At 44.6% G+C, this 144,179-nt stretch overlaps 2 protein-coding genes across 3 annotated transcripts in view; both read right to left on the reverse strand.

Moving 5' to 3' along the window:
- The window catches only part of LOC121535311 (insulin-like growth factor-binding protein 1), a 5,050-nt gene extending 3,799 nt beyond the window's left edge, over window positions 1–1,251 (reverse strand). For both annotated transcript variants that reach the window (XM_041842255.2, XM_041842256.2), the window contains exons 1-2: window positions 712–1,251; window positions 380–519 (exon numbers count right to left, since the gene is read on the reverse strand). In XM_041842255.2, coding sequence (XP_041698189.1) covers window positions 380–519; window positions 712–1,060 — 489 coding nt within the window. In that variant the 5' untranslated portion in view covers window positions 1,061–1,251. The remainder of the gene's footprint in view (window positions 1–379; window positions 520–711) is intronic.
- Window positions 1,252–12,032: 10,781 nt separating this feature from the next.
- LOC121535312 (adenylate cyclase type 1-like) lies at window positions 12,033–98,435 on the reverse strand. The gene is made up of 19 exons (XM_041842257.2): window positions 97,187–98,435; window positions 92,552–92,701; window positions 92,006–92,124; window positions 70,242–70,353; window positions 37,660–37,787; window positions 36,026–36,184; window positions 35,692–35,833; window positions 29,919–30,074; window positions 25,631–25,825; window positions 22,717–22,814; window positions 19,982–20,066; window positions 19,356–19,445; window positions 18,886–19,157; window positions 16,258–16,387; window positions 15,361–15,477; window positions 15,065–15,211; window positions 14,867–14,965; window positions 14,490–14,729; window positions 12,033–14,328 (listed from the first exon to the last, which is right to left on the reverse strand). The coding sequence occupies exons 1-19, from the start codon at window positions 97,793–97,795 to the stop codon at window positions 13,891–13,893; spliced, it is 3,486 nt and encodes a 1,161-aa protein (XP_041698191.2). The 5' UTR covers window positions 97,796–98,435; the 3' UTR covers window positions 12,033–13,890.
- Between the last annotated feature and the right edge of the window lie 45,744 nt (window positions 98,436–144,179).

The following is a 144,179-nucleotide window of genomic DNA, read 5'->3' on the forward strand; positions in this document are numbered from 1 at the left end:
GGGAAGGGAATTGTGTTGGGAGAGAGTTGAGTTACTGGTTACTGGGGGCGTGCAGGCGGCTTTGGCTGGCTGGTCGGTCTGGCTGAAATTTGATATAGAGGATGTCTTAATAAAGACAATCAAAAGTAGTCTAGTCTTATTAATCACTTAAACATATTTCATAATGATCTCTTACCTAGCTTGATGAATGTGGGCATGTTTGCTTATTTTTTGTTCTGAATAGAGATGGCATATTGAATTGTGTAAAAATGCAGGAAATGAGCTTTAGATACCCCCCAAAAAATATAGGGGAGGACCCCCAGACCCCCCACCAGGTTATGTCACCCCCCACTTCTTAACCAAAGTGGCTCCCCTGCTTCAGATTGAATACTGTGTATACCTGTTCTACCAGTTTCTTGCGGATGGCATTGACCTTGGCCTTGATGCTCTCCTGAGCCCCATCATCGCTGGTGTCAAAGGGGGTGTTGAGTCCCAGGAGGTAGGGCAGGGAGCTGAGGTCTGGCACCCTCTCTACTTCCTCTGTGGATTAGAGAGAGAATTTAGTGGGTAAGTATACCATGTTTTGCATAAGTTTACATTCTATCTTTTTGATTATGTTGTCAAAAAAGGTTTAATTTGTAGATTGTCCAACATCTTTATAAGTAAGTAATAACTGAATGAAGGAATCAATGAATGAAAAACAAAAACGTAAGGACAGAAAGCTGAGTCTACCTTGACCCTGGTCCTCAGTGCAGATGGCCTGTCCTCTGGTGAGGGAGTGGAGGGGTCTGGGATCCCCAGGTCTAGGGCTGCATTTTAACCCCTCAGCACAGTGGGCTGTGTATACCCCACAGGAGGCCCCCTTCTCCAGGGCACATGCCAAGCAGCAGCCGCAGCCCGGCTCCCTTAGAACCTGCTTACAGTCTGGGGAGATGGCCGGGCATTCATCCAGCTTCTCCTGGGTACAGGGGGCACAGCGGATAGGCTCCGGGCCCACCACAGGGGAAGACAGGGCCAGAGAGGTCAGGAGGGACAACGACACCGCTGCCAGCAGGTTCAACTTGTCATATAATCCAAGCATCTTGAATCTTCAGGTGTAGAAAGAAACTAAAATCTACAGTCAGGTGTAGATATGAATCTTATTCAAGTGTAGTCTTGAATCTTCTTCAAGTGTAGTCTTGAATCTTCAAGTGTAGTCTTTGCTTAGTTCTCAAGTACTTATGACAAGCACGATATACATCTGTAGGTTTCCTTCTGAACTGAATTCTCAGAACAAAGGAGCTGCAGTATTTATACAGAGCTCTGACCCTCAGGGAGGTTAATGTTTGAACCAGTGACTCCAGACATTAAACATTTTGGCTGGACAGCGCAGGAGCAGCTTCAGCTGTATTGGGTGGGTTGACCTCTGGTAGAGTGTGTAGATCTGAACTGGGGTTCACTGAAGCTGCCTGCCTGCCCTGTCGTCAATATTTACTCTGGGACAAGGAGTGATTGTACAAGGTGATGTTGGAAAACATTGCAAAATCAATGAGTTGTTTTTTCGGTTTTGACCCCTCGATCATACATAGTGTATGATGTGGGGGACAAACTAATGATGGATTGATGTTAAGTTGTGCATTGAGATTCATCCTTCGGTACATGACTTACCTAAGGGTCAGAAGTTATATGACTTGATTCTACTACTTTCAAAAATCATATTTGTTATTCAGCCCATGTGGTGGACTTAGGGGTCATCTGCAGGTCACATAAACATGATCATCCCCTCAGTTACATAACCATGCAACCATAACATGTTTGTCTGGAGAAGGCCTTTTTTAATTGGTAATTTCCTGGTGTAGTATTAGTTAATCACACTTGATCTACAATAAACACTGAACACCTCTACACCCCTCCCCCATACACACACTCTCTCTGTGCCTCTATGAGATACCCCATGCTTTTCATCGCATGATTAAGCATGGTGACTTTGTGTAGTGACTGGACTATTAGTCAGTGTCTCGAGACACCAACTGAAACTACAATGTCATATGTTGACAGTGAAAGGTTGTAGGGTCATTCCACGAAATGAGTTCCTTTTGCATCCCTTTGATATTTTATGTAGAAACTGTGCACCCGTATTGCATTTTAAAAGCCTGTTATATTAAATGAAGTGCCCTTTAATATAGAACACATGTTAAATGGTCCTCTGTAGCTCAGCTGGTAGAGCACGGCGCTTGTAACGCCAAGGTAGTGGGTTCGATCCACGGGACCACCAATACACAAAAAAATGTATGCACGCATGACTGTAAGTCGCTTTGGATAAAAGCGTCTGCTAAATGGCATATTATTATTATTATTATTATTATTAAATTAAATACATCTGACTTGCTTAAGTGTCAAAATTCAGCATGTCCCTCTGTGACGTCTAACACGTCAACCCTGTTACCCATAGATGAATCTAACGTAGCAGCCGTAAAAGAAAAACGCCTGAGCGTTTAGACAGGCTAGAAAAGTTTTAACAATAAATCATTTTTTTGAAGCTTGCATTCAATTGCCGCTCCCTGTTGCACACAACAAGCTTCCATTCCTCCTTAAGGGAATTTATGGCTGATTTAACATGAAATCATCAACCCTGTTACATTATTTGGCACTTAATAGGCTCTTACTATCATAATGGGAAAACTTGTTTTTTATTAAGTTATGACGGGAATGTAAAAATTATGTGAAATAAAATGTTATCTTTTTTCACCGAGTTACACTACCCAAAAGGGACTCATTTCATGAAACGACCCTGTTATTTTCCCAGTCTGATGAAATGCTGGCCTTGGTGAACACAATTGATACATTGGAGGTGTACCCTCGATAATGTCCAGATAACCTTTATTCATGTTCATGAATCAGACACTTGTATTTCTCTTGCATTGTAATGCTTTAGTGACACACAGTCTTGCAATGATTTATTGGATGCCCTTTAGTCATGTTGCAAGGCTACTCAACAACCAGCTCATGTGTTGTAGCCTCCTCAATGTTGTGCATCAAATTCACCAGCCATTGTGGGAAAGGATCATTCTATGGGATATACAGCGGTGAAGAGAGTATCATGGACAAATGATCAACATTTGTGTTTGATTACTATAATTGAATGTACATGTATTTTGTTTGTCCAGACCATCATGACTACAGGCTTATTATTGATACTCACTGCAGTTGGCACCTTTCTCCGTCTTCTAGCACCTATTTTCTTCTGCCCGTCCTCCCCTCTCTTCTTCTGTGGTCCTTGTGGTGTTGGTAGCTCTTCATCTGACGATGACCAGGAGAGTCTCCTCCTTGTGCGAGATGTTTGTTTCCCTCTCCTGTTGATGGTTAGCTGGGGCTGAAATGTCAATACTTGCATAAAACATCAACAAAAATATAAAGTGAGAAGGAGTGGAGAGAGCTGGCTACTTCCCAGTGGGCACACACTGGTTAAATCAACATTGTTTCCACGTCATTTCAATGAAATGACGTTGAACCAACATAGAATAGGCGTTGAATTGACGTCTGTGCCCAGTGGGTTACCTCTACTTCCAGATGAGTGCCATCCTCTTCCCCATCAGCCTCTGCTCTATGTTTCCCAGGGAGGGTGAACCCTGGTGTAGTAATCTCATCCCCAAGGTTGCTTGTGGTCTGGGTGGTAGTTGGATATGGTACAGAGAGACTGTAGATCTCCACCTGTGCAGCACTACTCTGGTCCAGAGAACGGGACTGCCGGCTTTGCCTCCACACCTTTAGTGGAGACTCTTCCTCTTCTTTCTCCTCCTTGTCCTTTCCCTTGTCATCCACCACCACCTCCTCCTCTTCATCCTCCTCTTCCTCTTCCTGGATAGGTTCTAACGGCTGTATCATTAGTTGATTAGTTTTAGTATATAGATCATGTGAATCTGATCAACTTTACAGGGCTAGATAGAATACATAGAATTCTTGTATTATTTGTGAAGACTGAAGCTAGCAAAATCTCAGATAATTTCAACAGCAGCGCCAACCGTTTTAATTTGCATACTTTCTATTCAAAGTCTAGTTTTTCTAAAGACAATTTTGGTTAGAGACAAACATATACACATTTAAACTTACATATTGCTGTCGATTCTCCATAACATCAATTAGCCGAGGAATGGAGTAATGATTGTTTGTTTCCCTGAGGGTTTACTTTACTTTATTTGAAGTGAATATCAAGAACTGTTTATATGCAGTCTGGTTACACACCAGTTCACAATTGTCTTGATTATTCTATAATTGAAGCCAGGGTGGTCAATTGACACATTATGCAAATGTGTCAACCTACCTAGCTGACCCAGTGCCCTACGATCAGAAATCAAGTTATGATGACAACCTCTACCAAGAGTTACTCTCATCTGAAATGTTGTATTTGTATATTAAAGACTCAGTTGTTCCAATGTTGACCTCTGTAGTATTGACGATGTTGTAGAGAGGACTGATTGTGCAGTTTAACACTCTATATGGTTAACCTTACATCCTCTTTATTGATTAATCGTAACCTTAGAGACATTGATTGATGGGACACACTACAAGGCCATCATAACACCATCAGCTGGTCAGTTTGATTTGCTATTTTTTGTGTCACACTGTGGGTTCATTTGAGTGCAGTGGTGGTACTCTTTTAGCCTGATCCACCATCCTGATCTCGCGAGCTCACATTCTGTTTCGCTAGACGTATTAAGTAGTATAGTGACTTATCACGTGACAAGTGAAGCGAAACAAAAATGAGAGGGCAGCGGTCAGTCAGTTTGACCAGGCAAGTCCTTGGCCTAAACTACAGGAAACTGTGCCAGACAGGTTATGGCAGTACAAACAGTGACACCAATCCTGGTTTGGCAGGGATAGCATTTGCCCAAATCAAAGACAGATGAGATAACAAAAACATTCTCATTCATAAAATGTGACTCATTTCAGGAAACTATCTCGCTGGTTTCTCCATGCATCGTCTAAACTGGACGGCAGCCTTGGGTAAGGCGAAGGGGGAGGGGTGTGTCTCTTTGTTAACAGCTAGTGCGTGATCTTTAATGTTAAGGAATTATTGAGTTTTTGCCTGCCTGAGTTAGAATACCTCATGATAAGCTGCAGACCATACTATTTACCAAGAGAGTGTTCATCTATATTTTCGTAGCTGTCTATTTACCACCACAAACCGATGCTGGCATTAAGACTGCACTCAACGAGCTGTATAGGGCCATAAGCAAACACAAAAATGTACATCCGGAGGCGGCACTTCTCGTGGCAGGTGATTTTAATGCAGGGAAACTGAAATTACCAGCATGTCACCTGTGCAACTAGAGGCAACAAAACTCTTTATCACCTTTACTCTACACACAGAAACACATACATGGCTCTCTCTCTCTCAATACAGAAGTGATCCGATGAAGCGGATGCTAAACTACAGAACTGTTTCGCTAGCACTGACTGGAATATGTTCCGGGATTCAGGTCCCTGTGACTGAACACCTCCCTCTGCAACTGGATCCTGGACTTCCTGACGGGGCGCCCCCAGGTGGTGAGGGTAGGCAACAACACATCTGCCACACTGACCCTTAACATGGAGGCCCCTTATGGGTGCGTGCTCAGTCCCCTCCTGTACTCCCTGTTCACTCACTACTGCGAGAACGTGCATGACTCCAACGCCACAACACGAAGGTGGTAGGTCTGATCACCGACGACTATGAGACAGCCTATAGGGAGGAGGTCAGTGACCTGGTAGTTTGGTGCCAGGACAACAAGATCTCCCTCAATGTCAACAAGGCAAAGGAGCTGATCGTGAACTACAGGACACGGAGGGCCGAGCACGCCCCCATCCACATTGACGGGGCTGTAGTGGAGCAGGTCGTGAGCTTCAAGTTCCTCGGTGTCTACGGAATTAACATGGTCAATACACGTCAACACAGTCGTGAAGAAGGCACGACAATGCCTCTTCCCCCTCATTTGGCATGGGCCCTCAGATTCTCATAAAGTTCTACAGCTGCACCATTGAGAGCATCTTGACTGGCTGCATCACCGCTTGGTATGGCAACTGCTTGGCATCTGACCGCAAGACGCTACAGAGGATAGTGCGTAAGGCCCTGTGCATCACTGGGGCCAAGATCCCTGCCATCCAGGACCTCTATACCAGGCGGTATCAGAGGAAAGCCCTAAAAATTGTCAAAGACTCCAGCCACCCAAGTCATAGACTGTTCTGGAACCATCATGATTCTGGAACCATCAGGATCCTGAACAGCTTCTACCCCCAAGCCAACAGACTGCTAAATAGTTAAATAGTTAACCAAATAGCTACCCTGCCTTGTTGGGAAGGGCCCGTAAGTAAGCATTTCACTGTTAAATCAAATCAAATCAAATTGTATTGGTCACATGCGCCGAATACAACAGGTGCAGACATTACAGTGAAATGCTTACTTACAGCCCTTAACCAACAGTGCATTTATTTTTAACAAAAAAAGTAAAAAATAAAACAACAACAAAAAAAGTGTTGAGAAAAAAAGAGCAGAAGTAAAATAAAATAACAGTAGGGAGGCTATATATACAGGGGGTACGTGCAGAGTCAATGTGCGGGGGCACCGGCTAGTTGAGATAGTTGAAGTAATATGTACATGTGGGTAGAGTTAAAGTGACTATGCATAAATAATTAACAGAGTAGCAGCAGCGTAAAAAGGATGGGGTGGGGGGGCAGTGCAAATAGTCTGGGTAGCCATGATTAGCTGTTCAGGAGTCTTATGGCTTGGGGGTAGAAGCTGTTGAGAAGTCTTTTGGACCTAGACTTGGCACTCCGGTACCGCTTGCCGTGCGGTAGCAGGGAGAACAGTCTATGACTAGGGTGGCTGGAGTCTTTGACAATTTTGAGGGCCTTCCTCTGACACCGCCTGGTATAGAGGTCCTGGATGGCAGGAAGCTTGGCCTGCTTAAAAGTCTTACTCACATCGGCTACGGAGAGCGTGATCACATAGTCATCCGGAACAGCTGGTGCTCTCATGCATGCTTCAGTGTTGCTTGCCTCGAAGCGAGCATAGAAGTGGTTTAGCTCGTCTGGTAGGCTTGTGTCACTGGGCAGCTCGCGGCTGTGCTTCCCTTTGTAGTCTGTAATAGTTTTCAAGCCCTGCCACATCCGACGAGCGTCAGAGCCAGTGTAGTACGATTCAATCTTAGCCCTGTATTGACTCTTTGCCTGTTTGATGGTTCGTTGGAGGGCATAGCGGGATTTCTTATAAGCGTCCGGGTTAGAGTCCCGTTCCTTGAAAGCGGCAGCTCTACCCTTTAGCTCAGTGCGGATGTTTCCTGTAATCCATGGCTTCTGGTTGGGGGTATGTACGTACGGTCACTGTGGGGACGACATCATCGATGCACTTATTGATGAAGCCAGTGACTGATGTGGTGTACTCCTCAATGCTGTCTGAAGAATCCCGGAACATGTTCCAGTCTGTGCTAGCAAAACAGTCCTGTAGCTTAGCATCTGCGTCATCTGACCACTTTTTTATTAACCGAGTCACTGGTGCTTCCTGCTTTAGTTTTTGCTTATAAGCAGGAATAAGGAGGATAGAGTTATGGTCAGATTTGCCAACTGGAGGGCGAGGGAGAGCTTTGTATGCGTCTCTGTGTGTGGAGTAAAGGTGGTCTAGAGTTTTTTTTCCTCTGGTTGCACATTTAACATGCTGGTAGAAATTAGGTAGAACGGATTTAAGTTTCCCTGCATTAAAGTCCCCGGCCACTAGGAGCGCTGCATCTGGATGAGCGTTTACCTGTTGATTTATGGCCTTGTACAACTCATTCAGTGCAATCTTAATGCCAGCATTGGTTTGTGGTGGTAAATAGACAGCTATGAAAAATATAGATGAAAACTCTCTTGGTAAATAGTGTGGTCTACAGCTTATCATAATATACTCTACCTCAGGCGAGCAAAACCTCGAGACTTCCTTAGTATTTGATTTTGTGCACCAGCTGTTGTTTACAAATATACACAGACCGCCACCCCTTGTCTTACGGAGTCAGCCGTTCTATCCTGCCGATGTAGCGTATAGCCCGCTAGCTGTATGTTATCATTGTCGCTGTTCAGCCACGACTCGGGTGAAACATAGGATATTACAGTTTTTAATGTCCCGTTGGTAGGATAACCGTAATCTTAGGTCATCCAATTTGTTATCCAATGATTGAAGATTGGCTAATAGGATTGATGGAAGAGGCAGTTTACTCGCTCGCCGTCGGATCCTTACAAGGCACCCCGATCTACGTCCACGATATATCCGTCTCTTCCTCACGCGAATGACGGGGATTTGGGCCTTGTCGGGTGTCTGTATGATATCCTTCGCGGCCGCCTCGTTGAAGAAAAAATCTTCGTCCAATACGAGGTGAGTAATCGCTGTCCTGATATCCAGAAGCTCTTTTTGGTTATAAGAGACGATGGCAGAAACATTATGTACAAAATAAATTACAAATAACGCGGAAAAACACACATAATAGTACAAATGCTACGGCGCTGTGAGGGGAACGGCACCTCCGTACCTTCAGGCTCTGATCAGTCCCTACACCCAAACGAGGGCACTGCGTTCATCCACCTCTGGCCTGCTGGCTCCCCTACCTCTGCGGAAGCATAGTTCCCGCTCAGCCCAGTCAAAACTGTTCGCTGCTCTGGCACCCCAATGGTGGAACAAGCTCCCTCACGACGCCAGGACAGCGGAGTCACTCACCACCTTCCGGAGACATTTGAAACCCCACCTCTTTAAGGAATACCTGGGATAGGATAAAGTAATCCTTCTACCCCCCCCTTTACTCCAACCCACCCCCACAAAAAAAAAAAAAAAAAATCATTGTAAAGTGGTTATCCCACTGGCTATAAGGTGAATGCACCTATTTGTAAGTCGCTCTGGATAAGAGCGTCTGCTAAATGACGTAAATGTAAATGTAAATGTAAATGGTTAGAGGGCTGTAAAACGGCAGCCATCTTCTCCGGCGCTGTCTACAAGACAAGATACCCTCCAATATAACAGGCTATTGTGCAATAAACAAGGAGAGGACATCACATTTCAAGCTTTTTATGATTTAGATTAGTTGTTTTGATATGATTAGCAATACAATTTAAATGCTCCTGACCACAATACTGTATTGTGTTTTTCTAAATTGTAGCTTAGCTCATAAAGGGAATTGCGTTGACTGTTTCCTTGGCTCCTTACTAGAACACCACAACAGACTGGGTGAACCAGGAGTGTTGAGCAAGCCAGGCCAGCTCTGTATTGACTTATCAGTTACACTGAGCGAGCCCCTGGAAAACCACACATCAACACTGGGAAAACATTTGAAAACATTGGCCCACACGCAACATTTGGGATAAAGTGACATTCTTAGGTTTATCTGTGGAAAGTAATGCAGACAGACTCAGTAAACTTGCCGTTGTCAGTGACTTTGAGCAGCCGGAGCATAGCAGGCGAGTTGTTATTGTAAGAACCGTGTTGGTTCAAAGGTTAAGGAATGGAGCTGGAAAAACACATTGAACATATATGCTTTGAGTCAATCACATACACTGACAAGACATGGGGCCATGAGCTATGGACCAGTTATATAGTGAGGGCAATTTTGTAGTTAGTTCGTTTTTTCTCTTAGTAGCTGATTCATAGACAGAACATACACTACATGACCAAAAGTATGTGGACACCTGCTCATCGAACATCTCATTCCAAAATCATCGGCATTAATATGGAGTTGGTCCCCCCTTTGCTGCTATAACAGTCTCTACTCTTCTGGGAAGGCTTTCCACTAGATGTTGGAAATTTGCTGCGGGGACTTGCTTCCATTCAGCCACAAGAGCATTAGTGAGGTCGGGCACTGATGTTGGGAGATTAGGCCTGGCTCACAGTCGTCGTTCCAATTCATCTCAAAGGTGTTCGATGGGGTTGAGGTCAGGGCTCTGTGCAGGCCAACCAAGTTCTTCGACACCGATTTCGACAAACCACGTTTCCACTTCACAATAACAGCACTTACAGTTGACTGGGGCCGCTCTAGCAAGGCAGAAATTTGACGAACTGACTTGTTGGAAAGATGGCATCCTATGACGGTGCCACGTTGAAAGTCACTGAGCTCTTTAACAATGCCATTCTATTGCCAATATTTGTCTATGGAGATTGCATGGCTGTGTGCTCGATTTTATACACCTGTCAGCAACGGGTGTGGCTGAAATAGCCGAATCCACTAATTTGAGTCCACATAATTTTGTATACAGTTGAAGTTGGAAGTTTACATACACTTAGGTTGGAGTGATTAAAACTTGTTTTTCAACCACTCCACAAATTTCTTGTTAACAAACTATAGTTTTGGCAAGTCGGTTAGGATATCTACTTTGTGCATGACACAAGTAATTTTTCCCACAATTGTTTACAGACAGATTATTTCACTTATAATTCACTGTATCACAATTCCAGTGGGTCAGAAGTTTACATACACTAAGTTGACTGTGCCTTTAAACAGCTTGGAAAATTCCAGAAAATGATGTCATGGCTTTAGAAGCTTCTGATAGGCTAATTGAGTCAATTGGAGGTGTACCTGTGGATGTTTTTCAAGGCCTACCTTCAAACTCAGTGCCTCTTTGCTTGACATCATGGGAAAATCAAAAGAAATCAGCCAAGACCTCAGTTTTTTTTTATAGACCTCCACAAGCTGGTTCATCCTTGAGAGCAATTTCCAAACGCCTGAAGGTACCGCGTTCATCTGTACAAACAATAGTATGCAAGTATAAACACCATGGGACCACGCAGCCGTCATACCGCTCAGGAAGGAGACGCGTTCTGTCTCCTAGAGATGAATGTACTTTGGTGCAAATCAATCCCAGAACAACAGCAAAGGGCCTTGTGAAGATGCTGGAGGAAACAGGTACAAAATATCTATATCCACAGTAAAACAAGTCCTATATCGACATAACCTGAAAGGCCACTCAGCAAGGAAGAAGCCACTGCTCCAAAACCGCCATAAAAAAGCCAGACTACGGTTTGCAACTGTACATGGGGACAAAGATCATACTTTTTGGAGAAATGTCCTCTGTTTTGATAAAACAAAAATATAACTGTTTGGCCATAATGACTATCGTTATGTTTGGAGGAAAAAGGGGGCTGCTTGCAAGCCGAAGAACACCATCCCAACAGTGAAGCACGGGGGTGGCAGCATCATGCTGTGGGGGTGCTTTGCTGCAGGAGGGACTGGTGCACTTCACAAAATAGATGGCATCATGAGGAAGGAAAATTATGTGGATATATTGAAGCAACATCTCAAGACATCAGTCAGGAAGTTAAAGCTTGGTCGCAAATGGGTCTTCCAAATGGACAATGACCCCAAGCATACTTCCAAAGTTGTGGCAAAATGGCTTAAGGACAACATAGTCAAGGTATTGGAGTGGCCATCACAAAGCCCTGACCTCAATCCTATAGAAAATGATTGGGCAGAACTGAAAAAGCGTGTGCGAGCAAGGAGGCCTACAAACCTGACTCAGTTACAACAGCTCTGTCAGGAGAAATGGGCCAAAATTCACCCAACTTATTGTGGGAAGCTTGTGGAAGGCTACCCGAAACGTTTGACCCATGTTAAACAATTTAAAAGCAACGCTACCAAATACTAATAGAGTGTATGTAAACTTCTGACCCACTGGGAATGTGATGAAAGAAATAAAAGCTGACATAAATCATTCTCTCTACTATTATTCTGACATTTCACATTCTTAAAATAAAGAGGTGATCCTAACTGACCTAAGACAGGGAATTTTTACTAGGATTAAATGTCAGGAATTGTGAAAAACTGAGTGTATTTGGCTAAGGTGTATGTAAACTTCTGACTTCAACTGTATATCGTGTAACCTACATCCACTTGGACCATGGTGGTCCTGATTTGAAAGGTGACTTGAGGATTTCGTTGAGCGACAAACGACATGCTTATCAAGGACATGACGTGGCATCCCGGAATGCCAGCATTCCAGAATCTTGGCCTAATTCCTACATCACACACGCGCGCACGCACATCAACAAAGTTAATGTATTTTGTACATCAATAATGTTTGTTTATTACAAAATCTGAAATAACCCAACTTTACACTGTACAAGATACAACGTTGTTTACAGCTGTAGTAGTCATTTATTTACAAAAGTCTGCGTATCAAAGTGATGTGCTAAAAAGGCATTTTTCAATCACTGTAAGCTTTTATAGAAGTAAGGCAAAATACTTGAATCTTGATGTATTTACATTTTTGCAGATCAAGTGAAATTCGTCATCTCTCTATCTAATGGTCAGGTTTAAAGTCTACAGCATAGGAGGTGGAAACACTGTGATTCTACAGCTGCCACAGAGGTTGCTAAGTCTGTACGTATTTGCAGAATACTGTTTTGTGTGTGTGTGTGTGTTTGTGTGTCTGTGATTCATGCAGGGGTGCATGTCTGTGTGTGTGTGTGTGTGTAGGTGCGAGCATGCATACGTAAGTGTTGGTGGTTGTGTGTAAGACATACAGAATGTATATATTACTACCGTTAATACTACAGTGACTGCTCCAGGTTTGGCATTAACTAAAGTTCTATAGCGCACATCAGGGACTCAGGGATGAGGGCATCGCTCTGTGGGTCAAAGCCAACGTACCTTACCCAATGCCTCTTTTACCGACCTCACTGTCACTTCAAAGCCTTGGCCACAGCCTGCTGCGTGTATAGCCGACACAGTACACACACTCCCACACATAATCCCTATCAGAGCAGAGCAATGGACGAATAACAAGCCTTGATCAATACACTAGCTCAACAAGGTCATGGATGCAAACAAAGCTACGTCTGACTGTGTGTGTTGCACCTGGTTCCCTACATTAGAAATAACACTAAGTGAATTACCCTTATCTAAAACCAGACAATTCTGGTTCTAAACAGTCTTACTAAACAGCCATGTTTATTTGTTTGGATCCATGAGACTTAAAATATGTAATATGAAGTAAACCATATATCTTGCCTATTGAGTGTTTAACCTCCCTGACCATGACTTGCTTTAGAAAGCCAGACACCTAGACGCCAGTAGTGCGCCTGTTGTGAAGGATGAAGTACTAAACCACAGGATCTTGCTTTGGTTTACACTCGAGGGGGAACCAGACCAGCACTAACAGGTCATGCACTACTAAAGACGTTGTGTCAAAAGCCTTTTGAGATGTTGAGAACTCTTTGAATGTATAAAAATTGTATTTGTGCTATTTCGTTTAAGATTTAAGGTCGAACACCCACATGCATACACACATATAAATACTTGTGTATGAATACACATTTGCATGCATAGCGTACGTACAGTAAACAGAATAAAAGTAGCCTACATAGAAATGTTATTACACCTTGAAGGATGGAATGTATCCTTGGCATAATTAGAGAAGAAGACATAAAAAAGTTCAGTCTTCTTATGTGGATAATACTGGCCTGTACTTTGTGCATGTCCCCCTGTTGGGAGTGTACACACACAGACGGACAACACACTATCACCTGGCTGCCACACTCACTCATACTCCTGGTAATGTCACGAAGAGCCTGATGTTCCAATGCTGGAAGCCTGAATTCTTCAGTTGATTGTGTTTGGTTGCAAACAGTGGCAAGTCACTATTTATGTAACAACAAACTCAATCAAGTCTGCAGGTTGATTGCAATCGTGATTTTATTGTGCAGCCATCCTTGGTGTGATTGTCCAGTTGTCCAGTCTGACCATCCTCAGAGCCAGGTAACTCCTGGAGGAGCATCCCTCCATTGTGCAGTGGGCTGTCCCAGTATCCCAGTGTCCCATTTACCCACAGGAGACCCTGGTACAGTCTATAGTGGGACCCCCAATGACTCCTGACGGATGTGATAGCCCAGGACCGGGAGGTCCGGAACTCGTTTACAACAGTGCAGCACTTCTCTCCACCTCCCTACACCGCCACTTCTTTCACCCGTTCCACCACCACTCCTCCCACATCGACATCTGTCTCCTCTTCTTCATCCTCCTCTCCCAGAGTGGGCACGCAGGGTGAGGGCAAGCATGGCATGGGGTGGATGCTGACACTTACACTGGGGCTAGAGCTGCTGTTACCCATGCCACCGAGGCTAACCATGCTGGCGCGAACTGTGAAGCTGGCGACAGAGTTGACACTGCCCAGTTTGGTGGGAACGCTGGCCTTGCCGCAGGAGTGGGCGCGGCGGTTCAGGCTGGCAGAGCGCACCACGGAGGAGGTGGTGGCGCAGCCCGCACTGTGGACCTTGCCCTCCAGGAAGTAGGTGAGCATCTCACCCTTACCCTTCACGCTGACCTTCCCCCGGCACACCAGGTCATAGTTATCCCCCAGGATACGGTACACATCCTCTGTTACCTGGGGGAGGAAGGGAGGGAGTGCGAGAGAGAGAGAGAGAGAGAGAGAGAGAGAGAAAGAGAGGTTAAACCACTGTCATACAATGAGATTTACTCACCAACACCAATCTACTCAGGGCCAATCCTCAAGACTCAAACATAACTCATAATTGAATACGGTACCTGTATCTTGCCAGGGACTCCGGTGCTGTCCATGCGGCTGGCCACGTTCACTGTGTTACCCCAGATATCATACTGAGGCCTCCTAGCCCCGATCACCCCTGCCACCACCGGACCCACGTTGATACCCACTCTCAAGACAAAGTCGTTGTATGACTGGTAGTTGATTTCATCCAGCACATCAAACATCTCAATAGCATAGTCTGCCACTGTGCTCAGGTGATCATAGACAGATCTTTTGTCCTGTAGAAAGGAGAAAGGAAGTAAAACATATATTATATGTCATAATCACATTCATTCATTGTCCTTGTTATTTTCATCTTTTTTTTATTTAACAAACACACACACACACACACACACACACACACACACACACACACCTTTGTTCCGATGGTCGGGACTAGACCCACTGCTGCCATATACGTGCTGCCAATGGTTTTGATTTTCTCAATGTCCTTATAGCAATCTTTATCCATGAGCTGTGGAAAAAGAAACAAGATTCACACCTATACACAGAAGAATAGAACACATTCTAATGTTAATCCCCCAGTTAACTGTAGCAGCCGAAAGGGCGTCACCTCGTCAAAATCAGCAATGATTTCATTGAGTAGTCTCAGACACTCTACTCCCATGTTGTTCCCATCCAGCTCAATGTAGAAGTCATTGAAGTTGGGGATGGAAGCAAACAGCACTCCGACTTGGGCATAGGACTGGTAATACAGATCCTATAGAAGAACAGATAGTCATCCTTAAACTATACATATGACAAGGTATCGTTAATCCTATTAGACTTTGAGGGGTTATATCCTTTATGAAACATCAATGCCATCTATCCGTCTATCCGCCCGTCCGTCCGTCCATCCATAGGACTCACCATGTTTCTGGGGTTGGACAGGAGGAAGTGTTGTGCCACGTGAGCAGGAAGCAGGTTGAAAAGAATCCGCCTGTTGTCCAGCTTGACCTTCTCCATGCCGTCCCTCTCCTCCTCTGCCTGACAACACATACACACACACGCACCCACAAATACCATACACCAATTTGAATAAAACTGGAACATTATATTCACCCCACAGTACAACTCAAGCCTGCAGTTCAATGCTCTTCCCACAAGGTGTCAGTAAAAGCTCTAAATGTACACCAGGACTGAGGCGCTGTGTTAGCCTGACGTTGTGGATAAGGAGCACTAGGTAGAATCAATAGCTATCAATAGCTAAAGGTCCAAACCATATAATTAAGAATTAGAATACTATATAGTAATGTAATAGGATCTCTATGGTCCAAATCTAAAGCCAAACCCTACTAGAGGCTATAACTGTCCTACCAGCTGAGTGGCTCTCTCCTGACCAACCATACCAATATTAGCGTTGTTCTATCGTAACCAACAATACCAATATCAGCTTTGTCCTATCCTAACCAACCATACCAATATTAGCGTTGTCCTATCATAACCAACAATACCAATATCAGCCTTGTCCTATCCTAACCAACCATGCCAATATTAGTATTGTCCCATTGTAACCAACCATGCCAATATCAGCCTTGTCTTATTGTAACCAACCATGCCAATAGCCTGGCACATGGCAGCCAAAAGCATCCAAATATGCCAATTTCCTTAAAACCCAATAGTTGACTTGGCATGGTATGGTCACAACAGAAGGCTGGATGATAGAGTAAACTTAGCATGGTTTCATAAGCTAGCTAGATCTATGCATAGGACAAGAGAGATGCACAAGGCCCTGAAACACACAGAGACACACACACACAAACACACCTGTGTGGCCCAAAGGAAGTCCAGTCGTAGTTTGAGGTCCAGTTGTCTGGAGTGGAGGGCCAGGGCACTGATGAACAGTAGCAGGGACAGGATGGGCTCATAGCCCCGGATCTGGAGATTAGACCCTCCACTGTGGGACAAACCAATAGAGACATCAGCAACATATACAAAAGGACTGTACCACATCATTAATTAAAAGGGGAGTTGAAGTATATGGAGAGACCCCCCTCCATCCCCACAGAGATATAACACTATGGATCCCCCACTGTGGGAGAAACCAACAGAGAAGTCAGCAATATAAGTAGGTACACAGTAGGACTGTACCACATCATAAATTAATAGGGGAAGTAGGGAGATGTAGAGAGACCCACCCACTGTGGGAACAGACCAACAGAGACGTCAGCAACATAATACAGTAGGACGGTACCACATCATTAATAAAAGGAGGAGTGGGTGACCAGATAAATACAGTGGGGAGTACAACTTCACAGGCGTGATGTGGAGAGACCCCCCACTTTTTGAGAACCAACTTTGATGGTGATATCAGCAACAACCCCAGGAAAACACGGACAGGGGGACTTAAACCAGTAGTGAGTTAACAGCATTCATTCAGCACGGATATAGTATTTAGGGAAAATAATGCCCCTCTAGAGAACAATGAGTCGTTTTCTATCTCAATGATATCAAAGTATTCCAGCGTTATACAGTAAGCCATCTGTTTGTTGCTATACAGTGGGTCTGTGCTCTGAGCTGCACTAGGGCCTAGGTTCTGAGCAGGAGTACCTAACATGCTTGCCTGAATCAAGCACAAGCACTTATCTATTTTTACTTATCTATTTCTTTACTTAACACTTATTTTTCTTAAAACTGCATTGTTGGTTAACGGCTTGTAAGTAAGCATTTCACTGTAAGGTCTACACCTGTTGTATTCAGCACATGTGGCAAATACAATTTGATTTGATTTGAAGCACACATTGTTGGCTCAGCCTTTTGATTTAGAGTTCATGAGCATGTACTGTGTGTGTCCTCATCAAAGAGCTCCAATGAGAGTGTGTAGGCCGAGGATAAGAAAAGACTCCTCTTCTCCACACGTCCCCACAAAATGTAAATGTCCCTGTGACTGTTGTTTGTTTGTTCCCACTCCAGATCGAACCAAGAGGAAACTGTGGCTGACACTACTGCCATGTATAATCTGAAGGCTGTATCTTTAGGCCTGACAGTGGGAGGAAGATGGGTGTGTTTGTTAATTTTTTCGATTTCATCCTGCTTACTGTGTACTTGTTTCTATACATATGGTGTGTGTCGGTCCTCTCTCTCGCCCGGCAGTGTATGTGCGCCAGTGTGTGTATTGGTTAGGGATGTCACGATTCACCAATACGCATTGCTCCACAGTTCAAATGTTTAAGATACGACTGCTTCTGCGCTGCAACCTGGTCTCAGAGCATTTCGTATTATTCTGTAGGTAAATCCGAGACACTCCATTTAGTATGATATGACACACAGAAGGGTATAGACACATGCATGCGCACACATTGTGATATTGTTGTATGGTGGTATTAAACATTTCGTATTGTAGATAGGTAGTGGTGTAATAATGTCATATGATGTACTGTTTTATATTTTGTTTTATATGTAATGTAAGTGCTTTAATATGTTTGGACCCCAGGAAGAGTAGCTGCTGCCTTGGCAGCAGCTAATGGGGATCCCTAATAAATACAAATACAAATGTTATGTTTTGTATGGACCCCAAACCGATCCAAATGTGGTATGCATCGGTCAGAAAATGTATTCAAACGTTATGAATCATCGATTATTATTTTTTTGTGGCTCATATTAGTTTCTTTCGACCTTCCGAAAAAAGCTCATATTTTGTGACAACTGATGCGTCCTTTCCTTCAGTGTCGAACTGCATGTAACTATGTTGACAGTCATTGATCTACATGTCATTTTGAATGCCGAGAACAACCCCAGGGAATATCAGTAGCCTAGTCAAACTGTGCACTGTGCCAGCTTCGTACGCTGACCAAGCGAGGAGGTAGGCGGCCTGTTCCTGATCTTGCAAATCTGCGCGACACCTTCAGCATTCAAATGCTAAAATGGCTTGCATGATATTAGGATTTATTAGTTAAGTGACAACCTATGTAATTTGATAGGTTATTGTTATCTATGCGCTGTTAAAATTTTTGTTTTATTGTGTTTTTTTAAAAAGTAAGCTAATGGAGACACAACTCACATCTGTCTATATCCTACCTGCTGAACGGGGCTTACAATCAATTTTATTTTGATGGTTCAGGTTCACCATCAGCAATCGTTTTGGTAGTTTTGCTTTAAACAATCAGTATATATGATAATTTTTATAGGTAGAATGGAGAATGAATGTGTTTATGCAACAAATGTTAGTGCATCGAATCGTATTGCATCGAACCGAATCGCATCGAATCGTTCTCTAATCAAACCGAATCGCACTGAATCATTTCAAACTAAAACGTATCGTTCCTGTATCGTATTGGAGCCCATGTATCTAGATACGTATCGAATCGTCTTGAAAGGGAAAGATACACATCCCTAGTACGTGTGTGTGTCCTCTCTCACCAACAGTATGTGTGTCTGATTAGTCTTCTCTCTTACCTTGCGGTGCGTCTAAATCCGCTGAGCTCCAGCACAGTGACATACAGCACCCCCAGGAGGAGCAACAGCGCCATCTTTGGCATCCAGGAGACGCGCAGGAACAGTGCCAGTGTCAGCGTGCCCACAACGCACGACAGGAAGGCGTAGCGGGCACCGTCGCACGGCAGCTCCATCATGGTATGGTTGAAACTGCGTAGCGGGCCTGCGTCGATGTTGATGATTGAGCTGTTGGAGTGGTGGTCACTGCCCCACAGCCACGGCATGCAGCCCACCTGGGAGAAAAAGATAGGAGAGGAGATGAAAGGAGAGGAGAGGAGTGAGTATGGCAAATGCTAATGCCTCTCAAGCAGTAATTCAAAGGTTGGGTCCTTGCATATTTGATTGACATGACATTTACATTAATGAGTTCAAGTGTATTGCAATGAATATGAGTGTTGGTGGTTTCGTGCCATGATGTTAACCCTACTTACCACACAGGCCTGGGCTACAGCATAGATTAAGAGCACTATGAGAACACACAGAACAGTACGGATCTGAATGGTGAGGCACCCTGGAAAACACTGAGAGAGAGAGAGAGAGAGAGAGAGAGAGAGAGAGAGAGAGAGAGAGAGAAAGAGATTAAGGAGGAAAGGGGAGGGAGAGTTGTAAGAATTTGAATTTGAAAAGACACTTAATTTATATAATATTACCTGAGGGGTTTGGGGAAGTTGGAAAAAGTCAAACTGTCAACCTCAACAAAAGCTGAAATTAATAGACTTAGCATTGAGTTTGAAGGCAAACAGTGTGATTTACAAAATGTTCTGAAGGCCATTGACATCAACTTACATACAGCAGATTCCCATCATAGACTACTTATGAAAATATAATAGAATATTTGCTGATGTCAGACATTTTTTTTTATATTTGCTCAATTAAACTTACCAGTGCTAACTTATCACAAATTACTTATAGCTTGGGCCAAGAGTTTCTCGTGACCACTTGACCTACCCAAGGAAAACTACTTACAGCTAATGAGCCAGTCAGAAAAGTGAGTGAGTGAAGAAGTAAAATAACATGTTAAATCAGATGGTGACCAAGGCATCAAGCAGACATTTACCTGTAATTTAGTGACATGCAGGTACATGATACAAACTATTAGGAAACAGATGCAGAAGACCAATAGGACCAGAACCACTGTTCCCCTGGTGACAGCAGCAGGAGAGAGGAGGAAGAAAGTGGAAGAAAGAGGGGAGAGAGAGAGGAGACAAATAAGAGGGAGAGTTAGTGGTCCTCTGTAGCTCAATTGGTAGAACATGGCGCTTGTAACGCCAGGGTAGTGGGTTCGATCCCTGGGACCACCCATACGTAAAAATGTATGCACACATGACTGTAAGTCGCTTTGGATAAAAGCGTCTGCTAAATGGCATATTACAGTGGGGAAAAAAAGTATTTAATCAGCCACCAATTGTGCAAGTTCTCCCACTTAAAAATATGAGAGAGGCCTGTAATTTTCATCATAGGTACACGTCAACTATGACAGACAAATTGAGGAAAAAAAATCCAGAAAATCACATTGTAGGATTTTTAATGAATTTATTTGCAAATTATGGTGGAAAATAAGTATTTGGTCACCTACAAACAAGCAAGATGTCTGGCTCTCACAGACCTGTAACTTCTTCTTTAAGAGGCTCCTCTGTCCTCCACTCGTTACCTGTATTAATGGCACCTGTTTGAACTTGTTATCAGTATAAAAGACACCTGTCCACAACCTCAAACACAAACACTCCAAACTCCACTATGGCCAAGACCAAAGAGCTGTCAAAGGACACCAGAAACAAAATTGTAGACCTGCACCAGGCTGGGAAGACTGAATCTGCAATAGGTAAGCAGCTTGGTTTGAAGAAATCAACTGTGGGAGCAATTATTAGGAAATGGAAGACATACAAGACCACTGATAATCTCCCTCGATCTGGGGCTCCACGCAAGATCTCACCCCGTGGGGTCAAAATGATCACAAGAACAGTGAGCAAAAATCCCAGAACCACACGGGGGGACCTAGTGAATGACCTGCAGAGAGCTGGGACCAAAGTAACAAAGCCTACCATCAGTAACACACTATGCCGCCAGGGACTCAAATCCTGCAGTGCAAGACGTGTCCCCCTGCTTAAGCCAGTACATGTCCAGGCCCGTCTGAAGTTTGCTAGAGTGCATTTGGATGATCCAGAAGAGGATTGGGAGAATGTCATATGGTCAGATGAAACCAAATTATAACCTTTTGGTAAAAACTCAACTCGTCGTGTTTGGAGGACAAAGAATGCTGAGTTGCATCCAAAGAACACCATACCTACTGTGAAGCATGGGGGTGGAAACATCATGCTTTGGGGCTGTTTTTCTGCAAAGGGACCAGGACGACTGATCCGTGTAAAGGAAAGAATGAATGGGGCCATGTATCGTGAGATTTTGAGTGAAAACCTCCTTCCATCAGCAAGGGCATTGAAGATGAAACGTGGCTGGGTCTTTCAGCATGACAATGATCCCAAACACACCGCCCGGCAACGAAGGAGTGGCTTCGTAAGAAGCATTTCAAGGTCCTGGAGTGGCCTAGCCAGTCTCCAGATCTCAACCCCATAGAAAATCTTTGGAGGGAGTTGAAAGTCCGTGTCGCCCAGCGACAGCCCCAAAACATCACTGCTCTAGAGGAGATCTGCATGGAGGAATGGGCCAAAATACCAGCAACAGTGTGTGAAAACCTTGTGAAGACTTACAGAAAACGTTTGACCTGTGTCATTGCCAACAAAGGGTATATAACAAAGTATTGAGAAACTTTTGTTATTGACAAATACTTATTTTCCACCATAATTAGCAAATAAATTCATTAAAAATCCTACAATGTGATTTTCTGGAATTTTGTTTCTCATTTTGTCTGTCATAGTTGACATGTACCTATGATGAAAATTGCAGGCCTCTCATCTTTTTAAGTGGGAGAACTTGCACAATTGGTGGCTGACTAAATACTTTTTTCCCCCACTGTATATATTATTATTATTAGTGGACAGAGCCTGTTGTAAGTCAACTCAAAAGGCAGCAGATCAAAAGAGAAGAGTGAGATGGGGGTGGAGGCTCACTTATTTTTGTTTATTTTCCTATTTGTTAACTCTGTAATATGATCATAATGATCAATAATTTGTATTTATGTACCTTTTTAAAAACGTTTTTTATTTTTGAGTGGCAGCCCAGAGGTGAATACGAGTTATATTAATTTGTATATTGTACCTGTAACCCCCCCACCCCCCCCGCACATAAAAAAAAGGACAAAATAAATAAACATTTGGTAACAAAAATAAATAAATCATACAGTAAAATGAAAGAGAGAAAGAGGGAACGAGAGCTACAGAGAGAGAGTGTTGCTGTCAGACATCATATAGTAAAATGAAAGAGAGAGATAGAGGGAGAGAGAGCGAGCTACAGAATGTGTTGCTGTCAGATATCCTCTAATAATCTAATACATAATGTGGTAGGATGATATCCTCTAATAATCTAATACATACTGTGTTAGGATGATATCCTGTAATAATCTAATACATACTGTGGTAGGATGATGTCCTCTAATAATCTAATACATACTGTGGTAGAATGATATCCTCTAATCATCTAATACATACTGTGGTAGGTTGATATCCACTAATCATCTAATACATACTGTGGTAGGATGATATCCACTAATCATCTAATACATACTGTGGTAGGATGATATCCACTAATAATCTAATACATACTGTGGTAGGATGATATCCACTAATCATCTAATACATACTGTGGTAGGATGATATCCACTAATAATCTAATACATACTGTGGGATGATGAGAAAGTAGACAAGGCCGAACAAGGCAGCTAGGATTAGAGAGAGGACTACAGCACTGGTGAAGTACTCATCATGGAGCTGGTGGTACTGTCAGAGAAACCAGAGAGATGGATTTTTCAGATATATGCAAAACAATTAATAAAGCAGACAAGGATGCAATGTCTATGAAAGAGTCTGATTCAAAAGTAATTGTGCATGTGTGTGTGTGTGTGTGTGTGTGTGTGTGTGTGTGTGTGTGTGTGTGTGTGTGTGTGTGTGTGTGTGTGTGTGTGTGTGTATACATATATACACTACCAGTCAAAAGTTTGGGCACACCTACTCATTCAAGGGTTTTTCTTTATTTTTACTATTTTCTACATTGTAGAATAATAGTGAAGACATTAAAACTATGAAATAACACATATGGAATCATGTAGTAACCAAAAGAGTGTTAAATAAATCAATATATTTTATATTTGAGATTCTTCAAAGTAGCCACCCTTTGCCTTGATGACAGCTTTGCACACTCTTGGCATTCTCTCAACCAGCTTCATGAGGAATGCTTTTCCAACAGTCTTGAAGGAGTTCCCACATATGCTGAGCACTTGTTGGCTGCTTTTCCGTCACTCTGCAGTCCAACTCATCCCAAACAATCTCAATTGGGTTGAAGTCGGGTGATTGTGGAGACCAGGTCATCTGATGCAGCACTCAATCACTCTCCTTCTTGGTCAAATAGCCCTTACACAGCCTGAAGGTGTGTTGGGTCACTGTCCTGTTGAAAAACATATGATAGTCCCACAAACCAGATGGGATGGCATGTCGCTGCAGAATGCTGTGGTAGCCATGCTGGTTAAGTGTGCCTTGAATTCTAAATAAATCACTGACAGTGCCACCAGCAAAGCACGCCCACACCATCACACCTCCTCCTCCATGCTTCACAGTGGGAAACACACATGCGGAGATCATCCGTTCACCTACTCCGCGTCTCACAAAGACACGGCCATTGGAATCAACAATCTCAAATTTGGACTCATCAGACCAAAGGACAGATTTCCACCGGTCTAATGTCGTGTTTCTTGGCCCAAGCAAGTCTCTTCATTTTATTGGTGTCCTTTAGTAGTGGTTTCTTTGCAGCAATTCGACCATGAAAGCCTGAATCACGCAGTCTCCTCTGAACAGTTGATGTTGAGATGTGTCTGTTACTTGAACTCTGTGAAGCATTTATTTGTGCTGCAATTTCTGATTGGCTAAAACGCATCAACCTTTAACAAGGCACACCTGTTAATTGAAATGCATTCCAGGTGACTACGTCATGAAGCTGGTTGAGAGAATGCCAAGAGTGTGCAAAGCCGTCATCAAGGGAAAAAAGTATTTGATCCCCTGCTGATTTTGTACGTTTGCCCACTGACAAAGACATGATCAGTCTATAATTGTAATGGTAGGTTTATTTCAACAGTGAGAGACAGAATAACAACAAAAAACCTCCCCTCTGCAAAACATGACTTAGTACTTGGTGGCAAAACCCTTGTTGGCAATCACAGAGGTCAGACGTTTCTTGTAGTTGGCCACCAGGTTTACACACATCTCAGGAGGGATTTTGTCCCACTCCTCTTTGCAGATCTTCTCCAAGTCATTAAGGTTTCGAGGCTAATGTTTGGCAACTCGAACCTTCAGCTCCCTCCACAGATTTTCTATGGGATTAAGGTCTGGAGACTGGCTAGGCCACTCCAGGACCTTAATGTGCTTCTTCTTGAGCCACTCCTTTGTTGCCTTGGCCGTGTGTTTTGGGTCATTGTCATTCTGGAATACCCACCCACTACCCATTTTCAATGCCCTGGCTCAGGGAAGGAGGTTCTCACCCAAGATTTGACGGTACATGGCCCCGTCCATCGTCCCTTTGATGCGGTGAAGTTGTCCTGTCCCCTTAGCAGAAAACACCCCCAAAGCATAATGTTTTCACCTCCATGTTTGACGGTGGGGATGGTGTTCTTGGGGTCATAGGCAGCATTCCTCCTCCTCCAAACACGGCGAGTTGAGTTGACGCCAAAGAGCTGGATTTTGGTCTCATCTGACCACAACACTTTCACCCAGTTCTCCTCTGAATCATTCAGATGTTCATTGGCAAACTTCAGACGGGCATGTATATGTGCTTTCTTGAGCAGGGGGACCTTGTGGGCGCTGCAGGATTTCAGTCCTTCACGGTGTAGTGTGTTACCAATTGTTTTCTTGGTGACTATGGTCCCAGCTGCCTTGAGATCATTGACAAGATCCTCCCGTGTAGTTCTGGGCTGATTCCTCACCGTTCTCATGATCATTGCAACTCCACGAGGTGAGATCTTGCATGGAGCCCCAGGCCGAGGGAGATTGACAGTTATTTTGTGTTTCTTCCATTTGCGAATAATCGCACCAACTGTTGTCACCTTCTCACCAAGCTGCTTGCCGATGGTCTTGTAGCCCATTCCAGCCTTGTGTAGGTCTACAATCTTGTCCCTGACATCCTTGGAGAGCTCTTTGTTCTTGGCCATGGTGGAGAGTTTGGAATCTGATTGATTGATTGCTTCTGTGGACAGGTGTCTTTTATGCAGGTAACAAACTGAGATTAGGAGCACTCCCTTTAAGAGTGTGCTCCTAATCTCAGCTCGTTACCTGTATAAAAAGACACCTGGGAGCCAGAAATATTTCTGATTGAGAGGGGGTAAAATACTTATTTCCCTCATTAAAATGCAAATCAATTTCTAACATTTTTGACATGCGTTTTTCTGGATTTTGTTGTTGTTATTCTGTCTCTTACTGTTCAAATAAACCTACCATTAAAATTATAGACTGATCATGTCTTTGTCAGTGGGCAAACGTACAAAATCAGCAGGGGATCAAATACTTTTTTCCCTCACTGTATATGTTGTAAGTGTAGTACAGTCACTCACCCTCTGCTCGCGCTCAGAGCACTTGTACATCAGTGTAAGGAAGTTGAGGTCAGCTGTGTCCGACTCTGTCTGCCTCGCCTCGATCAGACGACCAATGTAGCGGTTGACCCGCGTGCCCGGGCTGGCCTGGGTCACGTTAGCTGACACCGATGTCCGGTTCCGCAGCTTATCTGGAGCCGTCCGCAGGGCCCTCCGCTGTGGCACAGCATTGTGGGAAACGGAGTCCTGACTTAACTACGTTCAGAGGGTTTGATACCAGCTGTTCAAAACAATGGGGCATGGAGGAAAAATACTACTGGGCTTTTACTGTCTATTGTTGAGGATCACTGTGGGGTAGAGACAGTTTATACTTAACTGCATTTAGGTATGTTTGTGACGATACCAGTATTGCAATATCGCAATATCGCAATATTCGATTTTCCATGCCAAAAAAGAAAACACAAAGCAGGAGAAAGTCTTTGGTCCTTTGAAAACCTACTTTATGTAAAATCATGTGTGCAATAGCTTGGAAAATAAACAAATGTGACTCTGGATGACAACATAATAATGTTTGTTTCAAACATTAGGGCTTTTTTCCTCAATAAATTAAATCTACCTCATGTTTTGTTTCCTTGCCATGATACTTCTGAGCATCACGATACTGGTATTGTGACAACCCTATTTAGCACGTACAGTTGAAGTCGGAAGTTTACATACACTTAGGTTGGAGTCATTAAAACTTGTTTTTCAACCACTCCACAAATTTCTTGTTAACAAACTATAGTTTTGGCAAGTCGGTTAGGACATCTACTTTGTGCATGACACAAGTCATTTTACCAACAATTGTTTACAGACAGATTATTTCACTTATAATTCACTGTATCACAATTCCAGTTGGTCAGAAGTTTACATACACTAAGTTGACTGTGCCTTTAAACAGCTTTGTAAAATTCCAGAAAATTATGTTATGGCTTTAGAAGCTTCTGATAGGCTAATTGACATCATTTGAGTATGAAAATGTATGCACTCACTAACTGTAAGTCGCTCTGGATAAGAGCGTCTGCTAAAATGTAAAAGAAAATTGGAGGTGTACCTGTGGATGTATTTCAAGGCCTACCTTCAAACACAGTGCCGCTTTTCTTGACATCATGGGAAAATCAAAAGAAATCAGCCAAGACCTTAGAAAAAAAATCGTAGAGCTCCACAAGTCTGGTTCATCCTTGGGAGCCATTTCCAAACCTCTGAAGGTACAACGTTCATCTGTACAAACAATAGTATGCAAGTATAAACACCATGGGACCACGCAGCCGTCATACCGCTCAAGAAGGAGACGCGTTCTGTCTCCTAGAGATGAACGTACTTTGGTGCGAAAAGTGCAAATCAATCCCAGAACAACAGCAAAGGACCTTGTGAAGATGCTGGAGGAAACAGGTACAAAATTATCTATATCCACAGTAAAACAAGTCCTATATCGACATAACCTGAAAGACCACTCAGCAAGGAAGAAGCCACTGCTCCAAAACCACCATAAAAAAGCCAGACTACAGTTTGCAACTGCACATTGGGACAAAGATTGTACTTTTTGGAGAAATGTCCTCTGGTCTGATGAAACAAGAACTGTTTGGCCATAATGACCATTGTTATGTTTGGAGGAAAAAGGGGGAGCTTGCAAGCCAAAGAACACCATCCCAACCGTGAATCACGGGGGTGGCAGCATCATGCTGTGGGGGTGCTTTGCTGCAGGAGGGACTGGTGCACTTCACAAAATAGATGGCATCATGAGGAAGGAAAATTATGTGGATATATTGAAGCAACATCTCAAGACATCAGTCACGAAGTTAAAGCTTGGTCGCAAATGGGTCTTCCAAATGGACAATGACCCCAAGCATACTTCCAAAGTTGTGGCAAAATGGCTTAAGGACAACAAAGTCAAGGTATTGGAGTGGCCATCACAAAGCCCTGTCCTCAATCCTATAGAAAATGTGTGGGCAGAGCTGAAAAAGCGTGTGGGAGCAAGGAGGTCTACCAACCTGACTTAGTTACACCAGCTCTGTCAGGAGGAATGGGCCAAAATTCACCCAATTTATTGTGGGAAGCTTGTGGAAGGCTACCCGAAACGTTTGACCCAAGTTAAACAATTTAAAGGCAATGCTACCAAATACGAATTGAGTGTATGTAAACTTCTGACCTACTGGGAATGTGATTAAATAAATAAAAGCTGAAATAAATCATTCTCGCTACTATTATTCTGATATTTCACATTCTTAAAATAAAGTGGTGATCCTAACTGACCTAAGACAGGGAATTTTTACTAGGATTAAATGTCAGGAATTGTGAAAAACTGAGTTTAAATGTATTTGGCTAAGGTGTATGTAAACTTCCGACTTCAACTGTATATCACAAACCATTCAACAACAATATTGACCATGGAGTAAGAAGAGGTTTGTTCTAGTAGTACTCAAAACTAAAACGTGAATAAGGGCAATGAAACAAAGTCAATCATTGTGGTTGACTTGACTTCACATTAGTCAATAAGTGACATCAACATAATAAATGCTTAACTTCACACAACAAACAAAAAATCCATTATTCCATCTACAGTTAACATTCATTATTCACTCTACAGGTAACATTCAGTATTCACTCTACAGGTAACATTCAGTATTCACTCTACAGGTAACATTCAGTATTCACTCTACAGGTAACATTAATTCTCTGACCCAACTAAACACCCTTTCCTTAAGTGTCCATCGGAAGTGAGCATCATTATTGTACACTACGCTATGTGGGGCAGTAGAGCAGAAGCAGTGATTTAACGCCAAAGAGAATGAGGATACGTCCCAAATGGCACCCTATTCCCTTCGTAGTGCACTATATAGGGAATAGGGTGCCATTTGGGATGAAGCCTGAGTGAGTCTTCCTGGATAAAGGTAGAAAGTCAGTGAGCTGTACAGACTAAAGCCCATCAGTATAACAGTGTGAGAGCCAGTTGGTAGGTGAGGAGTGGCTGAAGAGAGTAGCTTCATAATGAGGACAGGGGGGAGACAGAGCGAATGAGGAATGTTGAGGAAGGTTAACACACACCCCACTGAATTCATCCTCATCATCCTTCATCCTTTAACACCCCTCACGTTCTGTTGGTTGTTTTGGAGGTGTGTGTTCATTGTTTATGCTAATGAGTGTTTATATGTCTGTGTTAAAAGCCTGTCTCTCACCCCTTTCCTCTCCTGTCTTTCTCTCTCTCTCTCTAGTCTCTCTCTTCAGTTTCTCCCTCTCTCTCCCACACTCTCTATTTGTCTCTCTCTCTCTTTTTATCTCTTTATCTCTCTCTCTTTGTCTCTCTCTCTCTCTCTTTGTTTCTCTATCTCCCACTCTAATATATTCACCACAGGATGTGAACTTCTGCATATGACCCAATCGTTTGGAGATGGTCTGGGGAGCATAGGACACTCATCACATCACACACCCACGCCTGCACTGAGCGCACTCATCCTTTCTCTCCTTCCTCCTCTCCCGTCACCCTCTATCTCTCTCTCTCTACTTCTCTCCCTGAGTCTGTGTCATTTCCGACAGCCTGGAGAGAGTGTGTGTGTGGCCTGAATCTTAATCTCTCATTCTGTGTCGAGTATATTTACACTGTCCTTTTCCACTCCTGTGTATTATCTTGTCTATGTCTACATGCTTTCATCCAGGGTTATCACGAAGCAAACGGAAACAGTTTCAAACTCAGTTAGAGATTATCGTATTAACCTTACATAGTCACAGCTCTATGACATATTACATAAGTGTAGAGGTAGGTGAGTGTACCAAGTTTCATGCTTTTATCTGAAAGTGCGAGATTATTTTGGTTCTTATCCGCTGAACTGCACCTCCTTTTTCCACACACACCCACACAGACCTGAGCATCTGCATTTAAATACCCTGAGCCAGAGTTGAACTGTAGCCAGACCTCAGGATTTCTTCACAAGAATAGCAGGTCAAGTAAACACACTGACACTTAGCCAGATTACCAGAGGATTTGAAAGTAAGCTGATGAAGGTCAACTAAGTCTGGGTGGCTGGTACTCCTCATTGAGGACACACACACTTGCACGCACACACACCCGCACGCTTGCACACACATACACACACACACACACACGCGCATACAACGCCTCTCCCTCTCTACATTCCCTTACACAACACACACACACACACACACACAATACACACGCACATGCATGTACACACACATGAACACATTTCATGTATACACATACAACTTCTCTGTCTCTACACTCCCTTACATAACACACACACAAAGCCCTTACCTTGTCACCATCCTCACAGTTCATGGCATTTGAGAAGGGTATCTCGGCCTTGAACATCTTCCTACAGTGCATGAGCTGCACCAGCAAGTAGCACACCGTCTTAAACTTCATCTTTTTGGCAGGCTTTATATCCGACAGAATCAATCCTGGGAATATCTGTCAACAAACAAGCAGTGAGAGCAGGGGTTAAAATACACACTATGATACAGTAGATACACTTCAGTAGATATGGTTTCACCCCAGATTACAGTACACAAACACAAACACAAACACATGCAAACAACTCTCCCTGTGGCGTCTCTTCTCTCTCTCTTCTCTTAGATGAAGTAGAGCTGTCGGCTCGTCTATTAAGAGGATTAACCAAGTGTGTGTCTTAAATGGCACCCTATTTCCTATTTAGTGCAATTGTTCAAAATTGGTGCACTTCATAGAGAGCCATTTGGGCCACAACCTTAGTCAAGTGTCCCACATCTGACAGAGGAGGAGAGTAGAAGAAGACAGGGTGGTTGAACGGCCTTCTGAGACACTGTGACACTACTGTGAAGGTTCATATAAGGATCCACATACATATACTCTTACATAATGTGATAAAAGTGTACAATTGCTAAAGAAAGTCGTACACTCATCTCTCCTTGCTTGTGGATTTATTAACCAACGTTCCGGCTGAAGAGCCTTGACTGTTTCATTTATCTTCCATTAGTCAGCAGTCTCAGCACCTCACCAGACTGTGCATTGTTCATTTCTTTACAGTGTGCCAGTAGAATAGCCAAGCAGCACATGATAAATGCACAGGCGTCAGGCATCAGGAAGTCAGCCCCTCTCTCCAGACCTAATAAAGTCTGCAAGGCGAGGATAGGGTAGGGTAGGAGAAGGAGATAGCAGGAGAGGAGATAGATAGATCCCGACGAACAGTCTTGTGCTGACGTTGCTTCTAAAGTTTGGAACTCGGTAGTGAGTGTTGCAACCGAGGACAGACGATCTTTACGTGCTTCAGCACTCGGCGGTCCCGTTCTGTGAGCTTGTGTAGCCTACCACTTCGCGGCTGAGCCGTTGTTGCTCCTAGACGTTTCCACTTCACAATAACATCACTTACAGTTGGCCGGGGCAGCTCTAGCAGGGCAGAAACTTGACGAACTGACTTGTTGGAAAGGTGGCATCCTATGACGGTGCCACGTTGAAAGTCACTGAACTCTTCAGCCAATGTTTGTCTATGGAGATTGCATGGCTGTGTGCTCGATGTTATACACCTGTCAGCAACGGGTGTGGCTGAAATAGCCAAGTCCACTAATTTGAAGGGGTGACCACATACTTTTGTATATATAGTACAGACAGACAGACAGACAGACAGGCAGACGGGCAGGCGGGCAGACGGGCAGGCGGGCAGGCGGGCAGGCAGGCGGGCAGTCAGGCGGACAGGCAGGCAGATAGATATATAGTGAGGGAAAAAAGTATTTGATCCCCTGCTGATTTTGTACGTTTGCCCACTGACAAAGACATGATCAGTCTATAATTTTAATGGTAGGTTTATTTGAACAGTGAGAGACAGAATAACAACAACAAAATCCAGAAAAACGCATGTCAAAAATGTTATAAATTGATTTGCATTTTAATGAGGGAAATAAGTATTTGACCCCCTCTCAATCAGAAAGATTTCTAGCTCCCAGGTGTCTTTTATACAGCTAACAAGCTGAGATTAGGAGCACACTCTTAAAGGCAGTGCTCCTAATCTCAGTTTGTTACCTGTATAAAAGACACCTGTCCACAGAAGCAATCAATCAATCAGATTCCAAACTCTCCACCATGGCCAAGACCAAAGAGCTCTCCAAGGATGTCAGGGACAAGATTGTAGACCTACACAAAGCTGGAATGGGCTACAAGATCGTCGCCAAGCAGCTTGGTGAGGAGGTGACAACAGTTGGTGCGATTATTCGCAAATGGAAGAAACACAAAATAACTGTCAATCTCCCTCGGCCTGGGGCTCCATGCAAGATCTCACCTCGTGGAGTTGCAATGATCATGAGAACGGTGAGGAATCAGCCCAGAACTACACGGGAGGATCTTGTCAATGATCACAAGGCAGCTGGGACCATAGTCACCAAGAAAACAATTGGTAACACACTACGCCGTGAAGGACTGAAATCCTGCAGCGCCCGCAAGGTCCCCCTGCTCAAGAAAGCACATATACAGGGCAGTCTGAAGTTTGCCAATGAACATCTGAATGATTCAGAGGAGAACTGGGTGAAAGTGTTGTGGTCAGATGAGACCAAAATCGAGCTCTTTGGCATCAACTCAACTCGCCGTGTTTGGAGGAGGAGGAATGCTGCCTATGACCCCAAGAACACCATACCCACCGTCAAACATGGAGGTGGAAACATTATGCTTTGGGGGTGTTTTTCTGCTAAGGGGACAGGACAACTTCACCGCATCAAAGGGACGATGGACGAGGCCATGTACCATCAAATCTTGGGTGAGAACCTCCTTCCCTCAGCCAGGGCATTGAAAATGTGTCGTGGATGGGTATTCCAGCATGACAATGACCCAAAACACACGGCCAAGGCAACAAAGGAGTGGCTCAAGAAGAAGCACATTAAGGTCCTGGAGTGGCCTAGCCAGTCTCCAGACCTTAATCCCATAGAATATCTGTGGAGGGAGCTGAAGGTTCGAGTTGCCAAACGTCAGCCTCGAAACCTTAATGACTTGGAGAAGATCTGCAAAGAGGAGTGGAACAAAATCCCTCCTGAGATGTGTGCAAACCTGCTGGCCAACTACCTCATTAAAATGCAAATGAATTTGTAACATTTTTGAAATGCGTTTTTCTGGATTTTTTTGTTGTTATTCTGACTCTCACTGTTCAAATAAACCTACCATTAAAATTATAGAGTGATCATGTCTTTGTCAGTGGGCAAACGTACAAAATCTGCAAGGGATCAAATACTTTTTTCCCCTCACTGTGTGTATATATATATATACACATTTGGAGTAATGACAGATTGTGAGGGTATGGAGCGTTGGGTAGTGTGTGTGTGTGTGTGTGTGTGTGTGTGTGTGTGTGTGTGTGTGTGTGTGTGTGTGTGCATGCGTGTGTTGCTGCCACAGGCTGTTGACAAGACAGTGTCAAACATGAGGCCGAACATCAGCAAGACTGTAGGGGAACCCATCTGATCTGAACAACCCTTCCAACGTGAGTGAGTGACAACTCACGTACCTAACACTTTCTAGTATACACACAGCATATTGAACATGTAGACCTACAGTACTACAGCACTAAAGTACTGTCTTTCCAGACCTATTCAATCTCACCTTAAGATGAAAACGCACTCTAATGAGAGGTTAAGTCTTTTTTCAATCTGGACTCCATTTTACCAGGTAGTCCTTTAAAATGTTTTATCTGTCCTAGCTTCTGGCAGTCACACTACAGTATGCCAAGGTTATGTTCAGTTCATGTATGTATTTCCAAGTACATCCACTGTTATATCGAGTACTGTATATGTTCAAGTATGCTCAAGGTTATGTCCCATACTGTATTTCCTAGTACAACCAAGTATGTCTAGTATAATAATTTATTATTAATTTGGTGGGTGCTTATATTTGTCCTATTTCACACATGTACAATTTATACACATGTGAATTAGAAATGTATTTTTTGCATATCCCAGCTCCCCCTGAGACAACCTCAGAGAGTGTGGTCACGGCTAGGGTCAGCCATTATCAATGGCGACCCTGGAGCAATTAGGGTTTAGTGCCTTGCTCAAGGGTACATCGACATGCTCTAACCACTAGGCTACGTGCTGCCAAAAATGCGAGTTCCGATACCGGGAGTTGAACCTGGGCCGCCTGGGTAAAAACCAGGAATCCTAACGTCTAGATTACTGCTAGCTAGTAGGCTTACTTCATGTTAAGCAGATGTCATCACTGAACCTATGTGAACTCCTATAAGAACAAATGAGATCTACAGTGGGGAAAAAAAGTATTTAGTCAGCCACCAATTGTGCAAGTTCTCCCACTTAAAAAGATGAAAGAGGCCTGTAATTTTCATCATAGGTACACGTCAACTATGACAGACAAAATGAGGAAAAAAAATCCAGAAAATCACATTGTAGGATTTTTAATGAATTTATTTGCAAATTATGGTGGAAATAAGTATTTGGTCAATAACAAAAGTTTCTCAATACTTTGTTATATACCCTTTGTTGGCAATGACACAGGTCAAACGTTTTCTGTAAGTCTTCACAAGGTTTTCACACACTGTTGCTGGTATTTTGGCCCATTCCTCCATGCAGATCTCCTCTAGAGCAGTGATGTTTTGGGTCTGTCGCTGGGCAACACGGACTTTCTCCTCCCTCCAAAGATTTTCTATGGGGTTGAGATCTAGAGACTGGCTAGGCCACTCCAGGACCTTAAAATGCTTCTTACGAAGCCACTCCTTCGTTGCCCGGGCGGTGTGTTTGGGATCATTGTCATGCTGAAAGACCCAGCCACGTTTCATCTTCAATGCCCTTGCTGATGGAAGGAGGTTTTCACTCAAAATCTCACGATACATGGCCCCATTCATTCTTTCCTTTACACGGATTAGTCGTCCTGGTCCCTTTGCAGAAAAACAGCCCCAAAGCATGATGTTTCCACCCCCATGCTTCACAGTAGGTATGGTGTTCTTTGGATGCAACTCAGCATTCTTTGTCCTCCAAACACGACGAGTTGAGTTTTTACCAAAAAGTTCTATTTTGGTTTCATCTGACCATATGACATTCTCCCAATCCTCTTCTGGATCATCCAAATGCACTCTAGCAAACTTCAGACGGGCCTGGACATGTACTGGCTTAAGCAGGGGGACACGTCTGGCACTGCAGGATTTGATTCCCTGGCGGCGTAGTGTGTTACTGATGGTAGGCTTTGTTACTTTGGTCCCAGCTCTCTGCAGGTCATTCACTAGGTCCCCCCCGTGTGGTTCTGGGATTTTTGCTCACCGTTCTTGTGATCATTTTGACCCCACGGGGTGAGATCTTGCGTGGAGCCCCAGATCGAGGGAGATTATCAGTGGTCTTGTATGTCTTCCATTTCCTAATAATTGCTCCCACAGTTGATTTCTTCAAACCAAGCTGCTTACCTATTGCAGATTCAGTCTTCCCAGCCTGGTGCAGGTCTACAATTTTGTTTCTGGTGTCCTTTGACAGCTCTTTGGTCTTGGCCATAGTGGAGTTTGGAGTGTGAGTGTTTGAGGTTGTGGACAGGTGTCTTTTATACTGATAACAAGTTCAAACAGGTGCCATTATTACAGGTAACGAGTGGAGGACAGAGGAGCCTCTTAAAGAAGAAGTTACAGGTCTGTGAGAGCCAGAAATCTTGCTTGTTTGTAGGTGACCAAATACTTATTTTCCACCATAATTTGCAAATAAATTCATTAAACATCCTACAATGTGATTTTCTGGAGAAAAAAATTCTCAATTAGTCTGTCATAGTTGACGTGTACCTATGATGAAAATTACAGGCCTCTCTCATCTTTTTAAGTGGGAGAACTTGCACAATTGGTGGCTGACTAAATACTTTTTTTCCCCACTGTATGTCCTAAAATGTGTGTCTATTTTTATAAACACACATACACACTCATCCTCACACACACATACAAACACCTCTAATCCTACACACACATACACACATGCACAAACTCTTGATCATCCTCTCCCAAGCAGATCTCACATACTGTACACACACACACACACACACACACACACACACACACTCACCCAGACACAAACACACACAAACACAAACACACCTTCCGTCGGTGAGTTGGCACAATGAAGAAGGTCTCGATCTGGTGTTTGAGGAGGAAGGCATTTCTCTCATGACCGTTGCCTGGCTCAACCTCATAGTCTCCATTCAGGGAGTCCAGGGTCGCCTTGGTGATATGGACCTTCCTGGTGGAGAAGGAGAAACACATACAGAGTCAGCCTCATGTGGTGCTACCTAATGCTGTTGTGCCCTAGAGCAAGGCACTTAACCCCTAATCGCTCCAGAGGTTCTGCTCACAGCCTGCATTGTGTGTTTGTTGTTGTGTGTGAAGTTGGGACAGTAGATTTTGGCATGGCATGGTGGTAACTGGTACTAACCCAGGCAGTCCCCCTGCCTCCATCACATTGGCCAGTGTGACGTCGTTGGACCATACGTCATACTGCCACTTCCTAAGTCCCAGGACCCCACACAGAACCCGGCCCGTGTGGAGACCCACACGCATGTTCAGATTCACCTCCGTGGCCTCCGCTACTGACCTGCAGGTGCATGAGGAGAGTCATTACAATATTATAACATTGATACTGTGTGTAGGTGTGTGTGATTGTGTGTGTATGTGTGTGTGATTGTGTGTGTATGTGTGTGTGATTGAGTGCGTGCGTGCGTACGTACGTACGTGCTTGTGTACCTGCCTGCGAGCCAAGTGCCAAGTCCCTAAGTGTGCCTGCATGCATGTGTGTGTGTGAGAGTGTGTACGAGTAGATGTGTGTGTGTGTGTGTGTGTGTACTATAGCGTTACTGTATACAAATCATGTCTTGCCTTAGCAGCCAATGTCACAAATTCCACAAATGTTATTCTTCCATGATATAAATGGTGCTGCTCCTCTTCACCTAATAATAAAGACAGACCAGGCAGCTGAGTTCTAACCTCCCTCCCTCCCTCCCTCCCTCTCTCTGGAGGAAAAAGTGCACATGTTCTGGGGAGATAAGCCAGAAGGACAAAATGGTTGCTCCTCCGGATTCTAAACTCTTTTTTTTTTTTTACGTAAGAGTGCAGACAGAGGAAAATTCCACCCATATGGAAGGAGCAGGATGAGATTTAAGAGCAATCTCTAGACTCTCAATAAACAGGGCAAAATGCTACACTGGTCACCAATAGGAATAGGAATGAATATGCATATTAATCTACCGTTAACATAAAAAGGCAAGTGTTTTCATTGTGTATTGTAGCCCTATGTGTCTGTGTATAGTCCTATATTGTCTATTTATGAATACTGACATCCTGTGTGGCCCTGTGCACATAGAGTCATATAAGACCAAGCCAATGGCCATGCATTTAACACGGAATGGGATACACCTTATTGAAGTGTTGAGCTCTTTCTTCTTTCTCCAAATTGTGCAGGACATGCAAATGAGACAAACACTTTCACGCTTCATAAAGAAGCATCCAAATGCATTTCAATTCCCTCGCCTTCAAATGAGATTCCACTCTCAACTCTATCTGCAGTCTTGGCATGTATTCATAGCAGCCAATGACAATCCACCTAAGGAATCCTTCAGCCAGGACTAACTTGAACCACAGTGGTTTAGATGAGAAGAATAGAGAATATCAAAATATCCCCAGTCTTCAGTCTGGCTTTTATCCCTGGTCAAACCAAATTAATCAATATAATGGCTGAAAGCCATGCAGCAGGCTCATTCCATAGAGCCATAAAGAGCTATGTGATATGGTGTCCATCACAACTCAATGTGTCTGTACCTACATAATACTGTCATTAACAGATGTCAACACTGACCCTAACATCACAATGACTGACGTGCTTTATCAGTCAACCATAAACATATACAGGTGATGTGTTTACCATGGACGACTTATACAACCTGGGACATAACACCACATCAGCCCAGGACCTGGCCCAGAACAGGACGTCGTGGAGAGACAAATGCCGTAGCGCTATGCTCCAAGGAGCTAGCAATGACTGAGTAAGTGTTTACCATAAACCTATAGACTCACGTGATGGTGTCGATCATGTCCAGGCCCATCTCCACACAGCAGTGGGCGTGGTCAGTCTTGGGCTGGGTCAGACCTGACACACAGTAGTAACAGTCTCCCAGGATCTTTATACGCCTACAGTGGTTCTCCTGTCAATCAGAGTGCGAGAGGGGGGTAGAGGGAGAGAGAGAGTGGAGAAAGAGAGCTATATAAAGCAGGCAGACAAAGCATTGAGGCATTCAGTTACTGTTCGTTTGAACATTAGAATGGGCAAAACGAGTGACCTAAGCGACTTTGAGCGTGGTATGATCGCCGGTGCCAGGCGCGCCGGTTCCAGTATCTCAGAAATGGCCGGCCTCCTGGGCTTTTCACGCACAACAGTGTCTAGGGTTTACTGAGAATGGTGCAACAAACAAAAAACATCCAGTCAGCGGCAGTCCTGTGGGCAAAAACAACTAATTGATGAGAGGTCGAATGAGAATCATGCAAGCTAATGGGCAGGCCATAAACAGGCAAATAATGGAGCAGTACAACAGTGGTGTGCAGAAAGGCATCTCTGAACGCACGACTCGTCAATCCTTGTCACGGATGGGCTATTGCAGCAGACAACAACACCATGTTCCACTCCTATCAGCTAAAAATAAAAAGAAGTGGCTCCAGTGGGCACGCAATCACCAACACTGGGCAATTGAGGAGTGGAAAAACACTGCCTGGTCCGACGAATCCCGGTTCCTGTTGCGTCATGCTGATGACACTAGTCAATGGCCCCATCCTGTCTGGCGTCAAAGGTACAGGCTGGTGGTGGTGGTGTAATGGTTGCTCAATTGATACCAATTGAGCAACGTTTCCATGCCCCGAAGAATTCAGGCTGTTCTGGAGGCAAAGGGGGGTCCAACCATATACAGTATGCACTAATGTACAAATACACTATAACCTATCCGGTCCCACTTTAAACAAAGTACAATTTATAAAAGCACCACATATATGCTTCACAAATAATCTATAAGCATATGTCATACTCTATAAATGGTCTATAAACATACATAGTGCTATGCTATGTCACATTTTGCAATTTACCCTACAGTTAGAATTGTTATGTCCTTATGCCTATTATTTGATTTGTTAAGCACCTTGAAATGCATCTGTTGTAACAATGTGCTATGTAAATAAAGTTTGATTTGATTTGATGTCACCCTTTATACACCATTTGTAAAGTATCCCATTTGCTTATAGATGATTTGTGAAGCATTTATGTAGTGCTTATGAAGCCTTTATGTATACTATATAAAGCCTTTATAAGTTGTACTTAATTCAAAGTGGGACTGCATATCCTGTAGGCTACTATGTGTGATGTACACACTAATGTGAACATATAGTATATTGCAAGATGTACTGTACAGTACAATTCCAACTTAAATAAGGAAATGCTTCTAAGTGCAGAACCACAAGAGTCCCCACTCCATCATATCATATGATCAGTGTTGTAGTCGTTTGTAGGTGAGTCACACCGCCTGCCTGCCGGCTGGCTGCCTGGCATGATGTGAAGCTGTGCTCTGTTCTGGGATGAAAGGAGCAGTGGAAGTATAACCCATCATTAAGGATCTGTGAGCCACAGAGATCACTGTGAGCTAGCTGAGATAGGGCTGGGGGCTGGGCTGCTATGGGGTAATAAGATATCCCGGCTCCCATTGTTTCTCCGTGGAAGGGATGTGATCGTGGACTGAGCAGAGCATGTGAACTAAAAAAATGAAAAGACTCATAACTATGCAGTGCATCTCTCAGTGTGCCACGGAAAGAAGAAAGTGGATATGGAAGCTCGATTTTTAAAATGCAAGTCTATTTGTGTTGAATGAGAGAGAGAGAGAGAGAGAGAGAGAGAGAGAGAGAGAGAGAGAGAGAGAGAGAGAGAGAGAGAGAGAGAGAGAGAGAGAGAGAGAGAGAGAGAGAGAGAGAGAGAGAGAGAGCTCAAAGACATTGCTCCTGCATTTTTCAGCATATTTTTACAAAAAATATAGATTTAGAGTTAGATAAACTTGGATTTTTTGGCTGGGACATATACAGGATGCTACCCTCCACAACATAACCTTCATTCCAAACCAAAACTCCAAACCTACAACCTGATTTTGGACAGAATTACCTGGAAGGCTTTCTACCACCAAGGATTACTATTCCCAAGCTATACAGCAAATGCTCTGGCAAACAAACAGAAACCTGAAAACATCATCCAAGCTGGAACTGAGTGAGTAATGTTTAGTCGGAAGCTATTTTTTTACTTTCAAAAACCAATAAGAAAAATACATTACAATGTTATATTTTACTTTATAAGGACTGAATGCTAAGGCTACCAAACTTGCTAGTACAATTAGCACTGACGTGTAAAGTGAGAGGTGTCAAAGTACTTGAGCCCAACAATGGTCTCCCGAGTGGCGCAGTGGTCTAAGGCACAGCATCGCAGTCCTAGCTGTGCCACTAGAGATCCTGGTTCGAATCCAGGCTCTGTCGTAGCCGGCCGCGACCGGGAGACCCATGGGGCGGCGCACAATTGGCCCAGCGTCGTCTAGGGTAGGGGAGGGAATGGCCGGCAGGGGATGTAGCTCAGTTTGTAGAGCATGGCGTTTGCAACGCCAGGGTTGTGGGTTCGATTCCCACGGGGGGTATACAAAAAAATAATAATGTATGCACTAACTGTAAGTCGCTCTGGATAAGAGCGTCTGCTAAATGACTTAAATGTAAATGTAAATGTAATGGCAAAATGAAGCTCCTTATGGGAAATCAGGAGACAATTTTTGCTGACTTTTACAGACCATCCCCTGGCATGGCACAGTGCTATACGAGCACACTACCCCTCTGTTAAGGGGGGGGGGGGGTGTTAGCGATGGGTGGAAACTCAGGATACTAGACAACGAGGACTCTGAGTCAGCTAATATAAATCTCTATAAATCTGGAACAGTATTGGTACAGGGCAACCCCAAACAGTTCCAGCTGGACTTCCACCTAATCAAAGAAATAGCTCAGCAGGAGAAGCTCTCCCTTGAGAAAGATACCCCCACCCCGAGTGGGTCAGACCAGACCTCTTCATTAAATAATCCCACAGACGAGCAACCCCAAGCGGAAAGTCAACTTCCCAGCACAGAGTACTGCTGGAACAGCAGGTGACTACACTCCAGTCAGCACAGACCCAGACAACGGTTCAGCACAACACCCCCTTAACTAGACCTGGAGAGCTGGAGGGGGAGAGAGGCATATCTGCACTCTGGACTGTGGTGATACAACATCAACAGGAGAAAGAGCAGGAGCAGGAGAAGAACAGAGCACTAGAGGAGAGGATCAGAGTGCTGGAGGAGAAGGTGAGAACGATGACGGGTGACAGAGAATAACTCATTAGAGAGCTGGCCACCCCCGCAGAAAAGCCAGCAGAACAGCCCACCTCAGATCCTGGCCAAAGTCTCGACACCGCAGCAGAACAGTACACCCTAGACCCTGACCATAGCCTCGACATCACAGCCAGACAAACAAATGAAGAACCCCAAGCCCAGGGGATCCCAACCCCTCTGAGCACGTCCCCCCCTGTCAGCCACCCTGATAGCCCTCCTGACGACCCCCCCACACCCACTGAGGACATACACAAGCCATAGATTGTACTCCTTTTGGACTCAAATGGGAAATACATACAAGAAAATAAACTTTTTCCCAAACACACAGTGTCTAAACTCTGGTGTCCAAACACCCAGCACGCCCTAGACCGTCTGAGGACCAACTAGGATCACCCAGCCACATAACAATACACACAGGCACAAACGACCTGAGAACACCAGGACTGATCACCCCAATACATAAAAGAGGAGACAAATTTGACCCCAATAACTACCGTGGGAAAATCCCCTGCATTATCATTAACAGCAGACTAGTTCATTTCCTCAATGAAAACAATGTACTGAGCAAATGTCAAATTGGCTTTTTACCAAATTACCGAAAGACAGACCACGTATTCACCCTGCACACCCTAATTGACAAACAAACAAACCAAAACAAAGGCAAAGTCTTCTCATGCTTTGTTGATAAAAAAAAAAGCTTTTGACTCAATTTGGCATGAGAGTCTGCTATTCAAAATGATGGAAAGTGGGGTTGGGGGAAAAACATACGACATTATGAAATCCATATACACAAACAACAAGTGTGCGGTTAAAATGGGCAAAAAACACAGTGCCGTGGGGTGAGACAGGGATGCAGTTTAAGCCCCACCCTCTTCAACATATATATCAACGAATTGGCGAGGGCACTAGAACAGTCTGCAGCACCCGGCCTCACCCTACTAGAATCTGAAGTCAAATGTCTACTGTTTGCTGATGATCTGGTGCTTCGGTCACCAACCAAGTAGGGCCTACATCAGCACATAGATCTTCTGCATAGATTCTGTCAGACCTGGGCCCTGACAGTAAATTTCAGTAAGACAAAAATCATGGTTTTCCAAAAAAGGTCCAGTTGCCAGGACCACAAATACAAATTCCATCTAGACACCGTTGCCCTAGAACACACATAAAACTATACATACCTCGGCCTAAACATCAGCGCCACAGGTAACTTCCACAAAGCTGTGAATGATCTGAGAGACAAGGCAAGAAGGGCTTTCTATGCCATCAAAAGGAACATAAAATTTGACATACCAATTAGGATCTGGCTAAAAATACTTGAATCAGTTATAGAACCCATTGCTCTTTATGGTTGTGAGGTCTGGGGTCCACTCACCAACCAAGAATCCACAAAATGGGACAAACACCAAATTGAGAATCTGCATGCAGAATTCTGCAAAAATATCCTCTGTGTACAACGAAAAACACCAAATAATGCATGCAGAGCAGAATTAGGCTGATACCCGCTAATTATCAAAATCCAGAAAAGAGCCGTTAAATTCTATAACCACTTAAAAAGAAGCGATTCCCAAACCTTCCATAGCAAAGCCATCACCTACAGAGAGATTAACTTGGAGAAGAGTCCCCTAAATAAGCTGGTCCTGGGGCTCTTTTCACAAACACAAACAGACCCCACAGAGCCCCAGGACAACAACAACAACACAATTAGACCCAACCAAATCATGAGAAAACTAAAAGAGAATTACTTGACACATTGGAAAGAATTAACAAAAAAACAGAGCAAACTAGAATGCTATTTGGCCCTTAACAGAGAGTACACAGTGGTAGACTACTTGACCACTGTGACTGACCCAAACTTAAGGAAAGCTTTGACTATGTACAGACTCAGTGAGCATAGCCTTGCTATTGAGAAAGGCCGCCGTAGGCAGACCTGGCTCTCAAGAGAAGACAGGCTATGTGCACACTGTCCACAAAATGAGGTGGAAACTGAGCTGCACTTCCTAACCTCCTGCCAAATGTATGACCATATTAGAGACACATATTTCCCTCAGATTACAGAGATCCGCAAAGAATTCGAAAACAAACCCAATTTTGATAAACTCCCTTATCTACTGGGTGAAAAACCACAGTGTGCCATCACAGCAGCAAGATGTGTGACCTGTTGCCACAAGAAAAGGGCAACCAGTGAAGAACAAACACCATTGTAAATACAACCCATATTTATGTTTATTTTAGGGCTGTCAAATGATTAAAATTTTTAATCAAATTAATCAGAATTTTCAGTGGATTAATCATGATTAATCACTATTTGCAATTACACCTGAATCCTAACCATTTTTTTTCTGAAATGCATACCAAAAGATAAATAACAGGACACAGATACATAATTTTCATATTATGTCTGTTTATTAACACAGCCAAATAATGGTGTTTTAAATCAAGCTGAAACATACTACACACCATAATATTTGTCTTTGGCTGTGGCTCTTGACGGTGGCTTATAGAATGAGTCTTGAGACGCCACTTGCAAAACATCAAGGAAACCTGAGTCTTCTACAATGCTAATGGGTCTACAATCCTTTGCAATCCATTTTGCTATTGTGTTGGTCAAATTATCTGAGGTTGATTTTGTTAATTGCCTGCAAACATTCAGCGTGGTCTGGCGCAAACCACTTGCTGAATCTGACGGCCCAGCAAACGCATGTTTGGCGTTGACATGGTACTTCAAGCTTGAACAGCTCCGGTGAAATTGAAACTCCTTCTTACAAATCTTGCAAATAACCTTGTACTTGTTAACTGTACCATCATCATTCTTTTTATATTTGAATCCGTCAATAGGCCCACTTTGCTCACCTTGCTCCATCTCGCCTCTAGCTCCCAACCACTTTCCTGACCTGAATAATTTGTCACACTGCGCATGCGTGAAATGCGTTAAAAAAATTGACGTAATTAACAGCAAACAACTAATTAACGTCGTTAACGCGCTATTTTTGACAGCCCTAGTTTATTTATTTCCCCATTTGTACTTTAACTATTTGCACATTGTTACAACACTGTATATATACATACTATGACATTTGAAATGTCTTTATTCTTTTGGAACTTCTGAGTGTAATGTTTACTGTTAATATTTATTTTTTATTTCACTTTTATTTACTATCTACTTCACTTGCTTTGACAATGTTAACATACGTTTCCCATGCCAATAAAGTGTCACGGTTTCGGCCGAGGCTGCTCCTCCTCCTGGTTCGGGCAGGCTTCGGCGGTCGTCGTCCCCGGAGTACTAGCTGCCACCGATCTATGTTTCATGTTCGTTTGGTTTTGTCTTGATGTTGTACACCTGTGTCTTGTTAGTCCTCGTTAGTGTCCTATTTAGTTCTCGTTGTGTGTGTTTGTCTTTGTGTGTGATTGCTCTTCTGTTTTGTGTTGGAGCTACGTACTTCCCTCCAGTGTTTTGGAGAGGTTTTTCGCACATGTTAGTGCGCCGTTTGTTTGACGCCTGTGTGCGCCGTTATTTCGCCTTCGGGCTTATTGTGCTTATTTTCTACGTGAATATTGCACTAAAGTCTTTTGGACTGAGCTTCTGCGTCCTGCGCTTGATTCATGCACCACACCCACCTTCAGCACCCCTTGACATAAAGCCCTTAAATTGAAATTGAATTGAGAGTGAGAGAGAGAGCTTGTTAGCTGCTTAAAATATGGTTTCACTTTCCATAATTTTACCTACAGGCTACACTCACTTTGTTATTGCTCAGTGGTACTGAGGCGTATTTCTTTCAAGTCAGATACTGTCTTAAAAAAATATACATTAAAAAAAGGAAATTCTGTGTTTTGATATGAGCTTTTACAGCAATAATGAATGATGAAAATAATGACGGAAAACTCTGATTCTTCTAACGGACAAAATCATAATTCATCATAAATCAAATCAAATTTTATTTGTCATATGCGCCAAATACAACAGGTGTAGACTTTATCGTGAAATGCTTACTTACGAGCCCTTTCCCAACAATGCACTTAAAAAGTAAGAAAACGAGCAAATAAATATAGAAAATAGTAACAAAATAGATAACAATAACGAGGCTATATACAAGGAGTACCAAGTCAATGTGCAGGGGTACGAGGTAGTTGAGGTAATATGTAGGTAGTGGTAAAAGTGACTAGCCAATCAGGATATATAATAAACAGAGTAGCAGCAGCATATGTGAAGCGTATAAAAAGATGTGTATGTGTGGAGTCAATATGTATGAGTGTGTGTTTTGTGTGTATGAACAGAGTAGCAGCAGCATATGTGAAGCGTGTAAAAATATGTGTATGTGCGGCGTCAATATGTATGTGTGTGTGTTTTGTGTGTATGAGCGTAGGCAGTGTGAGTGTTTGGGTAGAGTCCAGTGAGTGTGCATAGAGTCAGTGCAAGAGAGCCAGTGCAAAAAAGGGTCAATGCAAATAGCCCGGGTACACATTTGATTAACTCGAGAACCTAGCAAAAATCTTTTCATTTATCTGACTTTCATTTGAATGAAGTTGAAGAATGGGACTAATAACAACTAACAACAACTAATAAAACAAGATAACTCATGTAAAGCTTACTGTGTCCATAATAGGTATATAGGCTATAGGTTGAAAGCTTTTGTGAAAGAGCACAGTTAGAAAGATATGGCATATACAGTGAGGGAAAAAAGTATTTGATCCCCTGCTGATTTTGTATGTTTGCCCACTGACAAAGAAATTATCAGTCTATCATTTTAATGGTAGGTTTATTTGAACAGTGAGAGACAGAAAAACAACAACATCCAGAAAAACGCATGTAAAAAATGTTATAAAATGATTTGCATTTTAATGAGGGAAATAAGTATTTGACCCCTCTGCAAAACATGACTTAGTACTTGGTGGCAAAACCCTTGTTGGCAATCACAGAGGTCAGACGTTTCTTGTAGTTGGCCAGCAGGTTTGCACACATCTCAGGAGGGATTTTGTTCCACTCCTCTTTGCAGATCTTCTCCAAGTCATTAAGGTTTCGAGGCTGACGTTTGGCAACTCGAACCTTCAGCTCCCTCCACAGATATTCTATGGGATTAAGGTCTGGAGACTGGCTAGGCCACTCCAGGACCTTAATGTGCTTCTTCTTGAGCCACTCCTTTGTTGCCTTGGCCGTGTGTTTTGGGTCATTATCATGCTGGAATACCCATCCACGACACATTTTCAATGCCCTGGCTGAGGGAAGGAGGTTCTCACCCAAGATTTGATGGTACATGGCCTCGTCCATCGTCCCTTTGATGCGGTGAAGTTGTCCTGTCCCCTTAGCAGAAAAACACCCCCAAAGCATAATGTTTCCACCTCCATGTTTGACGGTGGGGATGGTGTTCTTGGGGTCATAGGCAGCATTCCTCCTCCTCCAAACACGGCGAGTTGAGTTGATGCCAAAGAGCTCGATTTTGGTCTCATCTGACCACAACACTTTCACCCAGTTCTCCTCTGAATCATTCAGATGTTCATTGACAAACTTCAGACGGCCCTGTATATGTGCTTTCTTGAGCAGGGGGACCTTGCGGGTGCTGCAGGATTTCAGTCCTTCACGGCATAGTGTGTTACCAATTGTTTTCTTGGTGACTATGGTCCCAGCTGCCTTGAGATTGTAGTGTATTAAGATTATGACTTTGCTAATGTTTTCAAGTGGAACCTGAGAGGATGTTTATTTAGTTTCAGAGGGAGTTGTTTTAGGGTGACGCCCCATAGAAGACAGGGAGTGTGTGTTGTAGACAGGGGATTGGACAGTAGAGGGAGCCACCCATATTTTGGGGAATATTATAAGTACTGGGTTTGAACAAAGAACATTAGAGCAGACATATTCTTTTGGGACTCTGCTCTCCGGATGATCATGACATCTGTAAACTTATGCTGAAATCTTGTGATATGAATAAAACTTATGATCAAAGCTCAGTATAAGCGGACTCCTTTGTTACAGCATAATTAGCAACATTGACTCGACACTACAAATTTGGCGGCGAGTGATGAGGCGGGTCTGCGTCTCTGCTGTGTTTCATTCATGAGCAACGACGTGACTCTCGCTCAAGACGCCGGCTTAAGGTGAGATTTCTCACGGTCTTGTGTGTGTTTCCTTCGTCTGCTTCTGGGTGTGTGCGCTGGAGAGATGTACCGTTGGGGACCGGTGTGTGCTTGTGTTGCTTTTATTGCTGTGGACTAGGGGTCTGGCCTAACCATTCTAAATTTCTTTGCACTGGTAAACAGCGCAAAAGGGGGGAGTGTCTATAGTGTCTATAGAGATATTTTGCTTGAATAAGAGTTCAAGAACAATCGATTGAGAGGAATAAGGAAGGCCTAGGCATATGTATGTAACTTAGAACCGCTGTGGATCAACGGTAAGCCCTTTGATGAAGGCGACCTCTAAGATGGGCCAGAAATCCTAATAACGCGTTAGGTGTGATTAGGTGAGTCCTGGGGACTGGAGGCCGTGGTATATTGATACTGTATGTTGCCTCTCAGCTGACAGTTGACAAATTGTTTGTTTGATGTAACCACTCGTTTCAATTCCACAGTCCTCGTGGTAGCACAAATTTAGCAAACAAAGAAATTTTACGGCACGGCGGAGGGAGAAATGCTAAACGTGGCCTGCTAATTATGCTTCATGCTACATGCTAATTTTTCATGCTACATGCCTACATTTGATGCGGGTTATGTTTAATATTTTTTCCTTGGTGGTCCATAGGAATGGGACAAGCCACCAAAAGGTGTGTTTAGATAGTTTGGGCTTGGTGCCCTATGTTTTGTGAGCTCTGTTAAGTGTTATTGTTTGTCTATAAGGGTAAAAGAGAGGAGGTATAGCAGACTGCTAACGTTCTGTTGTCTGGAGTGGAGAGAGCTACCTCCACTGTGAAATCGTAGTGATGAATGTACTGCGCATGCGTGTGATTTTACGACACTAGAGTGACGTAGGGGTAAATAGGTCACTCCTCTGCTACACTGTGCTGTGGGGAGACGCAGACGAACGTAGAGATTTAGAGTCTAATGGTGTATTCTGGTTGTTACATCGGCTGCTGTTTGACGACGAAACTGTTTTCTTGAGACCTATTGAATTGATAAATGAGAGAGAGCGATGTGGACGGATTAAAAATAAAAATAATTAAATAAATAAATAAAATAAAAATGTTATTGAGCTATTTATGCGATTCCTGAGTTAATTCTTAGCGCGAATGTGAATATGAATGGTTGAAGCAGATCAGTGACTGCATAAACTACTAAATTCTTGTCTGTTTCATTGTTATTTTGTCATATGAGAGACGATAAGAGGAACGAGAGGAGAGAGAGAAAGAGAGGAAGTGCTGACGTGTACATCATGTGACAGGGTGTGACGCGACAGAGGCTGCTGCGACAGGATCAAGTCAAAAGAGAATCAGGCTAGTGCTGTTCTGTTTACAAAGCCTTCCCCTACAGGATATTTGATGTTATGACAATTTGGCAGGGACTTGGCAACAGACTGATCAATTGAAAATAAAAATTGCATTTTGGAGTTTTTGTGCATGAGTGGGTTTAATTAGAGTTGTGTTGGGAATCGAGTACTGACATTATTCTGTAAAATTAAGATGATTGGATGCTTATTAAGCAATGGGGTTTATGAGTACTGTAGTGTTGCTGGATTATAGGTATTTTCTTTTTGGATTGCTCTGAAGTTGTCTACTTTCCTGTACTTTTCCTGATTGGAGGTGGTAAGATAGCCACTAATTGATAAATTAGTAAAATAAAAAAATAAAAAATATTTTTGATTATTCGTAAATTTATTGATTAATTGTTTAATTAAAAATATATATATATATATATATTATTTTTGAATATTCATATTTTTATTGATTAATTTTATTATTTAGAGAAGAGAAGAGAAAAAAAACATTTTTTTAGTTTATATTAATAATTAAAGGGAGGACACTATAAGCTATATATTCTAAAATAATAAAATAATTCACAATAAAGGAATATAAAAGAGTTGTTACAATGGGGAAAAAGGATATCAGGACTATGAAGGTAATTACACCTGTTGATATAGTACAAAATAGTAATCCTTTAGTTAATGGTATTGCAAGGATATCCGGCAAATGGAACAAACGTTGGCCTGACATTGAACAACCATGGCCAGTGGAAGGGACTCTTAACCCTGATGTAATCAACATAATGAAAGTGCTTCTGTCAATTCAGGGCAAAAGAAAGGAAAAAAAAGGGAACAACGTAAAGAAAAGAGACAAAGAGAGCTGGGTGTGTTCTTAAGTTGTCCTTCATTCTCAGACAAAAACTGATAAAAGATGCCAGCGATAAAATAAACAAAGGTGATGTGGATATACTCGGAATACATATCCCAAAGGAAATAAATGATCTCACTTCAATAAATTTTAATAGAAAGTTAGCAAAAATAGATAAGATCTTACTACCATGGAAAGGAAAATACCTGTCAATTTGTGGAAAAATCACACTGATTAACTCTTTAGTATTATCCCAGTTTACCTATTTGCTTATGGTCTTGCCTACGCCTAGCAAACAGTTTTTTAAATTATATGAGAAAAAAATATTCAATTTTATTTGGAACGGCAAGCCAGACAAAATTAAAAGAGCATATTTATATAATGAATATGAATTCGGAGGACAGAAATTATTAAATATTAAAGCATTAGACCTATCACTAAAATCTTCAGTCATCCAAAAGTTATACTTAAATCCGAACTGGTTCTCAAGCAAATTAGTAAGATTGTCTCACCCACTGTTCAAGAAAGGCCTTTTTCCCTTTATTCAGATTACAACCTCTCACTTTCAGTTATTTGAAAAGGAAATAATCTCCCAAATGTCACTATTTCTAAAACAAGCCATAGAAAGTTGGTTGCAATTTCAATTTAATCCTCCAGAAACGACAGAACAAATAATGCAACAAATATTGTGGTTAAATTCAAATATACTAATTGACAAAAAACCTTTATTTTTTGACAGAATGTTTAAAAAAGGTATAATCTTCGTAAATGATATCATCGGTAGGACTGGTGGAGTTATGTCGCACATGCAGCTAACAAAAACATATGGAAATGTCTGCTCTACCCAAAATTACAACCAAATAATTGCAGCCTTACCGCAAAAGTGGAAGAGGAAAGTTGAAGGGGGAGAAAGTAAGGAACTTGTCTGTCGGCCTTGCATTAAAGAACATAATTGGTTAAGGAAAACTGTGATAAATAAAAAAGTATATCAGTTTCACTTAAGGACCAAAGGATTGACAGCCGTCCCATATAGATTGCAAAATAGTTGGGAAGAGATCTTTGACGTACCGATCCCATGGCATAGTGTTTATGAACTGACACGCAAAACGACACCGGATTCAAAAATTAGAATCTTTCAATTTAAATTATTATATAAAATTCTTGCTACCAATAGAATGTTATTTATATGGGGGATACAATCTTCCCAGCTCTGCAGATTTTGCTGTGAAGAGATAGAATCATTAGATCATTTGTTTTGGTTCTGTCCATTTGTAGCTTGTTTTTGGACACAGGTCCAGGAATGGCTAAAGGATTGCAATATTTACCTGGAACTAACCTTGCAGATAGCATTACTGGGTGATCTGAAAAGTCATAGTCAATCAATCAATAATATAATAATACTTTTAGCAAAAATGTTTATTTTTAATTCACAATCTGTAGAAGCAATGAGAATAGAAAGGTTCAGAACTTTTCTAAAACATCACAGTACGGTTGAAATATATATGGCAAATAGAAATCCTATATGGATGGTGTTAAGAGATAGATGGGAGGTATTGAATAGAGTTGAAGGATGGGACTAATAACAAATAACAACAAATAATAACAAAGATAGCTAATAATGTAAGCATACTGTGTCCATAATAAGTATATAGGTTGTATGTTGGGAGCTTTTGGGAAAGAGCACAGTTAGAAAGATATGGCATTTAGAAGCAAACCGGATGGACATCATGAAAATGATCGGAGAGGTTGAGAGTAGAAGAGGTTCAGGAGCAAAAAAATAAATAAATATATATATATATATAAAATTATTGTAAAATTAACTCTGTCCATAAGGTGTAGATAGTAAGTATAGACCGGAAGTAGAGGCCTGGGCGTTGTTGTTCACTAATTTACTCCAAGTAGGGAAAGGATGGTGGGGTTGAAAAGTAATAAAGGGGAATATATATATAAAAAATAAAAAAAACATGGGGGATTGGAAGTGATGCAGACAATTACATTGATAGAAGATACAATCTATCTGCAATATTAAGCTGATCCAACCCCCCAAAAAAAAAAAAAAAAAAAAAAAAGGTATAGAGAAAATGGTGAAACAAGGAAAGGCGACAGAAAAACTAATGGCAGAAGTCAGTACACCTTTCTCACATACGGATTCAGCAAAAAGACCCCCACCTTATGAGGAAGAAGTAGAGCTTAAGGACGTCTATCCTCAGCTTCCAGTGATCGTTCAGGAGGGTGATTATTGCATCAGAGATGAAGATGAACGAATAATAGAGAGGACAAGCAGAAACGACCATAAAAATGAATCCAAACTCCAGAAGTAAGAAAAAACCGAGATGTCTGGAAACTAAGGGTAGAATGAGGTTCAGGAGAATGGAACTTGATGATGAAGATGATGATGATGATGATGATGATGATGATCAGAGTGATTCAGAAGAGATCATGGGTGGATATGACCCTGTGATCAGACGGAGGTTGGCAAGAGAGGAAAGAAGGGGTGATGGATGTTTGAAGAAGAAGAATACAAGAGATTCGAGTTCTGATAAAAGCAAAGATGAAGACAGCGATAAAGAGTGGGAGAGTAAAGGTACTTCATATTCAAGAGGATTTTATCCAGCAATGACTAGCACAGAAGAAATAGAAAGAGATATAGACCGATGCGTATCATGCCTGGATAAAGCGAATGATTTAGGAGAAGTAAAAGAACTGGAGGAACAACTCAAGAAGCTGAAGATACAGAAGAAGAAACTGCTGAGAAAAGAATCCCAAGAATTTGAGAAAAAATATACATTGAGGCCAAGGAAAGAGGGCACTAGCAAGAAAATTATGCCGGTGATCATTCGAGGTCGAAACTTAGAATATAAGCCTTTGCAAAGTACCGATATGTCAGATATACTTGAGAAGCTGCCTACTCTTCAAGATGGAGCCTATCCTTGGATTTCAAAATTGGAAGAAATTACAGTGGGAACACAGTCTGCTATAGGAGACATTAAGAGACTTTTGGCTAATCTCCTTGGGATTCCAGGTATGGAATACATTTTTCAGAGAGCGGGACTCAATAGATATGTGGGGACTGCAGTGAACGACCCTGAATTGTTGGCTGCAAGTAGGAATCGTCTGTGGAGAGCATTGAAAGATACATTTCCAACAAATGTACATCCTGATAACATTGTGATTGACCCACTAGGACAACAAGAAAATCCGAGAGCCTATGTGTCAAGAGTTCATCAAGTGTGGAGAAATATTACCGGAAATGATCCAGATGTGAGTCAAATTGAGCAGTCAATTTTGAGAGCTAAATTGCAGATGGGACTGCCCTCACCAGTAAGGAGTAAACTGGTAGAGGTGGTTGGACTTGGAAGCATGACAAAAGGTGTCTATACAGATCATATAGCCCATCAAGTGGATTTGTACAGAAAAAAGGAACACAACCAGAAAGAACAGGACCAAGAAACTCTCAGAAAACTCAATCAAATACAACTGGGGGAGAAGAAGAAGGAGAAGAGAAGCTTTGGTTATGAAGAATCAGAGTGAATCAAATCAACAATCACTGCTACAGCTTCAACTGAACAAGGTCAAATGCAATTGTATCAGCCACAACTAGAGGTAAAAGTTGTTATCATATCCATAGATAGTTTCTGGAGAGAGGGAATTTCTGAGGAAGATAAAGGAGCAAGTGAAGATCATCTGGAGGACAGGTGAACCCTTAAAGGAGCAAGGATTCTAGAGTGCCTGTCAGCTGATAGCACCGATTAGGGAAAAGAAAAAAATATCTAACAATTGAAGTGAAAACAAAGGACTATGAGAAGTGATGGTGAATAGAGGAAAAGCTTTTATCTGTGTTGAGCCTGATGAGGTTACACATCTCACTATGTAAAATTAACTAATTAGGATAGGGATTTGAGGGAGTAAAACAGCTGATTACTCTTAAGGAACCAATTGAGCTCTGCTATAAAAATCAAAGAGAAATTAAAATACACATACTGGTATCAGAACATATACCTATTGCATTGTTGGGAAGAGATGCATTGTGTAAATTGAACTGTACAATAAGATGTACACTAGACGGCTGTCTGGTAGAAGATTTTAAAAGAGTAGGGTTTTTGGGAATCATATTTGCTTGAAAAGATAATATCATAGGAAGGAGGACAATCTATTAGACTGCCTATTAGACAATCTGTCTGAAAAATAAAGTTAAAAGGGGTGACTGTTATTCTTGGTTACATTCCTACACCAAGAGATTTCAAACTAGGCTAAAAGATGTTCAATCGTTTGCCAAGTCTGTGTGTAAAGAAGTCAGAAGCAGGTGGGGACTTCCCGATCACATATTCTAAAAATTGGTGGTAAAGGGATTTTGTGAATAAATCAGTGGAATGGTTTTAAAAAGTTAGGAGAAAAGTTAGATTAAAAAAGTTAGGAGAACTAGGGTTGAAGGAACTCTAGGACAGTTAGCTAAGTTTCAATGTTAGTAGTAGGAGAGGGTGATTGCGGTATCTATATTTACAATTCCCAGCAGGAAGATCAAGGTGATTATAAATGTATTTTTTATAATCAACAGTTTGAAAGTGAGGGATTAGAGTTAGGACTGAGAGTTAATGTAGTGACACTAGTGGTGACAGATGGAAATACAAGTCAAGAGTTCAAAGCTGTAGGGAAAATAGATGAATCAACAACAATGACATCAACACTTCAGCCTATTATAACAACAGTGAGAAGCAATTTAACTCCTTCAACATTGACAGTTATTAGAGCAATAAATATATCACATTTGATTACAAGGGAGCCGAAAGCTCCAGCACCAATTTTAGAGGAATTTCATAGTCTGGGAAGCCTATCATTGGAGGATAAGTCTAAGAGAGAAGTGGGGATTTTTTTTTCATGGTATGGTGTAAAATTTGGGAAGATAACATAGATAATATTAACTATAATTTGCAGGGTTTTGCAAATGAAACGATAAGAGGGTTTAACCTTCTGTCGAATACTCAAAGAAGTCACAGACTGACGCTGTTAAAACATGATATGGCTCTTGACTATATTCTAGCAAAACAAGGTGGCTTATGTTTAGCTATGAATTTGACGGGGGATGATTGTTATACTTTGATTCCAGATAGTTCAGATGGTATCACTAGTGTTATAGATGCATTGAAGAATATAAGGGATGCATTTGGTAGATCTGAAGGAGCTGGATGGTCAGCGAAGACTTGGTTGCAAGATCAGTTAGGCCCAGTGGGAGCAGTGATGGTTCAGATTTTAGTAGCAGCTTTGATAGCACTGTGTGTGATGTTTTTCTTTTGTAATTTGTTACTGACCTTTGCGAAAGCTATGATATTGAGATGGGTTGGAGTAGTGATGCCTGGAGACAACACTCAGATGCCGTTGTTGACTGTTCCTGATCTGGATGAAGAGGGACAAGTGGGACTGGATGGAGTATTGATGGATAAATATCCTTTTTGATTATTTGATTATTTTTCAAATGTTTTTCAATATTAGTGTGATTTTAGTATTTTGTTATGAATCAAAGGGGGGAAATGTATGAATGAATCACATTATTCTATCATTTTATATCATTTTTATATTCTTAGTTGATATTGATGTTTTAATTTGAATGTGTTGTTTTGCAAAAGATACTGTTTGGTCTTTTCTTTTCTTCCAGAAGCATTTGGGGGAATATGTAGAGATTGAAATACTCAAACAAGGACAATATGAAAGGACAATATGAAAAGGAGAATATGAAGGGAAAGGAGGAGATGGAACAAGGAAGGTGTGGAAATGTTCCAATTCCATCATCGAAGATGCATTGGAAGTCGACACTGCTGAGGAGATGAAGTGTAGTGGACTACATTCCAGTGTCTGCAATAAAATATAGACATATTTGCATGTGTAATACATAATTTGTGTCATATTCTTAGGTATACATTTTTGTAGAATGATATTTGATGTTATTGGATACATGTGGGGATCTTAGATGTTTTTGTTTATTTCGTGGAAGCTTAGGGACATGGAGTCTAGGCAGGGATAGAGATAATCCACCGTAGGGTCCGATGGGTCGACCAGCCTGAGAGTGGACATTTTGGATAGTATTTTGTTTGCTGGGGCTTTCATGTGTATTTAATTGCATCATAGTTTCAAATGCATTGATAAAGATTTATGAATTGATCTGGAGTATCTAGGTGGTTGCCTGGGGCAGAGGGGCCGTGAGAGAATGTTACTGTCTTGATTGATGGATGGATATTTGGAAAGAAGGCTGCCAGACAGGTTTTTCGCTCTCACACTTCATAAAGATTTGTTCATATTTCATAGTAATGTATTCACACTTCATAAAGATTTGTTCATATTTCATAGAAAGGTATTTACACCCCAGTGAAAAGTGGTTTTGGGTTTAATGTTAAAGATACTCAATAAGAGAAATTGTTACTTGTCATAATCCTATTCTTTTTGTTTTTGAGACTTTTAGTTAGTCTCGAAGGGGGGAAATATGTAGTGTATTAAGATTATGACTTTGCTAATGTTTTCAAGTGGAACCTGAGAGGATGTTTATTTAGTTTCAGAGGGAGTTGTTTTAGGGTGACGCCCCATAGAAGACAGGGAGTGTGTGTTGTAGACAGGGGATTGGACAGTAGAGGGAGCCACCCATATTTTGGGGAATATTATAAGTACTGGGTTTGAACAAAGAACATTAGAGCAGACATATTCTTTTGGGACTCTGCTCTCCGGATGATCATGACATCTGTAAACTTATGCTGAAATCTTGTGATATGAATAAAACTTATGATCAAAGCTCAGTATAAGCGGACTCCTTTGTTACAGCATAATTAGCAACATTGACTCGACACTACAAGATCATTGACAAGATCCTCCCGTGTAGTTCTGGGCTGATTCCTCACCGTTCTCATGATCATTGCAACTCCACGAGGTGAGATCTTGCATGGAGCCCCAGGCTGAGGGAGATTATTTTGTGTTTCTTCCATTGTTGTCACCTCACCAAGCTGCTTGGCGATGGTCTTGTAGCCCATTCCAGCCTTGTGTAGGTCTACAATCTTGTCCCTGACATCCTTGGAGAGCTCTTTGTTCTTGGCCATGGTGGAGAGTTTGGAATCTGATTGATTGATTGCTTCTGTGGACAGGTGTCTTTTATACAGGTAACAAACTGAGATTAGGAGCACTCCCTTTAAGAGTGTGCTCCTAATCTCGGCTCGTTACCTGTATAAAAAGACACCTGGGAGCCAGAAATCTTTCTGATTGAGAGGGGGTCAAATACTTATTTCCCTTATTAAAATGCAAATTTTAATTGCATTTTTGAGATGCGTTTTTCTGGATTTTGTTATTATTCTTTCTTTCACTGTTCAAATAAACCTACCATTAAAATTATATACTGATAATTTCTTTGTCAGTGGACAAACGTACAAAATCAGCAGGGGATCAAATACTTTTTTTCCTCATATATATATATATATATATATATATATATATATATATATATATATATATATATATATATCACACACACACACACACAGTGGTGTTAAAAAGTGTTTGACCCCTTCCTGATTTCTTATTTGTTTGCTTGTTTGTCACATTTAAATGTTTCAGATCATCAAACAAATGTAAATATTAGTCAAAGGTAACACAAGTCAACACAAAATGCAGTTTTGAAATGAAGGTTGTTATTATTAAGGGAAAACAAAATCCAAAACTACATGGCCCTGTGTGAAAAAGTGTTTTTGGAAGGTGTGTGTCCCATTACATCTGGCGTAAAAGTAACACCGCATTTCAGAAAAAGAACATCATACCAACAGTAAAATATGGTGGTGGTAGTGTGATGGTCTGGGCCTGTTTTGCTGCTTCAGGACCTGGAAGACTTGCTGTGATAAATGGAACCATGAATTCTGCTGTCTACCAAAAAATCCTGAAGGAGAATGTCCGGCCATCTGTTCGTGACCTCAAGCTGAAGCGAACTTGGGTTCTGCAGCAGGACAATGATCCAAAACACACCAGAAAGTCCACCTCTGAATGGCTGAAGAAAAATAAAATGAAGACTTTGGAGTGGCCTAGTCAAAGTCCTGACCTGAATCCTATTGAGATGCTGTGGCATGACCTTAAAAAGGCAGTTCATGCTCGAAAACCCTCCAATGTGGCTGAATTACAACAATTCTGCAAAGGGCCAAAATTCCTCCACAGCGCTGTAAAAGACTCATTGCAAGTTAACGCAAACGCTTGATTGCAGTTGTTGCCGCTAAGGATGGCCCAACCAGTTATTAGGTTGTAGGGGGCAATCACTTTTTCACACAGGGCCATGTGGGTTTGGATTTTGTTTTCCCTTAATAATAATAATAATAATAACAACCTTCATTTCAAAACTGCATTTTGTGTTTACTTGTGTTATCTTTGACTAATATTTAAATTTGTTTGATGATCTGAAACATTTACAGTGGGGGAAAAAAGTATTTAGTCAGCCACCAATTGTGCAAGTTCTCCCACTTAAAAAGATGAGAGAGGCCTGTAATTTTCATCATAGGTACACGTCAACTATGACAGACAAAATGAGGAAAAAAAATCCAGAAAATCACATTGTAGGATTTTTTATGAATTTATTTGCATAGTTGACGTGTACCTATGATGAAAATTACAGGCCTCTCTCATCTTTTTAAGTGGGAGAACTTGCACAATTGGTGGCTGACTAAATACTTTTTTACCCCACTGTAAGTGTGACAAACATGCAAACAAATAAGAAATCAGGAAGTGGGCAAACACTTTTTCACACCACTGTATATTTGCGAGCAAAAAACAACATATGGGGGATTGGAAGTGATGCAGACAATTACATTGATGGAAGTTACAATCTATCTGCAAAATTAAAGCTGATCTACCCCCCAATTTTTTAAAATAAAAATAGGATTTTCTGACTTTCATTTATCTGCATGTCCAGCCCTTATATTTAGCCTCACAATGAAGTGTTTTACCGTTTTCTTTTCAGGACAACCAGTAGAACACAAAACAATTTGACATAAACAGTTGCATTCATGTGCTTTATTGACAAATGTCAACAACAAAAAAATAAGGTCAGTCAAAGCAAAAACCTGATAAAAAGGAATGTATATGAACTCTGTATGTACAGAAATTGTTTGCTCACCGGGAAATGAATATCCAACTAGTCAGTGATAACTGTGTGGAGTTTGGAGTTTGTAACAGAAACTATGTGGGCTTATTACAGAATTATAGAGACTATGTCCTGGGATTTCCAATGATCTTCTATGTAGAAGAACCCCTTACCTTCTAACAACTCTTGTGTAGCTTGTGAACATCTTAGAGCAAAACATGTTTTTCTCCTTCGGGATCCACCCTTGTCTCACAAACACCGCTCTAGCTCAGCCCCTGTTAATCACAAAGACTAATGGTTGGTATCTACGGATGCAGAAACAATTGACAAATTATGTGTTTGAGCTACAACAGAAGTCTGTATTTCAAACACACAATGTTTAAAATGAGTTAGAAGTCCAAAACGTGCCAGCAATACGGTGGGACTGATTGGATTAACTGTTCAGCAGTCTTATGGCTTGGGGGTAGAAGCTGTTCAGAACCCATTTTGTCCAAGACTTGGTGCTCCGGTACCGCTTGCCGTTCGGTAACAGAGTGAACAGTCCATGGCTTGGGTATGGCTTGGGTGGCTGGGGTCTTTGACAATTTTTCAGGCCTTCCTCTGACACCGCCTTGTATAGAGGTCCTGGATGGCAAGGAGCTTGGCCCCAGTGTCAAGCAGTTGCCATACCAAGCAGTGATGCAGCCAGTCAAGATGCTCTCAATGGTGCAGCTGTAGACCTTTTTGAGGATCTGAGGGCCCATGCCAAATCTTTTCAGCCTCCTGAGGGGAAAGAGGCGTTGTCGTGAAGAACACGACTGTGTTGGTGTGTGTGGACCATGTTAATTCCTTAATGATGTGGACACCGAGGAACATGAAGCTCTCGCTCCACTATAGCCCCATCGATGTGGATGGGGGTGTGCTCGGCCCTCCGTTTCCTGTAGTCCACAATCAGCTCCTTTGTCTGCCAGGTCACTGACCTCCTCCCTATAGGCTGTCTTATCGTCGTCGGTGATTAGACTTATCACCGTCGTGTCATCAGCAAACAATGATGGTGTTCGAGTTGTGCATGGCCACGCTGTCGTGGGTGACCCATTGGGTCCTGGAGGGGACTGAGCACGCACCCCTGAGGGGCCCTCGTGTTGAGGGTCAGCATGGCGGATGTGTTGTTGTCTACCCTCACCAACTGGGGGCGGCCTGTCAGGAAGTCCAGGATCCAGTTGCAGAGAGAGGTGCTCAGTCCCAGGGTCCTTAACTTAGTGATGAGCTTGGAGGGCACTATGGTGTTGAACACTGAGCTGTAGTCAATGAGCAGCATTCTCAAATAGGTGTTCCTCTTATCCAGGTAGGAGAGGTCAGTGTGGAGTGCAATAGAGATAGCGTCATCTGTGGATCTGTTGGGGCGGTATGCAAATTGGAGTGGGTCCAGGGTGTCTGGGATGATGGTGTTGATGTGATCCATGACCAGCCTTTCAAAGCATTTCATGGCTACAAATTGGAGTGCTACGGGGCGATAGTCATTTAGCCAGGTTACTTTGGCATTCTTGGGCACGGGGACTACAGTGGTCTGTTGACCACATAACCTGTCAAGGGAAAACTAGGTCCTAGCTATCTAATCATAGCCAATGAGATGGGAGACACGTAGCCTCATTTCTGAGAAGACTGTAGTATTGATTAAATAATCAAACCACAGAAAGGACAAATACAAAAACTTACACCATCAACCCTTCAAAGCCCAAAAAGAATCTCAGCTTACTACTCAGACCCAACTAGATAGAATGAACAGTGTAACCTAAATCAAATAGACACAAAAAGAGTTTGGAACACGTAATGAAAGTTCTGAAACTTCAGAGGAGCGCTAGTGTATTGGGCTCTGTTTGAGGCCTCTAGCTATTTCACTAGGTATTTTTACTTCTGTGTGTTATACATTTTCATTAGAACTTCTGAGACTCCACTTCACTTCCTCTGTTCCTTCGGGCCCCTACACACACAGAGCCTTTTCAAATAGACAGCTTAGGCAATTACACTGTGCCAAAGGAGCAAGCCACAGAGTTAAGCCACCTGCATGTTGTTCACTAACAGGTAAGCCTCCGTCTACATCCCAAATTGCACCCTATTCCCTACAAAGTGCATTACATAGAGAATAGGGTGCTTTTTGGGACTTAGCCTTTTTTTCTTAGTTAAACACTCAAAGGTTGCTTGGCTACCCAGACTCCTTGCTCTGGCCAAACACTACACTACGCCACGCCCACGGACATTAGTTTATTCTCCGCAATGAGTCTGGATCTGAGTACCTCCCCATCCCTTCACCGAATGCGAACACATTTGGGTCTGTCTGATTGGTCCAAAAACCAATGGGTTGGGCCAGAGCCAGAACACCCGTGGGTAAAGTGGCAGTTTGAAAATTATTTGTAGTTGGAAAGAGAGAGACCAGAGAGACCAGAGAGTGTTAAAGAGAACATCCTCCTGCTGTACAACATGAGGTACTATATATACAAAAGTATGTGGACACCCTTTCAAATTAGTGGATTTGGCTATTTCAGCCACACCCGTTGCTGACAGGTGTATTAAATCAAGCACACAGCCATGCAATCATAGACAAACACTGGCAGTAGAATGACCTTATTGAAGATCTCAGTGACTTTCAACATGGCACCGTCATAGGATGCCAACTTTCAAACAGGCCAGTTCGTCAAATTGCTGCCCTGCTAGATCTGCCCCGGTCAACTGTAAGTGCTGTTATTTTGAAATGGAAACATCTAGGAGCAACAACGGCTCAGCCGCGAAGTGGTAGGCCACACAAGCTCACAGAAAGGCTCTGCCGAGTGCTAAAGCGAGTAGCGCGTAAAAATCGTCTGTCCTCGGTTGCAACAATCACTAGTGAGTTCCTAACTGCCTTTGGAAGCAACGTCAGCACAAGAACTGTTCGTCCAGAGCTTCATCTTAACGTGACGGCCTACATTGACATTCTAGATGATTATGTGCTTCCAACTTTGTGGCAACAGTTTGGGGAAGGCCCTTTCCTGTTTCAGCATGAAAATGCGCCTGCGCACAAAGCGAGGTCCATACAGAAATGTTTTGTCAAGATCCGTGTGGAAGGACTTGACTGGTCTGCACAGAGCCCTTACCTCAACTCCATCGAACACCTTTGGGATAAATTGGAACGCCGTCTGCGAGCCATGCCTAATCGCCCAACATCAGTGCCGATCTCACTAATGCTCTTGTGGCTGAATTGAAGCAAGTCCCCGCAGTCCCCCATGATTTTGGAATGAGATGTTCGACGAGCAGGTGTCCACATACTTTTGGTCATGTAGTGTAGCTACTGCACTAATAGGCTAAGCCACCTACCAGGAAATATCCATAAACCTATATGACCTCAGTAGTTCAAACTACAGGGAAGACAGATATACACTACCATTCAAAAGTTTGGGGTCACTTAGAAATGTCCTTGTTTTTGAAAGAAAAGCAATTTTTTTGTCCATTAAAATAATATACAATTAATCAGAAATACAGTGTAGACATTGTTAATGTTGTAAATGGCTATTATAGCTGGATACGGCTGATTTTTTATGGAATATCTACATAGGCGTACAGACGCCCATTATCAGGAACCATCAGTCCTGTGTTCCAATGGCACGTTGTGTTTGCTAATCCAAGTTGATCATTTCACTCTGGGATGCTGACCTTCTAGGCAGAGTTGCAAAGGAAAAGCCATATCTCAGACTGCCCATCTTAATCTTCTATTTTTATTGGCCAGTCTGAGATATGGCTTTTTCTTTGCAACTCTGCCTAGAAGGTCAGCATCCCGGGGTCGCCTCTTCACTGTTGACGTTGAGACTGGTGTTTTGCGGGTACTATTTAATGAAGCTGCCAGTTGAGGACCTGTGAGTCGCCTGTTTCTCAAACTAGACACTAATGTATTTGTCCTCTTGCTCAGTTGTGCACCGGGGCCTCCCACTCCTCTTTCTATTCTGGTTAGAGCCAGTTTGCGTTGTTCTGTGAAGGGAGTAGTTCACAGCGTTGTACGAGATCTTCAGTTTCTTGGCAATTTCTCGCATGGAATAGCCTGAATTTCTCAGAACAAGAATAGACTGATGAGTTTCAGAAGAAAGTTATTTGTTTCTGGCCATTTTGAGCCTGTAATCGAACCCACAATTGCTGATGCTCCAGATACTCAACTAGTCTCAAGAAGGCTAGTTTTATTGCTTCTTTAATCAGCATAACAGTTTTCAGCTGTGCTAACATAATTGCAAAAGGGTTTTCTAATGATCAATTAGCCTTTTAAAAACACAACGTGCCATTGGAACACAGGACTGATGGTTGCTGATAATGGGCCTCTGTACGCCTATGTAGATATTCCATTAAAAATCAGCCGTTTCCAGCTACAACAGCCATTTACAACATTAACAATGTCTACACTGTATTTCTGATCAATTTGATGTTATTTTAATGGACAAAAAAATTGCTTTTCTTTCGAAAACAAGGACATTTCTAAGTGACCCCAAACTTTTGAACGGTAGTGTAGCTAGATGCAAAATGAACATCCTATCCAAAAGAGAGGTGCAAATAATCTGCTAGTAAAGATTCATAAACGTACACCACTATATATACCCACATGGGAACACGCCTAAACTCCATATTTTTAATATAAACAATCACATGAGCAATCACGTGAGCAACCAAGGGGTAAACCAGGTATAATATCCACGGTCTGGGTTATCTTAGGGCCAAGACAGTGAGGGTATAACAGTTGGTGAGCAATATAGAGCCTGGCTATAATGAGACTATAATGGGTAGATAGAGGCTGGAGCTGTGGCCAGAAAAGCCCTGGTGCTTAGAAAGGCTCCTCCTCTCCTCTCAGTTCTCTCTCTGTGCTGTGCTGCTTCTCTTCTCCTGTCCTGTCCCTGTGTTAGTTCATCTGATCTGCCTAGTGAGCTAGGGCTTAGGAGGCTGATTCAAACCCAAGCCATACAGGATTACTCTGGCCCTATCACGTGACCATACCACCCATGTGCAATCTGTACGGCCATGATGTACAGAGAAAGAGACAGACAGACAGACAGACAGACAGACACAGAGAGAGAGAGAGAGAGAGAGAGAGAGAGAGAGAGAGAGAGAGAGAGAGAGAGAGAGAGAGAGAGAGAGAGAGAGAGAGAGAGAGAGAGAGAGACAGACAGACAGACAGACAGACAGACAGACAGAGAGACAGACAGACAGACAGACAGACAGACAGACAGACAGACAGACACAGAGAGAGACAGAGAGAGAGACAGAGAGAGAGAGAGAGAGAGAGAGACAGAGAGAGAGACAGAGAGAGAAGGGGACAGATATACAGACACACACTTTAGAACACACACATGTATATAGACTCTTGTTGGTGTTAAGAGGTGAATGGGGCTAATGTTTAGATCCAGATCCTAACCGTTGCATGTCCCTTCCCTCTTCAAGGTGACAGGGCGTAGTAGAGAATGTAATCAAGACGGCCTGGCCATGGCCTTAGCCCATCAATATTGTGTTATATTGATCTGTGTCATTGTGTCAACGACAACATATGGGTAACTGCCAAAATAAAGGAAACACCAACATAAAGCGTCTTAATACGGCATTGGACCACCACGGGCCGCCAGAGCCACCAGAACAGCTTAAATGTGCTTTGGCATAGATTCTACAAGTGTCTGGAACTCTATTGGAGGGATACGTGTCACGACTTCCGCCGAGGCTGCCTCCCCTCCTTCTTCGGGCAGGTTTCGGCGTTCGTCGTCACCGGCTTACTAGCTACTGCCGATCTCATTCTCATCACATCACTTGTCATGTCTTGTCTTGTCAATCACACACACATGGTGCTCATTCCCCTTATTAGTATGTGTATAAGTGTTCCCTCTGTTCCCCTTGTCTTTGTGAGTGATTGTTTCATTGTGAGAGCGAGTAGCTCGGTTGAGCTACTCTTCCATTTGTTATTGCCAAGGTGGAATATTTCCCTTGTGATAGTTTAGTATTGACACTGGGTGCGTTTTATTTATGTAAATGGAATAAACTCTGGACTTCGGTGTTTTACCTCCTGCGCCTGACTTCTTCATTCACACCTCATCACAATACGACACCATTCTTCCACGAGAAATTCCATCATTTGATGTTTTGTTGATGGTGATGGAAAACGGTGTCTCAGGCGCCGCTCCAGAATCTCCCATAAGTGTTCAATTGGGTTGAGATCCTGTGACACACACATGCACGCACGAGCGCGCGCACACGCACACACACACACACACACACAAACACACACATGCTTTAAACGCCCTTTAAACCCCCTATGCTCTTTCAAAGTCACAGATCTCTTCTTCTAGCCATGGTAGCCAAAATAATGGGCAACTGGGCATGATGGGATGTTTTAATTGCTTAATTAACTCAGGAACCACACCTGTGTGGAAGCCCCTGCTTTCAGTATACTTTGTATCCCTCATTTACTAAAGTGTTTCCTTTATTTTGGCAGTTACCTGTATGTCAGTCCCTTCCCTAAGGACGCTATGTGACATGGGACTGCTGTGTTCAGCTGTGTCCATTGGCTTCTCTGACACGCCATCATTTACACAATGATGATAGTGTGTGTGTGTGTGTGTGTGTGTGTGAACAAAAAGGATCTCTGACTTTTTGAAATAATCCAAAAGGGCAGAGGAAGAAATATCAAAAATGGAAGCCCACCAATAAGCAGAGGGAACAGAGCAGAGGAACAGTATGGCAGAGGAACAGTATGGGGAGAAAGACACCGTTCAGGGAATCAAGCTGCTGTGAGCCGGTCTAAGAGCTCAGACGCAAAGAGGCGTTGGGAGAAGAGAGGAAAAGAGAGGAAGAGAGAAAGAGCGAGAAGAGAAAGAGAGGGGGGAATAAAAAAGCTCTGTGAAACTACCATGGAAACTGAGAAAAACACACACTTGCACACCCGCTCACATACGCAGGCACACATACACACACACGAACGCACACACAAACACACAAGCCAGAACCATTAAAAGTAATATAATATTGCTGTATAAATCATCCCTGAGTGTGTCTCTCTATGCACAGAGACTGTTGTTTCACGTTTTGGCTAGATGGAGAAAAACTAGACAGAGAGAAACAGTGTTTAAACAGTGCTAGAGCAGGACAGTGGAAAAAGTGGAATGTGTTTCTTCATCACACGCTAATTGTGTTTTTCCTATACCACGAGACCTGATCACGAAAAACCCAGAGTCCAAGTTATGGGCTATGATAGGGCCTGCTGTTCTTCCTGGTCAGGTCACATGATTAAGGAAAAACAAAAGGCCCTATGGGTTACGAATGTGTTATGAAGTCCTCATTTAGGTTAGGTGCCCTTCAAATAAAGCTGTACCCCATAGTTTAAGATAGAAGGGGTTAACCAAATTAAGAGTAATGGTATTTTGTCTCTTATTTTGACACAATCACAGAGCAACATCAGTTCACCCTAAGGTGCAGGGAGGGGAGTGAGAGAGAGGCTGTGACAGAAGCCAGTGTGAATCAGTCTGTTAACAGCACAGGTTACAAAGAGACTGATACTTCAAGGGAAGTGGGATCAAGCACAGCGCAGGATAAATGTTTTACAAGCCTGAAGTCAAATGTGACACCAAGTCATTGCTTATTTGCACTGTGCATGTCTTCGGGAGAGAGAGGGGAGGAGGGGGAGAGAGAATGGGGGAGAGAAAGAAAGAAGTGTGAGTAGTTAGGGAGAAGGAGAGTTAATATGCCATTTAGCAGACGCTTTTATCCAAAGCGACTTACAGTCATGCGTGCATACATTTTTTTTTTTTTTTTTTGTGTATGGGTGGTCCAGGGGATCGAACCCACTACCTTGGCGTTACAAGCGCCGTGCTCTACCAGCTGAGCTACAGAGGACCAGAGGAGTAAAAGAAAGACAGACATGAGCAGTAGGAGAGAAAGAGATGAGAAGAGAGGAGGATGAGGAGTTTGTTTAAGGCAGGATATTTGTAGAGAACGCTGCGTTCCTGGTCCACTTCCACGGCGGATAGCCAACAAGTCCAACGGTTGGACAGGTGGTGTAGGGATGGTGTGGGGATGGTGTGGGGACGGGCAGGACTGGCGCGCTGAGACGCTGCCTGGTGGACATGTGGAATCGCCCGCTCATCGTCTGGAACAGTGAGAGACAGCGTGTGTGTGTGTATGTGCGCTGTGGCCAGGCAGGATGAGTCACTTGCGATGCCACTTACTGCCAGCCTGGATCACAGTGACTGGGGCTATGGGTTAGGACACAGGGTGGAACCTCTGGTGAGGGAGTTTAAGTCGGGGGGACAACTGTCAGTGTGACAAAGCCACAGGGGAGATGGGAGTGTGAAAATGTGATAGCTGCAATGCAATACATAATAGTTATGGGAAATAGCTTAAAGCTCGATTTGAAATGTGGTCTCACATGTCGGCATCTACTATATACTGTACATAATCTCCCCCCCCTCCTCTCTCTCTCTCTCTCGCTCTGACTTGTGAGGCATTAGTGTGGTTGTAGGACTGTCTTTACCATGCATGTATTTATTTACCATGTACTGCACCTACAGGCTGGCCATTGCCTTCTTCTGAATAACTGGTAAGATATACAGTCCTTTAAACCAAGAGCATTGAAGGCATGGTAATATATCAAATAAAATATGGAATAATTGCAAAATTACCAATGTCACAATGACTTCTAGAAAATCCCTTTAAAAAATGACACTATCATCATGACTTCCCTTCATCACTTTTAGACAAACTACAGTTGTCTTGTCCGATTCTGTTTTTAATGCATGTAAACAAAAATACTTTTGTTCTATGAAAGCAAAAAAGGGTTGGTTGTAATCCCGTGGATTAAGGGATTGCACAGGCACATGTGCACAGTGTAAGTAATGGGGGCCAGATTACAGAGAGATGCGGGAAAATGATCTGCTGGGTGTGCGGGGGGGGTGGAGTCTGAACCCTCTAACTCTAACACAACAAAAATAATGTATGTGTCAGCCTAATATCAAGGTCTGGGATTCCCTATAGAAGAGAAGGGATGGGTTGAGGCTACTACAGTAATGATGCCTGCTGTGAAAGCTGAATCTTATAATTTATTCATACATTTGCATTTTCCCTGATTGTAAGAATAGAAATGATAATAGAAAAATCTAAATAGGCCAAAACAAGGTGAAGTACTAAAGTGTAAAGACTTTTGTCCAAAGCAAGACAAAAGTTGCATGGACTTTCGAGGCACCAACATAGCAAGAGTTGATAAGAATGGAATACTGTATATTGACAGATGGACCGTGCAAATCTTTTTCTGTTGACACCGGATGGAAAGATTGGGACAGATATAACTTGTACTAGTCCGCTTTCCCGTCCCCTTTATTCAGTTCATTCAGACGATCACAGAGGAGACATTGGAGCTTTAGCCAGGGGTAGATCTGGGATGGATTACGAGTCCTGTCATCTCTTCCTCAGATGAGAGCGTGTATAATCATATTAAAAATCATATGGGGCCCTGATGTTCCTGATGACATCACACTAAGCTGTAATGAAAGCTGCGAGAGCCAGTCGACTGTATCCCACATCCTTAAATGAAGACACACACGATCCATATGGCTATGGGCCAAAACCTGACCAAAGCCTACACAGACCAGGGAGCAAAAGGACAGTCCCCTTGTCAAAGACATACTGAAAACATTTGACAATTGTAGGTCGAAGGCATTGTCTTACGTCAGATTCCGCCTACACTGATCAATCATTTCTCGCAAAGGATAATGATATAGATCGAAAGAAGTTCGGTCACAACATTCTGTCATAAAATTAGAAAATATGACCTACAGTGGCTTGCGAAAATATTCACCCCCCTTGGCATTTTACCTATTTTGTTGCCTTACAACCTGGAATTAAAATGGATTTTTGGGGGGTTTGTATCATTTGATTTACACAACATGCCTACCACTTTGAAGATGCAAAATATTTTTTCTCGTGAAACAAACAAGAAATAAGACAAAAAAAACAGAAAACTTGAGCTTGCATAACTATTCAATAACCTTCCTGCTGGAAGGTGAACCTCCATCCCAGTCTCAAATCTCTGGAAGACTGAAACAGGTTTCCCTCAAGAATTTCCCTGTATTTAGCGCCATCCATCATTCCTTCAATTCTGACCAGTTTTCCAGTCCCTGCGAATGAAAACCATCCCCACAGCATGATGCTGCCACCACCATGCGTCACTGTGGGGATGATGTTCTCTGGGCCAAAAAGCTCAATTTTAGTCTCATCTGACCAGAGTACCTTCTTCCATATGTTTGGGGAGTCTCCCACATGACTTTTGGCGAACACCAAATGTGTTTGCTTATTTTTTTCTTTGCAATGGCTTTTTTCTGGCCACTCTTCCGTAAAGCCCAGCTCTGTGGAGTGTATGGCTTAAAGTGGTCCTATGGACAGATACTGTGGAGCCCAGGGTAGGGGAGGGAATGGCCGGCAGGGAGGTAGCTCAGTTGGTAGAGCATGGCGTTTGCAACGCCAGGGTTGTGGGTTCGATTCCCATGTGGTATGAAAATAAAAAAAGAATAATGTATGCACTAACTGTAAGTCGCTCTGGATAAGAGCGTCTGCTAAATGATGTAAATGTAATGTAATGTTATCTTTGGTCTCTTTGTTGCCTCTCTGATTAATGCCCTCCTTGCCTGGTCCGTGAGTTTTGGTGGGTGGTCCTCTCTTGGCAGGTTTGTTGTGGTGCCATATTCTTTCCATTTTTTCATAGCAAAGGGGGTGAATACATATGCACGCACCACTTTTCCGTTATTTATTTTTTAGAATTTATTTTCATTTCACTTCACCAATATGGACTATTTTGTGTATGTCCATTACATGAAATCCAAATAAAAATCCATTTAAATTACAGGTTGTAATGCAATAAAATAGGAAAAACGCCAAGGGGGATGAATACTTTTGCAAGGCACTGTAGGTGACATTGTCTGCTGAACCCCATTTCTGCCTCAAAAAACTCTAAGCTAAAGCAATAAATCTCTATAACGTTTACATTTTTTGGTTTAGGTTGAAGATATCCAGGTTAGTACAAGTTATGATTCCATGCTCTGTAGCTAACTAGCATAGTTGGTCCAACTGTTTAGAATTCTTCCTCATTTATGCAAAACGTTATGGGATATTAGAATCCTCGTCTTCACCTTTGTTATTTTCAACCTAGTTTTTGGTGAGAAAATCCATTTTACATCTAGCAAAGGAGTTTTGTGCTTCAACAATCAGTATTTTCTGAAAGCTAGCTTAAATTTGTCCAACATTAGCTTGCTAGCTGAGCCAGTCATATAAAACAAATGGGATGCTGCACACGCAATGCTGAATGCTTCCACCAAAAGCTAGCTAGCTAGCCACTGTAGTAGCTAACGTTATTATGAGTTTTCATGAAGCAGCTGCCTGTTCTGCAGCGAGTCTTTGTAGTAGCATCCTGAATCAGCTGCTGCTGCATTCAGCTGAACCAATGTTACAATGTAGCGATCGCGGGAAAACATGCTGATCTACGAATTGATTTCTGATAACATTCCCTCTTACTTTTGGGGAAGCATGTCTACAACTTGAGGGTAATTAAACAAGCCAGGCAAGCTGTTTAGCTTTCAGTAAGGTAGAGCTAGCTATCTAGACTGTAAACTAGCTACAAGTTAGCTAAGCAGCCGTTCTTGCACAACATTTTTGCACGAGGTAGCCACCACCATTTTGTTTTTATTTTCTCACAATTGCAAGTTATTAAATCACTGTCACAACATGTGACTGTATAGCAACTGAACAACACCTTGACCATGACAGCATGTCTAGGAGCCAGTCTATGGAACAGAGTGAGCGTGATAGTAAGTTCCATAAGTGTCCAGCAGTAGACGGCCAGAGAGAGGGAGGACAGGAAAACTGTAGACTCACCGTGGCCAGCTCATCAAACTTCCCAAAGAGCTCGTTAAGTAGTTTGACCAGCTCCTGGGCTGTGCACTGAGACGCCAGACTGGTGAACCCCACGATATCAGCAAACAGGATACTGGGGGAGACAGAGAGAGAGACAGAGACAGAGACAGAGAGAAGGAGAAATAGTTACATACTAGTTAAACAACACAAGACAATATGATAAGAGAGAGTGGAGTTAGAAAATCCGTATAGCCTATGCTTCCTGATATAGCAGTATCTGAAACCTGAGATGTTAGATCAAGCCAACAAGAGATTGAAGACAAGGGTATCACATGCTACGTCAGACTGTCTCATTGGATTTGTTAAATGACATTTAGAAAGCGACGCCAAAGTGGAAGTGAGTGAGCATTGTCTCTATTCATAATGTGTTTTCCTCCAATCAATCAAACGTTGTGATTAACGAACCGTGACAGCCAATGAGATGAACCCTGTTCTGTTCTACTGACTGACTGGCAGTGAAGTCAAGCAGAAGGACTCAGAATAGAAACATGGATAATTCTTCCCTATATCATTCTCATAGGGATCAAAGCAGAGCCATGCCTTGTTAGGAGGTAGACAGAAATATAAATACATCTCAACCCTTAGACAAACTACCTAGATGAGTAGATATTATAAGCAGACAACTCATATAGGGCCCAAAGTTTCTCCTGACCGTGGAAAACTCTGGCCCCTAGTTACATGGTCTAACAGGTCCTTAATGGGACTTAACAACATGAATATGTATCTGGTAAGACCTGAGAAGCTTAATTATCTTGTATGGAATTGTCCTAACTGCTGGGGGAGCAGGGGAGGTGTGGTAAGGGGAACGTTCGTCATCATCTACAGATGATGATTGACCAAACTGCTTTGCATGTCTGTGTTTAAGGCTCTCGTGGTCGAAGCGTCCTGCCGTCTTCCTTTGGGATGGACAGAGTACGCGCACACGCACGCGCGCACACACACACACACACACACAGCATGTCCCTCCGGCGTGACGATCTGTGAGCTGCTAAATGCCAGTTTGTCATATCCCAGATGTCAATGTAATGAGCTGCAATGGATAAAATTAACTGTGATTCTTTTAAATGGAGGCCATCTACGAGCAGTAAACATTTGGAGAGAGAACTTGAAATATTGTGCTCATGGTGAGACATGAAAAGTTGAAAGTGTCTGTGGTTAAAGAGTCATTTGAATGAAGCTCCAGTCCTATCCCACTGCCCCAACCCTAAAGAGCACCAATACATGTAAAAAGCAACAACAAATGTTTACTGATCGTTCTTATATATCTCAGATATAGGACAGACACACACTTCAGAACAAACTTCCTTTGGATTTTTTTAGGAACTATCTGTTGTTCCATGTTGTGAATCTGTTCAATTCAATGCGTTTGTATGGGCTAATAGCAGTAAGGCCAAAACAATTTTTTTTAGAAAACATTTTATTCTGCCACTGTGTGACTGTTGTCACCATGTTGTCTCGGCCTTATATATCAAGGTGGTGAATGAACTAATGCGTTATAGAGAAAACAATGCAATTATCACAACACAGGTTTTAATATGGCTTTTTTCCTGGCTTGGCTTAAATTTTTAAAAACTTTTTTTTGTCATTTAGCAGACGCTCTTATCCAGAGCGACTTCCAGTTAGTGAGTGCATACATTATTAATTTAATTTTTAATTTTTTTATACTGTTTATACCGTGGGAAACGAACCCACAACCTTGGCGTTGCAAACGCCATGCTCTACCAACTGAGCCAAATCCCTGCCGGCCATTCCCTCCCCTACCCTGGACGACGCTGGGCCAATTGTGTGCCGCCCCATGGGTCTCCCGGTCGCGGCCGGCTACGACAGAGCCTAGATTTTCCCCATTGATTTTATCCATGCACTGCTACTGCAACATGCCCAATCCTGCTGACAGTCTGCAATTGTTGTGTAATCACAGACAGACAGACAGACAGACAGACAGACAGACAGACAGACAGGTTGCATCACAGTCGTCTCCTGAATCCCACCTGACACATTCTTGTCACGCCTGGCAGGTCTAGCGCTCCTAGAGCAGGGCCCTTTGGGGGCTTTACACCTGTTGATTATGTGCCGTGTGTGTGTGTGTGTGTGTGTGTGTGTGTGTGTGTCACGGCACCACATGCCACCCTGTCCTCTCACAGATTCACCAGCATTATCCAGCCAGGGACCCTCTGCTCAGGGTGGCATTGATTTCTGTCCTGCTCTCTACAAGAGCCTTGATGTCAACAACTGCTTCGCACACACACACACTAGAGGGACCTCTAGCCTTGACCCCGTCTGGGTCGCTGTGTGGGTCTTTTCACACACAACATGATTACATTTAAATCACGAGCACTAGGCTAGCTCTAGCTAGCGCCTGGCTGCTGCAGAGGGACTTGGGGACATTACAATACAATACAATACAATCTTTATTGGTCCATTATACACTTGATAAAACAGAAAAGTGTTAGTGTTGCTGTCACAGCAGCACCTAGCCTTGCCACACATTAGTATAATAGGGAGAGAGCAGAGATGATCCCTGGAATGTGATGAGATGAGATCTGGGTGGGGGAGATGATGGAAGGTCAACTATATCTTACTGACTTCAGAGAAGTCCCAAGACGAGGAGAACACCATCATGTTCGTGAGTCTCATCTTTCCATAGAGGGGTCATAATAGTTTGTAGGACAAACAGTTCTGACGCTACAGACGATTTTGTGAGAAGACAGAATTTCGGGATGTCTCATGGTCTGACAAACACCGCTCAGCTCTGTCACGTTTCACCGCAGATGTGGAAGTGCAACATCGGCGAATGCGGTGGATTGAGACGCATACAATGCAAACAGATATCTCTAGCTTAAACTGACAGATTTTTATGGGGATTTTTGTATTAAGCTAATTAGATATCCTCGGGGGCTCGGACATCGACATTAGGGGGTTAATGCTACGGGCTTGTCATACTAAATGTCATTCTCTTGTTGGCCAGACAGCATCAGATACATGGGCTACACATTCTTTCTCTGGTTTGAAACATTCAGCTACTTGCGACTTGAAGGAAAATTATGAAAGAGAGAGACGGTTGGTTTGTAGGCTGCAAGGATAAAGCAAGCCTCTTTGGGTAGGATGAGGCAGATGGCATTCTTTGCTGTTATCACATTGTTAGTTCACAAACGAGCAAACAGCTCGGAAGCATTGCTTTCCTAATTTTCTTTGCATCTATTTCCCTCTCTTTCTTTCCCAGTATAATTCTGCACACACCACTCTCTCCCTTATTTTCTCCCTCTCCTCAGTGCAACCGAAACAGACACACGAGCACAGATTAATGTGCTGTAAATTGAGAGATTAAGAAATCCAATCTCATTTGAAAGCATCTATTCAATTAGACTACACAGTATTGCATTATCTAGTTTACAAAGCAGATGCCTATATCAAGAAGAATTACACTATGGCTTGCATTTCATGTGTGGTTATGGTCTGTAACATATTATGGCTTTTCTTAGTTAAAAGGGCAACTCCGCCACTTTTCAACCTCATATTCATTATCTCCAGCACCAAACAAGTGTCTACATATGTGAAAATGGCACATTTCTACATTATGTAGAAGAAATACTGTATATAACGGCAAAAAAGTATTACCCTATGACATCATCAAAAGTTACAACATTTTAAAAACTGTGATTTTCAAACACTATGAGATTCGCGGTGACATGTGGATCAAGAAAATACCCTCCCTCTGGCTAGAAACACGTTGCAGTGTCACGGTTTCGGCCGAGGCTGCTCCTCCTCCTTGTTCGGGCAGGCTTCGGCGTTCGCCGTCCCCGGAGTATTAGCTGCCACCGCTCTATGTTTCTGTGTTTGATTGCTTTTGTCTGTCTGTCACACCTGTGTCTGTTTGAGTGTTGATTATGTGTCTTATAAGTTCCTTGTTTTGCTCTATGGTATTGTGTGTTGTTATTTTTCCGTTGCCTCTTGTATTTTTGATACGTGTTTGTTTTCCGTATCATTTTTCTATGTTTAGTGTTTTACGCGTGTGCGTAATTTTCCCTCGCCTCTTCGTGTTATTCGAGGTCGGGGTGTACACTATTGCTTTTGAGACTATTAAAAGTCTTGTTGGACTAAACCTCTGCTTCCTGCGCTTGACTCCTCCACCACATCCACAACGGTTTTATGACAGAACAACACACCATTATGGAGTCAGCAGGATCAGCGACGGCACCCGAATCCCTGCTGGACCGGATCAATTTCCAGGACGCCATGATCCAGCAACTCGGGACCGTCATGGACGAGGTGTCCAACGCCCTGCGCCGATTGGTGAACTCTGAGGTGGCCAAGGACCCTTACAACTTCGCATCACCAACGGCCAGTCCTCCTCTCTCAGTACCGGAACCCAGTGGCATTCGGCTCTCACTCCCGAGGGCATATGACGGTTCTGCAGCCGGGTGTCAGGGATTCCTCCTGCAGGTAGAACTGTACCTTGCCACTATACACCCGGCGCCCTCGGGATACGAGGCGTCTCCGCCCTCATCTCCTGTCTCTCCGGCAAGGCGTTGGAATGGGCCAACGCCGAATGGAGGGGAATAGACGCCGCTACCATCACCTACGCGGAGTTCTCCCGCCGCTTCAGGGCTGTCTTCGATCATCCCCCTGAGGGGAAAAGCGGCGGGAGAGCGTCTATTCCACCTCTGACAGGGGAAGAGGAGCGCACAGGAGTTCGCACTGGAGTTCCGGACACTAGCGGCGGATGCGGGGTGGAATGAGAGGGCCCTCATCGACCAGTACCGATGTAGTCTACGAGAGGACGTTCGTAGGGAGCTGGCCTGCAGGGACACCAACCTGTCGTTTGACCGGTTGGTGGACATTTCCATCCGTCTGGATACCCTGCTGGCTACCCGCGGACGTCCCGAGTGGGGGTCGTCCAGTCCACCCTCTAGCACCCCCGAGCCGATTCCCATGGAGCTAGGGGGTGCTGGCGCTAGAGAGAGGAGGAGAGGGAACCCGAGGGGGGCCATCCACTGCACCACCTGCGGTCGTGGAGGACACACTGCGGCCAGGTGCTGGGGAGGGTCTCCTGGGAGAGGTGACAACAGGCCACGCACTGGGGAGTCATTTCAGGTGAGTAGGCGCCCCACTCACCCAGAGCTCTCTGTTGGTCACATGAGTATTCCTGTGAGGTTTCCACAGGTGGCACCTCATTCCCAGCATAAGGCGCTAGTAGATTCAGGCGCAGCTGGGAACTTTATTGATCGAGCATTTTGTGCTAGGTTAGGAATTCCCCTTCGGCCGGTAGAAGTTCCATTCCCTGTCCACGCATTAGACAGCCGGCCGTTGGGGTCGGGTCTGATCAGGGATGTCACAGCACCACTGACTATGACGACGCAGGGGGGGTCATGAGGAAATCATTCAGTTCTATCTGATTGACTCTCCTGCGTACCCAGTGGTGTTGGGCCTTCCCTGGTTAAGTACCCATGATCCTACCATAGCGTGGCAACAGAGGGCTCTTATGGAGTGGTCTGCCCAGTGTGTAGGGGAGATGTCTAGGTGTTTCCATAGGGGCGACCTCGGTAGAGAGTCCGAACCAAGGGCCCGCACTGCGCATTCCCCCAGTATGAGGATTTAGCACTCGTGTTTAGCAAATCGAGGGCAGCACGGCTACCTCCTCATAGACAGGGGGACTGTGCGATAAATCTCCAGACCGGAGCGGCTCTTCCCCGGAGTCATGTGTATCCCCTGTCTCAAGAGGAAACTGCGGCTATGGAGACCTACATAGCCGAGTCCTTGGCACAGGGATACATACGGTTCTCTACTTCCCCAGTCTCCTCGAGTTTCTTCTTTGTGAAGAAGAAGGATGGGGGATTGCGCCCGTGTATTGATTATCGTAGTCTCAATCAGATCACAGTTAAATACAGCTACCCACTCCACTGATTGCGACGATGACGGAGTCATTACGCGGAGCGCGGTTCTTCACAAAGTTGGATCTCAGGAGCGCGTACAATCTGGTGCGCATTAGGGAGGGGGATGAATGGAAGACAGCATTTAGCACCACCTCGGGTCATTACGAGTATCTCGTCATGCCATACGGTTTAATGAATGCTCCTTCAGTCTTCCAATCCTTTGTTGACGAGATTTTCCGGGACATGCATGGGCAGGGAGTAGTAGTGTACATAGACGACATCCTAGTGTACTCTGCTACTCGAGCCGAGCATGTAGCCCAGGTACGCCGAGTGTTGAGACGACTGTTGGAGCATGACTTGTATGTCAAGGCAGAGAAATGCCTGTTCTTCCAGGAGTCCGTCTCCTTTTTGGGGTTATCGGTTGTCCGCGTCTGGTGTGGAGATAGAGGTAGACCGGGTATCGGCCGTGCGTAATTGGCAAACTCCAACCACTGTAAAAGAGGTGCAACAGTTCTTGGGTTTTGCTAATTACTACCGGAGGTTTATTCGGGGTTTTGGACAGGTTGCAGCTCCCATTACGTCCCTGCTAAAGGGGGGTCCGGTTCGCTTGCAGTGGTCGGCTGAGGCGGACAGGGCATTTGTCAAACTTAAGAACCTGTTCACCTCGGCTCCTGTGCTGGCGCATCCGGATCCCTCTTTACCATTCCAGGTTGAAGTAGACGCGTCCGAGACTGGTATTGGGGCAGTTCTATCACAACGGTCCGGCACGCCACCTAAACTCCGCCCCTGTGCGTTCTACTCTAAGAAGCTCAGTGCGGCGGAGAGTAACTATGATGTCGGGGACAGGGAGCTGTTAGCCGTAGTCCAGGCCCTAAAGGTGTGGAGGCATTGGCTTGAGGGGGCTCAACACCCTTTCCTCATTCTGACGGATCACCGTAACCTGGAGTACATCCGGGCAGCTAGGAGATTGAACCCTCGTCAGGCTAGGTGGAACATGTTCCTAACCCGGTTAGTTTTTAAGATCACATACATCCCTGGGTCCCAGAATGGTAAGGCAGACGCCCTGTCCCGGCGATATGACACAGAGGAGAGGTCCAACGAGCCTACTTCCATACTGCCGGAGTCTTGTTTGGTGGCTCCGGTGGTGTGGGAGGTCGATTCAGAAATCGAGCGGGCACTGCGTACCGACCCTACTCCCCCCGAGTGTCCTGTGGGGCGGACGTACGTCCCGCTCGAGATTCGTGATAGACTTATTTATTGGGCTCATACATCACCCTCCTCTGGACATCCTGGTATTGGCCGGACATTGCACTGTCTTAGCATGAAATACTGGTGGCCAACGTTAGCCAGGGATGTGAGGGTTTATGTCTCCTCCTGCTCGGTGTGTGCCCAGTGTAAGGCGCCTAGACATTTGCCCAGGGGTAAGCTACATCCCCTGCCCGTTCCGCAACGACCATGGTCACACCTATCGGTGGATTTCGTAACCGACCTTCCCCCCTCCCAGGGGAATACCACCATTTTGGTCGTTGTGGATCGGTTTTCCAAGGCCTGTCGTCTCCTTCCCATGCCGGGTCTCCCTACTGCCCTACAAACCGCTGAGGCCCTATTCACCCATGTTTTCCGGCACTATGGGGTCCCCGAGGATATTGTGTCTGACCGAGGTCCCCAGTTCACTTCCAGAGTTTGGGGAGCGTTCATGGAACGGTTGGGGGTCTCGGTAAGCCTTACCTCGGGGTACCACCCAGAGAGTAATGGGCAGGTGGAACGTGTCAACCAGGATGTGGGTAGGTTTTTGAGGTCCTATTGCCGGGACCGGCCGGAGGAGTGGTCGAGGTTCATCCCCTGGGCAGAGATGGCCCAGAACTCTCTCCGCCACTCCTCCACCAACTTAACACCTTTCCAGTGTGTTTTAGGTTATCAGCCGGTCCTGGCACCGTGGCACGAGAGCCAGATCGAGGCCCCTGCGGTGGACGAGTGGATTCGGCGCTCGGAGGAGACGTGGGGACGCTGCCCAAGTCCATCTGCAGCGTGCCATACGTCAACAAAAGGCGAGCGCCGATCGCCACCGCAGCGAGGGGCCGGTGTACACACCGGGAGATCGAGTCTGGCTCTCGACTCGAAACCTGCCCCTCCGCCTGCCCTGCCGGAAGCTGGGTCGGCGGTTTGTGGGGCCCTTCAAAGTCCTGAGAAGATTGAACGAGGTGTGTTACAGGTTACAACTGCCAATTGAGTATAAAAATATTAACCCCTCGTTCCATGTGTCTCTTCTCAGGCCGGTGGTAGCTGGCCCACTCCAAGAAGATGAGATAGGAGAGACCCCTCCGCCCCGTTTGGACATCGAGGGGGTCCCGGCGTACAGGGTCCGGACCATCCTGGACTCGAGGCGCCGGAGGAGTGGTCTCCAGTATCTCGTGGAGTGGGAGGGGTACGGTCCGGAGGAACGGTGCTGGGTGCCCAGGGGGGACATACTTGATCCATCCCTCCTGACTGAGTTTCACCATGGGCATCCCACGCGCCCGGGTCCGCGTCCTCCTGGCCGTCCCCGAGGCCGGGGTCGGCGCGCGGCTAGGGCCGCGCGTCAAGGGGGGGGGTACTGTCACGGTTTCGGCCGAGGCTGCTCCTCCTCCTTGTTCGGGCAGGCTTCGGCGTTCGCCGTCCCCGGAGTATTAGCTGCCACCGCTCTATGTTTCTGTGTTTGATTGCTTTTGTCTGTCTGTCACACCTGTGTCTGTTTGAGTGTTGATTATGTGTCTTATAAGTTCATTGTTTTGCTCTATGGTATTGTGTGTTGTTATTTTTCCGTTGCCTCTTTTATTTTTTATACTTGTTTGTTTTCCGTATCATTTTTCTATGTTTAGTGTTTTACGCGTGTGCGTAATTTTCCCTCGCCTCTTCGTGTTATGAGGTCGGGGTGTACACTATTGCTTTTGAGACTATTAAAAGTCTTGTTGGACTAAACCTCTGCTTCCTGCGCTTGACTCCTCCACCACATCCACGACGGTTTTATGACATGCAGGTTTTGAAAATCACTGTTTTTCTTACTTTTAATCCTACCCTGTGATTTCACAGAGAAGCATTTTTTAGGACCTTTCTTCTTATCTTTTTACCACAGATCATAGAAATGCACCATTTGCACATATGTAGACACTGGTTTGGTGCTGGAGATATTAGTACTGCATAATATTGAAGTGTTTAGTAATTTCCCACACCATGCCCACACCAGCACCATATCATAATAATCCAAGCTACCTTAACCCTCATACTACTGACTGGGGTAATTTTGACCTCAGAGGCATATTTTCTATCATAGCCCAATGGTGGTTTATTAAATTCTTCAAATTTGACTTTGTCAATCAACTTGTTCTTAATAAATTAAAATCATTGTTTAGTGTTTATGTATCAATATAGACATTTTTTTTTAAAACCCAGGCCAAAACACCTAATTCCACCTATAGTAATTTGATATATACTGTCAGTGGCGATTTTAGTATGTCAATCTTGGTGGGGCAAACATTTTTATATTTTTTAGATGCCTGCCAGCAAAGCCACTCCACAACACAACACAACACTAAACAATACATTAGTTGCACTAAAACGGTTACAAACGGTGCCGACAAACTATTAGCGCCTACATAAAGCTGTCCCAACAGCAGAGCTTTCTTTTCAGAACTATGGAGTGTATCCTTACAACTGCTACACCTGGCTATCAGCGGAGCCTTGTCTGGCAGAGAAACAGTTAATTCAGCCTCATTTACTGCCTTAAAAAAACATAGCTGATATGGCTGACTTGCTTAAACAAATGTGGCTTCTACTGACAATTGAGATGTACAAACTATGGCATAAGGGGACGGCGAGCGGCAATCCGTTATTTCGATGAAGACATTAATGAGCTAGCTTTTTTTTTTTTCACCTTTATTTAACCAGGTAAGCCAGTTGAGAACAAGTTCTCATTTACAACTGCGACCTGGCCAAGATAAAGCAAAGCAGTGCGATAAAAACAACACAGAGTTACACATGGGATAAAACAAAACATACAGTCAATAACACAATAGAAAATCTATATACAGTATGTGCAAATGTAGTAAGTTATGGAGGTAAGGCAATAAATAGGCCATAGTGCAAAATAATTACAATTTAGTATTAACACTGGAATGATAGATGTGCAGAAGATGATGTGCAAATAGAGATACTGGGGTGCAAATGAGCTAAATAAATAACAATATGGGGATGAGGTAGTTGGGTGGGCTAATTACAGATGGGCTGTGTACAGGTGCAGTGATCGGTAAGCTGCTCTGACAACTGATGCTTAACGTTAGTAAGGGAGATAAGAGTCTCCAGCTTTAGAGATTTTTGCAGTTCGTTCCAGTCATTAGCAGCAGAGAACTGGAAGGAATGGCGGCCAAAGGAGGTGTTGGCTTTGGGGATGACCAGTGAGATATACCTGCTGGAGCGCATACTACGGGTGGGTGTTGCTATGGAGACCAATGAGCTAAGATAAGGCGGGGATTTGCCTAGCAGTGATTTATAGATGATCTGGAGCCAGTGGGTTTGGCGACGAATATGTAGTGAGGGCCAGCCAACGAGAGCGTACAGGTCACAATGGTGGGTAGTATATGGGGCTTTGGTGACAAAACGGATGGCACAATTTTACGAGGGCATGTTTGGCAGCATGAGTGAAGGAGGCTTTGTTGTGAAATAGGAAGCCGATTCTAGATTTAACTTTGGATTGGAGATGCTTAATGTGAGTCTGGAAGGAGAGTTTACGGTCTAACCAGACACCTAGGTATTTGTAGTTGTCCACATATTCTAAGTCAGACCCGCTGAGAGTAGTGATTCTAGTCGGGCAGGTGGGTGCAGGCAGCGTTCGATTGAAGAGCATGCATTTAGTTTTACTAGCGCTTAAGAGCAGTTGGAGGCTACGGAAGGAGTGTTGTATGGCATTGAAGCTCGTTTGGAGGTTTGTTAACACAGTCTCCAATGAAGGGCCAGATGTATACAAAATGGTGTCGTCTGCATAGAGGTGGATCTGAGAGTCACCAGCAGCAAGAGAGACATCATTGATATACACAGAGAATAGAGTCAGCCCGAGAATTGAACCCTGTGGCACCCCCATAGAGACTGCCAGAGGTCCAGACAACAGGCCCTCCGATTTGACACATTGAACTCTATCTGAGAAGTAGTTGGTGAACCAGGCGAGGCAGTCATTTGAGAAACAAAGGCTATTTAGTCTGCCAATAAGAATGCGGTGATTGACAGAGTCGAAAGCCTTGGCCAGGTCGATGAAGACAGCTGCACAGTACTGTCTTTTATCGATCGCGGTTATAATATCGTTTAGGACCTTTAGCGTGGCTGAGGTGCACCCATGACCAACTCGGAAACCAGATTGCATAGCGGAGAAGGTACGGTGGGATTCGAAATGGACGGTGATCAGTTTGTTAACTTGGCTTTCAAATACTTTCGAAAGGCAGGGCAGGATGTATATAGGTCTGTAACAGTTTGGATCTAGAGCGTCACCCCATTTGAAGAGGGGGATGACCGCGGCAGCTTTCCAATCTCTGGGGTTCTCAGATGATACTAAAGAGAGGTTGAACAGGCTAGTAATAGGGGTTGCTACAATTTCGGCGGCTAATTTTAGAAAGAAAGGGTCCAGATTGTCTAGCCCAGCTGATTTGTAGGGGGTCCAGATTTTGCAGCTCTTTCAGAACATCAGCTATCTGAATTTGGGTGAAGGAGAAGCGGGGGGCCATGGGCAAGTTGCAGAGCTGTTGGCCGGGGTAGGGGTAGCCAGGTGAAAAGCATGGCCAGCCGAATCAAAATGCTTGTTGAAATTCTCGATTATCGTAGGTTTATCGGTGTTGACAGTGTTTCCTAGCCTCAGTGCAGTGGGCAGCTGGGAGGAGGTGCTCTTATTCTCCATGGACTTTACAGTGTCCCAAAACTTTTTGGAGTTAGTGCTACAGGATGCACATTTCTGTTTGAAAAAGCTAGCCTTTGCTTTCCTAACTGATTGTGTATATTGGTTCCTGACTTCCCTGAAAAGTTGCATATCGCGGGGGCTGTTCGATGCTAATGCAGTACGCCACAGGATGTTTTTGTGCTGGTCAAGGGCAGTCAAGTCTGGGGTGAACCAGGGGCTATATCTGTTCTTAGTTCTGAATTTTTTGAATGGGGCATGCTTATTTAAGATGGAGAGGAAAGCACTTTTAAAGAACAACCAGGCATCCTCTACTGACGGAATGAGGTCAATATCCATCCAGGATACCCGGGCCAGGTCAATTAGAAAGGCCTGCTCGCTGAAGTGTTTTAGGGAGCGTTTTACAGTGATGAGGGGTGGTCGTTTGACCGCGGATCCATTACGGACGCAGGCAATGAGGCAGTGATCGCTGAGATCCTGGTTGAAGACACCGGAGGTGTATTTAGAGGGTAAATTAGTCAGGATGATATCTATGAGGGTGCCCATGTTTATGGATTTAGGGTTGTACCTGGTAGGTTCCTTGATCATTTGTGTGAGATTGAGGGCATCTAGTTTAGATTGTCTGACGGTCGGGGTGTTAAGCATATCCCAGTTTAGGTCACCAAGCAGTACGAACTCTGACGATAGATGGGGGGCAATCAATTCACATATGGTGTTCAGGGCACAGCTGGGGGCTGAGGGAGGTCTGTAGCAAGTGGCAACAGTGATAGACTTATTTCTGGAGAGGTGGATTTTTATAAGTATAAGCTCAAACTGTTTGGTGACAGACCTGGATAGTATGAAAGAGCTCTGCAGGCTAACTCCGCCCCCTTTGGTAGTTCTATCTAGACGGAAAATGTTGTAGTTGGGGATGGAAATTTCTGAGTTTTTGGTGGTCTTCCTAAGCCAGGATTCAGACACTGCTAGAACACCAGGGTTGGTGGAGTGTGCTAATGCAGTGAGTAACTCAAACTTAGGGAGAAGGCTTCTGATGTTAACATGCAAAAATCCAAGGCTTTTACGGTTACAGAAGTCAACAAATGATAGTGCCTGGGGAGTAGGAGTGATACTGGGGGCTACAGGGCCTGGGTTAACCTCTACATCACCAGAGGAACACAGGAGTAGAATAAGGATACGGCTAAAGGCTTTAAGAACTGGTCTTCTAGTGCATTGGGTACAGAGAATAAAAGGGGCAGATTTCCGGGCGTTGTAGCATAGATTCAGGGCATTATGTACAGACAAGGATATGGAAGGATATGAGTACAGTGGAGGTAAACCTAAGCCTTGGGTAACGATGAAAGAGATAACATCACTGGAGGCACCGATTGAGCCGGTCTCTGCGTGTATGGGGGGTGGGACAAAGGAGCTCTCTGAGGCTGGTTGAGCGGGACTGGGCGCGCTACAGTTCAATTGTATAATAAGAACTAACCGGAACAGCAATAGGCAAGGCATATTGACATGGGAGAGTGGCATAAAGCAATCACAGGTGTTATTCGAGAGAGCTAAGACAACAACTGGTAATGGCGACGAAAGTTTGGGCTGAGGCTAAACAAATAAACAGGATGGGGGTACCGTGTAATGTACAGTGACAGAATTAAGAACATGGGCCGTTCTTACAGTATTCTCCCTGTACACCAAGTCAGAACCGTAGGATAAATAAAGGGGGCATATAAGCAGAAAATGAAAGCTCTTACAATATTTGATGATGACATTTCTCTAAAACAAAGAGCACCACCAACAGCTAACAGCTTACTACACAACATACACTTAGTATTACTTTCTTAGCTACACTATACATATCTCCCTGGCATAATACATCATTTATGCAGCAGCCTACAATACATTTTTGGACTCACCTTGTTATGCTGTGCTCACTTGAGCGTGGCGGTCCTTTGTGGGCAAATTTTGTCATCAAACATTGTCATCAAAGTCTGGTATTTTCTGGATTTATGGTGCTTCCAAGACAACTGGGAACTCTGAAAAAAACAAGGTCATTTCATGACGTCAGTGATCTTCAGGTCGGCGCTCTAGAAAGAGGCCGAGCTGCCGACTTGGAATTCCGAGTTGGATGACTGTTCAAAACGTATTTTCCCAGTCGGAGCTCATTTTTTTACGAGTTCCCAGTTGTCTTGAACTCACTGAAGTCTGAGATTTCCCAGTTCCGAGTTTCCAGTTGTTTTGAACGCGGCAGAAGTCATGCTCGATTGACAGCATGGCCAATGTTGAATGTTTATCCTTTTAAGCTTGGAATAGAGACCCTTAAACCCAGACTTGGACCACACACCCACTCCACTGTGGATTTGCCAGTAGATTGTCGACTTGATTCATGATGATGGTTGCTAGCTTGCTAGCTAAGATTTTGGAAGTATGATGTTGACATGATCAGTCCAATCAAAGCTAGTAGATATAACGTGATTTGACGTCCTTATATCTGTGGCCATTGACCTTTCTTGGATGGGCACTTCTAATGTAACTCTATGGCAGCACCCAAGGGGCTTGAATTTTTTATCTCTCCCTGTAGACTTTGCGGTGACGTAGTGTCCCCATGAGTGACAGAACACTGAGCCTATCACGGCGCAACAAGAGAACATTACCAACCCCTACGCTCCGTATTTTCCGCTTGCTGCCCCACCACCACAGAAAGCACTGAGCTAGGTTGAAACACCTGCATTTTGGAGCTGCCTTAATCAAGAAAGCAAAAAACAGACCATGTTTGTATGCAGCTTTATTAACTAAATAAAAAATTTTATACATTGTTTGCAAACTGATATGTGACACGTATTAATGTTTCTCTGGAGACATACTAACATGTTATCTATACCACCAGAGGGTGGAGGGGGACCTGTATCAGTGATTTTGTCCAGATAGACAGATCATCTGCAGAGATATAGCTCCCCATGTACTCACCTAAGACTGTACTTTTCTATACCACATATTGTATGACTGTGTACAAAACCAAAATTGCCTTCTTTTTGTGCATTTAAAAATCGGCTAATGGTATACAAGGCCTGCCAAGAATATAAATACTTGATAGAGCTGCAATACAGAACTCAGATACACTCTGAATCTACACAGAGAGCTGTACTGGTGTGTATTCTCTGAAAAGTAGTTATTCTCGGGCAAATCTAAAAAACAATTTACTTGAATTCAGGTTTCTCTGGAGACAGGATTAAGTTATACATATAGATGAACCTGTAACAGTGATCTTGACCTGATAGACAGATCACCTGTAGAGATGGAGCACCTTATGTAGGTGTCTATTGTTATAACTGGTTATAACTAGGTATGACCTTGTACAAAATCAAAATGACCTTACATATATGCTAAGCTGCAGTCAAAACAGCTTATAAAAGTCTGTCAGTGGTATGAATACTTGGTAGAACAGTAATAGAGAAACCAGCTACCCTCTAAATGTACACATAGTGCTGTAGTGGTGTATATTAAAATGTAAATGGTTATTCCTCCAATATTCGATATGTGCAACTTGTTTCACTAGCAGCAATGATAATGCTGGCTGTGGGGTAAGTAAATAAAGAAAACCAAGCCATATTTTAGGTCATTGTCTCTTAGGATCAATGGATGAATCACTTTTTGTCAATAGAATTAAGTATATTTAAAATGTTGATGTACCGCCCCTTAAATGGCAGTCATTTTTGACCAAATTTGTATTTATTTATTAGAAATTATACTACAATCAAATTATGGTAAATCGTCTTTTTAGTACTTATGTGGATAGTACTTTGGAAAAAAGCGGCACATTATTTAAGGGAATTTTTGTTGTTGTTGTATAACAGAATATGCTAATTAATTGTAATTTAGCAAAAAATAACAGTCAACATTATTTACATGTCTAATTATGTTTTGATAATAATTAAGTTGATAAGTTCAGCCTATGCCACCCTCCAGTCCCTCGACTTCTTGGCGCTGACAGAAACATGGATTACCACAGAAAACACTGCCACTCCTACTGCTCTTTCCTCGTCTAATCATGTATTCTCGCACACCCCGAGAGCATCTGGTCAGCGCGGCGGTGGCACAGGAATCCTCATCTCTCCCAAGTGGACATTCTCTCTTTTCCCCCTGACCCATCTGTCTATCTCCTCATTTGAATTCCATGCTGTCACAGTCACTAGCCCATTCAAGCTTAACATCCTTGTCATTTTTCGCCCTCCAGGTTCCCTTGGAGAGTTCATCAATGAGCTTGACGCCTTGATAAGTTCCTTTCCTGAGGATGGCTCACCCCTCACAGTTCTGGGTGACTTTAATCTCCCTACGTCTGCCTTTGACTCATTTCTCTCTGCCTCCTCCTTTCCACTCCTTTCCTCTTTTGACCTCACCCTCACACCATCCCCCCCTACTCACAAGGCAGGCGATACGCTTGACCTCATCTTTACTAGATGCTGTTCTTCTACTAATCTCATTGCAACTCCCCTCCAAGTCTCCGACCACTACTTCGTATCCTTTTCTCTCTCGCTCTCCTCCAACACTACTCACTCTGCCCCTACTCAGATGGTAATGTGCCATCGCAACCGTCGCTCTCTCTCTCTCCCGCTACTCTCTCCTCTTCCATCCGATCATCTCTTCCCTCTGCTAAATCCTTCTCCCTCCAATCTCCTGATTCTGCCTCCTCAACCCTCCTCTCCTCCCTCTCTGAATCTTTTGACTCTCTATGTCCCCTATCCTCCCGGCTGGCTCGGTCCTCCCCTCCTGCTCCGTGGCTTGACGATTCATTGCGAGCTCACAGAACAGGGCTCCGGGCAGCCGAGCGGAAATGGAGGAAAACTAGACTCCCTGCGGACCAGTCATCTTTCCACTCCCTCCCCTCTACATTCTCTTCCTCCGTTTCTGCTGCTATAGCCACGTTCTACCACTCTAAATTTCAAGCCTCTGCCTCTTACCCTTTGCCACCTTCTCCTCCCTGCTGAATCCTCCTCCTCCTCCCTCCTCCCTCTCTGTGGATGACTAAGTCAACCATTTTGAAAAGAAGGTTGACGACATCCGATCCTCATTTATTAAGTCAAATGACACCGCTGGTCCTGTTCACACTGCCCTACCCTATGCTTTGACTTCTTTCTCCCCTCTTTCTCCAGATGAAATCTTACGACTTGTGACGGCCGGCCGCCCAACAACCTGCCCGCTTGACCCGATCCCCTCCTCTCTTCTCCAGACCATTTCCGGAGACCTTCTCCCTTACCTCACCTCGCTCATCAACTCATCCTTGTCCGCTGGCTATGTCCCTTCCATCTTCAAGAAAGCGAGAGTTGCACCCCTCCTCAAAAAACCTACACTCGATCCCTCCGATGTCAACAACTACAGACCAGTATCCCTTCTTTCTTTTCTCTCCAAAACTCTTGAGCGTGCCGTCTATAGCCAACTCTCCTGCTATCTCTCTCAGAATTACCTTCTTGATCCAAACCAGTCAGCTTTCAAGACTGGTCATTCAATTGAGACTGCTCTTCTCTGTGTCACGGAGGCTCTCCGCACTGCTAAAGCTAACTCTCTCTCCTCTGCTCTCACCCTTCTAGACCTATCTGCTGCCTTTGATACTGTGAACCATCAGATCCTCCTCTCCACCCTCTCCGAGTTGGGCATCTCCGGCGCGGCTCACTATTGGATTGCGTCCTACCTGACAGGTCGCTCCTACCAGGTGGCGTGGCGAGAATCTGTCTCCGCACCACGTGCTCTCACCACTGGTGTCCCCCAGGGCTCAGTTCTAGGCCCTCTCCTATTCTCTCTATACACCAAGTCACTTGGCTCTGTCATATCCTCACATGGTCTCTCCTATCATTGCTACGCAGACGACACACAATTCATCTTCTCCTTTCCCCCTTCTGATAAACAGGTGGCGAATCGCATCTCTGCATGTCTGGCAGACATATCAGTGTGGATGTCGGATCACCACCTCAAGCTGAACCTCGGCAAGACGGAGCTGCTCTTCCTCCCGGGGAAGGACTGCCCGCTCCATGATCTCGCCATCACGGTTGACAACTCCATTGTGTCCTCCTCCCAGAGTGCAAAGAACCTTGGCGTGACCCTGGACAACACCCTGTCGTTCTCCGCTAACATCAAAGCGGTGACCCGATCCTGTATATTCATGCTCTACAACATTCACAGAGTACGACCCTACCTTACACAGGAAGCGGCACAGGTCCTAACCCAGGCACTTGTCATCTCCCGTCTGGATTACTGCAACTCGCAGTTGGCTGAGCTCCCTGCCTGTGCCATTAAACCCCTACAACTCATCCAGAACGCTGCAGCCCGTCTGGTGTTCAACCTTCCCAAGTTCTCTCGCGTCACCCCGCTCCTCCGCACACTCCACTGGTTTCCAGTTGAAGCTCGCATCTGCTACAAGACCATGGTGCTTGCCTATAGAGCTGTGAGGGGAACGGCACCTCCTTACCTTTAGGCTCTGATCGGTCCCTACACCCAAACGAGGGCATTGCGTTCTTCCACCTCTGGCCTGCTGGTCCCCCTACCTCTGCGGAAGCACAGTTCCCGCTCAGCCCAGTCAAAACTGTTCGCTGCTCTGGCACCCCAATGGTGGAACAAGCTCCCTCACGACGCCAGGACAGTGGAGTCACTGACCACCTTCCGGAGACACTTGAAACCCTACCTCTTTAAGGAATACCTGGGATAGTATAAAAGTAATCCTTCCCCCACCCCACCCCCCAAAAAAACAAAAAATATTTGTAAAGTGCTTGTCCCACTGGCTATCATAAGGTGAATGCACCAATTTGTAAGTCGCTCTGGATAAGAGCGTCTGCTAAATGACGTAAATGTAAATAAGTTCCAAAAGTTTCTACTTGAGGGTCAAAATGACCCCAGTTGGTAATCTATGTACAGTATGTAAAATATGTTGGTAGTGTGAGGGTTAATGATCTGATTTATTTTAAATCAAATAATGTCCACAGTTGTGGAACATAATAACAAAGTATTGACTAAACTACTGTAACAGTGTTTACTTTGCAGTTACTGCCCACCCAAATCCTATCATCCACCCCCTGCAATAGGCTTGGATCTCTTTCAATGGATCGTCAGTGGGCACTAACTGCATGTGAATAAGGCCTACGGCAAAGCCCTTTGGTGCAGTGAGAGGCGTAGAGCAATCAGGAGCACTCCATTGAGATGTGTCCATGCTTAACCACCACACACACACTAATTTATGCAATACAGTTTAGTCTCCACTGCAGAGGCTTAATGCCGAGACTAAGCAAACTTCCCACCTCACGCCTCAACATAAAGGAAGAGAGAGGGGGGAGAGAGAGAGATGGAGAGATGGATAGAGGGGGTGGGGGGAGAGAGATGGAGAGAGGGGGCGGGGGGTGAGAGAGAGATGGAGAGAGGGGGGGCGGGGGGAGATAGAGAGGGAGGGAGAGAGAGAGGGGCAGGGTGAGAGTGAGATGGAGAGAGGGGGCAGGGGGAGAGTGAGATGGAGAGAGGGGGCAGGGGGGAGAGTGAGATGGAGAGAGGGGGCAGGGGGAGAGTGAGATGGAGAGAGGGGGCAGGGGGAGAGTGAGATGGAGAGAGGGGGCAGGGGGAGAGTGAGATGGAGAGAGGGGGCGAGTTATTTTCCCTTTTATACTTTAACTATTTGCACATAATATGACATTTGTGTAATGTTTACTGTAAAAATGTTTATTGTTTATTTCACTTTTGTTTATTAAACATATGTTTCCCATGCCAATAAAGCCCTTAAATTGAAATTGAAATTGAATTGAGTGAGATGGAGAGAGGGGACGGGGGAGAGTGAGATTGAGAGAGGGGGCGGTGGGAGAGAGATGGAGAGAGGGGGCAGGGGGAGAGAGATGGAGAGAGGGGGCGGGGGGCGAGAGATGGAGAGAGGGGGCGGGGGAGAGAGAGATGGAGAGAGGGGGCGGGCGGAGAGAGAGATGGAGAGAGGGGGTGGGCGGAGAGAGAGATGGAGAGAGGGGGGTGGGCAGAGAGAGAGATTGAGAGAGGGGGCAGAGGGGAGAGAGATGGAGAGAGGGGGCGGGGGGAGAGAGAGGGGGCGGGGGGAGAGAGAGGGGGCGGGGGGGAGAGAGAGATTGAGAGAGGGTACGGGGGAGAGTGAGATGGAGAGAGGGAGATGGAGACGGGGGACAGTGATATGGAGAGAGGGGGCCGGGAAGAGAGAGATGGAGAGAGGGGCGGGGGAGAGAGAGATGGAGAGAGGGGACGGGGGAGAGTGAGATTGAGAGAGGGGGCGGTGGGAGAGAGAGATGGAGAGAGGGGGCAGGGGGAGAGAGATGGAGAGAGGGGCGGGGGGAGAGAGATGGAGAGAGGGGGCGGGGGAGAGAGATGGAGAGGGGGCGGGGGAGAGAGAGATGGAGAGAGGGGGCGGGGGGATAGAGATGAGAGAGTGAGATGGAGAGAGTGGGCGGGGGGAGAGAGAGATGGAGAGAGTGGGCGGGGGGAGAGAGAGATGGAGAGAGGGGACGGGGGGAAGGAGTAAACAAATTAATTAGACATCAAAGCTGGTTAATCATATGAAAGCAGATCCGCCCACAAACACTACCTCTAATTGATCACTGGCAGTTTGTTTACTGGACAGGGAGGGAGGGAGGCATGGAGACAGGAAGGGGAAGAGAGGACTCCAAAAAAGTTATCTGGATGTGGAAGAGATACTGAAGTCCATAAAGAAGCACTCAGTGAATCGCTGGTCCCCCTCTAGCGAAACCACAGTGTGTCGGCCGGTAACATTCTGTGCAAGCTAATGACTTTTGTCAAACACTGACACCCACAACTGACTGAGACAATTCCTCTCTGTCTGCTCACAAGAAGCTCTGCTCAATGCCAACTTAACCATTACAATAGCAAACCCTCTAGCAAACCCAACAGCATCCCAACTCATACATGCATCTTTAAATCCACTGGTAATGGTATAGTGGATTGCTAGTTGTGAGGTTATTTTAACTGTAGTTTAAAGCTCTATTCTAGAGGAGACAGAGTGAGCAGGTGATATGATTCTCTTCTAACTGGAGTTTAAAGCTCTATTCTAGAGGACACTGAGCGTGAGAAGGTGAGCTCAGCCAGTAGGGTGCTTGGTTTGGCATCCAAGGCAGGATATTGCTTAAGTGCCGGAGGAGTCTACTGCTCACTGAGCGTTGCTTAATCCACCTTTTACTGGAACCTAGAGGAACCATGACTCCCCAGGCCATGTTTCCCTTCCCCGGGGAACCAGTAAGATGTGACGCTCCCAGAAGTTGTCATGCTCACCCATAGTGCCCTCGGTCCGGCCAAAACATGGCGGCATCCTGACCTTGGCATGAGTTGGGGTTGGGGGAGCGTTCACTACAACTCACGTCGTTCGTTTATTATTGTGAAAAACTGTTTAGAATTTCGCCCCCGGAACCAAAACTTGCCGGTTCTAATCCTATGAGGGACAGTGTAGCCGTAAGCAAGGCACTGAATGGATGATGGAACTACGCTATTTAGAAACCCAATATAATATTATGCAAGTGACCTTGAGTTGGATAGGGGGTATATTTCACAGTAATACATAAAACACAGCAAGGAATGATATTAAAATCAATCGCCATTCTGCATTAATGATGGATTTGGATGCAGGGTCTTTCTGGGACAAAGCACTCTACTGTAATGTTAGATTGCGTTGCTCTCTCTCTATCTCTGAGTTTAGCTACATCCACAGGGCATGTTTGGTAAAATTCTGCTGTTTCCTTTTGTGGAAATATTATAACACAACCAGACAGTATTTATGCCTTTAGTAGAAAATGACTAAGAGGAGAAAATGTCTCAGTCTGTTAATTCTTGGCTAAATGAGTCAAAGAGGGCGTAGGCGATGTGTGTGGGGAGATGCGAGTTGTTTTAAATGATCATTGGCACTAACTAATGCCAAGTTTCTTGCCCTGATGCTGGGTTGGGAGTTTGGGTGGGTGTCCTACCTGACGTTGTCGTGGCGTTGGATGTAGATCTTGTGGAAGATCCTTTCAGGAGGCTTCAGGAAGTCTTCTTTCATCTCCATTGCCACGTTCCTCGGCAACAAACTCATCAGAAGGCGCTCCTGTATGTGTGGGTGAGAGAGAGAGAGAGAGAGAGAGAGAGAGAGAGAGAGAGAGAGAGAGAGAGAGAGAGAGAGAGAGAGAGAGAGAGAGAGAGAGAGAGAGAGAGGTAGAAAGTAAGAAGGTTAAAAGAAAATAAAGAAACAAACAAACAAACAAACAAAACAGAGCGAGGAGAAGGAAAGAGAGTTATACTTAATCAGACTTGAGAATATGAGAGGAGAGTGTTGGTGGTGGTGCAGATAAGAAAAGTGAGAGACAAAAAGGTGGTGTATCAAACAGAATTGAAAGTGTGTAAATGAGTCACCAGGTGTGACAAAAAAAAATAGAAAATTGGGGAAAGAAAGGAGCCATGCATAAATGAGCCATCATACACATGATTTTAACCTTATGCCTTCTAGTAATGTGTGTGTGTGCATGTGTTTGTACTTGTTTCTCATTCTCATCCTCCATGCGTAGCCTCTCCTCGATGCAGTTGCGTGCCTGTAGGAAAGCCTTCCTTTGGGCTCGCTCAGTCAGGATGCGCACAAACAATCCAGACAGGTTCACACTGGTAAACAGCACCGTGTTGGCCACCAGCTACAAGCACAAACAACAAGCACCACAACATTATACACTTAGCATATGCTTTTATCCAAAGTGACATAGGATCCCTGCAGAAATTGAACGTATGACCTTAGTGTTGCTAGTGCCATGCTCTCACCAACTGAACTACATAGGACTACGTTCTCAAGGCAAGACTGTCTTAAATAGCAAATACATGTATGATACTTGGGCAAAGTACATACAGTATGGTGATAGTGAAACTATACTTTGACAGGTAGCTAGCTACCCCTGTCATATTGTTAAAGCCAAACTTCTGACAGAACATCCAGGTAACTGCTAAAATACTGGAAAAACTTGAGTAATGAGGGATACAAAGTATATTGAAAGCAGGTGCTTCTACACAGGTGTGGTTCCAGAGTTAATTAAGCAATTAACATCTAATCATGCTCAGGGTCATGTATAAAAATGTTGGGCAGGCCATTATTTTGGCCAGTATTTTGGCTACCATGGCTATGCCCACATAGGATGACAACGCCCCCATCCACAGGGCACGAGTGGTCACTGAATAGTTTGATGAGCATGAAAACGATGTAAACCATATGCCATGGCGGTCTCAGTCACCAGATCTCAACCTAATTGAACACTTATGGGAGATTCTGGAGCGGCGCCTGAGACAACGTTTTCCACCACCATCAACAAAACACCAAATGATGGAATTTCTCATGGAAGAATGGTGTCGCATCCCTCCAATAGAGTTCCAGACACTTGTAGAAACTATGCCAAGGTGCATTGAAGCTGTTCTGGCTCGTGGTGGACCAACGCCCTATTAAGAAACTTCATTTAGGTGTTTCCTTTATTTCGATAGTTACCTGTATGTTGCGGTTACATTATATCTTTAAAGGGGAAATCTGTGATTGCTACATCAATTTTTTGACTTTTAAATTCACAATATATACCCATAGATTTTTTAAGAACATAACTCATAAATTTTTCATGAACTTAGTTAAATTGTCTTATCCCATCAGATCCCCAAATATAAGCTTGTTTTACCCCTTTGTTTGTAAACAATGTAATTGAAAACAAGCACTGTACAGCCTCAAAACATCGTTACAACTATAATTTTGATCTCATGGATGGTCAGTCCATGTATCCATAGCTCTGTCAATGAATAGCTCTGTCCTCTTTGTTATTATTTGAACTGCAGATTGCCCCTTTAACGCATGAAGGGCCAGGTGAAGCTGAGGTATCAGAAACCATCTGGCCTAAACACATAGCACACTAACAGACTGATGCACTGTATAGATATAGGAAGAGAGAAGAGCTGTACTGTACATTCACAAACATTATTTTGAAGCCAAAAATAAAGTATTTGTTTTGTCTTGTGCCATTACATATTTGGAATCAATCAATCAGTATGTGTGTGTGTGTGTGTGTGTGTGTGTGTGTGTGTATGAGTGTGTGTTTGTGTGTGTGTGTGTGTATATAGTTTGAGCAACATCACAGAGGGGTCTACAAAGTGAGCTGTGCTTCCAGCCGATCATAAGACATGTAGGAGAGAACAACAGAGGCTGGAACAGTGAGTGTTTTCCATGTGGCTGGGCATGACTGGTCCTGGCACAGTGTGACCTTTACAACAACAAAACAAGGCCTGTACACAGAAGTACACACAGACAAATACACACACACACACACACACACACACTAGTCCATTAAAACTCTGTATAATGTCAGCCAGCCTTCCTCACCAGGAGCAATACATGGTCTCACAAGAAATCCATGGTCTCACAAGACTACCATGCAGACGACGACCCTCAAATATCCGTCAGTGTGTTGGTGGACTCTTATAACAGAAGTCAGCTAAATAAAGGCTGCAGTGACTAATCAGGAGAGGGGAAAGAAAGAATCTAACCTAAGTCCTTCTCTCTCTGACTGAGGCGAGGCATGGCTATTATTGGTTTGTTTACACCACACATAGACATCTGAAGAGAAGGTGGCCTATAGCTCCTGTAGGGTCACACCACTGAGCTCATCTTCAGGATGAAGGGATTAGCTTTCCCTCCCCAGGCCGTACTCTGCTACTGCTGGCACTGTTCTTTACACACTGTCTTCCTGGCCCACCTATAGGCTACAGGCCTGAGATATTATAGGCCACATGCTAAAAACAAACCCACAAAAACCACACACAACCTTAACCTGTAAGGTGAAGACTAGAGCTGATGTGATAGAGCTCAACCTATCCATAACAGAGTAAGAGAGAGAAAGAAAAAAAACACATGTTGAGACTGTCAAGACATTTTAGGTATTTCTGTCCTGAAATAACTTATCTGGCTTTGCCTTGTCCTTTATTTAACTGTCTGGTTGTCTGGTATCTGGTTCAGGTCCTCAACCATGGCCTACTTTGGTTCTGCATCAAGGACTTTTTACCCTCATCCTCTGAGGCCTAAGTGGACCAGATATTCCCTATGAAACAGAGGCATATGTGAACCCTGTCTGAACACTGTCTGTCTGCTCTCTCTGTGTGGTCCTGTTTGTTTTGTTTCACTCTGTGTTGGCGGTGTAGGATGATATGAGGTTGGGTCATATTATTAGACATACACTCTCATATTAGCTTGATTTTCCATCAGACATGGCGGCTGATCACTTGATCTCAAAGGTGAGATTCCAGTAAATCTCGGATGTGCTTCAGAACAACTATAATAAGTGAGGTGGCTTTCCATTTTCAGATAATGTGCTCTGTGTTTTTATAATTGACATAGGCAGTTGCAATTTGTAAATAGGTAATGGTACATTTGAATGGGAGTGTGTTTTCATTGATGATCCCTATTCCCATGTCGTGTTTTACATTGATATTCATACCATAGACCCAAGCCATATCAGTCAAACAGGCTATTTTGAAGTCAATGTTGTGAGACAGACACAGCTCTATAGGCTATTTCTATGTCCCCCCACCTCAGTGAAATCAGGTTATTAGACTACATCTGAAGCAATGTCAACATGGAAAGCCGGCTTATGCTTTGACTGACCAGAGGGGTATCCCACGAAGCAAGCTAGATCTACTCAGGGTTTTCTAAAGCTAACCAGCTTCAGCTTCACATTTCAGCTCAGGATTCATCCGTACTACGACGGTGGATATTGCTCATCAGCCTGCCGCTAACGTTTCTAACACAACGACTGTATCATTGCGTTTTGGTACACCGGAAGTACATTCATTTCCAATGGACCGCTGCGTTTGCCTTGCAGCATTGCGTTTCAGAGGCAGTTCTAGTACGTTCTGTGTGGTGCATACGTTGGATTTATCGAACGTATGCGTCAAACTGTATGCATGAACGGGTTGACAGAAATGGTAGCAGAAGGTAAATGTTGAACTTTTGTTGCACACATATCTAGATGACGCTGCATACTATTTTGCGCAACTGCTCAGTCGGTGTGTTCAACGCAGGCTTGTAACTGAGCACATGGCTAGTCGAACGCCGAACGCTTCATTGAGACAATGCTGAAACATCAATCCATGGACGAGTCAGTGCTACACAGTGGTAAACAGAACATTGAGCAGGTGAACTCATACAAGTACCTGGGGGTCCACATTGACAGTGGGCTGTGCTGGGGCATCCATGTGGAGAGTGTGTGCTCATGTGTCCAACAGCACTTGCACTGACTATGCCGCAATCTTTGCAAGAGGGAGGGAATCTGATTTCATTGGTCCTTAACTCGTGGCTCAGTCTTTTCATTCATGTTAAGTTAGCCGTGAGTTGGCCTGTCCCGGAGCAGGTTCGTTTTGAAGGATTCGTTGCCATAGAAATGTAACTGGCTAAAAGGTGAGACGGTTTCGTATGACAGTTTATCCCGAGTTGACCACCTCAAACCTGCTTCGTAGGATACCCCTCTGCTCTCCTGTCTGTAGTGGTTATCAAAATCTGCCACACGTCATTGAAGTCCGAGTTTAGATTGAGCTACTGAGCACCTCTCCGTGCGTCATCTCGCACAGCCTTGCACTTTCTACCAGCCTACTTGGGCCTACATCCAGCACGCGCTCGTTATATAAAAAAAAAAACTGCATGTCTTGATTTCACAGATCTTTCTATTCTACATAAATCTAGGCCATTACAGATATAAACCGAAACATTTAATTTAAGAATTAAAATGTGTATGTCTTCCACAAGCGAGACATTGTAGTGCGGTGTGGCTCACTTGGTAGAGCATGGCACCTGCAACACCAGGGTTGTGGGTTCCATTCCCACGGGGGACCAGTATGAAAATGTATGCACTCACTACTGTAAGTCGCTGTGGATAAGAGCGTCTGCTAAATGACTAAAATGTAAACGTATGAAGTGAGCGCCGCCAATCGCTGTCCAGTTTGACGGTGCTGAACTTCATATTGACATAAACCTATTAATTGCTTCCTCTCGCCGATGTTTTCCCTTATCCGTTCTTCACAAAAGCCTTTACCCATGCCTTGAACAGCCTAGCCTGGTGGTTAACTATGTATACACGCATACAAATTAATATGCACCTACTTACCGTTCTCCATAATTTCTGCGTCTTGACTGTCACCGATGTCGCTGTCACAATTATATGAGAGATGGCAATCATTATTCCAAACACTACTGCTAACAGAGTCCGCACGGGCAGGAGCGAGTAGGCGACGAATGTAACCAGCATGAGCTGCCACATGCCCTGCTCCGGATTGGTCGGGGGCTCCAGGCCCACCGCTCCGAGGGAGAAGGGACAGCAGAGGAACGAGAAGGTGAAGCTGAAGAGCAAGGTCAGGTTGACGATCTGCTGGAGCTGGGTCACCTGCAGGTATTTGACGTTGGTGACAATGAAGAGGGATACGAAGACGATACAGTGGACCGGATGGGACCCCTTGGGTATGGTCAGATTGGGCCCGGAAAGCAACTCCACCACGGCCAGCGTCGATGCCATGATGATGAGCACCGCCAGGGCTTTGAGAGTGGACGTCTGCTCCAGCTTTAGGTTGTAATTCTGAAACAGAGACTCCAGCTCCTTACAGTCGAACTCGTCCTCGCAGGCAATGGTAGTTAGAGGGACGCCGGGTGGACAGTGGCTTTTCTTCCGCCGGGTTTTGACTTTCTGAAACGGAATTTCCTCCATGTCAGGGCCATTCATAAACGAGACACTGGACCACACAGCGCGCCACAGACCGACACCGGGAAACAATCAAGCACGCAGCCGGCTAGAAGGGAGAGCGTCCCAGATCCCTATGGCTGGAAAACTGGCGCACGCCACGCAGTATCCACAGGTTGAAATATGTTGTTCGTGGAGATCAGTCACCAAGGAAACGTGCAAGCATTTTCTCCCCTTGAGGAAGACTCCAAAAAGTAGGCTGTCGGCGGATTTTGTTTAACTCGGGCGAGGAAAACAGTGTGGAAACAGAGTCGAGCACACGACGGTTGAGTTCTGAATCTAACAGCTTTTCGCGAGGCTTAGATTGGATCACGCCTGCGCATTATGAAGTGGAGATAAGACACGTCTCAGGAACTCAACAGAACAGAGACTTGAGAGGTAGCTAGCACTATAGTCCCCACACAGAGTAAATAACTATCTTTCTCTGGGCTTAGTGGGCTATACTGTAGCCTATTTACTGTAGGTTTCAGTCAGAAGAAGTATCTCGAATATATCTTAAAGAATTGAATTTGCACAAACTAAAGTAGACTACTGAGTTTTATGTATACAAATGAAAACAGGTATGGCACTTAGGGGCCTATGCATAGAACACAATTAATGACTGTGTATAACATGTATCAGCTACAGGCCTATGAATAACATAATTGCTGTATAACTGTTGTATTGCACTATAAAATGATATGCATTTTGATCCATTACAGTTTTTTCCAACTGCTTACACACGTTTTCAAAACGATGTCTCCTTTTTTTCAAAACTCTACATACAATTCCCAAAACTGCACACACAAAATGCAAAATGCCTCACATCTCCTCCAAAATGTAACACTGCATTCAAAATGCCATAAACACATGTCAGAATGAAGCATTTGCATCAAATGGCAAACACTTCTTTCGTAAGAGTAAAATTTTGGATATACCATGTAAACACTGTTGTTCTAAATCTAAAGCTCTTTGGTCTTTCATAGGCTTATATCTACATTTCAATACAATGTTCTACAGCAAAAGTAATTTGCTGAGAGTGGTAACAAGTACACAGTAAACACCAATGCAATGTAGAAACAGAAAATTTTATTAGGCCAAACATTACTGTTGTATACAGTAGCATACAACAAAACCATAAACATATGTAAACCAAAATTATATTATTTAGAATACAGTAAAGAACACAATTGTGGGGGCAGTCCAGGAATTGGTAGGGGGGGGGGGCAGTCACCAGTGCTAAACTACGCTTCATCTCTTCTCCGGGCTGGGTCTGGCCACAATACTTCGTCCACATCACAAGATACGTTTTCTCTTGCCAAACATCGAGGGAAGTATCTCCTAGCATGGCATATCCAACTTTGGACAGAGGCAACCTTTATGTCCCCACATGCGTCCTCCATTGCCTGGAGAAGCGGCATGCGGGCATAGGGTTGGCGATCATACACTTTCCAGCGCCAGGCTGAGAATAATTCCTCTATGGGATTTAGAAAAGGTGAATATAGGGGTAGGTACAAAACTACAAATTGTGGATGGGTGGCAAACCAGTTTTGGACCAGAGCAGCCTGGTGAAAACTAACATTGTCCCATATAACCACAAATCTAGCAGGCTCCTGATCTGGATCAGGGACAAGCATTGTGTAAATTGCATCCAGAAAAGTGAGCATATGGCCAGTGTTGTACGGACCCAGTGTGGCATTGTGATGGAGGACCCCGTTTTGAGTGATGGCAGCACACATAGTTATATTACCCCCACGCTGTCCAGGGACATTGGTAATTGCCCTCTGTCCTATTACATTTCTTCCGCGGCGCCTGGTTTTGGTGAGGTTGAAGCCAACCTCATCCACATAAATAAATTAATGGCGAATAACATGGGCATCCATCTCCAATACTCTCTGTAACAGACAAAAGGATATACAGATGAGTAAATATGGTATGTCTGAAGTACTGGAAGTAGTGTTGCATACATACCTCTACAAAGTCATATCGCAGATTCTTGACTCTGTCAATGTTTCTCTCAAATGGCACCTTGTAAAGTTGTTTCATCGTCACTTGGTGCCGTTGGAGGATGCGTTGTATGGTCGACAGGCTTACAGCATTGATGTTGTTAAATATGGTGTCATTATTTAAGATATGCTCTCTTATCTCTCGAATCCTAATTGCATTGTTGGCCAAAACCATATTTATAATTGCAGTCTCTTGTACATCTGTAAACAAGCGTCCTCGTCCTCCATGATGTCTTTGCCTTTCCACTCTGTACAGAATTCAAACACAGTATGTGTTCAGCATAGGAACTGTAAACAATGTACAAAATAATGTAGTACAGCATGATAACCAACCTTATTCATTCAATGCAGTGCAATAAATGGATGGCTAAGAGTTACAAATGTTTATGCAATACTATGCAGTCATACGTATTTTACAGTACATTACTGTAATGCTAAAATAGTAATTAGATAGTTGCATACCTGTTCTCATTTCTGAAGGTTTAAATTATGGAAGCCACTGTAAATCGACTCAAGTTGGGTTGGACTCTCAGTCCAGCCTCTCTCATGGTCAAACCATGGTTGATCACATGATCAACAAGTGTTGCCCTAATCTCATCAGAGATGGCTCTCCTTCCTTCTCTTCTTTGCCCTCGTCCTCTTCTTCTTCTTCTTCTTCTTCCTCTTCCTCTTCCTCTTCATCTTCCTCTTCCTCCTCCTCTTCCAACTCTTCGTCTTTGAATTTGTCCTCGTTGTTGTCCCCTGCCTCTCCCTCCTACTCCTCTTGCTCTCTGTCCATTGTTGGCATCCATTGTTCAAAACAGGTAATCTGACCTTTGACCTATTTATAGGCCTATACTACAGTAAAGCAGTGATTTTGCACTTTGAGTGAGAGGTTTCAAAAATCGTGTGACATGAAAAGATTTTGTGTGTACGCAGTTGGAAAAAACTGTAATAGACTGTGTGCATTCCCCAATTAGAGGAACAGTAGCACATTTGCATATCTGTGAGCAGCTGTAAAAATATCAATGCACAAGGGAGGAGGCCACCTGTGTCTTTTTATATAGACAGTCATATCACCTCTGCCAGGTGAGAGTTGTTTGGAAGATACCAGGAATCATCACAGTACTCATGGATGTGTGAATCCTTGTGTGTATTGTGTGTGTGTGTTTGTGTGTGTGTGTCTGTGTGCGTGCATTTATGTATGTGCGTGAGTGCATGTGTGCGTATCTCTAGAACTGTGTGTTTGTTTGAAAGAAAGAGGGAGAGAGGGAAAGCATTTTCTTTCAAGGCTCAAAATAAAATTGTATTTGTCACATGCGCCGAAAACAACAGGTGTAGACCTTACTGTGAAATGCTTACTTACAAGCCCTTAACCAACAATGCAGTTCAAGAAATAGAGTTTAAGAAAATATTTACCAAATAAAATAAAGTAAAAAATAAAATAAAAAGTAACAATACAGGGGGTACCGGTACCGAGTCAATGTGCGAGGGTACAGATTAGTTGAGGTAATTTGTACATGTAGATAGGGGTAAAGTGAATATGCATATATAATAAACAGTGAGTAGCAGCAGTGTAAAAACAAAGGGGGGGGTCAATGAAAATAGTCTGGGTGGCCATTTGATTAATTGTTCAGCAGTCTTATGGCTTGGGGGTAGTAGCTGTTAAGGAGCCTTTTGGACCTTTGGCTATGTAATCTTTTTTAAGTTTAAAGTGAAGTTGTCATGTCTAGGAGAGCAGGTTGTGAGATCTGGAGAGGCAGACTGAACACCAAAAAAAGCAAAAAGCATGAGAGGAGGATAAATCCTAAATATCGCTTATACCGTCTTTGTCGCTCTCCTCTCTTGAACAAAAAAAGACTCAGTATTGCAGAGCTCATTTTAGACCCACAGTTCCCCTCTTCTCTCTCTAGTACACTACAATGTTTTGCTATGTTTAGGTCCTACACATTGAATACACAGAGAATCCATAAGATACAATGTGATTCAACATGAATAACTCCTATATTGGACAAAGCTGTGAACATATACAGTACCAGTCAAAAGTTTGGACACACCTACTCATTCAAGGGTTTTTCTTTATTTTTATTATTTTTTACATTGTAGAATAATAGTGAAGACATAAAAACTATGAAATAACACATATGGAATCGTGTAGTAACCAAAAAAGTGTTAAACAAATCAAAATTGCCTTGATGACAGCTTTGCACACTCTTGGCATTCTCACAACCAGCTTCACCTGGAATGCTTTTCTAACAGTCTTGAAGGAGTTCCCACATATGATGAGCACTTGTTGGCTGCTTTTCCTTCACTCTGCCGTCCGACTCATCCCAAACCATCTCAATTGGGTTGAGGTCGGGGGATTGAATGAGTAGGTGTGTCCAAACTTTTGACTGGTACTGTATATTATTTATCTCTTATTGAGGGTGTGAATACAGTATAATTACTGCATTGAGCTAGCTGAGTGAATATAATAATTTCCTTCAAGCAGCCCCCTCTGCTATTGCACTCTTGTATGTGTGTATTGTATTGCATGGTCAAAAGCAATGAAACACAAAAGCTCATGTTGTACACAGGTTATTACACAGGAGATCTCGATAACATCAGTCTGAATCAGACACAGCTAGGGAATTCAGAAACACGTGTCTCATCTTTGACATTATTTGGGGCTTCATGGCGTTGCAGCCACCATCCGTCTCCCTCCTCTCCATCTCCCTCCCTCTATCTCTCCCTCTTACTCTCCTCTCGCTCACCCTCTCCTTCTCTCTCTCTGACTGTCACTCTCCCTCTCTCCCTGTCTCTCCATCTCTACCTATCCAGCTGCTTGGCATTCAGAAGGTAGCTCCTCCTCAGTCATTACCAGGAGAAGATTAGTCATCCATCAGAGGCAAAATGACGGCCACACACACACACACGCACGCACACACACACACACACACACACACACACACACACACACACACACACACACACACACACACACACACACACACACACACACACACAGAGAGAGAGACACACACGCCATGACCCATCTGTGCCAGGGAGAGGTTGGCGTGTGATAGCTGAAAGATGGCCTACCTAGGTGAAGCAGAACACTCAACTATTTTACCCAGACAGACACTCTCTTTAGTTGTCTGCATTATTGGCTTACAATGATGTAACTCTCTCTGAATAAGTGATTATGCCACAACATGTAAACAGAGAGATGATGCACAGGATGTTGATGTTGTGGTGGAAGGAAGAAAAGAGATGAGAAAAATTGAGAAAAGTTGTTTGATAGCTGATACTGTACGTACAGTTGAAGTCGGAAGTTTACATACACTTAGGTTTTCAACCACTCCACAAATTTCTTGTTAACAAACTATAGTTTTGGCAGGTCAGTTAGGACATCTACTTTGTGCATGACACAAGTAATTTTTCCAACAATTGTTTACAGACAGATAATTTCACTTATAATTATCTGTATCACAATTCCAGTGGGTCAGAAGTTTACATACACTAAGTTGACTGTGCCTTCAAACAGCTTGGAAAATTCCAGAAAATTATGTAATGGCTTTAGAAGCTTCTGATATGCTAATTGTCTTAATTTGAGTCAATTGGAGGTGTACCTGTGGATGTATTTCAAGGCCTACCTTCAAACTCAGTGCCTCTTTGCTTGACATCATGGGAAAATGAAAGGAAATCAGCGAAGACCTCAGAAATTTTTTTGTTGACCTCCACAAGTCTGGTTCATCCTTGGGAGCAATTTCCAAACGCCTGAAGGTACCACGTTCATCTGTACAAACAATAGTACGCAACTGTAAACACCATGGGACCACGCAGCCGTCATATCGCTCAGGAAGGAGACACGTTCTGTCTCCTAGAGATGAACGTACTTTGGTGCGAAAAGTGCAAATCAATCCCAGAACAACAGCAAAGGACCTTGTGAAGATGCTGGAGGAAACAGGTGCAAAAGTATCTATATCCACAGTAAAACGAGTCCCATATCGACATAACCTGAAAGGCCGCTCAGCAAGGAAGAAGCCACTGCTCCAAAACCGCCATAAGAAAGCCAGACTACGGTTTGCAACTGCACATGGGGACAAAGATCATACTTTTTGGAGAAATGTCCTCTGGTCTGATGAAACACAAATAGAACTGTTTGGCCATAATGACCATCGTTATGTTTCGAGGAAAAAGGGGGACGCTTGCAAGCTGAAGAACACCATCCCAACCATGAAGCACGGGGGTGGCAGCATCATGCTGTGGGGGTGCTTTGCTGCAGGAGGGACTGGTGCACTTCACAAAATAGATGGCATCATGAGGAAGGAAAATTATGTGGATATATTGAAGCAACATCTCAAGACATCAGTCAGAAAGTTAAAGCTTGGTCGCAATTAGGTCTTCCAAATGGACAATGACCCCACGTATACTTCTAAAGTATGGCTTAAGGACAACAAAGTCAAGGTATTGGAGTGGCCATCACAAAGCCCTGACCTCAATCCTATAGAACATTTGTGGGCAGAAGAAAAAGCATGTGCAAGCAAGGAGGCCTACAAACCTGACTCAGTTACACCAGCTCTGTCAGGAGAAATGGGTCAAAATTCACCCAACTTATTGTGGGAAGCTTGTGGAAGGCTACCCGAAACGTTTGACCCAAGTTAAACCATTTAAAGGCAATGCTACCAAATACTAATTGAGTGTATGTAAACTTCTGACCCACTGGGAATGTGATGAAATAAATAAAAGCTGAAATAAATAATTCTCTCTACTATTATTCTGACATTTCACATTCTTAAAATAAAGTGGTGATCCTAACTGACTGTCACGGTTTCGGCCGAGACTGCTCCTCCTCCTGGTTCGGGCAGGCTTCGGCGTTCGCCGTCCCCGGAGTACTAGCTGCCACCGTTGAATGTTTCGTGGTGTGATTGCTTTGGTCTGTCTTGTACACCTGTGTCTGTTTGTGTTCTGATTACGTGTCCTATAAGTTCCCTGTTTTGTATAGGTTAGATTGTGTGTTGTTGTCTGCCTGTATTTCGGAGCTGCGTGTTGACGCTCTGTTTGTTTGTTTAGTGTTTACGCATGGTTACGTATTCACTCGCCTCTGTTTGTTTTCGAGGCCGTGTATTGTATTTTTGCACTTTTGACTAGTAAAGTCTGTTGGACGAAGCCTCTGTGTCCTGCGCCTGACTCCTCCACCACATCCACATCGGTTCTTCTGACACTGACCTAAGACAGGGAATTTTTACTATAATTAAATGTCAGGAATTGTGAAAAACTGAGTTTAAATGTATTTGGCTAAGGTGAATGTAAACTTCCGACTTCAACTGTATATCCAGGTTAGGCTTTGTGTAACATTGGAATTTCAATTCAGTTCCTTAACTGACTTTACTGAAATGGCATTGAACCCAACCCTGGTATTCAGTACATCACAACCGTTATTCAAACACTCACACACCATGATGACCTATTTCTGGTTCACATCTAGGGATCACCAACTCCTCAGCATGACAATTTGAGGCCAAGGATGTGCCCCAAATTGCACCAAATTCCCTATAGTATGCTACTTTTGACCAGAGATATGGTCAAAAGTAGTTCACTACATAGAGAATAGGGTGTCATTTGGGACAGAGCCGAAGTGTGCATCTGTCAACTGCACAGACCTCAGACAGCCTCTGGGCTCCTTCCCCAAAGGGGCTTGGCACTGCTTTTCATCAGTGACATTTCAACACCTAGCTGGCCTAAAGGAGCACAAAGATGTTGGACACAGGATGTAGACCACACATTATTATGAGCCTGACATTCTGTCTTACATGTCTTGACCATATTGCTGCTCGGTAGTAGCTACTGTATATCCTCCTGTAAGATTTTCATTATTACTGACACAGATAGACGGAGAGGAAGACAGACAGACAGACAGACAGACAGACATCTATACAGACAGGCAGACAGTCTGAGTTGGGCTAGCAGTATCTGATTAATCTGCTGTTGATATATCTGGGATTCATATGATGAATATTGCATCAATGGCTTTCATGGATTTTCAATGGCACAATCTCAATAAATAAAAAACTGTACTTCAAACCCCATGCATTCTATAGATGGATGTAAAAATGGATGATGACGGGGAGAGACGCATCTGAACAAACAGATGCCAGTGAAAATAAACGATGTGTGTTGTGGTGCATTAACAGATGATTTACCTGGCTGCATCTGGTATCATTTTAGCAGTTGAGATTGGCACCTGGATAGAGACATACATGAGGAACTCCTTAGAAACTTGTATTTTTAGAATGACTGGTTGTCTGAGCTACCTGTCACACTCTAAAACATCCCCCGCTCTAGGGTAGGCTCACACACACACACACACACATACACACATATACACACACACACACACACACACACAGTCTTGTACAGCTAACCTTGTGGGGACACACAATTCAGTCCCATTCAAAATCCTATTTTCCCAAACCTCTAACCCTAACCCTAACCCGTACTCTTACCCTTACCCTAACCCTAACCTTAACCCAAAAACCTAATCTTAAACCTATCTCCTAACCGTAACCCTAAAACTAATCCTAGCTCCTAACCCTAACCCTTTACGTAATTCTAACCCTAACACTAATTCTAACCTTAACCCTAAACCCCCTTGAAATAGCATTTGACCTCGTGGGGACTAACAAAATGTCCCCAGTTGGTGAAATTTGTGTTAGTTTACTATTCTTGTGGGTAGTTAAACACTTCACACGTGCTGCTGCTCATAGATAGTCTCCTCCATCTCCCTGCTCTAACCCGTCTATGAACTGCCTCTGTTTACGGTGTTAGGCAACAATAACACAGGTTCATTACTAATCCACAAAGTTGCTATGGAAGAGAGGGGGGAGAGAGAAAGTGAGAAACAGAGCAAGAGAGCGAGAGAGAGATCTGGTGGGTAAACTGATAAACTGAGGTGTCTTGTCCACACCTGTATTTCCCTGTATTGGGCTGATGCTAGAGGTTCTGGGTAGTGAGGCTGATTGGGAGGGAGTTGTTTTCAAGACAGGCTGAGAATGGGGCTCAGGTGCAGGCTAATCTCCTCCAAAGCTAGGCTAATTAGGATCAAGGCTAGCGGCCATCTGATTATTGATCATGGCCACAGACCCTGGCCTGCCTCAGAGCCCAGTCTGGACACTCACAGGATAAAAGCAGAGCACAGGACACACACTTTAAAGAAACCGACATGTCAATTAATTCAAACAAATCAAAATGTATTTGTCACATGCGCCAAATACAATAGGTGTAAACCTTACCGTGAAATGCTTACTTACAAGCCCTTAACGAACAATGCAGTTGAAAAATAAATTAACTAAAGTAAAAAATTAAAGATTAACAATAAAATAACAATAACGAGGCTATATACAGGGGGTACCAGTACCGAGTCAATGTGCAGGGGTACAGGTTAGTCGAGGTAATTGAGGTAATATGTACATGTAGGTAGGGGTAAAGTGACTATGCATAGATAATAAACAGCGAGTAGCAGCAGCGTAAAAAAAAGGGGGGGGGGGGGCAATGCAAATAGTCTGGGTAGCCATTGATTAGCTGTTCAGCAGTCCTTTGGCTTGAGGGTAGAAGATGTTAAGAAGTCTTTTGGACCTAGACTTGGCGCTCCGGTAGCGCTTGCCATGCGGTAGCAGAAAGAACAGTCTATGACAAGGGTGGCTGGAGTCTTTGGCAGTTTTTAGATCCTTCCTCTGACACAGCCTGGTATAGAGGTCCTGGATGGCAGGAAGCATGGCCCAAGTGATGTACTGGGCCACTACCCTCTGTAGCGCCTTGCGGTCGGAGGCCGAGCAGTTGCCATACCAGGCGGTGATGCAACCAGTCAGAATGCTCTTGATGGTGCAGCTGTATAACTTTTTGAGGATCTGAGGACCCATGCCAAATCTTTTCAGTCTCCTGAAGGGTAATAGACGTTGTTGTGCCCTCTTCACGACTGTCTTGGTGTGTTTGGACCATGATAGATTGTTGGTGATGTGGACACCAAGGAACTTGAAGCTCTCAACTTGCTCCACTACAGCCCCGTCGAAGAGAATTGGGGCGTGCTCGGCCCTCCTTTTCCTGTAGTCCAAGATCATCTCCTTTGTCTTGATCACGTTGAGGGAGAGGTTGTTGTCCTGGCACCACACTGCCATGTCTCTATCCTACTCACTATAGGCTGTCTCATCGTTGTCGGTGATCAGGCCTACCATTGTTGTCACGTCGGCAAAACGTTCTTTTATCTTTTTTTTTCGGGGGTAGATCAGCTTTAATATTGCAGATAGATTGTAACTTCCATCAATGTAATTGTCTGCATCACTTCCAATCCCCCATATGTTTTTTTTCTATTTTTTTTCTCGCATATACAGTGGGGAAAAAAACCATTTAGTCAGCCACCAATTGTGCAAGTTCTCCCACTTAAAAAGATGAGAGAGGCCTGTAATTTCCATCATAGGTACACGTCAACTATGACAGACAAAATGAGAAGAAAAAAAATCCAGAAAATCACATTGTAGGATTTTTAATGAATTTATTTGCAAATTATGGTGGAAAATAAGTATTTGGTCAATAACAAAAGTTTCTCAATACTTTGTTATATACCCTTTGTTGACAATGACACAGGTCAAACGTTTTCTGTAAGTCTTCACAAGGTTTTCACACACTGTTGCTGGTATTTTGGCCCATTCCTCCATGCAGATCTCCTCTAGAGCAGTGATGTTTTGGGGCTGTCGCTGGGCAACACGGACTTTCAATTCCCTCCAAAGATTTTCTATAGGGTTGAGATCTGGAGACTGGCTAGGCCACTCCAGGACCTTGAAATGCTTCTTACAAAGCCACTCCTTCGTTGCCCGGGCGGTGTGTTTGGGATCATTGTCATGCTGAAAGACCCAGCCACGTTTCATCTTCAATGCCCTTGCTGATGGAAGGAGGTTTTCACTCAAAATCTCACGATACATGGCCCCATTCATTCTTTCCTTTACACAGATCAGTCGTCCTGGTCCCTTTGCAGAAAAACAGCCCCAAAGCATGATGTTTCCACCCCCATGCTTCACAGTAGGTATGGTGTTCTTTGGATGCAACTCATCATTCTTTGTCCTCCAAACACGAGGAGTTGAGTTTTTACCAAAAAGTTATATTTTGGTTTCATCTGACCATATGACATTCTCCCAATCCTCTTCTGGATCATCCAAATGCACTCTAGCAAACTTCAGACGGGCCTGGACATGTACTGGCTTAAGCAGGGGGACATGTCTGGCACTGCAGGATTTGAGTCCCTGGCGGCGTAGTGTGTTACTGATTGTAGGCTTTGTTACTTTGGTCCCAGCTCTCTGCAGGTCATTCACTAGGTCCCCCCGTGTGGTTCTGTGATTTTTGCTCACCATTTTTGTGATCATTTTGACCCCACGGGGTGAGATCTTGCGTGGAGCCCCAGATCGAGGGAGATTATCAGTGGTCTTGTATGTCTTCCATTTCCTAATAATTGCTCCCACAGTTGATTTCTTCAAACCAAGCTGCTTACCTATTGCAGATTCAGTCTTCCCAGCCTGGTGCAGGTCTACAATTTTGTTTCTGGTGTCCTTTGACAGCTCTTTGGTCTTGGCCATAGTGGAGTTTGGAGTGTGACTGTTTGAGGTTGTGGACAGGTGTCTTTTATACTGATAACAAGTTCAAACAGGTGCCATTAATACAGATAACGAGTGGAGGACAGAGGAGCCTCTTAAAGAAGAAGTTACAGGTCTGTGAGAGCCAGAAATCCTGCTTGTTTGTAGGTGACCAAATACTTATTTTCCACCATAATTTGCAAATAAATTCATTAAAAATCCTACAATGTGATTTTCTGGAGAAAAATATTCTCAATTTATCAGTCATAGTTGACGTGTACCTATGATGAAAATTACAGGCCTCTCTCATCTTTTTAAGTGGGAGAACTTGCACAATTGGTGGCTGACTAAATACTTTTTTCCCCCACTGTATATACATACATACATATACGCATATACATACATATATATACATACATATCCTTTAAAAATATATATATTTCCCTTTATTACTTTCCAACCCCACCATCCCTTCCCTAATTGGAGTAAACTAGTGAACAACAATGCTTATGCCTCTACTTCATGCTTATACATACTATATACATTTTATGGACACAGACATTGTTTGTTTTTACTCCTGAACTTCTTCCGGTCATTTTCATGATGTCCATCTGGTATGCTTCTATATGCCATATCTTTCTAACTGTGCTCTTTCACAAAAGCTCACAATATATAACCTATATACTTATTATGGACACAGCATGTCTTACACTAGTTATCTTGTTGTTATTAGTTGTTGTTATTAGTCCCATCCTTCAGCTTCATTCAACACCTCCCATCTATCTCTTAACACCATCCATATTGGATTTCTATTTGCCATATATTTTTCAACTGTACTGTGATGTTTTACAAAAGTTCTGAACCTTTCTATTCTCATTGTTTCTACAGTTTGTGAATTGAAAATAAACAGTTTTGCTAAAAGTATTATTATATTATTGATCGATTGACTATGACATTTCAGATCACCCAGTAGTGCTATCTGCAGGATCAGCTCCATGCAAATATTGCAATCCTTCAGCCATTCCTGGACCTGTGTCCAGAAACAAGCTACAAATGGACAGTACCAAAACAAATGATCTAATGATTCTGTCTCTTCACAGCCAAATCTGCAGAGCTGGGAAGAGTGTATTCCCCATACAAATAACATTCTATTGGTAGCAAGAATTTTATATAATAATTTAAATTGAATAATTCTACGTTTAGAATCCGGCGTCGTTTTGCGTATCAGTTCATAAACACTATGCCATGGAATCGGTACGTCAAAAATCTCTTCCCAACTATTTCACAATCTATATGGGACGGCTGTCAATCTTTTGGTCCTTAAATGAAACTGGTAAACTTTTTTATTTATCACAATTTTCTTTAACCAATTATGTTCTTTAATGCAAGGCCGACAGACAAGGTCCTTACTTTTTCCTCCTTCCACTTTCCTCTTCCATTTTTGCGGTAATGCTGCAATTATTTGGTTGTAATTTTGGGTAGAGCAGACATTTCCATATGTTTTTGTTAGCTGCATGTTGCTGCATGTGCGATTATACCTTCTTTTTTTTAATTCTAAAAAAATATCGTTTTTTTTATCAATTAGTATATTTGAGTTTAACCACAATATTTGTTGCAATATTTGTTCTGTCGTTTCTGGAGGATTCAATTGAAATTGCAACCAACTTTCTATGGCTTGTTTTAGAAATAGTGGTATTTGGGAGATTATTTCCTTTTCAAATACCTGAAAGTGAGGGGTTGTAATCTGAATAAAGGGGAAAAGTCCCTTCTTGAACATTGGGTGAGACAATCTTACTAGTTTGCTAGAGAACCAGTTCGGATTTATGTATAATTTTTGTATGACCGAAGCTTTTAGTGATAGTTCTAATGCTTTAATATTTAATAATTTCTGTCCTCCGAATTCATATTCATTATATAAATAGGCCCGTTTAATTTTGTCTGGCTTGCCGTTCCAAATAAAATGGAATATTTTTTTCTCATATAATTTAAAAAACTGTTCGCTAGGCGTAGGCAAGACCATAAGCAAATAGGTAAACTGGGATAATACTAAAGAGCTAATCAGGGTGATTTTTCCACAAATTGACAGGTATTTACCTTTCCATGGTAGCAAGATCTTATCTATTTTTGCTAACTTTCTATAAAAATGTATTGGAGTGAGATCATTTATTTCATCTGGGATATGTATTCCGAGTACAGTGGGGAGCACAAGTATTTGATACACTGCCGATTTTGCAGGTTTTCCTACTTACAAAGCATGTAGAGGTCTGTACTTTTTATCATAGGTACACATCAACTGTGAGAGACGGAATCTAAAACAAAAATCCAGAAAATCACATTGTATGATTTTTAAGTAATGAATTTGCATTTTATTGCATGACATAAGTATTTGATACATCAGAAAAGCAGAACTTAATATTTGGTACAGAATCCTTTGTTTGCAATGACAGAGATCATACGTTTCCTGTAGGTCTTGACCAGGTTTGCACACACTGCAGCAGGGATTTTGGCCCACTCCTCCATACAGACCTTCTCCAGATACTTCAGGTTTCGGGGCTGTCGCTGGGCAATCCGGACTTTCAGCTCCCTCCGAAGATTTTCTATTGGGTTCAGGTCTGGAGACTGGCTAGGCCACTCCAGGACCTTGAGATGCTTCTTACGGAGCCACTCCTTAGTTGCCCTGGCTGTGTGTTTCGGGTTGTTGTCATGCTGGAAGACCCAGCCACAACCCATCTTCAATGCTCTTACTGAGAAAAGGAGGTTGTTGGCCAAGATCTCGCGATACATGGCCCCATCCATCCTCCCCTCAATACGGAGCAGTCGTCCTGTCCCCTTTGCAGAAAAGCATCCCCAAAGAATAATGTTTCCACCTCCATGCTTCACAGTTGGGATGGTGTTCTTGAGGTTGTACTCATCCTTCTTCTTCCTCCAAACACGGCGAGTGGAGTTTAGACCAAAAAGCTCTATTTTTGTCTCATCAGACCACATCACCTTCTCCCATTCCTCCTCTGGATCATCCAGATGGTCATTGGCAAACTTCAGACGGGCCTAGACATGCGCTGGCTTGAGCAGGGGGACCTTGCGTGCGCTGCAGGATTTTAATCCATGACGGCGTAGTGTGTTACTAATGGTTTTCTTTGAGACTGTGGTCCCAGCTCTCTTCAGGTCATTGACCAGGTCCTGCCATGTAGTTCTGGGCTGATCCCTCACCTTCCTCATGATCATTGATGCCCCACGAGGTGAGATAATAATAATAATAATAATAATAATAATAATAATAATAATAATAATAATAATAATAATAATAATAATATACCATTTAGCAGACGCTTTTATCCAAAGCGACTTACAGTCATGTGTGCATACATTTTTACATATGGGTGGTCCCGGGGATCGAACCCACTACCCTGGCGTTACAAGCGCCATGCTCTACCAATTGAGCTACAGAGGACCACGATCTTGTATGGAGCCCCAGACCGAGGGTGATTGACCGTCCTCTTGACCTTCTTCCATTTTCTCATAATTGCGTCAACTGTTGTTGCCTTCTCACCAAGCTGCTTGCCTATTGTCCTGTAGCCCATCCCAGCCTTGTGCAGGTCTAAAATTGTATCCCTGATGTCCTTACACAGCTCTCTGGTCTTGGCCATTGTGGAGAGGTTGGAGTCTGTTTGATTGCGTGTGTGGACAGGTGTCTTTTATACAGGTAACGAGTTCAAACAGGTGCAGTTAATACATGTAATGAGTGGAGAACAGGAGGGCTTCTTAAAGCAAAATTAACAGGTCTGTGAGAGACGGAATTCTTACTGGTTGGTAGGTGATCAAATACTTATGTCATGCAATAAAATGCAAATTAATTACTTAAAAATCATACAATGTGATTTTCTGGATTTTTGTTTTAGATTCCGTCTCTCACAGTTGAACTGTACCTGTGATAAAATTACAGACCTCTACATGCTTTGTAAGTAGGAAAACCTGCAAAATCGGCAGTGCATCAAATACTTGTTCTCCCCACTGTACAGTTGGGAAAAAAGTATTTAGTCAGCCACCAATTGTGCATGTTCTCCCACTTAAAAAGATGAGAGAGGCCTGTAATTTTCATCATAGGTACACGTCAACTATGACAGACAAATTGAGAAAAAAAAATCCAGAAAATCACATTGTAGGATTTTTTATGAATTTATTTGCAAATTATGGTGGAAAATAAGTATTTGGTCACCTACAAACAAGCCAGATTTCTGGCTCTCACAGACCTGTAACTTCTTCTTTAAGAGGCTCCTCTGTCCTCCACTCATTACCTGTATTAATGGCACATGTTTGAACTTGTTATCAGTATAAAAGACACTTGTCCACAACCTCAAACAGTCACACTCCAAACTCCACTATGGCCAAGACCAAAGAGCTGTCAAAGGACACCAGAAACAAAATTGTAGACCTGCACCAGGCTGGGAAGACTGAATCTGCAATAGGTAAGCAGCTTGGTTTGAAGAAATCAACTGTGGGAGCAATTATTAGGAAATGGAAGACATACAAGACCACTGATAATCTCCCTCGATCTGGGGCTCCACGCAAGATCTCACCCCGTGGGGTCAAAATGATCACAAGAACGGTGAGCAAAAATCCCAGAACCACACGGGGGGACCTAGTGAATGACCTGCAGAGAGCTGGGACCAAAGTAACAAAGCCTACCATCAGTAACACACTACGCCGCCAGGGACTCAAATCCTGCAGTGCCAGACGTGTCCCCCTGCTTAAACCAGTACATGTCCAGGCCCGTCTGAAGTTTGCTAGAGTGCATTTGGATGATCCAGAAGAGGATTGGGAGAATGTCATATGGTCAGATGAAACCAAAATAGAACTTTTTGGTAAAAACTCAACTCGTCGTGTTTGGAGGACAAAGAATGCTGAGTTGCATCCAAAGAACACCATACCTACTGTGAAGCATGGGGGTGGAAACATCATGCTTTGGGGCTGTTTTTCTGCAAAGGGACCAGGACGACTAATCCGTGTAAAGGAAAGAATGAATGGGGCCATGTATCGTGAGATTTTGAGTGAAAACCTCCTTCCATCAGCAAGGGCATTGAAGATGAAATGTGGCTGGGTCTTTCAGCATGACAATGATCCCAAACACACCGCCCGGGCAACGAAGGAGTGGCTTCGTAAGAAGCATTTCAAGGTCCTGGAGTGGCCTAGCCAGTCTCCAGATCTCAACCCCATAGAAAATCTTTGGAGGGAGTTGAAAGTCCGTGTTGCCCAGCGACAGCCCCAAAACATCACTGCTCTAGAGGAGATCTGCATGGAGGAATGGGCCAAAATACCAGCAACAGTGTGTGAAAACCTTGTGAAGACTTACAGAAAACGTTTGACCTGTGTCATTGCCACCAAAGGTTATATAACAAAGTATTGAGAAACTTTTGTTATTGACCAAATACTTATTTTCCACCATAATTTGCAAATAAATTCATTAAAAATCCTACAATGTGATTTTCTGGAATTTTGTTTTTTCATTTTGTCTGTCATAGTTGACGTGTACCTATGATGAAAATTACAGGCCTCTTGTCAGTGTAGCTGTAGGTGGGTGTGGTGGTGGAATCAGGCGCAGGACGCACAAAGTAAGTCCAAAAGACTTTAGTTGTTTGGCAACAAAACACAGCACGAAAACAAATGCCCTGAGGCGAGAAACTCCGCACACAGGCGAAATAAAGCGGGCGCACAAAATACGTGCGACAAAATACTCCAAAACCACAGAATGGAGAGCAGCTCAACCGAGCAAACTGTACATACAAAAGCTAAGCGCACGACAGTGAAAACAATCACACACAACACTAGACAAACACAACGAGAACTTATAGGACACTAATTACACTAAACGATAACAGGTGTAACAACAATCAGACAAAAGCAAACGAACATAGAAACATGCAACGGTGGCAGCTAGTATTCCGGAGACGACGAACGCCGAAGCCTGCCCGAGCAAGGAAGAGAGGCAGCCTCGGCCGAAACCGTGACAGTACCCCCCCTTGACGCGCGGCTCCAGACGTGCGCCGACTCCGGCCTCGGGGACGACCAGGAGGACGCGGAGCAGGGTGCGTCGGGTGCCCACGATGGAATTCCGTCAGGAGAGACGGGTCCAAAATGTCTCTCCTCGGCACCCAGCACCGTTCCTCCGGGCCGTACCCCTCCCACTCCACTAGATATTGGAGACCCCCATCCGACGTCTCGAATCCAAGATGGACAGCACGGAGTACGCCGGTGCCCCTCGATGTCCAATGGGGGCGGAGGAGTCTCCCTGATCTCACTTTCTTGGAGTGGGCCAGCTACCACCGGCCTGAGAAGAGACACATGGAACGAGGGGTTAATACTTTTATACTCAACAGGTAGTTGTAATTTGTAACACACCTCGTTCAACCTTCTCAGGACTTTAAATGGCCCCTACAAACCGCCGACCCAGTTTCCGACAGGGCAGGCGGAGGGGCAGGTTTCTGGTAGAGAGCCAGACTCGATCACCAGGTGCGTACACCGGTCCCTCACTGCGGTGGAGATCGGCGCTCGCCTTATGACGACGGAGGGCCCGCTGCAGGTGGACGTGTGCAGCGTTCCATGTCTCCTCCGAGCGCCGCGCCCACTCATCCACCGCAGGAGCCTCGATCTGGCTCTGCTGCCAAGGTGCCAGAACCGGCTGGTAACCTAACACACATTGGAAAGGGGTTAGGTTAGTGGAGGAATGGCGTAGGGGAATTCTGGGCCATCTCGGCCCAGGGAACGTACCTTGCCCACTCCTCCGGCCGGTCCTGGCAGTATGTTCTAAGAAACCTACCCACATCCTGGTTCACGCGTTCCACCTGCCCATTACTCTCCGGGTGGTAACCCGAGGTGAGGCTCACCGAGACCCCCAACCGCTCCATAAAAGCTCTCCAGACTCTGGAGGTAAATTGGGGACCTCGATCAGACACAATATCCTCGGGTACCCCGTAGTGCCGGAACACATGGGTGAATAGTGCTTCGGCGGTTTGCAGGGCAGTAGGAAGGCCCGGCATAGGGAGCAAACGACAGGCCTTAGAAAACCGGTCCACAACGACCAGTATAGTGGTATTCCCCTGTGAAGGAGGAAGGTCAGTGAGGAAATCCACCGAGAGGTGAGACCATGGTCGTTGTGGAACGGGCAGGGGTAGTAACTTACCCCTAGGCAGATGTCTAGGCGCCTTACACTGGGCGCACACCGAGCAGGAGGAAACATAAACCCTCACATCCCTCGCCAACGTGGGCCACCAGTACTTGGCACTAAGACAGTGCACTGTCCGGCCGATACCAGGGTGTCCAGAGGAGGGTGACGTGTGAGCCCAATAGATCAATCGATCCCGAACCTCGAGCGGAACGTACTTCCGACCCTCCGGGCATTGAGGTGGACTAGGGTCGGTGCGTAACGCCCGCTCGAGTTCAGCATCGACCTCCCACACTACCGGTGCCACCAGACACGACTCCGGCAGTATGGGAGTGGGCTCCACGGACCTCTCCTCCGTGTCATACCGCCGAGACAGTGCGTCTGCCTTACCGTTCTGTGACCCAGGGATGTACGTGATCTTAATTGTGAACCGGGTCAAAAACATATTCCACCTCGCCTGGCGAGGGTTCAGCATCCTCGCTGCCCGGATGTACTCCAGGTTACGGTGATCCGTCAAAATGAGAAAGGGTGTTGAGCCCCCTCAAGCCAGTGCCTCCACACCTTTAGGGCCTGTACCACGGCTAACAGCTCCCTGTCCCCCCACGTCATAGTTTCGCTCCGCCGGACTGAGCTTCTTGGAATAAAAAGCACAGGGGCGGAGTTTAGGTGGCGCGCCGGACCGTTGCGACAGCACGGCTCCTATACCGGCCTCTGACGCGTCCACCTCTACCTGAAATGGCAAAGAGGGATCCGGATGCGCCAGCACCGGAGCCGAGGTAAACAGGTCCTTCAGCCTCCCAAACGCCCTGTCCGCCTCGGCTGACCACTGCAGACGCACCGGACCCCCTTCAAAAGAGACGTTATGGGAGCTGCCACCTGTCCAAAACCCCCGGATAAACCTCCGGTAATAATTCGCAAACCCCAAAAACTGCTGCACCTCCTTCACAGTGGTTGGCGTTTGCCAATTACGCACGGCTGACACCCGGTCTACCTCCATCTTCACCCCTGACGCAGACAACTGATAACCCAAAAAGGAGACCGACTCCTGGAAGAACAGACACTTCTCTGCCTTGACATACAGGTCGTGCTCCAACAGTCTCCGCAACACTCGGCGCACCAGGGCCACATGCTCGACCCGGGTAGGCGAGTACACGAGAATGTCATCGATTTACACGACCACCCCCTTTCCCTGCATGTCCCTGAAGATCTCATCCACGAAGGATTGGAAAACTGAAGGAGCGTTCATCAACCCGTATGGCATGACAAGATACTCGTAATGGCCCGAGGTGGTACTAAAGGCTGTCTTCCATTCATCGCCCCCCCTAATGCGCACCAAGTTGTACGCTCTCCTGAGATCTAATTTAGTGAAGAAACGCGCCCCGTGCAATGACTCTGTCATGGTCGCAATCAGCGGGAGTGGATAACTGTACTTCACCGTGATCTGATTGAGACCACGGTAATCAATGCACGGGCATAATCCTCCATCCTTTTTCTTCACAAAAAAGAAACTCGAGGACGCAGGGGAAGTGGAGGGCCGTATGTATCCTTGTCTCAGAGATTCGTCTATGTACGTCTCCATAGCTCTCTTCTCCTCCTGAGACAGAGGATACACATGGCTCCGTGGGAGCGCAGCTCCTGCCTGGAGGTCTATCGCACAATCTCCCTGCCTATGGGGAGGCAACTGCGTCGCCCTCGACTTACTGAACACAATAGCCAAATCCCCATACTCAGGGGGGAACGTGCAATGCGGGCACCTGGTTTGGACTCTCCACCGAGGTAGCCCCCTACGGAAACGCCTAAACATCGACCCACACACTGGGCAGACCACTCCATCAGAGCCCTCTCCTGCCACGAAATAGATGGGTTATGGGTACTCAACCAGGGCATGCCCAGCACCACCGGATACGCAGGCGAGTCGATCAGAAATAGCTGGATCATCTCCTGATGACCCCCCTGCGCACACATCCTAAGTGGCGCAGTGACCTCCCTGATCAAGCCCGCACCCAACGGACGGCTATCTAGGGCATGAACGGGGAATGGAACGTCAACAGGGAGAAGGGGAATCCCTAAGGCTAAGCAAAACTTCTTATCAACAAAATTCCCAGCCGCGCCTGAATCTACCAGCGCCTTATGCTGGGAATGAGGTGCTACCTGTGGAAAACGCACAGGTATACAGAAATGTGCAACAGAGAGCTCTGGGTGAGTGGGGCGCCTACTCACCTGGAAGGACTCCCAGTGCGGGACCTGTCGTCCTCTCCCCTAGGAGGCCATCCCCAGCACCTAGCCGCGGTGTGTCCTCCCCGACCACAGTTGGGTGCAGGAGATGGACCCCCTCGTAAGCCGACCCCTCCTCTCTCTAGCGCCAGCGCCCCGAGCTCCATGGGGCACGGCTCGGAGGCGCTGGAGGGTGAAATGGACGGACCCCCTCGGGACGTCCGCGGGTAGCTAGCAGGGTATCCAGCCTGATGGACATGTCGACCAACTGGTCGAACGAGAGGCTGGTGTCCCTACAGGCCAGCTCCCTACGGACGTCCCTCGCGTAGACTACATCGGTAGTGATCGATGAGAGCCCGCTCATTCCACCCTGCATCCGCCGCTAGAGTACGGAATTCCAAGGCGAACTCCTGGGCACTCCTCTTCCCCTGCCGGAGGCAGACCAGATGCTCCCCCGCCGCGCCCTCCGGGGATGGTCAAACACCACCCTGAAGCGGCGGGAGAACTCGTCGTAGGTGATGGTGTTCGCGTCGATTCTCCTCCACTCTGCGTTGGCCCATTCCAACGCCTTCCCGGAAAGGCAGGAGATCAGGGCGGACACGCTCTCGTGTCCCGAGGGCGCCGGGTGCACGGTGGCCAGGTAAAGCTCCACCTGGAGAAGGAATCCCTGACACCCGGCCGCGGTCCCATCGTAGGCCCTCGGGAGCGAGAGCCGAACTCCTCTGGGTTCCGGAGCGGGAATGGGCTGACCTGCCGATGGTGCGGGCAGGGAGGATGGCGGTGGAGGAGTCCCTCGGGTCTCCCAGCCTCGGATGGTGGTGATCACCTCCTGCAGTGCGGACCCCATCCGCAGGATCTGGTCATTTTGTTCGCGGATCCTGTCCTCCAATGTCGCCTGTGCTGCTGCGGCTCCTGCTGACTCCATCGAGTAAAGGTGTGTGATTCTGTCAGTGTAGCTGTAGGTGGGTGTGGTGGTGGAATCAGGCGCAGGACGCACAAAGTAAGTCCAAAAGACTTTAGTTGTTTGGCAACAAAACACAGCACGAAAACAAATGCCCTGAGGCGAAACTCCGCACACAGGCGAAATAAAGCGGGCGCACAAAATACGTGCGACAAAATACTCCAAAACCACAGAATGGAGAGCAGCTCAACCGAGCAAACTGTACATACAAAAGCTAAGCGCACGACAGTGAAAACAATCACACACAACACTAGACAAACACAACGAGAACTTATAGGACACTAATTACACTAAACGATAACAGGTGTAACAACAATCAGACAAAAGCAAACGAACATAGAAACATGCAACGGTGGCAGCTAGTATTCGGAGACGACGAACGCCGAAGCCTGCCCGAGCAAGGAAGAGAGGCAGCCTCGGCCGAAACCGTGACAGTACCCCCCCTTGACGCGCGGCTCCAGACGTGCGCCGACTCCGGCCTCGGGGACGACCAGGAGGACGCGGAGCAGGGTGCGTCGGGTGCCCACGATGGAATTCCGTCAGGAGAGACGGGTCCAAAATGTCTCTCCTCGGCACCCAGCACCGTTCCTCCGGGCCGTACCCCTCCCACTCCACTAGATATTGGAGACCCCCCATCCGACGTCTCGAATCCAAGATGGACAGCACGGAGTACGCCGGTGCCCCCTCGATGTCCAATGGGGGCGGAGGAGTCTCCCTGATCTCACTTTCTTGGAGTGGGCCAGCTACCACCGGCCTGAGAAGAGACACATGGAACGAGGGGTTAATACTTTTATACTCAACAGGTAGTTGTAATTTGTAACACACCTCGTTCAACCTTCTCAGGACTTTAAATGGCCCTACAAACCGCCGACCCAGTTTCCGACAGGGCAGGCGGAGGGGCAGGTTTCTGGTAGAGAGCCAGACTCGATCACCAGGTGCGTACACCGGTCCCTCACTGCGGTGGAGATCGGCGCTCGCCTTATGACGACGGAGGGCCCGCTGCAGGTGGACGTGTGCAGCGTTCCATGTCTCCTCCGAGCGCCGCGCCCACTCATCCACCGCAGGAGCCTCGATCTGGCTCTGCTGCCAAGGTGCCAGAACCGGCTGGTAACCTAACACACATTGGAAAGGGGTTAGGTTAGTGGAGGAATGGCGTAGGGAATTCTGGGCCATCTCGGCCCAGGGAACGTACCTTGCCCACTCCTCCGGCCGGTCCTGGCAGTATGTTCTAAGAAACCTACCCACATCCTGGTTCACGCGTTCCACCTGCCCATTACTCTCCGGGTGGTAACCCGAGGTGAGGCTCACCGAGACCCCCAACCGCTCCATAAAAGCTCTCCAGACTCTGGAGGTAAATTGGGGACCTCGATCAGACACAATATCCTCGGGTACCCCGTAGTGCCGGAACACATGGGTGAATAGTGCTTCGGCGGTTTGCAGGGCAGTAGGAAGGCCCGGCATAGGGAGCAAACGACAGGCCTTAGAAAACCGGTCCACAACGACCAGTATAGTGGTATTCCCCTGTGAAGGAGGAAGGTCAGTGAGGAAATCCACCGAGAGGTGAGACCATGGTCGTTGTGGAACGGGCAGGGGTAGTAACTTACCCCTAGGCAGATGTCTAGGCGCCTTACACTGGGCGCACACCGAGCAGGAGGAAACATAAACCCTCACATCCCTCGCCAACGTGGGCCACCAGTACTTGGCACTAAGACAGTGCACTGTCCGGCCGATACCAGGGTGTCCAGAGGAGGGTGACGTGTGAGCCCAATAGATCAATCGATCCCGAACCTCGAGCGGAACGTACTTCCGACCCTCCGGGCATTGAGGTGGACTAGGGTCGGTGCGTAACGCCCGCTCGAGTTCAGCATCGACCTCCCACACTACCGGTGCCACCAGACACGACTCCGGCAGTATGGGAGTGGGCTCCACGGACCTCTCCTCCGTGTCATACCGCCGAGACAGTGCGTCTGCCTTACCGTTCTGTGACCCAGGGATGTACGTGATCTTAATTGTGAACCGGGTCAAAAACATATTCCACCTCGCCTGGCGAGGGTTCAGCATCCTCGCTGCCCGGATGTACTCCAGGTTACGGTGATCCGTCAAAATGAGGAAAGGGTGTTGAGCCCCCTCAAGCCAGTGCCTCCACACCTTTAGGGCCTGTACCACGGCTAACAGCTCCCTGTCCCCCACGTCATAGTTTCGCTCCGCCGGACTGAGCTTCTTGGAATAAAAAGCACAGGGGCGGAGTTTAGGTGGCGCGCCGGACCGTTGCGACAGCACGGCTCCTATACCGGCCTCTGACGCGTCCACCTCTACCTGAAATGGCAAAGAGGGATCCGGATGCGCCAGCACCGGAGCCGAGGTAAACAGGTCCTTCAGCCTCCCAAACGCCCTGTCCGCCTCGGCTGACCACTGCAGACGCACCGGACCCCCCCTTCAAAAGAGACGTTATGGGAGCTGCCACCTGTCCAAAACCCCCGGATAAACCTCCGGTAATAATTCGCAAACCCCAAAAACTGCTGCACCTCCTTCACAGTGGTTGGCGTTTGCCAATTACGCACGGCTGACACCCGGTCTACCTCCATCTTCACCCCTGACGCAGACAACTGATAACCCAAAAAGGAGACCGACTCCTGGAAGAACAGACACTTCTCTGCCTTGACATACAGGTCGTGCTCCAACAGTCTCCGCAACACTCGGCGCACCAGGGCCACATGCTCGACTCGGGTAGGCGAGTACACGAGAATGTCATCGATTTACACGACCACCCCCTTTCCCTGCATGTCCCTGAAGATCTCATCCACGAAGGATTGGAAAACTGAAGGAGCGTTCATCAACCCGTATGGCATGACAAGATACTCGTAATGGCCCGAGGTGGTACTAAAGGCTGTCTTCCATTCATCGCCCCCCCTAATGCGCACCAAGTTGTACGCTCTCCTGAGATCTAATTTAGTGAAGAAACGCGCCCCGTGCAATGACTCTGTCATGGTCGCAATCAGCGGGAGTGGATAACTGTACTTCACCGTGATCTGATTGAGACCACGGTAATCAATGCACGGGCATAATCCTCCATCCTTTTTCTTCACAAAAAGAAACTCGAGGACGCAGGGGAAGTGGAGGGCCGTATGTATCCTTGTCTCAGAGATTCGTCTATGTACGTCTCCATAGCTCTCTTCTCCTCCTGAGACAGAGGATACACATGGCTCCGTGGGAGCGCAGCTCCTGCCTGGAGGTCTATCGCACAATCTCCCTGCCTATGGGGGAGGCAACTGCGTCGCCCTCGACTTACTGAACACAATAGCCAAATCCCCATACTCAGGGGGAACGTGCAATGCGGGCACCTGGTTTGGACTCTCCACCGAGGTAGCCCCTACGGAAACGCCTAAACATCGACCCACACACTGGGCAGACCACTCCATCAGAGCCCTCTCCTGCCACGAAATAGATGGGTTATGGGTACTCAACCAGGGCATGCCCAGCACCACCGGATACGCAGGCGAGTCGATCAGAAATAGCTGGATCATCTCCTGATGACCCCCCTGCGCACACATCCTAAGTGGCGCAGTGACCTCCCTGATCAAGCCCGCACCCAACGGACGGCTATCTAGGGCATGAACGGGGAATGGAACGTCAACAGGGAGAAGGGGAATCCCTAAGGCTAAGCAAAACTTCTTATCAACAAAATTCCCAGCCGCGCCTGAATCTACCAGCGCCTTATGCTGGGAATGAGGTGCTACCTGTGGAAAACGCACAGGTATACAGAAATGTGCAACAGAGAGCTCTGGGTGAGTGGGGCGCCTACTCACCTGGAAGGACTCCCCAGTGCGGGACCTGTCGTCCTCTCCCCTAGGAGGCCATCCCCAGCACCTGGCCGCGGTGTGTCCTCCCCGACCACAGTTGGTGCAGGAGATGGACCCCCTCGTAAGCCGACCCCTCCTCTCTCTAGCGCCAGCGCCCGAGCTCCATGGGGCACGGCTCGGAGGCGCTGGAGGGTGAAATGGACGGACCCCCTCGGGACGTCCGCGGGTAGCTAGCAGGGTATCCAGCCTGATGGACATGTCGACCAACTGGTCGAACGAGAGGCTGGTGTCCCTACAGGCCAGCTCCCTACGGACGTCCTCGCGTAGACTACATCGGTAGTGATCGATGAGAGCCCGCTCATTCCACCCTGCATCCGCCGCTAGAGTACGGAATTCCAAGGCGAACTCCTGGGCACTCCTCTTCCCCTGCCGGAGGCAGACCAGACGCTCCCCCGCCGCTTTCCCCTCCGGGGGATGGTCAAACACCACCCTGAAGCGGCGGGAGAACTCGTCGTAGGTGATGGTGTTCGCGTCGATTCTCCTCCACTCTGCGTTGGCCCATTCCAACGCCTTCCCGGAAAGGCAGGAGATCAGGGCGGACACGCTCTCGTGTCCCGAGGGCGCCGGGTGCACGGTGGCCAGGTAAAGCTCCACCTGGAGAAGGAATCCCTGACACCCGGCCGCGGTCCCATCGTAGGCCCTCGGGAGCGAGAGCCGAACTCCTCTGGGTTCCGGAGCGGGAATGGGCTGACCTGCCGATGGTGCGGGCAGGGAGGATGGCGGTGGAGGAGTCCCTCGGGTCTCCCAGCCTCGGATGGTGGTGATCACCTCCTGCAGTGCGGACCCCATCCGCAGGATCTGGTCATTTTGTTCGCGGATCCTGTCCTCCAATGTCGCCTGTGCTGCTGCGGCTCCTGCTGACTCCATCGAGTAAAGGTGTGTGATTCTGTCAGTGTAGCTGTAGGTGGGTGTGGTGGTGGAATCAGGCGCAGGACGCACAAAGTAAGTCCAAAAGACTTTAGTTGTTTGGCAACAAAACACAGCACGAAAACAAATGCCCTGAGGCGAGAAACTCCGCACACAGGCGAAATAAAGCGGGCGCACAAAATACGTGCGACAAAATACTCCAAAACCACAGAATGGAGAGCAGCTCAACCGAGCAAACTGTACATACAAAAGCTAAGCGCACGACAGTGAAAACAATCACACACAACACTAGACAAACACAACGAGAACTTATAGGACACTAATTACACTAAACGATAACAGGTGTAACAACAATCAGACAAAAGCAAACGAACATAGAAACATGCAACGGTGGCAGCTAGTATTCCGGAGACGACGAACGCCGAAGCCTGCCCGAGCAAGGAAGAGAGGCAGCCTCGGCCGAAACCGTGACACTTCTCTCATCTTTTTAAGTGGGAGAACTTGCACAATTGGTGGCTGACTAAATACTTTTTTTCCCCACTGTATATCCACATCACCATCAGACCATTTTATTGGTAAACTACAAGGTAATGTAAAATTTTTATTTTTTAGTGATCCAATACGTAATATAGTACATTTATCATAATTTGGTTGTAATCCAGAGAAGTTCGAACATGTATCTAGATCCTCTATGAGGCTGTGGAGGGATTCAAGTTGTGGATTTAAAAGAAAACATGAATCATCAGCGTACAATGACACCTTTGTTTTTAAGCCCCGGATTTCTAATCCCTTGATATTATTGTTGGATCTGATTTTAATAGCTAACATCTCGATGGCAATAATAAATAGATATGCTGATAGTGGACAACCTTGTTTCACTCCTCTTGACAGTTTAAAACTTCCTGAGAAATAGCCATTATTTACTATTTTACACCTAGGGTTACTATACATGATTTTAACATTTACATTTACATTTTAGTCATTTCGCAGACAATTTTATCCAGAGCGACTTAAAGTTAGTGAGTGCATACATTATTTTTTTCTTTTTCATACTGGCCCCCCGTGGGAATCGAACCCACAACCCTGGCGTTGCAAACGCCATGCTCTACCAACTGAGCTACATCCCTGCCGGCCATTCCCTCCCCTACCCTGGACGACGCTGGGCCAATTGTGCGCCGCCCCATGGGTCTAACTCAATTTATAAGAGATTGTCCAAAATTGGAAATGCTCCAGGCATTTATATAAAAACCCCAGTCGTACTTTATCAAATGTCTTTTCGAAGTCTGCTATGAATAGTAGGCCTGGTTTCCCAGATTTTCCATAGTGTTCTATTGTTTCCAGTACTTGCCTTATATTATCTCCAATATATCGCCTATGTAAAAAAAACCTGTCTGATTAGAATGAATAATGTCCGACAATACCTTTTTAATTCTATGCACTATACATTTTGCTATAATTTTTGCATCACAACACTGAAGTGTAAGGGGCCGCCAATTTTTTAAACGGACTGGATCTTTATATTTTCCACTTGTATCCTATGTTATGTCGGAAAAAATCAGTTATAAATTCCTCTGTCCTAGTTAAAAACAAGTTATCATCCAATAGGCTTTGATACATTTCCAATATCCTCGCCCACGTGGAAATTCAGTAAGAGTAATGTATATGCCAATTATATGATGGTCTGACCGCATTCTGTCCCCTATCTACATTTTTAAAACTTTTGGTGCCAATGAGAATGACATAAGAAAGAAGTCAAGACGACTAGCTTGATTGAGTCTCCGCCATGTATATCTCACTAGATCAGGATATTTAAGCCTCCATATATCTACTAGTTCTAATGTATCCATGACATTCACGATTTCCTTAAGAGCATGAGGGTGATTGTTTGTAGTGTGATTTCCTTTACGGTCCATTGTGCTATTTAAAACGGTACTATAATCTCCCAACATAATAATAGAGTCTTGAATTGCTTGCAAGGTCGATAATTTATTATTTATATTTTAAAAGAAGTGTGGTTCATCATTATTTGGTCCATAAAGGTTAATGAGCCATATTTGTTTATGGTCCAATAACATATTTAAAATAATCCATCTACCTTGCATATCTGTTTGGACAAAAACCGTTCGAAATTACTGTTAATTAATATCATTACCCTTTTGAGTTTCTTAGCCCATGGGAGAAGTATATTTCGACCCCCCATTCCTTTTTCCACGCAACTTCATCTAGAATTGTTGAATGGGTTTCCTGTAAACAATAGATATTATATTCCTTCTCTTTGAGCCATGTAAATATTGATCTTCTTTTGTTATTATCTGCTAAGCCATTACAATTATAACTGGCTATACTTATTGCACCACATACCATAATGAGATACAAGTTTCAAATCTATTTGTCATTATATATGTTTGTAAATTTACCAATAGAAAATACCATAGTGATTGAGTGTCCATATAGCTATACCATGATATTTGCAATGTTACTAAATAACCCTCCAATTGTTCTCCACTAATTCCCACGCTAAAACCCCTCCCCATCCCAAGTTGGGCCGTCATCCCAGTGATCAGCATACCACCCCTGTCCCCCCGGATTCCTATGCCCCCGAGAGGCCAGGACCCATCCATCGAAAACATCACATAGTGCCATCCACAAAACAGAAGTAGGTCAACCGCCAAAAGCATTTCCAATGCTCTCACCTCAATATATTTATATAGCTATTTCAAAAATATCTATTCAAATATCTTGCATATCTTATTTTCCATCATTATCAATTAATGTGCGTAATAATGTCGGCAGTTCATGCGTAGGATTTTAACCTATAACCCGAATTGCCATTGTATTACATTACATTTTTAACAAGCAACTACCACTTCAGCAAACAACCACTGCGATTCAACCTGCCAGGCAGGCTCAGAATCTTGAGGGGCTGCATATAGGCAATTCACAGCAGGTCCATAAAACAGATGGGAACTTCTCTTTGGTGTATGGGTCGTGTCCAGGATATAGGGTTGGGGATCGTTCCATCATGATAGGACAATAAAAAAATAGATTAGATGTATACTATATTTAAAAATGTATATCCCTAATCTACACAAAATGGAATGCTCTCTCTCACAACCCCTGCTCATAGACACCCGTTGGTTCTGGGATATGCAACTATTTCCCCTCTCACTCACTTAACCCCAGACTTTTCCAAACACAAAAACGCACACCACATGGCTGATTGCGGAGGGTAGGGGCCGAGCGCGCAAGCGCACGTGCGCGCCTGCATCCCACACCTGCCGCAAGGGGGAAAGGACGCCAGGGAGAACACAGGACCAACCACAACAACCGTCCGCAAAAACAACAATTGCCTGCCAAAAATGCAATGTTCTAATTAGTTGTATTTGAAGATCTATTATTCTGCTTGTTATCTTTTCTTGTTATATCGTCTTATCCTTTTATAAAATACTATACATGTTCTTTAATATTACAATCCCTATCATGGCTAGTATTGGGTGTTCCATTATTCGACTCCTCTATTAGAACTTTCAGAATAGCCATGGAGTATTCTTTGTGTCTCTGAACATTTGGTTGTCAATATACAGTTTATCGACAACGAGTGCAACACGTTTCCCTTTTAGTCTATTTTCCTTGAAGATTGGGTACAGAACTTTGCGCCTTTCTGCAATCTCCCTCGGAAACTGATCATTCATGCCTATTTTTGTGCCAGCAAGTCATTTACCTACGCTTTTAACCATTGCTTTATCCTTAAAAAAAAAGCAAATTTGGCAACGATTGGACGCTCGTATTTCTGTCCTCTTTGTCCGAAACGGTGTACACGTTCGAGTTGGATTTTATTGACAGCCTCGAATGGGATTTGTAGTGCTGTAAGAAAGAAGTCCTTCACAATATTCTCAGTTACTTCTCCCTCTTTTTCCTGAATACCAGTAAGAACTAGATTTTCTCTCATTGATATAGTTTGGATGTCTAGTAAGGCTTCTCTCAGAAGGTTGTTCTCCTTTTTAAGTTCCCTAACGTCCATATCCATTTTAGTGACTGTCACTTTTAATTTTTTGGTTTCTTTCTCCATTATCGCAGCTTTTTCGTCACTCATTTCAAGACTAGCTTTCAACTCCTTTACATCCTTACTGACCAACTCTAGTATGCCCAGTTTGTCATTTATCGACTTCAACAGGTCGCTTTCCACACTTACCAGACCCAGTGGTGAAAAGCATAAATCATCTGTATCAGTCGACGAGTCGCGTTTTCTCTTGGAGATTGGTTCTCCTCGTTTATCTTCCGACATGTTTGGGTGTTGCGTGTTGTTGTAATATTTGTCGATATATTTCTCTAGCCTTATGATTTGTTTTGTGTTATTATCCAGATTGAATTGTATTTACTGCGAATATATGAAATGCTAATATTTAGTCTAACTTACTGATTTTGAATATTATGTTTTTATCTTGAGGTGATTTGTACCGCTGTCTATTCAATACGCCATCTTGTCTACGCGCGCGCAATGCCTCACCTCTTGTCGGCAAACTTAATGATGGTGTTGGAGTCGTGCTTGGCCACGCAGTCATGGGTGAACAGGGAGTATAGGAGGAGACTAAGCACGCACCACTGAGGGGCCCCCGTGTTGAGGATCAGCGTGGCAGATGTGTTGTTGCCTACCCTTACCACCTGGGGGCGGCCGTCTGGAAGTCCAGGATCCAATTGCAGAGGGAGGTGTTTAGTCCCAGGGTCTTTAGCTTAGTGATGAGCTTTGAGGGCACTATGGTGTTGAACGCTGAGCTGTAGTCAATGAACAGCATTCTCACGTAGGTGTTCCTTTTGTCCAGGTGGGAAAAGGCAGTGGTGAGTGCAATAGAGATTGTGTCATCTGTGGATCTGTTGGGGCGGTATGTAAATTGGAGTGGGTCTAGGGTTTTGGGATGATGGTGTTGATATGAGCCATGACCAGCCTTTCAAAGCACTTCATGGCTACAGACGTGAGTGCTACTAGTCGGTAATCATTTAGGCAGGTTACCTTGGTGTTCTTGGGCACAGGGACTATGGTGGTCTGCTTGAAACATGTAGGCATTACAGACTCAGCCAGGGACAGATTGAAAATATCAGTGAAGACACTTGCCAGATGGTCAGCGCATGTTCGGAGTACACGTCCTGGTAATCCGCCTAGTCCTGCGGCCTTGTGAATGTTGACCTGTTTAAAGGTCTTACTCACATCAGATACGGCGAGCATGATCACACAGTCGTCCGGAACAGCTGGTCCTCTCATGCATGCTTCAGTGTTGCTTGCCTCGAAGCGTACATAGAAGTCATTTAGCTCGTCTGGTAGGCTTGTGTCACTGGGCAGCTCGCTGCTGGGCTTCCCTTTGTAGTCCGTAATAGTTTGAAGCCCTGCCACATCCGACGAGCGTCGGAGCTGGTGTAGTAGGATTCAATCTTAGTCCTGTATTTACGCTTTGCCTGTTTGATGGTTCGTCGGAGGGCATAGAGGGATTTCTTATAAGCGTCTGGGTTAGTGTCCTGCTCCTTGAAAGCGGCAGCTCTACCATTTAGCTTAGTGCGGATGTTGCCTGTAATCCATGGCTTCTGGTTGGGGTATGTACGTGCGGTCACTGTGGGGACAACGTCATCGATGCACTTATTGATGAAGCCGGTGACTGATGTGGTATACTCCTCAATGCCATCGGATGAGTCCCGGAACATATTCCACTCTGTGCTAGCAAAACAGTCCTGTAGCTTAGCATCTGCGTCATCTGACCACTTCCGTATTGAGCGAATCACTGGTACTTCCTGCTTTAGTTTTAGCTTGTAAGCAGGAATCAGGAGGATAGAATTATGGTCAGATTTGCCAAATGGAGAGCGAGGGAGAGCTTTGTACGCGTCTCTGTGTGTGGAGTAAAGCTGGCCTAGAGTTTTTTTTTCCCTCTTGTTGCACATGTAACATGCTGGTAGAAATTAGATAAAACGGATTTAAGTTTCCCTGCATTAAAGTCCCCGGCCACTAGGAGCACAGCCTCTGGATGAACATTTTCTTGTTTGCTTATGGCTTTATACAGCTCATTGTGTGCGGTCTTGGTGCCAGCATCGGTTTGTGGTGGTAAATAGAAAGCTACGAAAAATATAGATGAAAACTCTCTTGGTAAATAGTGTGGTCTACAGCTTACTCTACCTCAGGCGAGCAAAACCTCAAGACTTCCTTAATATTTGATTTCACGCACCAGTTTTTATTGACAAATAGACACAGACCGCCACCCCTTGTCTAACCGGAGGCAGCTGTTCTGTCTTACCGATGCACGGAAAAACCAGCCAACTGTATATTATCCATGTCGTCGTTCAGCCACGACTCGGGGAAACATAAGATATTACAATCTTTAATGTCCCGTTGGTAGGATAGTCTTGAACTGAGTTTATTCTCTAATAATTGCACGTTGGCCAATAGGACGGATGGTAGAGGTGGGCTACCCACTCGCCGACAAATTCTCACAAGGCACCCAGACCTGTGTCCCCTGTATCGGTGTCTTTCCTTCATGCGAATGACGGGGATTTGGCCCGGGTCCGGCATCTGGAGTAAATCCTTCGCGTCCGACTCGTTAAAGAAAAAATCTTTGTCCAGTTCGAGGTAAGTAATCGCTGTTCTGATATCCAGAAGCTCTTTTTGGTCATAAGAGATAGTAACAGAAACATTATGTACAAAATAAGTTAGAAACAATGCAAAAAAACACACAACATAGCACAATTGGTTAGGAGCCTGTAAAACGGCAGCTATCTCCTCCGGCACCATTCTTCTTCAATTGATAGAATGGATGGGTCGTATAGGACTTGAACAGGCTCTATTCTATTTTGTTCTATTTTAATCTGTACATTGGAATTATATGTGGGTATTATCATGACTCATTAAGTGCTATCAGGTTTTATTGAATACAAAAAACGGCATGTTAATTTGTTACATTATGTTAATATGTTACATTATGTTAATATGTTACAGTATGTTAATGTTTTACATTATGTTAATGTTTTACATTATGTTTATATACTGAACAAAAATATAAACGCAACATGCAACAATTTCAACGATTTTACTGAGTTACAGTTCATATAAGGAATTCAGTCAATTTAAATAAATAAATTAGGCCCTAATCTATGGATTTCACATGACTGTGCAGGGGCGCAGCCATGGGTGGGCCTGGGAGGGTGGGCCTGGGAGGACCTGGGAGGGCCCAACCAATCAGAATGAGTTTTTCCCCACAAAAGGGCTTTATTACAGACATAAATACTTCTCAGTTTCATCAGCTGTCTGGGTGGCTGGTCTCAGACGATCCCGCAGGTAAAGAAGCCGGATGTGGAGGTCCTGGGCTGGCATGGTTACACGTGGTCTGCAGTTGTGAGACCGTTTGGACGTACTGCCAAATTCTCTAAATCGACATTGGAGAAGGTTTATGGTAGAACAATTAACATTAAATTATCTGGCAACAGCTCTGGTGGACATTCCTGCAGTCAGCATGCCAATTGCACGCTCCTTCAAAGCTTGAGACATCTGTGGCATTGTGTTGTGTGACAAAACTGCACATTTTAGAGTGGCCGTTTATTGTCCCCAGCACAAGGTGCACCTGTGTAATGATCATGCTGTTTAATCAGCTTCTTGATATGCCACATCTGTCAGGTGGATGAATTATCTTGGCAAGATAGAAAAATGCTTACTAACAGGGATGTAAACAAATTTGTGCACCACATTGTAGAGAAATAAGCTTTTTGTGTGTATGGAAAATTTCTGGGATCTTTTATTTCAGCTCATGAAATATGGGACCAACACTTTACATGTTGCGTTTATATTTTTGTTCAGTGTACACTGCTCTTCTTATTTTCCACATACCTTGACAAACCTGTGTTTTGTTTTTGTTGTTGTTCTGAACGTCACATTTGTGTACCTGACTCTATGACAGCCAGTCTTTATGACTGTTGACCCTCATCCACTTATATCGCATAACCTCCTGCACAATCTTCTCTCGGTCTCCCTAGTCAAGGTCCCCAGTATATCTACACTATAAATAAACCATATCTGACTCATAGGTGTTACCTCTATATTGCCATCAGACACCAATTTATAGGTTTTCCCTCCTCCTCTTTTTCCTCTCCCTCCATCTGTTTCTCTCTCTCTCCCTCTTTCTGTATCCCTCTCCGTGTGTGTCTTTGTGTGTGTTGTGTCTCTGTTTGTGTGTGCGAGTGGGTGGGTGTGTGGCCTCCCATGTTAAGGGTAAGACCAACCTTGCACTCTGTATTTCAGTTCAGCATTGGGCACATGGAGCAAAGACCTGGAGGGAGGAGACAGGGCACATGGGCAAGCACACACACAGTGACTGGCCTCTCCTAGATTACTTGACCTATCAGCAGCATTAAGAGGATTCTACAGTGGGAATGTACTACTCTAAACTCTCCCAGGCCTCCTGTCTATTGATCCAACCTAAGCTAGAGTACACACACACACACACACACACACACACACACACACACACACACACACCTCACACACACACTCTCTTACACACACACACACACACACACACACACACACACACAATGTATGGCAGAGGGAACTAGTCTTGGAGCCTTTTAGGTCTACTGGGGTTTGATCATTAGCACTTCATAGCGCATCAAAAGTCTTCATACAAGTCCTCACAGGTGAAGTCCTCATACAAGTCCTCACAGGTAAAGTCCTCATACAAGTTCTCACAGGTAAAGTCCTCATACAAGTCCTCACAGGTAAAGTCATCATACAAGTTCCCACAGGTAAAGTCCTCATACAAGTTCTCACAGGTAGTCCTCATACAAGTCCTCACAGGTAAAGTACTTACTCCATAAAATAATATGTTATTCTCCAGCAATAGGAAATATCCTGCTGCTTTGGGGTCTGGAATACACACACTGATGTATAATAGGCCCATATTAATAATCCCAGTTCCCTGGCTGTTTCTCCAGATTTGATTTTTGGACTGAAATCCTCCAGGCAATCACTAATCCACAGCTTGCTAAGAAGAACATATATTACTCTAGAAATAAAAACTGCTGCTATTTTTAGGCCGTCTAAGCTCTTTAGCGAATCACTTTGTTTGCACACTGATTTCCTGCATGGTAGCCTAATTAATCTATAAATAAATAGAAAGATAAATAAACAAGCATGCCCATATACTAAAAATGAATGGACTCACTGTAATGTGAATTGATTTATGGATATTAGAGCTGGCAATGTGACTGGTACTCCTGGGCCCATATTCATAAAGCATCTCAGAGTAGTTGTGCTGATCTAGGATCAGGTCCGCCCTGTTCATGTGATCTTGTTCATTATGATCCTAAAGTTAAAACTGATCCTAGGTCAGCAGCACTACTACTCTGAGATAGTTTATGAATATGGCCCTGATGGTCACGTCGGTCTCCAACCCAGGAGATACAACATCAGTCAGTCAACCAAGCAGTTAGAGCAGCTGGATGAGATGCACCAACAGATGCCAAGCTATTAGAAGGGCTTAAAGTAGAGAACCGTATTCATGATGTATACTACTGAAGTAGCTAGGCTTCTTTTATCTCTGGTGCCTCGGACTTGTGTCAGAATGCTGTGCATCATCATAGTTTGTGACTTCACACTTGTGATAGTGATCAGTCACAGCAGGTTCACCAGTATATATGTCACGATGTCCACCGAGGCTGCCCCTCCTCCAGGTTCGGGCAGGCTTCGGCGTTCGTCGTCACCGGAGAACTAGCTACTGCCGATCTCATTCTCATCACTCCACTTGTTATGTCTTGTCAATCACACACACCTGGTGCTCATTCCCCTAATTAGTATGTGTATAAGTGTTCCCTCTGTTCCCCTTGTCTTTGTGAGTGATTGTTTATTGTGAGAGCATGTTAGCTCGGTTGAGCTACTCTATATTGTATTTATACCAAGGTGGATGTTTTCCCTTGAGCTTGTTCCTTTTGACGCTTGGGGCGTTTGATATATGTGAACGCATTAAACTCTGGACTTCGGTATTTTACCTCCTGCGCCTGACTCCTTCATTTCACCTCGTCACAGAATCACTCACCTCATATGGAGCCAGCAGGAGAAGACCGCATGCCTGGAGTTGTAGCAAGGGTTCAGGAGCATTCATCGATGCTAGCCAGCTTGGGAGAAGCGATGGATCGGGTCCTTCAGGCAGTTCAACGCCTGGAGAATGGAGGACCTGATCTCTCGAGACCAGCTGGTCAACCGGATCCAGCTACCTACACCCCAGCCCCTGAACGGATCCAGATATCCCGGCCACCGGCGTTTGATGGGACGACGACGCTATATAAGGGATTTTTCTCCAGCTGGAGTTATACTTCTCCAGCATCAGACCGGCACCCCTGGAGCGGGAGAAGGTATCTGTCCTCGTTTCCTGCCTTTGTGGGAAATCCCTGGAGTGGGCCAACGCGGTGTGGAACGAGGGAGGTTCCGCGCTGGAGGACTACGGGGAATTTGCTCGCCTCTTTCAAGCAGTTTTTGATCAGAGGCGGGTGAACGACTGGTCCATTTAAGGCAGGGGACAAGGACCGCACAGGACTACGCACTGGAGTTCCGGGCGCTGGCAACGGGGTCTGGGTGGAACGAGCGGGCCCTAATCTACAATTTCCGGTGCCACTTAAGAGAGGACGTCCGACGGGAGCTAGCCTGCCGGGATGCCATGCTATCATTCTCCCAACTGGTAGACATGGCCATCCGGCTGGACAATCTGCTGGCAGCCAGAGGACGTCCTTGTAGGGGTCTGCCCGTTCTCACTCCGGACGATTCTGACCCCGAGTAGATGGAGCTAAGAGGAGCCGCCAGTCGAGAGAGCACAGGAAGACAGCGACAGTGCCACTCTGGTGGCACGAAGGGACAATCCACTTCACGTCGCCGTCAACATTCTTTTGGGTCTGGAGGCGGTAGGCAGGGTACTCACGCATCACCCCAGGTAACGAACACCCAAACGTGTTCAGAGCCCTTTGCGGCGCATTGTACTTTACCTATCTCCTTCCCCGATCACTTGGTAGGTTCCCAGAGTAAGGCGCTAGTCGATTCAGGCGCAGCTGGGAACTTCATGGACAGGGCATTTTCATGTCGTCACAGCATTTCACTGGTTCCCCTATCCATTCCACTCCCCAACAGAGTACTTGATAGTTTACCATTAGGGTCCGGGTTGGTTAAGGAGGTTACGGGTTCAGTCACCAGGATTACGCAGGAGACGCATGTTGAGCAGATCAACTTTATGATTATTGAGTCTCTTGCTTACCCTTTAGTCTTGGGTATCCTGTGGTTAGCCCTTCACAACCCCAAGTTCTCATGGCCGCAGAGGGTTCTTACAGGGTGGTCGCGTGAGTGCCAGGGTAGGTGTTTAGGTGTTTCCGTTGGTGCAACTATGGTGGAAAGTCCAGACGGTATCCCCACCATGCGCAATCTCAATCTCCTTCCTCGGATACCGCATTACTACCACAGGTTTGGAGATGGAGGGAGACCGCATTTCAGCCGTGCGTAATTGGCCGACTCCAACCACGGTAAAGGAGGTGCAGCGCTTCCTTGGCTTTGCCAACTACTATTGAGGGTTTATTTGAGGCTTTGGCAAGGTCGCAGCTCCCATTACCTCCTTGTTGAAGGGTGGGCCGTCCTGGCTCCGCTGGTCTGCTGAGGCAGATTTGGCCTTCAATAGATTGCGGGATCTGTTCACCTCAGCCCCGGTACTGTCTCACCCCGATCCATCACTACCGTTCGTAGTGGAGGTGGATGCGTCCGAGGTAGGGATAGACGCTGTACTATCCCAACGTTCGGGCACGCCACCCAAGCTCCGCCCCTGTGCCTTCTTTTCTAAGAAGCTCAGCTCAGCAGAGCAGAACTACGGCGTTGGTAATCGGGAGCTGCTGGCTGTTGTCCGAGCTTTGATGGTGTGGAGACATTGGCTCGAAGGGACGAAACACCCTTTCCTCATCTGGGCAGACCACTGTAACCTGGAGTACATTCGGGCAGCGAGGAGGCTGAATCCTCGCCAGGCCAGGTGGGCCCTCTTCTTCACCCGGTTTGATTTCACACTCTCATACATTCCAGGTACAAAGAACGTGAAGGCTGACACACTGTCTCGGCTGTATGATACAGAGGAGAGGCCCAGAGACAACACCCCCATACTCCCGGCCTCATGCATTGTGGCGCCTGTAGTATGGGCGATGGACGCTGATATAGCGCAGGCATTATGCACAGATCCATCTCCACCGCAGTGTCCAGCTGGGCTGCAGTAAGTGCCTGCGCTTATCCGTGATCGTTTGATCTACTGGGAACACACGCCACCCTCCTCTGGTCATCCAGGTATCGGTCGTACAATGCGCTGCTTGACCGAGAAGTACTTGTCCTACCTTGGCTAAGGACGTGAGGGTATTTGTGTCCTCCTGCACAGTGTGCGCCCAGAGTAAGGCACCTAGGCATCTCCCAGCGGGTAAGCTACAACCTTTACCAGTTCCACAACGACCATGGTCTCACTTAAGTATTGATTTCCTCACTGATCTTCCTCCCTCACAAGGTAACACCACTATCCTGGTCGTTGTGGATCGCTTTTTGAAGTCCTGCCGCCTCCTTCCTCTGCCCGGTCTCCCCACGGCCCTGCAGACTGCGGAGGCTCTTTTTACTCACGTCTTCCGGCACTACGGGGTACCAGAGGATATAGTCTCTGACCGGGGTCCCCAGTTCACGTCTAGAGTCTGGAAGGTGTTCATGGAACGTCTGGGGGTCTCGGTCAGCCTGATCTCTGGATTTCACCCCGAGAGTAATGGGCAGGTGGAAAGGGTGAATCAGGATGTGGGTAGGTTCCTGTGGACCTATTGTCAGGACCGGCCGGTGGAGTGGTCGGTGTTCCTGCCATGGGCAGAATATGCTCAGAACTCTCTCCGCCACTCCTCCACTAACCTAACACCCTTCCAATGTGTTTTAGGTTACCAACCGGTTCTGGCACCGTGGCACCAGAGCCAGACTGAGGCTCCTGCGGTGGATGAGTGGTTTCTGCGCGCGGAGGAGACTTGGGACGCTGCCCACGTTCGCCTCCAGCGCGCCGTGCGTCGTCAGAAGACCAACGCTGACGGCCACCGCAGGGAGGCCCCGGTGTTCGTACCGGGGGATCGGGTCTGGCTCTCGACCCGGAATCTGCCCCTCCGCCTGCCCTGCCAGAAGCTGAGCCTGCGGTTTGTGGGGCCGTTTAAAGTCCTGAGGAGAATTCATGAGGTGACATACAGGTTGTTACTCCCTCCTGATTACCGTATTAACCCCTCATTTCATGTGTCTCTCCTCAGGCCGGTGGTAGCTGGTCCGCTCCAGGAGTCTGAGGTGCGGTAGGTGCCTCCACATCCTCTGGACATTGAGGGGGCCCCGGCGTACTCGGTCCGTTCCATTCTGGATTCGAGGCGTCGGGTGGGGGGCCTTCAGTATCTCGTGGAGTGGGAGGGGTACAGTCCGGAGGAACGGTGCTGGGTCCCAAGGCGGGACATCCTCGATCTCTCCCTGTTGAGGGATTTCCACCGTCGCCATCCGACTCGCCCTGCTCCGCGTCCTCCTGGCCGTCCCCGAGACCGGGGTCGGTGCACTGCTGGAGCCGCACGTCAAGAGGGGGGTACTGGCACGATGTCCACCGAGGCTGCCCCTCCTCTTTGTTCGGGCAGGCTTCGGCGTTCGTCATCACCGGAGTACTAGCTACTGCCGATCTCATTCTCATCACTCCACTTGTCATGTCTTGTCAATCACACACACCTGGTGCTCATTCCCCTAATTAGTATGTGTAGAAGTGTTCCCTCTGTTCCCTTTGTCTTTGTGAGTGATTGTTTATTGTGAGAGCATGTTAGCTCGGTTGAGCTACTCTACATTGTATTTATGCTAAGGTAGATGTTTTCCCTTGAGCTTGTTCCTTTTGATGCTTGGGGCGTTTGATATATGTGAACGCATTAAACTCTGGACTTCGGTATTTTACCTCTGTCACGATCGTCGACAGATGAAGCGGACCAAGGCGCAGGGTGATAAGCATACATTCTTTATTTGTGTACACAACGAACAAAAACAATAAACCAAACGATACGTGAAGTCCTAGGTTATACACAAAACCCTACGGAACAAGATCCCACCAAAACTAACATGCCAAAAGGCTGCCTAAGTATGGTCCCCAATCAGAGACAACGAGCTACAGCTGTCTCTGATTGGGAACCACCCTGGCCAACATAGATATAAACGATCTAGAACGAAAAACATAGAAAACTAAACAATGAAAATCCACACCCTGGCTCAACATTTAAGAGTCCCCAGAGCCAGGGCGTGACAACCTCCTGCGCCTGACTCCTTCATTTCACCTTGTCACAATATTGAATAGCTTTAAAATGGTTAATTCTAATTCTGTACTTTAGTTCTAATTCTGCATTTACATTTTGTTCTCGTCATCTCACGTTTATTGAATCACTTGTCTGACAAAAAAAAGCCTCACTTCAATCGTACTGTATTGAATATTGGATTGCAATTAAAATATGTGAACTGTAACACTGTTCCGATGGCACTTAAAATGTTTGTTATATTGTATTAGTGTTATCACAGATACTGTAGATATCACTGTTTAGCAGTCACACACCATTAATTAATGACAGGATATTACACGTTTGGAGCATCTGAAATGTAAATTCATAATGGTTTGGCAACACATTTGACTGATGTTTTAATTTTTGATTTCATTTGATTTGAGATATTACGGAAATGTAATATTTTAGAATAAAGTTGCCTAGGCTCCTGGCTATTTTGATACCTGTCTGTCTTTTAGAGCTCTTTGTCGTGTCTGGCTGAATCATGTTGCTTTTCCTCTGCCTTTGTGAAATATTGTGCTCTCTCTTTGTTTGTACGGGCCATTCACTGTCACTGAGATGACAGATATAATTTGCACTAACGCCTGGACAATGGGCAATGGGACTTGCATGCAACTCTGCTATAATCACTGATGATCACTTGTTGACAGCTAGCATGAACACAGATTTAGCCTAGGGTAAAATGGGCAAGAGTCTGGTCGTTGGTTTTTGCTTGGTATTCTATTCCCTTATTTATTCCCACCTGTACGGTGTGTGTGTGTGTGTGTATGAGAGAGAGCGAGAGAGAGAGAGAGAGAGAGAGAGAGATAGAGAGAGACCAGCCGCAGCCTCCCCTGCACAGTTGTGAGGCTGATTGATAGTTACTATAAATAGAAAGTACCTACATCAACTTCTGCTTGTCTGTTAGGATATTTCACAGCAACGTTGAAATGTTGTTTTTTTACACAAAGTGGCACCTTGTCTTGTAGGTGATTCAAATCATATCTATCTTCACTAAGCTACCATGCTCTTTGAATGGGTCATATTTACGGGGTGTTTTTGCTGACCTGGATAGCTCTGACAGTCCTGTCAGTCTGCATATAGAGAAACATGAGTGTTACCCACACTTACGCACACGCACACACACACACCCTGTCTCCTGGTCCATTCACTTTTTCATTCAAATAGACACAAAGATATTTGCAGAACTGATACCAATGATGATGGCTCTGTTAACCTGCAGCCTCCTGGGTCAGACAGGGACCTCTACACATCTACAATCTCATCCATCTCTCATCCCTCCCTCAGTCCTCCCTCATCCCACTCTCCTGCATCCAGTCACTGCCAATATAACCACTCACACTCCAGCAGACTTGCTCAATTGAGGCTTTAAAACCGCTATATCACACTATATCAAACAAGGAGAATCTTATCCTCTATGTAATGGCTTATTTTTAGGATGTTAAAAACCATAAACCATTTTTCCCTCACCTCTACCTGACATTAGACATACTGTTTATAGAAGATAAAGAATATTTAAAAACAAATGGAAAGAAAGGGAAAGGAAAGGGGGATACCTTCAATTGAAATAAAGAGGTAAGAAGAGTAGGAGAAAGGTTCTGATGATAGTCATCATCATCAATGATAATCAACATTACAGTAGAAGATTCAATATGGCGGACATAAGGAGGATGTAATTTGCCCCTTAATTGTTGGTAAAGAAATGAAGCAGAGAGAAGCCATGAAGAAAAGGGAATTACTTCTTAATGAATGGGAAATGGGATGGGGTATTTTCGGACTAGATGAGTCTAGACAGGGTTGTGATGCATGTCTTTGTGTTTTGTTCCCTCGGTTTTCTGTGTGTGTGTGTGTGTGTGTGTGTGTGTGTGTGTGTGTGTGTGTGTGTGTGTGTGTGGGACACTAATTTGATAAGATTGCTGGGAGCAGGGTGGGCATGATATGAACTGGGCCTGTGCGACTCCCCTGGGTCGCCAATGATGAATCACCTTGCCTACACACGCACACACACAAAATACACTGGGTGTACAAAACATTAAGAGCACCTTCCTAATACTGAGTTGGGCACCCCAGCCTCAAATCATCGGGGCATGGACTCTACAAGGTGTCAAAAGTGTTCCACTGGGATGCTGGCCCATGTTGACTCCAATGCTTCCCACAGTTGTGTGAAGTTGGTTGGATATCCTTTGGGTGGTGGACCATTCTTGATACACACGGGAAACTGTTGAGTGTGAAAAACCCAGCAGCGTTTCAGTTCTTGACACAAACCAGATTATTTTGTGCCCAATAGAAATGAATGGTAAATAATGTATTGTGTCATTTTGGAGGCACTTTTATTGTAAATAAGAATATAATATGTTTCTAAATACTTCTACATTAATGTGGATGCTACCATGACTACAGATAATCCTGAATGAATCGTGAATAATGATGAGTAAGAAAGTTAGAGGCTTAAATATCATACCCTCCCAAAAAATGCTAACCTCCCCTGTTATTGTAATGGTGAGAGGTTAGCATGTCTTGGGGGTATGATATTTGTGCGTCTGTGTTTAGAAACATATTCTATTCTTATTTACAATAGAGTGACTCCAAAATGACAGAATACATTATTTACCATTAATTTCTATAGGGCACAGAATAATCTGAAACACAACCAAAACAAACAGCAAATGCTTCCAACAAGTTTGTAGTGTCACAAGCTTGATGTAATAATTGCATGCTAGGAATATGGGACCAAATACTAAACTTTTGACTATTTTAATACACATAAGTTAATTTATCCCAATACTTTTGGTCCCCTAAAATGGGGGACTGTGTACAAAAAGTGCTGTAATTTCTAAACTTATCACCCCATATCAATTTAAATATCATGGTCCTCTGTAGCTCAATTGGTAGAGCATGCTGGTAGAGCAGCATGGTGCTTGTAACGCCAGGGTAGTGGGTTCGATCCCCGGGACCACCCATACGTAAAAATGTATGCGCACATGACTGTAAGTCACTTTGGATAAAAGCGTCTGCTAAATGGCATATTATTAACATAAGATTAAAGCTGACAGTCTGCACTTCAACTTTATAGTCATTGTATCATTTCAAATCCTAAGTGCTGGAATACAGAGCCAAAACAACAAAACATTTTTCACTATCCCAAAACTTTTGGAGCTCACTGTATGTGGACACAATGCTTAAATCATTTGTTTTATTTGTATGCGCTCCAGAAAACAACATACAGTGTATCCGGAAGTATTCAGACCCCTTCCCTTTTTCCACATTTTGTTATGTTACAGCCTAATTCTAAAATTGATTAAATAAATACAAATCCTCATCAATCTACACATAACACCCCATAATGACAAAGCAAAAACAGGTTTGTAGAAATGTTTGCAAATGTATTAAAAATAAAAAACAGAAATACGTTATTTACATAGGTATTCAGACCCTTTGCTATGAGACTCGAAACTGAGCTCAGGTGCATCCTGTTATCATTGATCATCCTTGAGATGTTTCTACAACTTGATTGGAGTCCACCTGTGGTAAATTCAATTGATTGGACATGATTTGGAAAGACACACACCTGTCTATATACGGTCCCACAGCTGACAGTGCATGTCAGAGCAAAAACCAAGCCATGAGGTCGAAGGAATTGTCCGTAGAGCTCCGAGACAGGATTGTGTCAAGGCAGAGATCTGGGGAAGGGTACCAAAAAATGTATGTAGCATTGAAGGTCCCCATTCTTAAATAGAAGAAGGTTGGAACCACCAAGACTCTTCCTAGAGCTGGCCGCCTGGCCAAACTGAGCAATCGGGGGAGAAGGGCCTTGGTCAAGGAGGTGACCAAGAACCCAATGGTCACTCTGACAGAGCTCCAGAGTTCCTCTGTGGAGATGGGATAATCTTCCAGAAGGACAACGATCACTGCAGCACTCCATGAATCAGGCCTTTATGGTAGAGGCCAGACGGAAGCCACTCCTCAGTAAAAGGCACATGACAGGCACCTAAAGGACTCTCAGACCATGAGAAACAAGATTCACTGGTCTGATGAAACCTAGATTAAACCCTTTGGCCTGAATGCCAAGCGTCACATCTGGAGGAAACCTGGCACCATCCCTACGGTGAAGTATGGTGGTGGCAGCATCATGCTGTGAGGATGTTTTTCAGAGGCAGGTACTCTCCTCTCGTAAACCAGGCCTATAAGAACAGAAACAGGCACTGAAACAGATGGAGACTCAGCTGGATGGGAACTACTGTCTCACACAATATGAACTAACCTCAGCCATCAACAACCAATTAACAGTAAGGAGACAGGCAATCCCACCTGTGATGAGTGAACGTGCCTGTATTATTTTACTGTGGTCTCTCTTTTCCTGTATTTGTAGATTGTTTTCTATAAGACATTCTAACTGATGTCATGCCCTCTGTATGACCTTTCACCTTTGACCTTGTGAAAGGTCATACAGGCCCCCCGTGTAGCTCAGTTGGTAGAGCATGGCGCTTGCAATGCCAGGGTTGTGGGTTTGATTCCCACGGGGGGCCAGTATGAAAATGTATGCACTCACTAACTGTATGTCGCTCTGGATAAGAGCATCTGCGAAATGACTAAAATGTAAGTTGTAAGAGAGGTCTGTCCTGCTTAGACCTTCACAGCCAAATCCTCTCCCCATAGCCATGCCTCCAAATCATGCTCTCTCTGGTTTCATAAGGTTTCTCACTCACTCAATAGATCAATAGAAATGTAGAGTAGTTTGACAATACATATGGGAACAGACAAATAGCTAAATGGGGTCAATGTTTTGGAGAACCCAACTCTGTATTTCCTCTCACTCATGTGGCTAGTAGTTCACACCTAAATTCTATTTTTATTTTACAACATGATGATGGTTTGAATGAGCTACTGCATTACTGCTAGTGTTAGCTCCACCTTGAGCAGAGCAAAACATTGTCGCAGGAGAACCCAACTCTGTATTTCCTCTCACTCATGCATACTAAGTGAGAGACAGCCTGACTGACTGCAGACCCTCCTGACTATTCTGTCTGTCTGGTCAGAGGAGTTTGTTATTGAATCTACAGTCTGAGGAGGTTGAAGCAACACTGAACAAAAATATAAACGCAATGTAAAGTTTTGGCCCCATGTTTCATGAGCTGAAATACTGTAAAAGATCCCAGAAATGTTCCATATGCACAAAAAGCTTATTTCTTTAAATTTGTGCACAAATTTGTTTACATCCCTGTTAGTAAGTATTTATCCTTTGCCAAGATAATCCATCCACCTGACAGGTGTGGCATATCAAGAAGCTGATTAAACAGCATGATCATTACACAGGTGCACGTGCTGGGGACAATAAAAGGTCACTCTAAAATGTGCAGTTTTGTCACACAACACAATGCCACAGATGTCTCAAGTTT

The sequence above is a fragment of the Coregonus clupeaformis genome, chromosome 21 (genome assembly GCF_020615455.1).
Source record: "Coregonus clupeaformis isolate EN_2021a chromosome 21, ASM2061545v1, whole genome shotgun sequence".
NCBI classification, from domain to species: domain Eukaryota; kingdom Metazoa; phylum Chordata; class Actinopteri; order Salmoniformes; family Salmonidae; genus Coregonus; species Coregonus clupeaformis.

Bases quoted from the DNA above. Each gene is read 5' to 3' on its own strand.
- LOC121535312 (XM_041842257.2), bottom strand. From the start codon at position 97,795: ATGAATGGCCCTGACATGGAGGAAATTCCGTTTCAGAAAGTCAAAACC. The intron at 30,075-35,691 runs GTGTGTTTGTGT...GTTTGTTGACAG, and splicing joins TGCCAACTCACCGACGGAAG to ATATTCCCAGGATTGATTCT. The intron at 14,966-15,064 runs GTGACGCCCTTT...CTTTTTCCACAG, and splicing joins TCATTGCTGATTTTGACGAG to CTCATGGATAAAGATTGCTA.